This window comes from Podarcis muralis, chromosome 7 (assembly GCF_964188315.1).
Source record: "Podarcis muralis chromosome 7, rPodMur119.hap1.1, whole genome shotgun sequence".
NCBI lineage: Eukaryota > Metazoa > Chordata > Lepidosauria > Squamata > Lacertidae > Podarcis > Podarcis muralis.
In genome coordinates, this window is record NC_135661.1 from 91,195,309 (window position 1) to 91,337,480 (window position 142,172).

At 51.4% G+C, this 142,172-nt stretch overlaps 2 protein-coding genes and 2 pseudogenes across 3 annotated transcripts; 3 read left to right on the forward strand and 1 right to left on the reverse strand.

Moving 5' to 3' along the window:
- Positions 1-7,490: 7,490 nt before the first annotated feature.
- Positions 7,491-70,914, reverse strand: LOC114603047 (leucine-rich repeat and fibronectin type III domain-containing protein 1-like protein). 2 transcript variants are annotated; one of them, XM_077932453.1, is made up of 5 exons: positions 70,600-70,914; positions 32,773-32,929; positions 13,583-13,681; positions 10,352-11,746; positions 7,491-8,177 (listed from the first exon to the last, which is right to left on the reverse strand). In XM_077932453.1, exons 3-5 carry the CDS (start codon positions 13,663-13,665, stop codon positions 7,676-7,678), a joined length of 1,980 nt encoding a protein of 659 aa, XP_077788579.1. In that variant the 5' UTR covers positions 13,666-13,681; positions 32,773-32,929; positions 70,600-70,914; the 3' UTR covers positions 7,491-7,675. The 2 variants fall into 2 exon arrangements, with proteins under 2 accessions (XP_077788579.1, XP_077788580.1); XM_077932454.1 differs by lacking the exon at positions 13,583-13,681 and having other exon boundaries at positions 70,600-70,911.
- Positions 70,915-87,636: 16,722 nt separating this feature from the next.
- LOC114601922 (V-type proton ATPase subunit e 1 pseudogene) lies at positions 87,637-87,880 on the forward strand (annotated as a pseudogene).
- Positions 87,881-120,400: 32,520 nt separating this feature from the next.
- LOC114603237 (large ribosomal subunit protein uL13 pseudogene) lies at positions 120,401-120,929 on the forward strand (annotated as a pseudogene).
- A 13,677-nt stretch (positions 120,930-134,606) lies between these two features.
- LOC144328557 (uncharacterized) lies at positions 134,607-136,705 on the forward strand. The gene has a single exon (XM_077932522.1). The coding sequence runs from the start codon at positions 134,684-134,686 to the stop codon at positions 136,703-136,705; it is 2,022 nt and encodes a 673-aa protein (XP_077788648.1). The 5' UTR covers positions 134,607-134,683.
- The last annotated feature ends 5,467 nt before the right edge of the window (positions 136,706-142,172 follow it).

Here is a 142,172-nt window from a genome sequence, read left to right on the forward strand (position 1 = left end):
CCCGGCTCGCCCAGCGGCAGGGACGCATGCGCGGCCGGGCCCGGCGCGCTCCCGACACCGCCGCGTGCACGGCGAGGCAGACCCTCCCGCGAAATCCTGGAAGAGACGCCCCTTCTGCGCATCCCCAGCCAGGTGGGACTCGAGCGCCTTCGGGGATGCGCTGCGTGAAGAGCGAAGGACGTCGGGAGAGCGCCTGCAGGATCAGGCCGGGGCTCGTCAGGTGCAGCGCCGCCAATGGGGAAGCAGCGAGCAGGATCCGAGCGCCAGAGCTCCTCTCCTCTCCCGGGGCTTCCAGAAACGGGTCTCCGGAAGCAGCGCCATCGCCCTCTTTAGGGAAGTTTTAAATGTCTGATGTTTTATTGTATTTTAGTATTCTGTTGTGAGCCGTGCAGAGTGGCTGGGGAAATAATAATAATAATAATAATAATAATAATAATAATAATAATAATAAATTTTTATTTATACCCCGCCCTCCCCTGCCAAGATCAGGCTCAGGGCACCTAACACTGAATATAAATACAGTAAAAACATTAAAAACAAAACAAAACAAAACAAAAGTTTATTAAAATGTCAGTTAGAATACAGCTTAAAAAGCAGCCTTGTTTTAGTGGAAGCCCATAGATCAAGGCCAGAAGGGGAGAAAACGCCAGATATTCACCAGGGCCAACTATCCCTGCTGGTCCTACATGGGCCAGCAAAAAGACCCAAGGGAAAATTTATATACAAATCCCATATATGGGGTTCCATCAAAAAAAAGAAAAGAAAAGGAAAGGAAAGGAGAAAAAAAAGGGGGGGTCAGACTGAGTCCAGCCCAAAGGCCAGGCAGAACAGCTCTGTCTTGCAGGCCCTGCGGAAAGATGTCAAGTCCCACAGGGCCCTGGTCTCTTGGGACAGAGCGTTCCACCAGATCGGGGCCAGTACTGAAAAGGCCCTGGCCCTGGCTGAGACCAGTCTAACCTCCTTGAGGTTCAGGACCTCCAAAGTGTTGTCATTTGTGGACCTTAAGGTCCTCTGTGGGACATACCAGGAGAGGCGGTCCCGTAGGTATGAGGATCCTAAGCTGTATAGGGCTTTAAAGGTCAAACCATCACCTTGAACCTGACCCTGTCCTCCACCGGGAGCCAGTGCAGTTGGTAAAGCACTGGGTGAATATGCTCCCATGGCAAAGACCCCGTGAGAAGCCTTGCTGCAGCATTCTGCACCCGCTGGAGTTTCTGGGACAGCTTCAAGGGCAGCCCCGCGCAGAGCGAATTACAGGAGTCAAGCCTGGAGGTGACCGTCGTGTGGATCACTGTGGCCAGGTCGGGGCGGGAAAGGTAAGGGACCAACTGCTTGATACGGCGGAGATGGAAAAATGCCACCTTTGCTGTGGCTGCAACCTGCGCCTCCTTGGAAAGGGAGGCATCAAAGGTTACACCCAAGCTCTTGACAGAGGGCACTGGTAGTAGTAGTAGGAATCATAGAATCATAGAATCATAGAGTTGGAAGAGACCACAAGGGCCATCGAGTCCAACCCCCTGCCAAGCAGGAAACACCATCAGAGCACTCCTGACATATGGTTGTCAAGCCTCTGCTTAAAGACCTCCAAAGAAGGAGACTCCACCACACTCCTTGGCAGCAAATTCCACTGTCGAACAGCTCTTACTGTCAGGAAGTTCTTCCTAATGTTTAGGTGGAATCTTCTTTCTTGTAGTTTGGATCCATTGCTCCGTGTCCGCTTCTCTGGAGCAGCAGAAAACAGCCTTTCTCCCTCCTCTATGTGACATCCTTTTATATATTTGAACATGGCTATCATATCACCCCTTAACCTCCTCTTCTCCAGGCTAAACATGCCCAGCTCCCTTAGCCGTTCCTCAGAAGGCATCGTTTCCAGGCCTTTGACCATTTTGGTTGCCCTCCTCTGGACACGTTCCAGTTTGATCAGGATGCCCTTGAGTCCATCATCCAAGTCGTTGATAAAGATGTTGAATAAGACCGGGCCCAAGACAGAACCCTGTGGCACCCCACTAGTCACTCTTCTCCAGGATGAAGAGGAACCATTGATGAGCACCCTTTGGGTTCGGTCAGTCAGCCAGTTACAAATCCACTGAGTGGTAGCATAGTCAAGACCGCATTTTACCAGCTTCTTTACAAGAATATCACGGGGCACCTTGTCAAATGCCTTGCTGAAATCAAGGTAGGCTACATCCACTGTGTTCCCTTCATCTACCAGGCTTGTAATTCTGTCAAAAAACGAGATCAGGTTAGTCTGACATGACTTATTTTTCAGAAATCCATGCTGACTATTGGTGATCACAGCATTCCTTTCTAGGTGCTCACAGACTGTTTGCTTAATGATCTGCTCCAGAATCTTCCCTGGGATTGATGTCAGGAGGAGCAACAACAACAATAATAATAATAGTTGCAGACCTACAAAGGTGCCCCCTCTCTGGCTTTGCAGAGGGGTGGGGCAGGACCCTCTGCTCCCTGACTTGGAGGTGCCCCCCCCCCGCATATTCCGCTATAGTCTTCTCCCCAATGCACCCCATCCAGAAGAGAGCGGAGACGCCCCAGATCCCAGAAGGGGCAGCACTTGCAGAGCAGAGAGACAACAGCCACCCGCCTTCTCCTGGCAGGGAAGACCTTGGGAGGGCGGGGCTTGGGCTCTGGAGGACCTGCCAGCAGATTTCATTTCCTATCCTCTCTAGGACTCCAGCTCAGTTCCTTTTAACCCCTGGCAAGCCGAGCGCACCCAGCTCAGCCCCCCTCCCTCTCGAAAGCAGGACAGTGGGAGCGATGTGGAGGACACCCCCCCAGATATGCTTTATTTGGGGGGTGGGTAGGGGAGGAAACTGATGCACGAGCAAGTCCATAAGTGCTGCCTTCCCTTTTGTTCATGCACGTAGTCACTGATGCACGCCCATAAGCGCATCCCCCAGCGGCTACTGGATGCAATTAGCAGGCAATACTCCTGTTTTTATGAATGGAACCCCCACTGCCTCAATGTAGCAATGCTACGGACACTTCCAATGTGATGCGGAAACCATTAATTCATCCTATTTTGCTTAGGAAATCTTGTACATACGAATGAATGTCCTGGACTCGCTGGACGCAGATGGGTGGGCCAGCCTGCATTTCTTAGTACAGAAAGTACTGATCTGATGTGTAGAGATTTTTTACTATTCTGCTTAATTCAAGAGGGTTCCGGAAAGTCTTTCTATGTGAAAGAAACGGGCAGAAGGTTCTTGTTTGAGCTATTTCTTGTTTGGGAAGCTGAGTAGAGCTGGTTTAAACTGGTTCTGCTATCTTTCTGCCCAGGTCATGCTGACTGGAACAGCCCAGGAGGAGCCTGGGTCTCACTTTCTCCTTCTGTCTCTTTGTTCTGCGCCAATTCTGAATGTACAGTGGACACTCGGGTTGCAAACGTGATCCGTGCAGGATGCACATTCACAACCCGCAGCACTCTGCACATGCATGACCACTGAAACTCGGAAGTAACCCGTTCCAGTACTTCCGCGTTTCAGCGGTCTGCAACCTGAAGCGCCTGTAACCCGAGGTATGACTGTATTGGATTTGTGACCATTATGCTTACTTGCCTTCAATAAAGCTCTGCTGGATGAAGTGCAATCGTCTCTGGTCTATTCTTTGGGAAGTCTGCATAGTGTTTCAGTTTTTTCCTCCTCTGGAGCTGGCATGTCTTCTCCCAGGGAAAGAAGGCTCAGAGCCCAGAGGAGGAGTGATGAGTGGTCAGAAAGAGAAGAGGGGGCAGATGGGGGGAGGAGAGGAGGTGCAGGAAGCAGAAGAGGTTTAGTGAAGAGGGGGAGTCTGTGGCAGAGGCCGGGAGGGGGGTAGGCAAGAGGTTGAGTGGAGGCAGGCTGGTGAAGAGCCCAGGGAGTCTCCCCTGCCTGCTGCAACCAGCTGCCCGCCCCCCCCCCCCGCCCCGTTCTCCCAGAAGATGCAGAGAAATGAAAAGAGCGGAGCAGAGATTGGTTGTGGGCAGAGGGTGCAAGATTTGCGGGGAAGAGCTACTGCGACCACTAGGCCTGCGCTGCTTTGGTATCCTTGAAAAAAAGAGTTAACTGTACCGGTACCGTATTTCTTTTAATTGATGACAGTACTGTGTAAAATGTTTTGTAAATGCTTTATTCTTTGATTCCTGAAATCACTCCTTCACGTGTGCATTATGGGAAACCTTTGTCTGCCACAAGCCCCTAAGTGCACAGAGCAATGTATGTCCAGGCTGTCAGGTGAATGGAGCCCACCCGTCCTGTTGATTAGCCTTGTGGTCAAGTTGAATGAAACTTGTGATAACTGCTTGGAATGTCAGTGTCTCATGTAAACTCTGTCTGGAAAGGTGAAAGTCTTTCAATTCACAAATGGTTTGATTGACATATTGTACTTTTGACTTGTCTGACCTGATGCAACCCCACCTAATTTTGTGGTGTTTTCCTAGCATTTGCCTACGTGTCACTGACATTTGTAGGATGGGATTTCTTGCAAATGGAAATCTTTAAAAGCCAGAACACCAATTGTCTCGGGGTTCTCCTTTCTTTGCTTTCAGATAGGTTGAATCTTTGCCATGACAAATAAAACGATCAGAGCCTTAACAGCCCCCTTTGTTTTTTTGCCTTCTATCTTTTTTCTTCTTCCACTCTGACCGAGGAACTTTGCTCCCTGCAAGGTAACCTCAGGTAAGTAGGCTGGCCCTAAAACAACCCCTTACTTTTTAGTGACAGGATCCTCTTTTCTTGGCTGGGTTCTGAGCTCTCTCTCTCTACCCCCCCCCCGAAACAGGAACAGAAGGAACAGCTTGCGGGGGGAAGGCTAGAACCAACATTCAAGAGCAAGGGACCTCAAACTGGGACAACTTCCTTGAGGCTCAGAGGGGCTGCCTGTCAGGGAATCTTGATAACAAAACGAGCGGAGTTAATTAAAGGAAGATTTGTTGCAAAAACAACAAAGTTCACCAGAGTGGCGAGTACAGCTGTCCGTCCATTGATCAAGATGTCCGTTCTAAGGCGGGTGTTTCCAGCAAGGCCAGAAACAGCTAAACATTTTCTTGTGACGTATTCTGTCTTGAAGACCCTCCCCCCATACACCTCGACCGAGGGGGTCAGCTCCCACCTCTTCCTCATTCTCTGAGAGTTTACTTCCTGCTCTTTCCCGCTTTCTAAGCAGGCTTCATTTCTAACTCCTGCATTTTGTTATCAGTTGGCATTTCTACAGCTGGTATAATCCTCTTGCCTTGTACTTAACCCTCTCTCCTCCCGGCTCCTCTCTTCACTGGGAGCTAGCTGCAAACTTCTCCTGGGGTCTGGCTCATTCATGACACTGCCTGAGGACTCTCCAACAAGTTTGGCTATGTCATCCTACAAGAGGCCAATGAGTGGCTCAACAAGGACGTCCCATTTTCTTTCCCAAGCTCTCCATTTCCCAGCCTGGTTTTCTTTCAGCCCCTCATCTTGAAGAGCCTGAGCAGTGAGTCCCACCCCTACACTTCAAACAATGTGACATATTTCATATATATTTGATACAAATCTATTCAGCTTGCCTGTGTGTGGAAGGGGGACATGTATTGTAGCATGTTGTTGTTGTTGTTGTTGTTGTTTGTAAACAGCTTACTGCATGGCTCCAACAAGCCACTCTTGAGTTCCTATACCAATAATCTAGGAACTTTCACCACTTTGGAACTCAACCAAGTTTTACTGCCTTTACAACCTGTTCTGAATGCTGTATGGAAAAGCACATGAAACTGACCTTTGAAGAGTTTGTAAGTAAACCCTTTTTAACTTACCAAGTGTGTGGTCTTTTCCTGTGTTGAGGAGTTTTGGAACTCACAAGGGCATCTTCTAAAGGTCTAGCAGCCTTCATCTCCTTGCTTTACTTTGCTGCATATTTGGTGATTTAAAATCTCTGCTGGAGTTCTCTTACCAAAGAGTACTTGCCACTAAGTTTGAGCTTGACATCCCGGGAATGACTAGGTATATAAGCTGCAACAGCAGCAAAACTGTGCCACCACTAAGAAGACCCCTCTGAGTGCTGCCAAGGCCTCCGTCTCTGCCTTTCTTTCTCAAGCACCTATCGTACACAGATTATTTTGCAGGCTCCATGCTGAACTCTGTGCTCCCATCTTGTACCAGACATTTTTCATCTATGACCCAAAGGTCTTCAGTCATGGGGATCGTTTCAAAGGGAACAAAGAGCTTCTGCACTGAACCAGGGTTTCAAAAGGCCCTAATAGGAATCGGCAGAAGGGTGCAGATGCTTCCAAATGAACAGGTGACATTGCACAGGTTAGTGCAGATAGAGCAGGTGTGTTGTCGCCCCCCCCCCCGAGTCCTACTTCAGTGCAAGTTGAGTCAGATCTAGGCCACGTTGTCTGCAGCAATGCGGCTTCCCTTTCTAACTCGGTGTTCTTAGATTCACAGAGAAAAAGCAATAAATGGGAATGTAATGTGATTGTTTGATGTGAACTGAACTTATCAAGGCTGGCCTAAAAGCTCGTGGGGATGAAGGGGCCATTTCATGATGGACTTCTGCCAGCAGGCTTCCCCCAGCCAGGCCTCCCTGCTGAAGCAAGCTGGTGGGGGGGGGGGAGGAGGCCCTCCTGGCCTCCAGAAAGACCCTCATCCTAGCAAGAGCCTGTTCTCCCCTGGTGAGCTGCAGAGGAGAGGGAAGGATGGTCCGAGGGGAGGTGTGGAGGTAACGCTCTGCTTTGCAAAGGCAAACCTCGCACCAGACGTGCAACAGTATGTCAAGGAGCGTTACGCCTGCTTTCCCTTTTGCCTTTGGGCTAGAAAATAGGGTTTTGTCCTTTCACAATTTGTTTGCTAGAGCATGAGCAGTATTGGGGGGAACATCTGAGGGAAACACCTGCTGACACGTGTATTGGATAATGCTGGAAATGTGCTTAGATGCAAATACGCTAAGTTCAGGGTGGTTTCGCTACTGTTTCCAATTGCTGACTTCTGCTAATAAAAGGAGCCTTGGCAGAGCTAGCCGGCAGCTTGCTTGGCACATTCTTGCCAGCTTGCTCCTGCGCAGCTCACCTGCATCCAACCTCCTGTCATCTCTGTTATTCCTACAGGGAGGGGCAGCCTCAGTTGACCCAGGCAAACAGGAGATGCCACTGGGCAACACAGCTAATGGCTGGCGCCAACACAAAGGGAGCCCTTAGGCTTGAGCTACAGCCCAGTAAGAGCATACGAGCCAACGAAGAGCCTACTGGATCTGGCCAAAGGGGCACCATCCAGTCCAGCATTCTCACAGGGGCCAACTAGATGCCCTCATGGGAAACCTTCAAGCAGGACCCGGGCGCAAGAGCCATTCTCTCCTTCTGTGGTCTCCACCCACTGGCATTCTGGCATGCTTGCTTGGGGAAAAGCCTTGCTTAAGCTCAGGGGAAGGGATCGCTGCTCTGCTGCTACTTATCAACGAATAAATACTCCGCAAAGGCAGTTCTGCTCTCAGCCAGCGCTGATGTAGATGGGAGCACGAAGAAGCCCAAGCCCTTGTAAATCACACACTTTATATTTAATATAGTGCAACAAAAATAGTTAAGAATGCAAGAACTTTTACAGATTAAAAAAATAGTTTTTAAACCATCTGATCTTAAAAATAGACAATAGTCGTGACGCTTAAAAGACAACCACGCCGGGCATTGTTCTGCGCCCATCGCCAGGGCTCAGCGCGCCTCTCAGGAGAAGCCATCGCTCCTCCGAAGGGCCGCGTCTGCAGGGGCCGCTCTCTCGCCCTCCAGGTCGACCACCGTCTTGCCCCTGGCGGGCAGCGCCACGCAGTCCTGTGGCAGCCCCTCGGCCGGCTTGGAGCCCGGCTGCGCCGCAGAGCCGCCCTGGCTGCCGTTGGTCTGGGAGCAGACGCTGCTGACCCTGGCGCCCTGGCTCTTGTGGGGGTTGGCGTAGACTTTGTACTTCACCAGGAGGATGAAGATGAAGACGAGGATGGCGGCCACAATGACGCCTCCGAGGATGATGATCATGGTGCCGCCCAGGAACTGGGCGTGGAGGGAGTGGCACTGCCGGTACTCCTCCTCCGTGGAGAACTGCACGCAGCCCACCACGGCCGTTGCTGTCAGGAGCGTCACGCCGTCGTCGTAGACGGCCAGGACGCACAGGTCGTAGTCCCGCCCCGCAACCAGGTCGCTCAGGAAGAAGGACTTGCTGGCGGCGGGGATCATCCTGCAAGGGAAACGGACACAGAGGGGGGGCTCAGTCCACAGCACAAGCAGCATGAACAGGGTGCCTTTGCCCCCGGGAGCGTGCAGAGGGCCGAAGGCACAAACTCAGGCGATTGGCAGAACTGGCCCTGCAGCAGGGGCCACCTTATGCCCGTTTTCTGCATTTGTCAGAACTCAAACCCTCAGTGTGGAGATACCTTTGGAACTCCCTGCCTGTAGACCTCAAGCAAGTGCCTTCACGGTAGGTGCCTTTTGGCGCCTGGTTTGGACAGATACTGAGAAAGTGGAGGCGATTTTAATCTGTTTTAGGATTTTAACTTTTGTATGCTTTAAAGCAGGCTTGAAGGTTTTTCTGGGTTTGGCTGTTTTATCTTCTTGTAGCTCACTTTCAGTTTTGTTAAACAATCAAGTGGTGCGTATGTTTTATTACCTCCAGGACCGCCTCTTCCCATATGAACCTACCCAGACCCTGAGATCATCTTCTGAGGCCCTCCTTCGTGTGCCACCTCGGGGGGTGGCAACACAAGAACAGGGCCTTCTCTGCAGTGGCTCCCCATCTGTGGAATGCTCTCCCCAGGGAAGTTCGCCTGGCGCCTTCACTATACGCCTTTAGGTGCCAGGCAAATATGTTCCTTTTTAACCAGGCCTTTGGTTGACCTGATCGACATCCCATACCCTTTTAAAATGTGGCTCTTTTTTGGGGTGTGTGTGTATTATTGGGTTATTGCTTTTATTTTAATTTTATATATTGTGAACTTTTTTGTGAACTGCTCTGAGACCTCTGGATATAGGGTGGTGTATATATATATATATAAATTCAATAAATGAAATGAAGTGATGAAAATAATTAATACCGACAACAAAGAGATGGGCTGACCGGCTGCTCTGGCAGCAGAAGGAGCAACTCCTGGTCCTTTTTCAGGCCCTTCAGAGCTCTGCCCTGGGACAAAGAGCAGGAAGGAAAGCCCAATGGGGTGGCTAGTTTTCTGCTCCCCCCGTGCCCAAACTCGAGAGAGCCACCTCCCTGATCTTTCCCCTTGGGGAGACTCTTGGGGCTGCCCTTGCTGGCTGCTAATTCCCAATACATACTGATTATCTGTAGGTGATCTACCAATGTTTAATTGTTTTTTAAGGCTTGCTTTCCTCCATGTTTTGAGCTCTCCCTATTTCCCCCCTGTAAGTCACCTGGTGAGGTATAAATAAACATATGATAATATTAACCTGCTGGGCACAGCAAGCTTTATCCTGTTGCACTTTGCTTGCATTTTGTAAACGGCTCAGGTGCGTGACATTTCTGACACACCCTCCACCTCGAGCCCTGAAGGGCAGGTTGCCACGGAGTCCCCATCTGACTGAAAAGAAGCAAAGCTGCTCAAGCCAAGCCAAGCCCAGCCAAGATGGTGTCCCCACAAAGTCTCCTCATGGTTGGAGGATGGATGGCAGCCAATGGATTGAGGTTGAATCCTGACAAGACAGAAGTACTGTTTTGGGGGGACAGGAGGCGGGCAGGTGTGGAGGACTCCCTGGTCCTGAATGGGGCTACTGTGTCCCTGAAGGACCAGGTGTGCAGCCTGGGAATCATTTTGAACTCACAGCTGTCCATGGAGGCGCAGGTCAATTCTGTGTCCAGGGCAGCCATCTCCCAGCTCCATCTGGTATGCAGGATGATACCCTTCCTGCCCGCGGACTGTCTGGCCAGAGTGGTGCATGCTCTGGTTATCTTCTGCTTGGATTACTGCAATGTGCTCTACGTGGGGCTACCTTTGAAGGTGACCCAGAAACTGCAATTAATCCAAATGCGGCAGCTAGACTGGTGACTGGGAGCGGCCGCCGGGACCACATAACACCGGTCTTGAAAAACCTACATTGGCTCCCAGGACGTTTCTGAGCACAATTCAAAGTGTTGGTGCTGACCTTTAAAGCCCTAAACGGCCTTGGTACAGTATATCTGAAGGAGCATCTCCACCCACATCATTCTGCCCAGACACTGAGGAAATGTACTGGGAGCCAACGTAGGTCTTTCAAGAAGGTAACTGGGTTACCCCCAAAGGGAGCCCCACAGAGAGCACATTGCAGTAGTCCAAACAGGAGATAACTAGAGCATGCACCATTCTGGCCAGACAGTCCGCGGGCAGGGAGGGTCTCAGCCTGCGTGAGGAAAAGGAGCCTGCTCACCTGTAGACCAGGATGTCGTCAGCCGAGCTGTTATACTGGATCTGGAACATCCGGATCCCTGGGATGTGGTGCTGCGAAGGCCACTGGATGAGGGCAGAGGAGGAGGTCAGCTCAGCAACCACCACTTTCCTCTCTGGCTGGGATTTGGTTTCGTTGGGGAAGCTGGACTTGGCGGAGATGAGGATGTCCGAGGGGCCTGGCTCTGCTTCCTTATCACAGTTGGTGCTGTTTGCAAGGTGCGGGTAGGGGTTGACCACCAGCTCCACGGGGGCCGTGGACTCCCCCGCAGCGTTGGAGGCGATGCAAGTGAAGGTCCCTTTCTCCTCCACAGAAGCCACCAAGATGTCCAGGGTGCCGTTCTCAAAAGAGACGGTCCGGGAAGTGTTGGAGACCAGCTTCCCGCCCGGCGAAATCCAGCGCACATACGGCTCGGGGTCGCCCACCGCTTTGCACTTCAGGGAGGCCCCCTGGCCTTCCATGACCACCTGCTTGGGGGTCCGGTGCGTGATCATGGGGGGCTCGCAGACAAACTCCTCTTCTCGGATGGACCAGAAGTACTTGCCCATCAGCTCCGGCGGGGAGGCGCACGTCTCCAGGTCGTCCTCCCGCGTCAGGCGCCGCAGCCAGACGAGCTCGCAGTTGCAGTGCAAGGGGTTCCCCCCGAAGCTCATCACCAGGGAGGACAAGGGGAGCCCCTTTGGCTTGGCGTAGACAGGGATGCGAGAGAAGAGGGGGTCCGGGGGAATCTTCTTCAGCTTGTTGGAGGTCATGTCCAGCCGAGCCAACTTGTGGAGGTTGGAGAAGACTCCCTCGGGGATGAAGTCTATGAGGTTGTGGTCTAGGCTGATGGTGTTGGCGTTGGACAGCCTCCCGATGGTTTCCCAAGGGACATTCACCAGGTTATTGTAGGAAAGGTCCAGGTCCTCAATCATGTCAATGAAATCATCCAAAGACCCGGGGGAGATATAGTTCAGTTGGTTGTTGCTGAGGATCAAGTGGCGGAGGTTGACCAACCCTTTGAAGTGATCCTCGTGGATGTGGGTGAGTCGGTTGCTGTCCAAGTGCAACGCGTGAAGGCCCTTGAGGTCAAAGAACGCATAAGGCATGATCTGACTGATGGTGTTCCGCGACAGCGTCAGGTGGATCAGGCTGGTCATGTTGGCAAAGTCCCTCCTCCGCAGGGCGGTGATGAAGTTGTCCATCAGCCGCAGCTCCGCCGTCCGCCGGTCGATGCTGGGAGGCACAAAGAGCAGCCCCGTCTTGGTGCAGAGGATGGTGAAGGAGGGAGAGAGGCTCTGGCACATGCAGCGCGTGGGACACGTGGTGGCCTTCGCCACGGAGCTCATAACCAGGAGGGACAGGACCAGCCTTTCCATGGTAAGGTAAGCAGCACACCTGGGAGAAGAGGAGAGGGCCAAGGGGACGGAGGGAGGGAGGGAGGGAGGGAGGGAGGGAAAGAAGGGAGGAAGGAAGGGAGGGAGGGAGGGAGGGAGGAAGGGAAGGAAGGAAGGAAGGAAGGAGGGAGGGAAGGAAGGAAGGAAGGAAGGAAGGAAGGAGGGAAGGAAGGAAGGAAGGAAGGAAGGAAGGGGGAGGGAGAAGGAAGGAAGAAAGGAAGGAAGGAAGGAAGGAAGGGAGGGAGGGAGGGAGGGAGGAAGGGAAGGAAGGAAGGAAGGAAGGAGGGAGGGAAGGAAGGAAGGAAGGAAGGAAGGAAGGAGGGAAGGAAGGAAGGAAGGAAGGAAGGAAGGAAGGGGGAGGGAGAAGGAAGGAAGAAAGGAAGGAAGGAAGGAAGGAAGGAAGGAAGGAAGGAAGGGGGAGAAGGAAAGCGAGAGAGAAAAAGGAAGGAAGGAGGAAATTCGTATCAAGGCTATTAGTATATGAAAGCAAAAGTTGACCCCAACAAAGTGTCGAAAACATTTGCCTCGGCATCTGCCCAGAGACTCCTTCTGCAAAAGCACACTTCAGCTGGCCCTGTGACATTCTTTTTGCAGATTCACCAATTAAATGACATTTTTTAAGGTTGATTTTAAAAAAAAGGTTTTGATACAGTGAGATAGAGGTTCGAAATAAATCTGTTGGAAAATGTTATAAAAAATGTACAAGTTACTTTTAGAATGGTATACAAAAGATGGAGAAGTTAAGGCAGTGATGATACACTGGGCTAGAGATTTTGGGTATAATATTCAACTCTCATTTTGGGGAAAGTTATGGAAAGAGGAAATAAAGTTTACCCCATGCTGTTTATGGAAACGAAATTATATGAAAATGATGTATTGTTGGTATTTAACACCGACTAAAATTGCTAAAATGTACAAAACAAGTTCAAATCTGTGTTGGAAATGCAAAGGGGAGGAAGGTACTTTTTACCATATATGGTGGACGTGTACATTGGTAAAGGCTTTCTGGGAGATGATATATAATGAATTAAAGAAAATGTTTAACAACACATTAGTTAAAAAACCAGAAGCCTTTTCGTTAGGTATAACAGGTGAAGAGATATCAAGAGATGACAAAGGACTTTTTATGTTTGCAAGGACGGCTGGGAGAATGCTTCTAGCCCAGAGATGGAAAGAAGGAGAAATACCAACAAAAGAAGAATGGCAGACTAAACTGATGGAGTATGCGGAGATGGCGAGACTGACGGGGAAAAGAACCTTGTATTTTAATGTTTGAAATGGCTAAGTTAAAATGTATAAAACTGTGTGAGAGAAAAACAATTATTATTATTTTTTAAAGGAAATGCGGCCTGGTCAGAACAGTGCCTGAAGGAGAGGGGGTCCTACTCATGTCAAGTGAATATATTTGTGTACAACCCCCCCCCCCCCAGAGAAGAGACAGCAGGAGCAGGGGGTGACTGGGGGTGGGGTAGGCAAAGGACTGGGCGGGAGTCTCTGTCCTGTCAATGCTGGCTATTGGGGTTTGTCTTCAGCATCAGCCCCCCCCCAATATGGTTCAAGCCCCAGCCTGTTCTGGTGCCCCTCTTCCAACAGCCCTCCCCCCACCATGGATGTTCTCTCCTCCCCCAAGTCCTCCAGGAAGCTCCTGGGTGACGCACTTCTGCAGTGGCCCCAGTGTAGTGGTGTAGCGGTTAAGAGCGGTGGACTCGTAATCTGGGGAACCAGGTTCGCTTCCCCTCCCCCCTCCAATAACAAACTTAGTTGGTCTCTAAGGAGCTACTGGAAGGAATTTTTTTTTATTTTGTTTCAACTACACCAGACCAACATGGCTACCTACCTGTAACTATATGCTATATGGTAATTGATGGACCTAATAGGTATCTCAAGCCATTTGCCCATGTTGCCCTGCAAGCAGTCCATGCAGAATGTCGGCACCCTATATATAGAAAGGAGCAAAGCAGGGATATTTGAGGGAGCAGGCTAGCAGGTGGGGCCCAGGACTTACATCACAGGAGCCTAACAACACAAAACACGGTTGCTGTAGGTAGGTTTCATTTTATTTGTTTTTTATCTTCTATTTTGGAAATGTACATCCAGGTTTTTTCCCCTTTAAATTTTTAGGAGCCCCCCAGGAGAGTGGGGCCCTAAGCTAGAACTTGTTTAACTTATATGTAATTCCAGCACAGCTCCTGAATCCCAGTTGCTGGAAACCAGAGGAGGGGAAGGTGCTCCTGTGCGCGGATCCTGTTTGCGATTTTCCTGCAAGAGGCACCTGGTTGGCTGCTGTGAGGGGAGGAGGATGGGCTGGAAGGGCCAATAGCAGCCAGGCTCTTCTGAGGTCCTGAGCTTTTTTGAATTTCCAGGGGTGATGCAGGTGGAGAGACGTGGCCACCTGCAGATAAATGCTACAATATAGGCTGTGAATCTACGGCACTGAAATTTTTCAGAGCTTGTTCGGTGGGGGGATACTAGAAGGCTAGAGGAGTGATTATAATTAGGTACCATTTGTTTCTGATTATGACAAGGTTAATAATAAGGGAGCATAATTTATATAATTAGATTACAACTCTCTGTGGTTGCACAGGGTTGGTAGAGTCACAATCCGCTTCCTTCTGGGAGAAGATGATGGAACCTGCTTCAGCTGAAAGAGCCACATTTAGGAGCTGTCTGAGAAGGTGTGCGTGCAATGCGTGTGTGTGTGTGTGTGTGTGTGGCAACACACACACACACACACAGAGAGAGAGAGAGAGAGGGAGGGAGAGAGAGGGAGGGAGGGAGAGAGAGCGCAGCTGGGCTAACCTGTTCATTCATATTTCAGTTATCAGCCCATTTACTTTTAAAATATAGATTCTTAAATACAGTGGTACCTCAGGTTACATACGCTTCAGGTTACAGACTCCGCTAACCCAGAAATAGTACCTCAGGTTAAGAACTTTGCTTCAGGATGAGAACAGAAATCATGCTCCGGTGGCGAATTAAGTTCTTAACCTGAGGTACCACTGTACAGATTCTTGATTAAAAATTAAATATAGATTATTGATTAAAAATACAGAAAGAATTATAAGGTAAAAGAAGAAGAAAGAAGAGGAGAATGAAAGGAAAAACTTATAAACTTATTATTAAACTTATCTTGTGATTCCTGATGTCAGATTGATGTCCGTTTATCCTTTGGCGTAGGGTTTGGTCTGTTTGTGCAATATAGAGAGCTGAAGGGCACTGCTGGCATTTGATGGCATAAAACCCCATAAAACCCCCACCCACCCTCCCACTATATATAAGGGTCTGGTGACTTCTGTTTCAGTGCATCTGAAGAAGTGTGCATGCACACAAAAGCTCATACCCAGAACAAACTTAGTTGGTCTCTAAGGTGCTACTCGATATTTTAATTTTTTTTCATTTATAAAGGGGTGCAGGTGTGGACAAAATATCCCAGCCCAAGATAGGAAAAGAGGTGGCCAGGGAACACGCACACACTGTGACGATGAAAACCCCTAATGCTTAGAAAACCAGCATTTGAGATTATGCTGAAACACTTATTTCCCCCAGGCCCAAAGCTGCACTGTCTGCAGTTTCCTCCTGACCCGCTGGGTGGCAACAGCGACACCTGCGCTGGAATTTGAAGCATCCGTGCAGGTTTGCAGCTTCGCCACCAGGTGGCAGTAACAGCAGCAGCAAAAGGCCACCAGCACAATCTCCAGGTTCTCAGCTGTCAGAGTGGGGTTTGCTGTTTTTTTTAAAAAAAGATTAAGTTCCTGGCATTTTCAGAACCCAAGACAGCAGGAAGAAAGGCAGGCATCATTGTCCTCGTTCATTTTGCAAGGAAGTAACCTGCTCCCACCTTAGGTAGCGAAGAAGAGGAAGAGGAAGAGCAAGAGGAAGAAGAAGAAGAAGAAGAAGAAGAAGAAGAAGAAAGAGGAGTAGGCGTAGGAGGAGTTTGGATTTGATATCCTGCTTTATCACTACCCGAAGGAGTCTCAAAGCGGCTCACATTCTCCTTTCCCTTCCTCCCCCACAACAAACACTCTGTGAGGTGAGTGGGGCTGAGAGACTTCAGAGAAGGGTGACCGGCCCAAGGTCACCCAGCAGCTGCAGGTGGAGGAGCGGAGACGTGAACCCGGTTCCCCAGATTACGAGTCTACCGCTCTTAACCACTACACCACACTGAGGTCACAGCAATGGCTGGCATTTAGGAAGGAAGATCTGGCCAGTTGGGCAAAGCAAATGCCCACCCCCATGGCCCGAAGGCCCAAGACCTTCCTGTCTGGTCCTCCATCCCTCTTTGCTAGGCCTTCACTGATGGTGGAATGATCACTGCTGCTGCTCCAACGAAGGTGTCCAGGGCTGCGGCTGTGGCGACATGGGCTAGGATGCCCCTGCAAAGGACCCAGGAAGGTCAGACCTGGTTGCTCCACCTGGAGGGTCAGCATTGCCAGGGAAAGTGTTGGAGGCTCCAGTCAAGAGTGGTGAACAGGCATTGGCTGGATGCAAGTTAGGCTATAGATGGACAACTGGTCTACCCACTGAGAAACGGGGAGTGGTGGGTGGTGAGAGAACTTCCAGAAATGGCAGACTTGCCCTCTGGTGCTACCTGTGTGCACTTATTTATTTATTCAGAGTATGTAGCTTCAGCTACTCCTGAAAACCTCTGCAGACACCCACCCCATTGCACACTTGCTTAAAGGTACCCCTGACCATTAGGTCCAGTCATGACCGACTCTGGGGTTGCGGCGCTCATCTCGCTTTACTGGCCAAGGGAGCTGGCGTACAGCTTCCGGGTCATGTGGCCAGCAGGACTAAGCTGCTTCTGGCAAACCAGAGCAGCGCACGGAAACGCCGTTTACCTTCCCACCGGAGCGGTATCTATTTATCTACTTGCACTTTGAGGTGCTTTCGAACTGCTTGGCCTTACAGGAGCTGGGACCGAGCAACAGGAACTCACCCCATCGCGGGGATTCGAACCGCCAACCTTCTGATCGGCAAGTCAGTTTGCACACTTGCTTAGAATTATTATAATTCTTGTTTATGGATTATAATACTGGCCCACCTTGCAGGGTGGCTGTCAGGGCAGCTGGAACCATGTGCACAAAGCATTTTTTGAACATAACAAGCAGGTTAGCATTCGCTGCACTGCTCCAGTTGCGGCCAGATTGGAAGCCTGCTCCCTTCTCCGATACGGAGCGCTTAAGTCTCCTGCGAGGGACAATGATTGAGATGGTTTTAACCTGAGGCTAAAGCTGTACTTGGAGCCTTGCCAAGCAGACATTACAAGAGGCAAAGGCGGTGAAGCAGCCGTGGACGCTGCTCAGACCGTGTGCTGGGGGGGGGGGTTGCAGGCGTTATTGGGGGTGTCATGAAATGGCAGCAAGCAGCTGAAAGACAAGAGCAGAACCAGGTGCTCCTGGAAAAGGACAGAAGCCAGACCGTGAGGCCAGACAAGAGGAGGAAAATGACAGGTCACCACTCATCACTCACAGATGCACAATGGAGCCTCCCTCCCGCCCCCCACGGAAGGCGACATGACAGAGGTTTATAAAATTATGCAGAAGCAGAGGAAACAGGTGCTGTGTGCCGCGGGGGTGGCTGCCGCGAAGACACCCAAAGGATTTCCTCGCGTCGTGTGCAGATCCAAGGCCTGTTTGTGGAAAGACAGCATGGACCTGGGCTGCCCTTGCATAGCTCTCCCTTCTTCCAGGAGCGAAAGGGCCAAGGCCCACACACCCTCCTCCACGTGGGTCAGCAGGAAATGCCCCCTGCTCCTCTGTTCTTTGCTCATTGCTGCTCTTTGAGCTGACTGGCGTTTCCCCACAAGGCCATGCGTGCAGCGGGAATGCTGACGACAAGCTCCAACCTGGAATGGGAGGCGGAAGCACAAGAAGCAACGTCCCGTCTGCATCTGTCAGGAACCAGTTTGACTAAAGCCGGCCAAGTGTGGAAGAAAGCACCTCCAGGGCTGGCCTCCTCTGCTGGTCCGGCCTTTGACAAGCAGCCGCAAGTCCCAGGATCACTCCTGGAAATGAGGGGGAAGACAGTTGACTTCAGGAGAACTTTGGCTGCAGGGACGAAGCGCCCAGGTCAGCAGTGAATCAGGCAGGCAAGTCCCAGGTCTGGAAACCGAGACTTATGAGGAGGAATTGAGGGAGTTGGGGATGTTCAGCCTGGAGAAGAGGACACTGAGAAGTGATGTGAGAGCCATCTCCTAATCTCTGAGGGGCTGCCACATGGAATATGGAGCAATCTTGATTTCTCCTGCTCCAGAGGCCAGGACCCAAACCAATGGTTTCAAGCAACAGGAGAGGAGATTCCGAGCAAACATCAGGAAGAACTTTCTGACAGTAAGAGCTGTTCAAGAGTGGAAATTGTCTCCCTTGGGAGGTGGACTAGATGACCCTTGGGGTCCCCTCTGTGATGGCCTGGGACTTGGGCTCGGACTCAGAACCAGAGGAGTCTCAGTCTGCACCGGATCCTTTGCCTCAGGCAGCTTCGGAACCAAGTCTGGGGCCTGATCCTGAAGAGCCCCAGTCTGCACAGGTTCCCCTGCAACAAGCACCAGCTGGGCTGAGTCAGGGGCCTGATCCTGCCCTGGCTCCAGATGCGGAGATGACCTCCTTGCCTCCAGCTGGGCCATCACTTACAGCTGCTCCACTACCGGTTGGGTCACTACCCCTGGGTCTAGTAACCCACCGACGTCTCTGCAGAGACTGAGGTCTGAGAGAAGGAGAGACCTGAGTACTCGCAGGAGGAGTGCTCGCCTTCGTGCGAGACAGGGAGGTGAGTCGCTGGGGGATCAGGACCGGCCGCTACCCCGACAAAGATAAAAGGCTGTCGGACCCCGCTCCAGGTTGCAGGAGCAACATTGCTGTTTGCTAGATCCTGTACCTGTCCTTGCCTGGTTTCCTGCCTCATGTCCTGCCTTGGCCCTGTCGGACTGACTCCTAGCGGAACCTTTGGATCCTGGACCTGTCCTGGACCACGTTTCACAGGTTACCCCTGGGCTCACCACACCCTCCAACCTTACTAGTCTGTGATTCTAAGAAGATCTAAAGGACAGACTGCTTCAGGAGCACAGAAGAAGGAGGCAAGAGAGAGCAAGACAACAACAGACCCACAGGCAAAGTGAGAGGAGAGCCCATCTGCCCTGAGTAGGAAGCCGGAGGGTCCCCTCCCCCACCCCTCCCTACTCACAACACGCACCAACCTTCCCAACCCTCATCCTCTCCCGAATCCTGCGTGGAATAGTTCCGTTGATGTGTGGAACTATCAATCAGCGCACAGAAATCAGTGTTTGGCGTTGTTTGGAAGTGGGATTATTAAAGTGCGTAATGCATGCAGCCTGCCAGGAGGCTGAGAAGATAGTGCAGGAGAGAAGGCTCAGTTAGGGGGGAGAAGGAATATTCATGAGAACCAATTACTCTTGCTTTGTAGCTTGTCTTGAGCCGCACAGCCAAGAACAGCAGCCTCTTAATAAGGAGAGAGCTGCCTGGAAGCTGAAGCGTGAGGAAAAGTCCATGAATCAGGGGGAGACACGCTGGAGGGAAGGCAACCAAAGGTTATTAGCCCTGCTGGCTGCATGTCCCACGAGGAGGACCTTCTGCTCCTGCTTGTGGGCTTCCTCGAAGCATCTCAAGGGCCACTGTGAGGACAGGAGGATGCGCTAGACCTTCCGCCTGATCCAGCAGGATCTGCCCATAGTTGCATTTCATTTCAGCTCGCATCTTCAGCACCAAAGATGCTTTTCTAAAAGTGGCCAGCAGGAGAACAGCTGCCCTGCTTCCGTCCTACGAGGACCTTACTATACAACAGCCTCCGGTTGTGTGTTTCTGTTTGTGCATGTAGCTTTTCTTTATGTCTAGAAAAGTACCGTTGGGAACTGACAATTGGCTCGTTCATGCTTCAATTCGCCCTGTGGTTTCCAGGCACGGGTTCAAGAGGTTTTTCTTTTGCCCCACTGATTTCCCTGGGGAAACCTGCTGTTTCTCAGGTTTTCTTGACATTTGTTCTGGTTCAGTGGGAAACAGCGGGTTTTCCCTTTCCGACCTGCGCCTGGAAAACACTGGGCAAGCACTGGAAACAGGGAAGGCCCCAATTCTCCTCTGGGCTTTTCTTGCCTGGAGCTGGCCTTGGTGCTGAAGTCCAGGAATTCAGAGGCCTGGAAAAGCCCAGTGACTCTTGGCTAGAAAACCACCTTCCTCGAACTGCCCTTTCTGGCACAACTTGGGGTGTTTCATGAATATTCACAGCAGTCATTTTAGCATTTTACTATTTTGCAGGATACGGTGGGGTGGGGGTGGAGAGAGAAAGAAAGTTGTTGTTGTTGTTTAGTGGTTTAGTGGTGTCCGACTCTTCGTGACCCCCTGGACCAGAGCACGCCAGGCACTCCTGTCTTCCACTGCCTCCCGCAGTTTGGTCAGACTTATGTTAGTAGCTTCGAGAACACTGTCCCACCATCTCGTCCTCTGTCGTCCCCTTCTCCTTGTGCCCTCCATCTTTCCCAACATCAGGGTCTATTCCAGGGAGTCTTCTCTTCTCATGAGGTGGCCAAAGTCTTGGAGCCTCAGCTTCAGGATCTGTCCTTCCAGTGAGCACTCAGGGCTGATTTCCTTAAGAATGGAGAGGTAGGATCTTCTTGCAGTCCATGGGACTCTCAAGAGTCTCCTCCAGCACCACAATTCAAAAGCATCAGTTCTTTGGTGATTTAAGAAAGAATGTAGGGAAGGAGGAAGAGCAGGAACCTTCCTCCTCAGGAAACAGCCAGGCAAACCAAGGAAGAGAAAAGTGATCTGCTGAGCAGAACATTGCTGTCCATGGATGGCTCCAACACATCACGGACTCTGCTGCCAGAAAAGGAGCTTTTCCATTCCCCTCTGCTATGTCCCTCACTTGCTTTTGGGTACCCTCTGCCTTTGGCCATCCTAACAGGAGCTGACCACTACCCACAGCCCAGGCTCACTGGCCACAGTGTGTTTGCTACAGTACAGAACCCATCGAGCTCAAGGGGATCATAAAGACCCAGCAGGCGGGGAAAGGAAATCCTGGCCACTGCTCTCTCCCTGCTCCCTGCCCCATCACGGCCCTCGCCAGCCAGGAAGATCCTTGAATGCCTTCACTATGCACTCAGGCAGATACCGCTTCTGACAGCCAAACTGAACATAAGAAGAGCCTGCCTGTTGGAGGAGGCCAAAGGGGGCCCATCGAGACCTGCATGGACTTCTCCCAGTGGTCAACCAGATGCCCAGATGCCTCAGTGGCCTGGAGTGCCTTCCATCAGCTTTGGCTGGTGGCCCAGGTACGCCCCTATCTGGACAGGGATGCCTAACTACTGTTGTTTATGTTCTGGTAACCTCAGGGTTAGATTACTGCAATGCGTTCTACGCAGGGCCGCCTCTGAAGGTGGTTTGGAACCTTCAGCTGGTGCAGAATTCAGTGGCCAGGTTGCTCACCGGAGCAAGACGGTCTGAGCATATTATATCGATCCTGATCCAACTGCACTGGCTACCAATTAGTTTCCCGGCCCAATTCAGAGTGCTGGTTTTGACCTATAAAGACTTAAATGGCTCAGGACCGCAATACCTCAAGGACCACCTCTTTCCATATGAACCTACCCAGACCCTGAGATCATCCTCTGAGGCCCTCCTTCGTGTGCCTCCTCCTTGAGAGCTCCAGAGAGTGGCAACACAAGAGCAGGGCCTTCTCTGCAGTGGCTCCCTGTCTGGAATGCTCTCCCCAGGGAAGTTCGCCTGGCGCCTTCATTATACACCTTTAGGCGCCCGGCAAAAACGTTCCTTTTTAACTAGGCCTTTGGTTGACCTGATCAACATTCTATGCCCTTTTAAAATGTGGCTCTCTTGGGGGGGGGGTGTTATTGGGTTATCATTCTTATTTTGATTTTATATATTGTGATCTTTTCTGTAAACCACCCTGAGACCTCCAGGTACAGTGGTACCTCGGGTTACAAACGCTTCAGATTACAGAATCTGCTAACCCAGAAATAGTACCTCGGGTTAAGAACTTTGCTTCAGGATGAGAACAGAAATCGTGCTGCAGCAGCACGGCAGCAGCAGGAGGCTCCATTAGCTAAAGTAACCTGTTGACTTTGAAAGTTTTTTTCCAGGCTCAGAAGGTGGCCTCTGGGTCATCGTATCAGTTATATTTGCCTTATAGGATTTCTCAGCTAAGGCCAGTTCTTGAGCCAGGTTTGTTGGGTGGTAAGTATTTTCAGAATCTTGTCGGAGCCCTTTAAGATGAGTTCACCAATCCAGGACAGTGGGAGGAGGAGGAATGGCCTCATCTAGAATTAACTCATTCAGCTCCCTCTTAACTCTCCTTTTGGAGAAAATATTGTGTGATTTTGCTCTGTCTCCTTCGGGGTTCTGGTTAGCTGATTAATGAATCTGGCATGATTCCCAGTGGTACCTCAGGTTAAGAACAGTTTCAGGTTAAGAACAGACCTCAGAAACTAATTAAGTTCTTAACTTGAGGTACCACTGTATAGGGTGGGTGGTGTGTAGTGTGATGTATGGAAGTGAAAGCTGGACCATAAAGAATGCTGGTCGCCGAAGAATGGATGCTTTTGAATTCTGGTGCTGGAGGAGACTCTTGAGAGTCCCATGGACTGCAAGAAGATCCAACCTCTCCATTCTTAAGGAAACCAGCCCTGAGTGCTCACTGGAAGGACAGATCCTGAAGCTGAGGCTCCAAGACTTTAGCTTTAGGAGAAGAGAAGACTCCTTGGAAAAGACCCTGATGCTGGGAAAGATGGAGGTTGCAAGGAGAAGGGGACGACAGAGGACGAGATGGTGGGACATTATTCTCGAAGCTACCAGCATGAGTTTGACCAAACTGCGGGAAGTAGTGGAGGACAGAGGTGCCTGGCGTGCTCTGGTCCAGGGGGTCACGAAGAGGCGGACACGACTAAACGACTAAACAACAACAACAACAAATAAGTTAATCAAGCAAGCAAACAAACAAAGCCAGCAAGCAGCATCTGAGCACAAGAGGAAGCCTCCCCTTCTGCGGTTTCTAGCCACTGGCATTGAGAATCATGTTTTGCCTTTAGCTGTCCTGGCTAGGAGCCATCAATCACCTTCCTCTAAAGTGAACTGGACTAAGAGCACAAAATTGTGATTCCTGATTCCTGAATTGCAGGGTTTTGGACCAGATGACCCCTGGGGTCCCTCCCAAGTCTGCCATTCTGTGAGTCTATGGCCCTTGGGCGATGAGTGAGCTTTCATGTCTGCATTCAGAGTCTGCGACTGCCGAAAAGTCCCCCCCTTCCCCACACCGGCCTGCCCCCAATTCACCCAGGCAGAGGAAGGGCACGAAAGGTGTGTGCCGGCGCAGAGCCCTCGAGGCTATTTTGGGCACCATCACCACATGGTGTTGACACAACACCACATGTTTCTGGTTAACATCCCCCAAGTCCTTTGAAAGGCGTCTTGCTTTCATCTGAAGGGGGGCCAATTATCTGAGACAAGCAGCTGTGAAGGAGTCAGGAGTCGTCAGCCCTGAAGTCAGAAGCCTTGAAGTCAGCAGCATCACAGGCCACACCAGCCACTCGCGACCTGAAGGCTCCTCTGCCTGCCAGCTGGCCTTTCCTGCACCTTTGACCCCAACAGAGGCCAAATTGCCCCCCCAGCCCCCTTCTCCTGGGTTATTTCAGTTCTCTGTAGCAGCTTCTAGGATGATCCCCATTTAATATTTAATGTTTTAATATTTCAGCGCTAATTGGAGCCCATAAAACACACAATCCTTTCATTCCATCGCCACATCTCACGTTGTGGGTGCTAAAAACATTCATTTGCATTAGAAAGGGAGAGGGAGTTTCTCTCGCTTTAGTGATTGAAGGGGAGGAGGAATCTGAACATATCCAAATTAAGAGAGAGGAAACTGCAGTTCTCAGCATTACTAGACAGTGCTCGTTTCCCAGACAAAATCACGGTCCTTTGCAAAAGTTTGGGAATTATAGCAAGGCCGCAAGCAATGTGTGACGCAAGGACGGCATGGGAGGAGATGAGCTTTGGTGTGGCATTAAAAGGTTAATTCAAAACTGGTAGATAAGGCAGAAAAGAGGGGTCAGAGTGGGTGGGATGCAATTGGGGAGGGGGGCTCTGGCATGGCTTTGCCCCCCTCCGTGCTAAGCCCAAGGGGCTTAGGTCATAACATTATAATGGAAGATTGGGAAAGGTTCTGGAAAATTGATTTAAAATTTACAGATTGTTCTTTGTTGAAAGAAAATTATATGAAGTTGATGTACAGATGGTATATGACACCAGTGCAGTTAGGAAAAAATGTATAAAACTAGCTCAAATATGACAGGAGTGCCTGGCGTGCTCTGGTCCAGGGGGTCACGAAGAGTCGGACACCACTAAACCACTAAACAACAACAACAACTTTCTTTCTCTCTCCACCCCCACCCCACCGTATCCTGCAAAATAGTAAAATGCTAAAATGACTGCTGTGAATATTCATGAAACACCCCGAGTTGTGCCAGAACCAGATGCCAGAAAGGGCAGTTCGAGGAAGGTGGTTTTCTAGCCAAGAGTCGCTGGGCTTTTCGCGGCCTCTGAATTCCTGGACTTCAGCACCAAGGCCAGCTCCAGGCAAGGGGCTCAGACACCAGAAAAGCCCAGAGGAGAATTGGGGCCTTCCCTGTTTCCAGTGTTCAGAGGCAGCCCTACACAGAACGCATTGCAGTAATCAAACCCTGAGGTTACCAGAGCATAAACAACAGTAAACTCTTTTTTGGGGGGGTGTTATTGGGTTATTGTTCTTATTTTGATTTTATATATTGTGATCTTTTCTGTGAACCATCCTGAGACCTCCAGGTACAGTGGTACCTCGGGTTACAAACGCTTCAGATTACAGAATCTGCTAACCCAGAAATAGTACCTCGGGTTAAGAACTTTGCTTCAGGATGAGAACAGAAATCGTGCTGCAGCAGCACGGCAGCAGCAGGAGGCTCCATTAGCTAAAGTAACCTGTTGACTTTGAAAGTTTTTTCCAGGCTCAGAAGGTGGCCTCTGGGTTGTTATATCAGTTATATTTGCCTTATAGGATTTCTCAGCTAAGGCCAGTTCTTGAGCCAGGTTTGTTGGGTGGTTAAATTAAGGATTTATACAATTTTGTAACATGTAGAGAAAAAAGGAAAGGTGGGAGACCTCTGGGACTTTGCTTCCAGAAGGCCCCCCTCCGTGATGGAGGGGCTTTGCTGCAAGACCCTTTGGGCTGTTGCACTGCAAAGGAGCAGGGAACCCTTTGCTTGGCATTCACTGCTACAGCAACAGCTGCAGCAGCCTTGCAATGCCTTTGCAGACCAGAGCAGTTCCACAGCTTACTTCACCCCCCCCCTTGTTATCTCCCTGGGCACAGAGCAAGCAGGTGGGGAGGGGCAAGTCCCCCCTCTCATCTCCCACCTCCCCAGACTGCAAAATAAGTGCTACGGCTGTCAGGCAAATTGGCGCTTGGTGGCAACCTGTCCTCCTTTGCTCCCAGAAGCTCCAAGGATATATCAGTAGTTTGACAACCACAGGGAGGTGTGGGGGGGGCAGAGGATCTGAACCTACTGCGTCTGGAATGGGGCACCTGTGAGGAGAAACGTAGCCTCTTGCCCCAGGTGAGCTGAACTTCCCCTTCCATGGCGAGGAGAATAGGCCAGGCCAGGCCAACCCTCCGCTGCCCCTGGAGAACGCAGCAGCCATCTGCTCCGACATGTGCAAAACCCTCCCAGGCTAGAGTGGTTTATTCAGAGATGGAGATCTTGTTGCCTCGCCATGAAATATTCAGCGAACAAGAGCAGATTTTATGCATGGGGAGACGGCAAGGCTGCCTTGGCGCAGGGGGTGTAGGAGATAAAATGGTTTCTGCCTGCATAGGCAGCAGTTTCTGGGTCTGGGGGAAACCACAGTGACCGCGTCATGTGCAGAACAAGCAGGAGAGGGGGCACAGAATGACCAGAAATTATTTGGGAGGGGGAGAACAAGTTGAGGTCCTCCACCCAGGGGCAACTGAGGAGCAAGAACTACTTTTGGCCTTTCTGTCAACTTGGGCTCAATGGGGGGCATGTCAGAAGAACTTAAGAAAAGCCTGCAGCCGGATCAAACCAGAGGGGCCTGATCCAGCACAGATGCCTTTAGGAAACCAGAAAGCAGGATTCAAGCCCTCTGCCCTCCTGCGTTTTCCAGCAACTGGGATTCAGCACAGCTGCTTCCAGCTGTAGAGACAGAGCACAGCCACCTTGGACAAGAGCCACATATTGCCTTCTCCTCCACACATTTGTCTAATCCTCTTTTAAAGCCATCAAAGTTGGTGGCCATGGGACGCAGGTGGCGCTGTGGGTTAAACCACAGAGCCTAGGACTTGCCGATCAGAAGGTCGGCGGTTCAAATCCCCGTAACGGGGTGAGCTCCCATTGCTCGGTCCCAGCTCCTGCCAACCTAGCAGTTCGAAAGCACGTCAAAGTGCAAGTAGATAAACAGGTACCGCTCTGGTGGGAAGGTAAACGGCATTTGCATGCGCTGCTCTGGTTCACCAGAAGTGGCTTAGTCCTGCTGGCCACATGACCCGGAAGCTGTACGCCGGCTCCCTCGGCCAGTAAAGCGAGATGAGTGCCGCAACCCCAGAGTCGGGCACAACTGAACCTAATGTTCAGGGGTCCCTTTACCTTTTTAAGTTTTTGGCCATCCCTGCCTCCTGTGGGAGAGAGTTCCATAGTTGAACTCTGCAGTGTGTCAAGAAGGACTTTCTTTTATCTGTCCCAAATCTTCTAACGCTCAGCTGCACTGAGTTCTAGCATTAGGAGAGAAGGAGAAAGACTTTTCCTTATCCACTTAGAAGGGGTATGTTTAGCCTGGAAAAGAGGAGACTAAGAGGAGATATGAGAGCCACCTTCAAATATCTCAAGGACTGTCCCATGGAAGATGGAGAAAACTTGCTTTCTCCTGCCCTGGAGGGTTTGACTTGCACCAATGGCTTCAAGTTCCAAGAAAGCAGATTCTGACTACTGTATTTTTCGCACCATAGGACGCACTTTTCCCCCTCCAAAAATGAAGGGGAAATGTGTGTGCGTCCTATGGTGCAAATGCAGGCTTTCGCTGAAGCCTGGAGAGTGAGAGGGGTCGGTGCGCACCAACCCCTCACGCTCTCCAGGCTTCGCACACCTCTCCGCAAGCAGCGGGAGCCCAGCGCTGGGCTCCCGCTGCTTGCGGAGAGTTGCCGGCATGCCGAAGCCTGCACACACTGAGATCAGCGCGTCCAGGCTTCGCGGACCTCCCCACAAGCAGCGGGAGCGCTCCCGCTGCTTGCAGAGAGTTGCCGGCATGCCGAAGCCTGCGCGCGCTGAGATCAGGGCGTCCAGGCTTCGGGACCTCCCCACAAGCTGCGGGAGCGATCCCGCTGCTTGCAGAAAGTTGCCAGCATGCCGAAGCCTGCGCGCGCTGAGATCAGGGCGTCCAGGCTTCGCAGACCTCTCCACAAGCAGCGGGAGCCAGCTCTGGGCTCCCACGGCTTGCAGAGAGCTGCCTGTTTGGGGGCTGGGGTTGGGGGAAGCTCGAGCTTCCCCCGCCCCAGCCCCGCGCCTGGGGGAAAAAATAATTTCCCCCCCTTTATTTCCCCCCAAAAAAACTGGGTGCGCCCTATGGTCCGGTGCGCCCTATGGTGCGAAAAATACGGTAAATGTGAGGAAGAACTTTCTGAGGGTAAGAGCTGTGGAATTTTGACAGTGGAAATTATCTCCCTCAGAAGATGATGGACTTCCCTTCCTTGGAGGTTCCTAAGCAGAGGTTGGATGGCTGTGTTGGTTGAGATACCTGCATTGTAGGGGGTTGGACTAGATGACCCCTGAGGTCCCTCTGAACTCTTATGATCCTGTGATTCCTTCATTGGAGGGTTGGACTAGATGACTCTATTATTGTTTTATGAGACCCGAGAAAAAGAAAGAAAACCAAGATGAAGGGGATTCCCCCAAACACAACTCGGCAGTCACATTAGTATTCCAGAAACATCCACGGCAGGACATAAATTCACCCACAAACTGGACAGCCGTGTCCGAGAAAGGCAGGTGGCAGCTGAGTCAGAGCTGGCCCAGCCATGAGGCAGGGTGCAGCCACTGTATCAGATGGCAGAAGCTCCCCCCTGTGGCGTCCCGAAAGCAAAGGAAGGATTGGACTCTGATTAACAGAATACACACCAGGCTTGACCAGCAAGACTCTGGGAGGGGTGCCAATAATAATAATTCCTTTCCACTCCTCGGCCCAGGTCGTTTTATTCACAAAAGAACTTTTGACACAGTGTTCGTAAGAACCAATCAGATTTCCTTTGAGCATTTCAAAAACCCCACGTGGGGACAAAGATAAACTACAAAAAACTAATTTAAGTATGCATACTTCTGGGGTAATTAAAACAGAACTAAAAAGGAAGAATGCATTCATCAACCCCGGAGGTCATTAACAAGCAATAAACACTAGAGGAAGGATGGCAAGGAGATACGGTAGGTATCTTTATCACCTTCCTGTGAAACTATTTCCAGGTCCTAAGTTTAAGAAAACCAAGGAAGGCTACATCAAAAGAAACTGCCTTCTCTTTTTATGGTCTAGGATGCCTGGTGCAGCAACTGGCAACCAGCCTATGTCCTGGAATGCTTATATGTGCTTCTCAGAGAGAGAGAAATGGGCAGTAAAGAAAAAATGCAATAGATGTAGAGGCTTGTGGGATTTGATCAGAAATTATTGTCAATGAATCAATCCCAGTCAATGCCATGCTTTCATCACGGACACAATGGCTTGCTCCACATTTCATAATTCCTTATAGTAATCCCATCTGATCACTACACCCCCCAGGCAGCATGCCCGCGGGTGCCCTGTCTGCCAAACCACTGCTGCCATTGGCACTGGTTCTGGGCAAATCACATCCATTTGGGGCAAGTTCTCACTCGAAATCAGCACAGTCTTGCTGGTGCAAGAGGTGGTGGCATTTCTCCACCAGCAGAGGGTGCGGCAGGGCGCACGGTGGCAGCAGAAAAGGCAGTGGTGGCAGGAGCAGGGCAAGGTGGCATTTCCTGTTTTGCCTCAAGCGGAAAACAGTACAGTGCATAGATGGGCTTGTGGGGGGGCGGGAGGGAGAGAGAGTCCTTTTTCATACAGTTAAACTGTGGAACTCCTTGCCACTGGAAGCAGCAATGGCCATCAACTTGGATGGCTCTAAAAAGAGGATTAGACAGACTCCTGGAGGGGAACAGGGCTATTGAGGTCTATGTTCTGTCTCTGAAGCTGGAAGGAGTTGTGTTTCTGAATGCCAGCTGCTGGAAACTGGCGAAGGGGAGAGGGCTCTTTGTGCTCCAGTCTTGCTTGCAGGTTTCCCATTGGGGCACCTGAAAACCCAAAGCAGGATCCGGCCTCTGTGGCACAGGGCAGCTTTGCCGCCTGCTGAACTGAGCAACCAGCACAAAGCACAATTAGGAGACCTGAGGGAGCTCCCTGGAAACGCTTAATCCCTCATTGATGGAGGTGGGAGTTGGTGCAACTGCCCACTTCTGAGGAACCTATTTATGCAAGGCAGCAAGATTCGGAATCAGGAAAGGGACAGTTTAGACTCCTGCAATTTGCTTAGTTTGGGAGAAATAACTATCCCGGGCTGGGAGGTGAAAGGAGCCCCCCTGTGGAGAATCTGTGGGGAAGCTTTCAGGCTGGAACAGCCTAGATGGGGCCCGGTAGAACTTCCTTGCTCGACTCCTCTCCCACCGCCTCCCAGCTTGACTTTGTGGAATGAATGAATGAAATCTTTATTGCTAAAAGCTAAAAGCTGTCAGAATTGGTCACAATGCGTAAAATACAAATAATTAATTGAAATAAAACTTAAGCAGTTTGGTGTTCCCTGCATGGCCTCAGACCCTCTGAAGGCCAGGCCCTGGAGGGGGGCAACAGTGAGGAGAGAGGCTGCCTGTTGCCCTCTGGTCATGCTTGTGGGGCTTCCCATGGGGGGAACCTGGTAGCCACGGGGCTGGGGACGTGGGTCCACTTGGGCCTGATCCAGGGGCTGCTCTGGGGCTCCTCTTAGCTTCTCCACACAACAGTTGGCACCTGTCTGCCTCAAGGGACAATGGAGTGCCCCTCTGGGGGTGAAGTCAAGCCGCTGCAATAGCAGAACCAAAGTGACCTCTGCCTGGGCAGAGTGTCCAGAAGTCCTGGGCTGGGCTGCCCAGGTGACAAGACCAAGGTCCAAAGGAAAGCAGAACAAACTGTTTGGCACCAGTTTGGCCGCAGGAGTTGCCAGAAGGAGGTGTGCAAGGGGCCATCCAACTGCCTTAGGGACTCCAGATTTCTGTAGCCTTTTCTTCTCCTGCAAAGCAGTGGAGGCTTAGGATCAGAGTTTTCCTTCTCCTGGATGGGTTCCCTTCCCAGGTGGACAAGCCCCACCAGCCCCTCACTTCCTTCTCCTGCACGTGATGAAACCACCTTCTTGGACCGCTGGACCCACCCAGATTGTGGGTAGAGGGGCAGAGTCACCTACCCAGCCCTGCTGCTCCACTTTTTGGAGTGAGGAGAGGGCAGCACAGGCCCCCTGGCCGGTGGGCCAGCTACACTATTCTGGGGGTCAGGAGGGCAGCACTTGGGTTGCCCATGCCAACCATTGCCATTTCCTTGGGAGAGCCCGGCCCCATCAGGTGGGCAGACAAATGCAGCAAATTGGTGCCACAAATGCAGCAAAAAAGCAAGGAAGGCAGGGGCTGCGATTCTCCAGCAATTTGACTTCACCCTCGGAGGCACACTCCCTTGTCTCTTGAGACAGATGGAAGCCAACAACAGCAGCATGAGTGTCGACATGCAGAGGGCCGGGAGGCCGGCTGTTAAGCCCCAGCTGTGCTGTCTCCATCCATCGGACCGTGCTCTGACATAAATCAGCGACCCGGACTTCAAGAGCCAGGGCACGCTCTTAGCAGAGTGTACTGCACACACAGAATAGGTGTGAGGCTTGTGAAGTCAGACTATAACCATAGATTTATTAATCATAAATCAGGACAAAGAAACATGCCGTCTTTCTCTTGTGTCGTCTCAGAGAGAACGGGTAAAGCAAAAGCTATACAGAAAGGGAAGTTCCCAGCATACTGTGCTGGAATGTAAACAGACATGTGACACGCAACAATCCCATGCCTGTTCCTTAAAGTGGAATGGAAGTGTCAACATCGAGCAAGTCAGTGGTTACGCAGCAGAAACCGCCAGCAACTGCATTTACAATATCTGACATAAAGGATTGTCTTCCCAGGCCCAGACCTGTGAGAACGCCAAGCAACTTGCAGGAATTGGCATCCAGTTCAAAGGTGGGGAGGCGGAAATCAGATGGCAAGAGGAAGCAGTCCCACCAAAGAAGACTGGCCAACCAAGTTAATGGACTATGCTGAAATGGCGAAACTAACCGGAAAGCTCAGAAATCAAGACGATGAGAAATTTAAAAAAGAAAGGGAAATATTTATCATGTATTTGCAAAGTCTTGTAAACAGGTTAATACGTTGGCAGGATTTTAAGAACACTTGTAACTTTTGAAATAGTATAGGGAATTTGAGGTAGAAAAAATAATTTGGAATGGAAATGATATGCAGTTGAAAAGGAAATTTAAGGAACTGGGTGGGGGAGGGAAGTCATGGGGTTCGGAGAATCCCATTTTATGGATTTAATACTGCTTGTGTGTGTGTGTATGTGTGTGTGTAGTTTGTGGTTGTGGTGGTGGTGGTGGTTGTTTGTTTTTTAATTTTGTTAATTTTGTTGAAAATTTAATGAAAATATTATTAGAAAAATAAAAATAAACCAGTGCCTTCTGGGCCCCCCACAAGCCCCCACAGGAAACACCCCACAAGCGCCACCCCTCCCCACAGTGTCGCCCAGGGCCATCTTTAGCATATGTCCCACCGGGGTGCAAAGATTCACCCAGCGCTCCCACTTTTAGTTTTGGGGGGTGGGCAGACTCAAAAGTTTTTGGGGAGGGAAGCCAATGTTGCTGAGCTTTTTGAGGGTAGCAAAATCCGCTCACCTGCAACAACGACACAGCGGAAATAACTGCTTTTGTTTCCTGACTCATCGGGAATATTTGACGCTATGGAATAACAGAGCAACAGAGGGGGACAACTTTCATTCCATTGATTTTCACTGCCGACAATTGAGAGGGACCGGTAAACAGCAGGTATACATTTGGCGCCCCCCAGAATTCGGTGCCGGGGTGTCCCGCACCCCTTGCACCCCCTGGTAAAGACGGCCCTCGTGCCGCCCTCCCCATAGCTCAGATGAGCGCCTGTGTGCTCTGCTCAAGTAGACCTGCTTCCTATTACAAGCCCTGCAAACTGGAGAGGACGGCGATGTTGCCTCCTCCGGCCGACGCACAGAATTGCCCAGGTCACCTAAAGCGCACCCCCACTTCTCTCCCTGCCTCCTGGACGGATACAAAAATGCCTTCGAGTTCACCCGCCGGAAGAGAATGGATTATTTTAATTTTTTTGCAATTTTCTGAATCCTAAAATGTGTTAATAGCTTAATTGAAACCCGCAACATAAAACGGAATCGAGCTGCGAGAGAGCAGAGAACTGCGAGATGCCGAACAGCAATCTAATTACTCGCTGGCAAACGAGGCAGGTGTGCAGCGGTGGATTGAATCACAGGAGCTTAAAATGCAAATTAACTCCAAAACAAAACACAGCCCTGGGTGGGTGGGTGGGTTTCATCTTGGGTGCGGTGACCTTTTGGGGGAGGGAGTGCTTTGCATTCGCGGCAGAGCTTTGCTGACGCAGGCACAGGCTCAAATCTCCCTTCACGGCAATTTCCCCTTAATTTGGGGAACAGGGAAGTTGCGCCTTATCATCAAACCGAATTCGGCAACAGTCCTTGAGGGAGGGAGTGCCGGAGGCAACATCTGCCACATGCCCAGGATGTGTGTGGGGAGAGCGAGAGGGTCCTTTAGCCCCATATCCTGACATTTCCGGTGGCCCCCAGAGGCCCCCAGAAGAGCCCAGCTTGGCCCCTGACCAAAGAGGCAGGGAGTTGCAGCACTTACTTTCAAGCAATCTCCAAGTTCACTGCCCGGCCGGCTCCAGCCTCCCGGACCGCCTGTCATCAGGAGCTCAGGCGCACAGGATGCCCTTGGAGCGACAGATCCACCATTCGCCCATCAGTCCAGCCCCCCTGGGGGGGCTCACAGGCTGCCATCCCTCCTGAAAGAAAAGAGGGGAAGAGGAGGCTGCGTCAGAAAGAACTTTGCCTGAGAGGACAAAGGCGCCCACTCAGTTTTCTTATTGCATCTATAACCCACTTTTTTATTCAAGGAGCTTCAGGTGGCATTTATCATTCTCCTCCTCCCCATTTAACCTCCACAACAACCCTGTTGAAGTGAGGGACATGAGGCAGGAGTTGATAATGGAGGTGAGCTGCGCACAGGTGAGCTGCAAGCAAGCTGCCGGCCAGCTCTGTGGAGGCTCCTTTTATTGACACAATATGCAAACCCAGGCAGATACATTTTGGACTGTGACCTTTACACGTCTTCCAGTCCCGAGATCATGGGGTGGTACAAAGTTATTTTGGCACCTGTTTCCACCGCGTCATTTCCCCCTTGCACAGTGTATGACAAAGGAGACAAAGGTCTCAGAGACAAAGGTTACAGACCGGACACCGCGGACTACTGAGATCGCAAAAGGTTAGACAGAGGGCACGATGTTCAGACAGCTGTGGCTTTATCTGTGAGGGGGAGTGTGCCCCACACCCCAAGGTCATGCGTGGGCGGGGAGTGTGCTCTGCACCCAGCGATCATCCCTACACCCTGTGAGGTAGGTTAGGCTGAGAGAGGCAGTGACTTGCCGCCTAGTAAGGTTCATGGCCAAGTTGGGGGAAATTTGAACCCTGTTCTCCCAGGTCCTGGACAGACACTCTAACCACCGCAGCACACTTTTCCCAACAGAAACAACTCCTGGGGCAGAGAGGGCTGAGTTCTCATTGCTCAGCCTCCTCCAATGGTGCTGAAAGGCCCCCACTTTGCAAGAGGACCCTTTTCCCAGAAGGAGCATCTCCCAGGAGACCTCAGGTTCCCGTCTTCCGCCAATCCCAGCAAACCCCCCTTCCCCAAGGAGCAGGAGGAGAGGGGCACACCCTGCATCTCCCCACCCCACCCCCAGTGGCCCCCATCTGCAAGGAGGTCTCCTCAAAGGGCGCAATCCTGGCAGCAGCTTCATCTGAAAGCAGGTCCCAGAAAGGGCAGGGGCTCCTGCTCAGCCACCCTGGGGCCCCCAGTTCCCCCCAGGTCCACCTGCTCCTCATCTGCGGCAGCCCAGCTGCTTGCCCAGGTGAGTACGCCACTGAAGGCCACGCCTGCCACCAGATCTTTCCCTTCCACGGCTAATTTCTAGGGTCTCGGCTGGAGGCCAATTAAGAGCATCAACCTGACAAAGCAGACGGGGAACATCCAACCGCCATGGCAACCGCAGCTGCAAAGTCGCAATTCGGCAGCGTTGGCATCAGGCTGCAGCTCCTGGCGAAAGCAGGCGCGCCGCATGCAGAACGACCCTGGATCAGTAGGAGGCACTGGCGTGCGGGGGGAGCCCACCGCCCCTGGCGGCACGATCCTGGTGGGGTGCCATCGCGGCTGCCCCCGCGCACTGGGCACCACGCCCCCAGGATGTCAATCAGCCAATCAGACAGACATAATAAAACAAAGACCAAAAAGTAGAGTAAAGAAAGAATGGGAGTGCCTAAATGAATACGTTAAAAGCCAAGGTTCAAGGACAGAAATCTGGTGGAGTCTGGAATAACCTTGTGAAGTGAAAGGATAAGAAAGAAGGATTTATATTTAGATGTTAGCATAGAGATGATAAGGAAAACAGGAAGACACAAGGAGAGGTAAAGGAGGAGCTGTGGGATTGGTGGAAGTCAATGTTTGTTTTTCTTTTTAGTGCTTATATTATTAAGATATGGATTTGGGTTTTTGAATGTTGGTTTTTGTGTTTTGTGTATTGTTATTTTTCGATATCTTTCGTGTTGTTGTGTGGAAAATACTAATAAAATTTATATATTAAAAAAAAATAGAGCCTTCCAGAGGGGGGGGGGGGCAAGGATGCATGCCACGGCCCTGTGGGTGGCGCACCAGGCCCCCAGGACGCACGCCAGCCACGCCCCCTGCCGGAGCTTGAAGCTCTGCCACTGGTAGGAGGGCCTGTAATGGCCACCGCCTGGAGCCCTGGAGAGCCATAGCTCACTGGCTGCCTTGCAAGCAGAAGCTCCAGGTTCAAATCCCGCTGGCCTCTCCAGGCACATCTGGGAGCCTCAAACCCTGCAGGGCCACCGTAGTCAGCACTGGGCTGGATACTTCTTCATGCAGTGCAGTCAAACTCGCTCTGCCCATTAAAAAAAAACACCCTCTTTTAAATCCCTCCAGGTTGGTGGCCATTCCTGCCCCATGTAGGCTCAGCTGGGTGGGCCAAGGCTTTGGCTCTCTTTAAGGCAGCTCCCCACATGCCTAGATGCAGCAGAGGTTGTGGGGCGTGTTATGGACAAGGGGGGCGGTACCCAGCCAAGGCATCAGAAGCGCTGGCCTCTTGAGCTTGCATGCTGCACTGTAAGGACTCAACAACAGCCACAGCTCCAGAGCAAAGCGTTACATGCACAGAGATACCACTGATTTCTATACATCTTCCTCCATTCGACAGCCTATACTGGGCTCCCAGTGCCACCGTAAGACAAAGAAACCCCATTTCCTGAAACATAGAAATTCACCAAAAATAGATGGTTTTATTTCGTTCCAAAAGGTAATAAAATTGTGGTCCCAGGATGTATGGGGAGGGGACCTGACTCGTGGCCTGAATGGAACAGGGACTCCATAATCCTCAAGGTGTATCCTCAGGTCCTCAGCATCCCGCCCCCCCCCCCACTGCCAAACCAGGTGTTAGCAGCCCAGACAAAGGAAGCAGACTAGGGGTTGTCAGAGGGAAATGAGACTCAGGAAGAGAAAAAGAAGGTGCAAAGGTATGGTAAAGGTAAAGGTACCCCTGACCATTAGGTCCAGTCACGGATGACTCTGGGGTTGTGGCACTCATTTCGCTCTATCGGCTGAGGAAGCCGGTGTTTGTCCATAGACAGTTTTTCCGGGTCGTGTGGCCAGCATGACTAAACTGCTTCTGGCAAACCAGAGCAGTACACAGAAACGCCGTTTACCTTCCCGCTGGAGCGGTACCTATTTATCTACTTGCACTTCCTGCTTTTGAACTGCTAGGTTGGCAGGAGCTGGGACCGAGCAACGGGAGCTCACCCCGTCGCGGGAATTCGAACCTCCAACCTTCTGATCGGCAAGCCCTAGGCTCAGTGGTTTAGACCACAGTGCCACCCACATCCCTTGCAAAGGGATGTGCAAATAGTTTGTTGACTTGTGTGAAGTGGGTACTTGAACTGTCCGGTTCTCACATTTCTGCCTGACACCACACCTTTTCTGTGACATACCTATGATGTTTTCACGATGCTGTGCGAAATGTACCACGGGAAATCGTGGGAACTCTTAAGAAGCCATGTGCCCTTTGTTCTGGGCTGCTTCTTCCTTGTTTTGGCTGGGGAATTAGAACCTTGTTGCAGCAATAAATGTTCCGGCTCCCTAGCTGTCCTTGTGCTTCAGTTTGCCTGGCTGTGGTCTCTTCCCTGAACCTGACCAGATTCAGAACTTGGAGGCTAGGCCCTGGCAAAGTTGGGAAACGGCTTCAGTACCACACCCCAAGTTTTGTCCTGATCCGTGGGGTGGAGACAATGCTTCTTCATGCTCCTTTTTTGCCCGGGTTCCTGAGCAAAGGCTGGCGGGCGGGAGATGGTGGAGCCAGCTGGCGCTTAAAGGGACTCGGCGTGATTTTATGTTGGCTCAGGGGACCAATGCAAACATGCAGCTAAAATTATCTGGGCACCGTGGAGGGAATGGTGGATTTACAGGAATAATCTACTGCTGCCCTTCACACACTGCGTGGCCTGAGCATTTTGAGCACAGCTTTTCATCAGCAAATGCCTGCAGAGATGAGTTTTCTACCCTATCAATGACTTCCCTCGGTGAGGATGCTCTGCAGTCGAAACACGCAAGACGTTGAGGACTCTTGAGACAGCTTATTTTCACAAACCCCAGCCCTGCTCGGATCCTATTTCGCTGTGTCCTTGGTTGTGATGGGACGCGTGAATGGGGCAGACAGAGTGGGGGATGGGGGGGGAGTAATCAGATTTCAGACAAATTGCCAACAAGGAAAACTTTCCCCAGTAGTTGTCTTTCCACAGTAGAAAAGTATTAACCTGCTGGATTTCTGCATGTCGCATGTTAAAGATACAGGAGCACCTGATTTTATCTACCTTTGTGGACCCCCCCCCAAGGTTTGGCCCAGTTCACCATCCTGGCTTTGTGGAAGAGCCCTTCCAGTCCCATGTGGGGATGTGGCAGTGACTTCCAGGCTCCAGGCTGTTCCCTGGAAAGGCCAGTGGCCAGCTCTTTCCCTGGGTCTGTGATGGCCCAGGCCTTTCCCCACCTGGCCTGGGGGGGGGGGGGCGCTGACGGACTCCAGCTACAAAAGCTGAGGCTGCTGAACAGACTCTTGGGCTGGGGGGTGGTTTAGGGGGCTTTGCTGCTGTTATTGGTGTCCATCTTTATTTTTAGAGATCATGAGTCACGTGGCAATTGTTCAATTCAATTGCACTTTTTGATGTTTCTCATTTATTGCTTAGGACCAGTGCGTTTTTTCTTTAAGAAATGTTTAGGGATACTCTCATTTTGATTCAAGACAATCACCATTTTATAGTTCAAATCGAGAAAAATAAATATGGACAAAAGTACAGAGATTCACAAAAAGTTTGTCGTCGTCATTCCCCCACCTCCCTGGGAAAAAAGCACTGTGATTATGTATTTTTTAATGTTGTAAGCCATCTTGATCAGGGTTTGAATTAATGAAAGGAAATAAAGGGACAGGGAATATGGATGTATCGCAGTCTCCTCTTTCTCAGACTAAACACCACCAATTCCCTCAACCGTTCCTCATAAGGCTTGGTTTCCAGACCCTTGATCATCTTTGTCAGCCTCCTCTGCACAAATTCCAGCTTGTCAACATCCTTTCTATATTATGGCACCCAGAACTGGACACAGGACTCCAGGTGGGCTCTGACCAAAGCAGAATAGAGCACTCTGGTTGTGCTGCATCAGGCAGATGGTCAAGACCAGCTGGCTTTCTGCAAAACCGGCTTGCAGAAGAATCTTTTGCTGGGTCAGCTCTGATGTTCCGGTGTCTGTTCTGCAAGCCCACTTTTTTGCTGAATGTTGCAGAGAGACCCTTTTGCACACCAGGGAACCTGCCAGGCTTTCATGGTGGTTTCATGCATTTAGCACTCTTGCTTTTTAACTGAATTGCTTTTCACCTGTTCTTGGCTTTATTATGAGATACGGATATTTTGGCAATCTTGTACGCCCCTTTGGGCTTATGTGCAGTGGAATTCCCCCAACCCATGCTTTGTTTTTCCACAGGTGGCAGAAAGGGACAGGGCCATGCTGCCTGCAGCCCACCCACTTGGGGGCTGGCCGGCTGGTTTTTCCAACCGCCGCCACATATACTTGGAGGCCAGGACCTCCCCTTCGCTGCCCGTCTGCTCAGGAAGGGAGCCCAGGATGGGCAAAGCAAAGCTGCCCCTTCTTCCCTCGTCTGCCTTGCCTGCGTCTGAACTGGAAGCCGCCGCACCAAGTGAGCTCAGCAGGAGCAAGGAGGAGACAGAAGAAGCAGGATTTGGCTTTCAAGGGCTGCGAGGAGCCTGACAAACTCGGCTCGCTGTTTCCCCCATCCCTGCCTTTTATGTCGCTGAAGTGCAACACGCCGCTCCTAATCCCTAGACAATGCTGAGCTCTGAAAGCCACACCAAACAACAACTGCACAAGCGTGGGGGGGGACGGGACTCCCAGGATAGGAACAGAAAGCCAGAGGCTCTTGCGACAGCTGCACACAAAGGCCTTGATGGCACTCCTGCCAGGACGCTGCCGAAATGACAGAGGGCTTTGAAGCTTCCACAAATAATGCAGCAGCAGCAGCAGCGATTTGCATGCTCAAATAAGGGGCTTTGCGCAGCGGGGGCTCAGCCCAGACCCAGAGCAGCAGAAGCGAGGCAAGGAGGTGGGGGGGGGGGCTGCTCTTGCGCAAGAGCTCTGGCAGCCCAGGTTCGGCTTGCGGGTTCCCCAAAAGAGGCATCTGGTTGGCCGCTGTGAGAACAGGTTGCTGGGCAAGAAGGGCCATGGGTCGGATCCAGCTGCCTCATCTTAGTGTTACAGAAATGACACGGGGGGGGGGGGGCGGCACATCTTTAAAGTTGTTACAATGTTACAAATATTTTGCCTGAATGTATCCTTTTGACTTGACAGCTCAGGGAAGATACCTAGCTTTATAAATTTGTAGAAAATCCATATTTTAAACGACTCTCCTCATTCCAACGCCATTTTTGTCCTTAAAGAAAGGTGAATTTGGGCTCCACCTCCGTCCATGAACCAAGAAGCGGAAAGTCACTGTAGGCAGCAGGAACAGGGCATCCCACCATTATTCCCCAAGCGTGAGAGCACAGACAGGGCCCCCCACCCAGGGAGTGACCAAGGGGGCAATACTAGACAGTTGAGCAAGTCAGGTGTTCTGAAAGCCCATCTCCAGCCAAGTCCTGAGGGCAAGGAGATGACAAGAGTTTCATTGTTCTTTCTGTGATGGGGAGTTAAGAGGTGTTGGGAAAGGGGTCTGATAAAGGGACCTAATGTTGAACTGGTAACCCTTGTATAATGGTAAAGGTAAAGGACCTCTGACAGTTAAGTCCAGTTGCAGATGACTCTGGGGTTGCGGCGCTCATCTCGCTTTACAGGCTGAGGGACCTGGCATTTGTCCGCAGACAGTTTTTCCAGGTCATGTGGCCGGCATGACTAAGCCGCTTCTGGCGAACCAGAGCAGCGCATGGAAACGCCTTTTACCTTCCCGCCGGAGTGGTACCTATTTATCTACTTGCACTGGTGTGGTTTCAAACTGCTAGATTGGTAGGAGCTGGGACCGAGCAACGGGAACTCACACCGTCGCGGGGATTTGAACCACCGACCTTCTGATTGACAAGCCCAAGAGGCTCAGTGGTTTAGACCACAGCGCCACCTGCGTCCCTAACCCTTGTGTACCCCTCCCCATTTGTCATATGCCAGTGATGTAGCGATGATGTACAGTATCAGTGATGCCCCTCAAAGTGTATTCTGGGGGAAAGAGGAAAGTTTTAAAATAGGAGGTCAACCCTTGCTCAGGGTTCTTACTCCTGGGGAGACCTGTTGCACAACAATAAAAATCATGATCTACTGACCGGTGTTTCGCTCCGAATTGCTTGGCTGAAACTTCCTTCTTTTACTGACTGCGTGGACCCACGGGAGACTTGCACCCCAACGAGCTGGGCTGTTGAGTAGGTCCTCCCCCCTGGAATTTCCCCCCTTAACATTAGGTTCAGCAGCAGCAGCAGCAGAGACCTGGCAGAGGAACCTCTATACAGTCAAACCTCGGTTCTCGAATGGCTCCATTGCTGAACGTTTCGTCTCCCAAACACCGCAAACCTGGAAGTAAGTGTAATGGTTCAAGGGGTTGCCCGTGTGTAAGCCGGTGCCCACACCTGGCTGGGTTGGCTAAGTGAACCTTTTCTGTCCGGACAGCCACTCACCCGTGGCTGTCTCAATCGCTGGCAGAATCCGTCAGTGGGCGTTTCTTAAACTTCTTCCAGCAAAGAAGTTCTTTGACGCCCAGTCTCCTCCTACTTTCCCTGTGCGGAAGCCTTCTGCGCAAGGAGGGCGTAGGCAGCGGAGGACCCTTCCTCCCCCCGCTGGTCCCCGGCAAGGAGTCATGTGACTCCCTCTCAGATTCCCCCATCTGCCCCCCTTCTCCACTGGAGCTACGCTGATTCCCTTCCCCAGAAGATGGGCTGCCTCTCCCAATCCCGGGACGCTCTCTGGGATCCCGCTGGAGCTTGCTCTCTCCCTCTGGCACTGATGGCAGTTCCCTGACAGTAAGGGTTCCAGTTATCAAACTTTTTTGGAACTTAAACGGATTCTGAGTCGTGTCCCCCCCCCTGAAATTGCCAACAGTCCTTTGAATTTTGGTTTTTGAATGTTTCGGAAGTTGGTCTTCCGGAATGGATTACGTTTGAAAACCGAAGTTCCACTGTATCAGGAAGATACAATCTCCTTTAATGGTTGAACTGGGAATCAAAGATTTTTGTGGCAACAGGATGGGGGCTGCTCTGAATCACGCCAGGTGGGCGCAGAGCCCAGGAGACCCCAGAAGGAAGCCCCCGCTACAGTGGTACCTTGGTTGTCAAACGGCTTGGCTCCTGAACGCTGCAAACCCGGAAGTGAGTGTTCCAATTTGTGAATGTTTTTCCGTAAGCCAAACTTCCAACGCAGCTTCCGAATGAGCGCAGGAATCTCCTGCAGCCTTGGTCCAAAGTGTGTGTGGCGGCGGCGGCAGCAGCAGCAGGTGATGTCTCTCTCTGAGGCCAGATCTGCTACCGCCATAGAAGGCAGCCCCCCTTACCTTGCCCTGTGGGGGGGGGGGTGATGGCCCTGGCCCTGGCAGCAGCTTAATACCAGCCTGTGCTATTGTCAATCATTTTGTGTCCTAGAAAGCCCGCAGGAGGCATCTGGCCCAGCCAGTTCCGGCTTTGTGCAACCGTAGGATAAAGTTAAAAGAAGAAGAGTTTGGATTTGATATCCCGCTTTATCACTACCCAAAGGAGTCTCAAAGCGGCTCACAATCTCCTTTCCCCTTCCTCCCCAACAACAAACACTCTGTGAGGTGAGTGGGGCTGAGAGTCTTCAGAGAAGTGTGACTGGCCCAAGGTCACCCAGCAGCTGCAGGTGGAGGAGCGGGGAAGCGAACCCGGTTCACCAGATTACAAGTCTGCTGCTCTTCACCACTACACCACACTGGCTGCCACACAGCCAGCCAGCCAGATCGTGACTACAACCTTCCCTCTAAGCCCCAGAGACTTGCAAGGGAGACCCTGGCAGAATGAAGGTCTAATTAACAAGCTTCCCACCTTTCATGTTGCTCTTAATGAGCAGGTATTTTGCATCACAGGCAAAGAGACCCTGACAAGCCCCTGCTGCGCTCAGCAGAAGGACGCCGCTGGCACCTCCTTGCCCTCGCTGACTGGCACTGTCTGGCTTTGCGGACCTCCAACCTGGCAGAGTCTGGTTCCAGCTGCTCTGGCACATGTCAAGGGCATGGAGGCCACCAGGTCTGCTTCACGAGTTGGGATGAGCTGGGAGGGAGGGAGGGAGGGAGGGAGGGAGGGAGCAGCAGCAGCAGCAACATCATCTTTGCCAGCCTGTGGCTGCAACCCCACGACTTCTTTGCGTCTGTCAGCCAGCGTCTCTCCCCCCCCCCCCACCACAGATCCTAGAAAGCAGCTAGCAAATATTCCCGCAAATATTTGCTCACCTGCTCGGCGGGAGGCAACAGCCCCTCAGTGCCACGGCTTGTTTGCAAGTCTCCTTGATCTCTGCGTCAGATCAGGAGTCCCAGGAAGTCTGGCTCAGGCTCCAGAGCGGCACTACCAACGTATGAGAAGAAAAGGAAGAGAATTGGGGTCTGAATCTGCAACAGGGGGTCAGAAGTGGGGCCAAGTCCCAGGCCCAGCCCAGCTCCCTGGGGCAACCACTAAGTCTTGAGATCCTGGAGGGGCTGAGCCCAGCAGGGAGACCGGCTGCCAAGTCGGGGGTGGCTCCACCCCTGGGGTTGAAGAGATTCTCGGGGGGAGGGGGACTAAGAAGCAAGGGGGTGTCATGGGGGTGCCGGAGGGGTCCACCAGACCTTAGAAAGCTGCTATCCTTGGATCAAGTGCTTCAGTTCTGTTGAATTAAACTAAATACTTTTGACTGGATCTGAATAAATGTGCAATTAATTGGCCCTGCTTTGGGTGTTATTGTCTTCCTTGGGGGGGGGTCATGCAAACCGCTGTTCTAGATAATGCTTTTTGAAGGGTTGGAGGGGCACTCTGAGTGAAGGAGGTGGGGACCCCCCAAATAGTTTGGGAACTGCTGGTTTAAAGGGAAGGGGGGGTGCGGGGGAGGTGCTGCTTTCTCAGCACCCAAAGGAGATTACAGTATTTTCCCGTGTATTTTTTTTTATTTAAAAATAAGGTAAAAAAAATTGGGGTCGTCTTATACACGGGTAATGCAGAGGGGGAGATGGGCAATTGTTGGCAGCTGCGAGTAGAAGATATACAGTGGTGATCTGACAGACGACTGGTGTCTTCTGTGAGGCGTGCGATTGGCAGCTGCGGTCAGGTGGGTGAGCGATTTTCGGCATTGCCCCCCCCCCCCAAAAGCTCAACTCTGGGCATTCCGCACCCAAAAAAGTTCAACAACTCTGGGCAATCCCTCCCCCCAAAAAGCTTAACAACTCTGGGCAACCCCCCCCCCCATTTTCTTAATTCGGAGTCCAAAAAAATAGGGGGCATGTTATACACGGGAAAAGACATTATGCAGCACCAAATCCTTCTCTCGATTTCCCCTCTGCCTCTCTGTGCCAAAGGCCCTGGATCTCCCTTTCGCTCAGCCCTCACTGGAAACATGGGTGCTGGTCTCCCATCGAGGGAAGAAACAAAAGCTCACCCAGAGCACGGCAGAGTAAAAATAGACGAAGGGGCAGCCATACAACCCTGGAGAGGATGCAGGGAAGGGGCTGTGTCGCTGGGCAGCGCCAGTAAATCGAGGCGAGGGCAACAGCCCTAATAGCAACACCCACATTTTTCTCTGCCGGTGCCTTGAAATAAAAGTCAGGAGGGGTGGAGGAGGAGGAGGAGGAGGAGTTTGGATTTGATATCCCGCCTTTCACTCCCTTTAAGGAGTCTCAAAGCGGCTCACATTCTCCTTTCCCTTCCTCCCCCACAACAAACACTCTGTGAGGTGAGTGGGGCTGAGAGACTTCAGAGAAGTATGACTAGCCCAAGGTCACCCAGCAGCTGCAGGTGGAGGAGCGAAGACACGAACCCGGTTCCCCAGATTACGAGACTACCACTCTTAACCACTACACCACACTAGGTCTCTGGGGTGCCAACTTGGATAAAATATTGGGGGAACCCAGGTATGCCCAACCCTGCATGATTGATCACATGACGCAGTGCACACACAGCATCTGAATGGCAATGCCCATCAACTTTAGGGGGAGAGCCCCCTCAAATATTTTATTGGGGGGTGAAGGGACCTTGGCCCCCTAGGAGTTGGCTCCTATGGAAGTCAGCATGAAATAAGGACCCCAGAAGAGGGTGCTGGATCAGGCCAACAACCCTTCTAGTCCAGCAGCCTAAGAACCCAGGAATCTGGATAGACTGCCACTAGACCTGGAGGTTCTATAAGAACATATGGAGAGCCCTCAAGCTAAGGGCCCACCGGGTCCACTGTCCTGTTCTGACAGAGGCCAACCAAAGGCCCATGGTGGAAAATCCACAAGCAGGATTTGGGCACAAGAGCACTTTCTCCCAGAAACGGATCAGCCTCACAGTCAGGCCTTTGCTCAGCAAACAAAGCCACAATGCGAGGCCCCTGCAGAGGAGCAACCTGATCAGAGGCTGCCGCAGCTGCAAGAAGGCAAAGCGGCCCCAGGGGATTCGACTGAGCAAATCCTGCCTTCTGCCACCATCTGAGAAGAAGGCAGGTGGTGCGAAAGGTGGAGAGAGAGAGAGAGAGAGAGAGAGAGAGAGAGATGGGTCAGGGAAGGTTGGGAAGCAAGAGCCATTCCATAGAGAAACGGACTCCCCGCAAAAGTGATGGACTCTCCTTCCCTGCATAATACAGGATTTCCCTGTGTGTCAATGCAAAATGCTGTGTCCTGTATTTGTGGGATGTGAAACACAAGAGCAGTCAAGTACAACATTCCTAGAGTGAACATGCTTACACATGGGGAGGAATGTTTGTCCAGCCAGCAGGTCAACTTCTGGGCTGGGACAGACTTCCTCCTCATGTGACTAGAGGTGGGTGTGGCCTCACCTGTGCAGGTAATGACAAAAGCACAGGGCAGGGCAGCCATCTCTCTCTCTCTGTGACTACATGCATCAAAGAAGCAACATCTGCTTAGCCAAAGAGAGGACGAAGGGCCTTATGAGATAGTTTCCAGGTGTATGTTACTTTTCTAAGCTAAGTCTGCCTTCAGGGATCCTATTGTGAAGAGAATGATGTGTGAGTAAACCTTTTTATACTAGAAGACTCTGTCGTGTCTTATCTTTTGTGAGGGAATAAGGGGGAAATACCAGAACAGTTATTCTAGAGGCTTTAGCGAGCCTGAGCAAACGCATCCGCTGCGGAATTTTAAAAGGGGAATGCTAATCTGCTAAATTGTGAACTTGTTAACACAAGTTGGAAAGGCTAGTTATCTCCCACTTGGACTACTGCAATGCACTCTACATGAGGCTACCTTTGAAGGTGACCCGGAAACTGCAATTAATCCAGAATGCGGCAGCTAGACTGGGGACTGGGAATGGCCACCGAGACCACATAACACCGGTCTTGAAAGACCTACATTGGCTCCCAGTACGTTTCTGAGCACAATTCAAAGTGTTGGTGCTGACCTTGAAAGCCCTAAACGGCCTCAGCCCAGTATACCTGAAGGAGCGTCTCCTCCCCCATCATTCTGCCCGGACACTGAGGTCCAGTGCCAATGGCCTCCTGGCGGTTCCCTCATTGCGAGAAGTGAGGTTACAGGGAACCAGACAGAGGGCCTTCTCGGTGGTGGCACCCGCCCTGTGGAACACCCTCCCACCAGATGCCAAAGAGATAAACAACTACCTGACATTCAGAAGACATCTGAAGGCAGCCCTGTTCAGGGAAGTTTTTAATGTGTGACATCTTAGTGTATTTTAGGTCTTTGTGGAAGCCGCCCAGAGTGGCTGGGGAAACCCAGCCAGATGAGCGGGGTACAAATAATAAATTATTATTATTATTATTATTATTATTATTATTATTATTATTATTATTATTATTATTATACTATAATGAAACAATATATCCTCTCCTGCATCCCTAAACATTCCCATAGTATTGATACAGTTTTGTCCTGTATTTCAGGACAAAATGCTGTGTCCTGTATTGTAAGGGTGTGTGGAGGTCATGCATTTAATCTCTGAGTAGCCAAGCAGAGACAAATTTACAAACTCGTGTGTGTGTGTGTGTGTGTGTGTGAAATTCCAGCAAGGCCATCCTGTTTGGCTGCAACAGATTGTAATGGATTGCTCTGAAGCTACTTTAGCATCGGGGGGGGGGGGGGGACCTGCTCCCCAGCCACTCTGCATAGTCCTGTATTTGGCCAGAACAAAGGTGGCCCCCCTGCCTACCAGGCATTCTCCAGCTGTGATTCCTGCACTGTGGGGGGTTGGGCTGGATGACCCTCAGGGGTCCCTTCTCTGATCCCAGGTCACTGCCGCAGCCTTTGATGCGAAAGGCAAAGGAGACGGGGGGGGGGGGGGGGCTCGGCTTCTGCAGCCAGGATGACTCAAACCCCCTGATGCCTTTTGCGTTAACTTTTAAACGCCTGCTGAAAACCTTTCAGTTCCCCCAGGCCTGTGCAGGCAATTAAGAATACATCTTTCCAGAGTGGTTAATCGGTGCCTGTTCTTAACTTTTTAAGAACAGCATGATTTTATGTATTTTTTATTGTAAACCGCTTGGATATTTTTAATAAGGTGTTTTTTATTAATAAGTAAAATGCAGGCAGGGAAGGCACCGACCCCTTTATGCATTCATCGAAATGTGCAGGGGGGGGGGACATGCATGCAGACTCCCACCATGACGTGAGTTCAGATGACTGGGCTTGGAAGGCTGCCCCCCCCCCCCCGGCCACCGGAAACCCAGGAGGCTTCTGAGCATGCCCAGCCAAAGGCCCTCCATTCACACAGACACATGCAGGCTTCTCTTACACAATTTTTGGTGTGTCATGTTATTTTGCCCATGGCTCACTCTTCAAATACAGTGGTACCTTGGTTCTCAAACGCCTTGGTTCTCAAACTCCAAAAACCCAGAAGTAAATGTTCCAGTTTTCAAATGTTTTTCGGAAGCCAAACGTCCGATGCAGCTGTTGGCTGTTGTTTCCGGGGTGCCTGCACCATCAAAAGCTACGCCTTGGTTTCTGAACATTTCGGAAGTCAAAAGGACTTCCAGAGCAGATTCAGTTTGCCACTTTTGTTTTTGCTATTTATTTTGCATTTTTTGTTTCTGTGGCTTTTTCGGTTCATTTGTTTTTGTGACTGTGTGGAACCCAGTTCAGCTACTGATTGGATTGTGTGACTGCAGAAATGGATAAAAGCCCCCCATCCAAACAATGACTATCATCAATGCAGGTTAGAAAAAAAATTATTTTTAATTTTTATCATCTACAATACCGTCTTATTCATTTTACAGTACAGTACATTGATTATTGCTTTCATTTTATGGATCAGTGGTCTCATTAGATAGTAAAGCTCCTGTTAAATTGCTGTTTTAGGGGTTGTTTTTAAAGGTCTGGAACGGATTAATCCATTTTGCATTACTTTCTATGGGAAAGCGCATCTTGGTTTTGGAACACTTTGGTTTTGGAACAGACTTTGAGAACGGATTAAGTTTGAGAACCAAGGTACCACCGTAGAAATGCAGGTTTAAATGGCCAGATGGAGCCAGAGTTAAGCATGTTTTAGCGCCACCAGCATCACTGAAGAGGATAAGCAGGTGCTCAAATGCGCCCCATTGAAATCAATGGAACTTATGGATGCTTATCCTGGGCTGGATGTGCTCAAAGCCCTCGATAAAAGGTCAGGGTTCAACTTTTAAGAGATTCTGGGGGTCAAATATGCAAATTTGCATTGTACTTAGACACCATTCCAGATTATGGTTCAAACATGCTTAATATGAAGGGTTGGATCTACACTGATCTATAAAAAGGTGCTAAGAAAAAAAGTTATATACAATGGTACCTCGGTTTAAGAACAGCCCTGTTTACGAACAATTCAGTTTACAAACTCTGCAAAACCAGTAGTGGTGTCCCAGTTTGTGAACTCTACCTTGGTCTACAAACAGAATCCAGTGGAAGGGCACTGGCAGCAAGAGGCCTCAATAGGGAAAGCGCGCCTCTGTTCAAGAACGGTTTTGTTTTAAGAACGGGCTTCTGGAATGGATTAAATTCATAAACCGGGCACCACTGTAGCTCTCAAGACACCCTCTGGTGTCATATTTTTATAACGCATTTATAACGTTATAACTCACCAGTATAGATTAGCCCTGGGTTTTCTTTCTTTTTAATGCAACTTCAGGTGTGTACACCCAGCCTCTCCCTCTTCTTGACTCCCCAAAATGCAATAGTGAAGGAGTCTCCATGACTTAACGAGGCTTAACGAGGATGGCAACAAGTCACTCTTTTTAATGAGCTGACCTGGTCCATGTTTTGTACCAGGACCACCCCACCTCCAAATCTCTCTGAAATGCCACACAGACAAGAACCTTCCATCTCTTTGCAGGTAGGAGCCCCTGCGGCAGGAGCCAAGCCACATCTGGGGCCATCTACCCACAGACTGTCTGGCCAGAGTGGTGCATGCTCTGGTTATCTTCTGCTTGGACTACTGCAATGCGCTCTACGTGGGGCTCCCTTTGAAGGTGACCCGGAAATGACAACTAATCCAGAATGCGGCAGCTAGACTGGTGACTGGGAGCGGCAGTTGAGACCACATAACACTGGTCTTGAAAGACCTACATTGGCTCCCAGTACGTTTCCGAGCACAATTCAAAGTGTTGGTGCTGACCTTGAAAGCCCTAAATGGCCTCGGTCCAGTATACCTGAAGGAGCGTCTCCACCCCCATCATTCTACCCAGACACTGAGGTCCAGCACCGAGGGCCTTCTGGCGGTTCCCTCACTGCGAGAAGTGAAGTTACAGGAAACCAGGCAGAGGGCCTTCTCAGTGGTGGCACCTGCCCTGTGGAACAACCTCCCATCAGATGTCAAGGAAATAAACAACTATCTGAAGGCAGTTTAGGGAAGTTATTTTAATAACTGATGCTTTAATGTCTTTTTAATCTTTTGTTGGAAGCTGCCCAGAGTGGCTGGGGAAACCCAGCCAGATGGGCAGGGTATAAATCATCATCATCATCATCATCATCATCATCATCATCATCATCATCATCTCAGCCCCACCTCATGGAGAAAACTTCTCCACCCCACTTCCCTGTCATTCACAGCCACAACCTCTCTGCCCTGAAGTGACTTCTCTTCTGAGAGCAGCTCCCAACCCTCTTCTCTCACCTGCAGCTCAGCTGGCATTATTTTTGGCAACAAGCGCTCAGCTGCTTGGGAGGGCGGGGGGGGGGGATCGATATGCCCAGCTCAGCAGGATGCTGCAATTCCCTGACAAAACACAGCAAGGCTTAGCTCCTGAGAGCCAGGTCAGCACCCTGAATAATGGAACGGGAGCGAGATCAGCACCAAACTAGCTGTAAATCCATGGCTGAGCTCTTGCTCTTGCCAAGCAAAGCCTCAGGAGGCCTCCACCTCAACCCACCCATCTGCCACACTGCTCTTCTCTGTCTTCCCTGCAGAGGAGAGGGGGTGTCCTTTCCTGGGCTGATCCTGACCGCCCCTCGTCAGTGGCTCCTGGGCTTCTCTGTAAGAGTCCTGGCTTTATTGCAGCAAAGGCTGTGAGGCGGCTGGCAAGAGGCCATGAAGTCTCTTCTGAGTCCAGCTGACCCCTTGCTTGAGCCACTGGGCACCACTCAGCACTGTCAGGCTAGCCTGCTTTGTCCCAAGCGGGAAGTAGCTGCTCCGGCCCCACCAGGAGACACTTTGGGAGCCCAGAACCCAAGAAGAACCAGCCGGATTAGGCCAAAGGGGGCCCATCTGGCCCAGATTCCTCTTCTCCTGTGGCTTCTAGAAGAAATTAAGAAGATAGGCCAATGGCCCATCTAGTCCAGCATCCTGTTCTCCTAGTGGCCAACCAGATGCCCATTATGAGAATCCCACAAGCAGGATTCAAACACAAGACTCTCCATTCCTATGGTCTCCAACAACTGGGATTCAGAAGCACTGCTGCCTGCTCTGTGGAGTCAGAGCAGAGCCACCCTGGCTGACAGCCACCCATAGCCCTCACCTCCTCCATGAATCTGCCTAATCCTCTTTTAAAGCCATCTGAGTTGGTGGCCATCACTGTGGGAGGGAGTTCCACAGCTTAACTGCATGAGCGACATGAAGAAGGACCTGAACATTCAGCTTCATTGGGTGTCTGTGAGGTCTTGTGTCTCATGAGAGAGGGAGGAAAACTGTTCTCCTTGCACTTTCTCTTCCTGGACCAGCAGGGCAAGGGCGGGTGGAACTCAATGGTGATGGTGTCCCAAGGCAGAGTTCAAAAGGCAATGCAAAAACAAACAAACAAAAAAAAACAGTCTAAAGCATCTTCCAATCACAAAAATTAGGAAGGAAAGCCATAGGAGGACAATGGCTTCTCCTGGAGAGGACCTTGTTGACACCCCACTCTTCTCTCTAGCATGCTAAGGCAGGTCTAAGACAGACTCTTGGTCTCCATCCTTGCCACCATCTCCTCACAAACCCTGGTACCCTCTCTCTGCCACATTTCTGAGGACTTCGGTAATAGTAATAATAATAATAATAATAATAATAATAATAATAATAATTTATTTTTTTATACCCCGCCCATCCAGCTGGATGTCCACAGTCACTCTGGGGAGTGCCCAACATATCAAAAACAGAACTTCCCTAAACATGCCTTCTAAATGTCAGATAGTTCTTTATCTCCTTGACATCTGCTGGAAGGGCGTTCCACAGGGCGGGCGCCACCACTGAGAAGGCCCTCTGCCTGGTTCCCTGTAACCTCACTTCTCGCAATGAGGGAACTGCTAGAAGGCCCTTGGAGCTGGACCTCTGTGTCCGGGCTGGACAATGGGGGGTGGAGACGCTCCTTCAGGTATACAGGACCGAGGCCGTTTAGGGCTTTCAAGGTCAGCACCAACACTTTGAATTGTGCTCAGAAACGTACTGGGAGCCAATGCAGATCTCTCAGGACAGGTGTTATGTGGTCTTGGTGGCTGCTCCCTGTCACCAGTCTGGCTGCCACATTCTGGATCAGTTGCAGTTTCCAGGTCACCTTCAAAGGGAGCCCCACGAAGAGCTTAGCTGAGAAATGTTGTGCAGCCGCAGCAGCAAGGAGAGGGGAACCCCCTGGACCCCACCTCCTGCCTCCTCCAGGAGCACTTGCAGGAGAATCTCTCCGAGCCAAACAGTAATCACTTCCTGGTAAACCGCACAGATCCGACTCCCGAAGAACAAGGACTTGGCAAGACAGGAAGGAGCAGATGGGGAGCTGGAGGGAGGCAGAGCCAGAAATGCAGAATGGAGTTCCCAGAAGCTCCGTGGCAAAGGCACATCCAGGAGGGAAGGGAGGGGAAGGGCCCCACCCTGGCTCAGCCCCACCCCCAACATGCCCCAAGGATAGAGCGGAAGCAGCTGAACAGGGAGCCAGGAAACCAAGTACGTTTCCGAGCACAATTTAAAGTGTTGGTCCTGACCCTTAAACCCCTAAATGGCCTCAGCCCAGTAGACCTGAAGGAGTGTCTCCACCCCCATCGTTCTGCCTGGATGCTGCTGCTGTGTGTGTTCTGCCTGGATGCTGAGGTCCAGCTCCGAGGGCCTTCTGGCGGTTCCCTCCCTGTGAGAAGTGAGGTTACAGGGAATCAGGCAGAGGGCCTTCTCAATGGTGGCGCCTGCTCTGTGGAACACCCTCCCATCAGATGTCAAGGAAATAAACAACTACAGTGGTACCTTTGTTTAAGAACAGCTTAGTTTATGAACAACTTGGATTAAGAACGCTGCAAACCCGGAAGTAGGTGTTTTAGTTTGTGAACTTTGCCTTTGAATACGAACATGTTTTGCTTCCTGTTGAGTGTGTTCCATTTGTAAATTGAGTCCCCCGCTGCTATAGGAAAACACGCCTTGGTTTAATAACGCTTTGGTTTAAGAATGCTTTGGTTTAAGAATGCTTTGGTTTAAGAATGCTTTGGTTTAAGAATGGACTTCCGGAACAGATTAAGTTCAGAAACCAAGGTACCGCTGTATCTGATTTTTAGAAGACATCTGAAGGCAGCCCTGTTTAGGGAAATTTTTAATGTCTGATGTTTTATTCTGTTTTTAATCAGCTGGGAGCTGCCCAGAGTGGCTGAGGAAAGCCAGCTAGATGGGCGGGGTATAAATAAATAAATTGTTGTTGTTTTTCCTGACCCACCAGTAGAATACCAGTGCCCCAAGGCATGAAATGTCCAGGAAGCTCTTCCCTGTTGGATGCCCCCCACTCACCTCTCTCCTCCCCCCGCCATACAGGGAAGAAACATTCGCCTTTATTGCCTTAACAGAGCACAGCAGGTTGCTGTTATGGAGGGCAGAACAGGAGGGCCTTTGGCCAGAGAGCAGCAAGCCCTGACTCACCTGCACGGGACTCACAAAGACCTCCAGGAACAACCCTGCCAAGGCCAAGCAGCTGGCTCGCCTAGTGGCTCCTGCTCCCTGCATGAGAATCCCTTTCGATAGCTGCATCTCCCAACATCGCCCTGCCCTCCGCCAGTCGAAAAGCACACACAGGTCCAAGAGCGCCATGCAATGCACTCAATGCAATTTCTAGAACAAATCGATACTTTGGGCAGAACATTACCCCAGAGGAAGCATTTTCTTCCTTCTCAGTTGCTACATGAACTGCCCACATGGACTGGGGAAATAAATATACATATAGATGGTTCTAAGAGGATGAGAGGGACACAGGTGGTGCTGTGGGTTAAACTACAGAGCCTAGGACTTGCCGATCAGAAGATCGGCCGTTCGAATCCCCGCAATGACGGGGTGAGCTCCCGTTGCTCGGTCCCTGCTCCTGCCAACCTAGCAGTTCAAAAGCACCTCAAAGTCCAAGTAGATAAATAGGTACTACTCCAGCGGGAAGGTGAACGGCGTTTCCGTGCGCTGCTCTGGTTCGCCAGAAGCGGCTTAGTCCTGCTGGCCACATGACCCGGAAGCTGTACGCCGGCTCCCTCGGCCAATAAAGAGAGATGAGCGCCGCAACCCCAGAGTCGGTCACAACTGGTCCTGATGGTCAGGGGTCCCTTTACCTTTACCTAAGAGGATGAGGCAAATTCATGGAGGAGAGAACTATTGAGAGTCCTGGGGAGGGCAGTTGCTGGAAACCCCAGCAGGGGAGAAAGGGCTCTTGGGCTCGAAAGCTGCTTGCTGGCTCCCCAGAACAGGCATCTGGTTAGCCACTATGGATCCAGGATCCAGCAGGTGTTCTTAAGTTCCCTGACACTCATGATGGCAGCCAGTGCATTAAGCTGATAAGAAAACTGGGACTATATATTATGCTCTGCTTTTAAGAGGAAGAAGTGATGTGTTAGCAAAAACACCCACGGTTCAGGCTTTGTGTGCTCTGCATGTTGATGGTTCCAGGTTCAGTCTTTAGTCAGAGCTGGCACAGCTGGCAAAGACCTGCCTCTGCCAGAGACCTTGGAAAGCAGCTCTCAATTTTTTTGGGGGGTGAGATGGGCAGGGCGCTAAACCTTCGCCTGGAGGAAGAGGAGACTCTGGACTGAATGCCGAGGGGAGCAGGAGACAAACCCCCATTTCCTTGTTCAGGAAGCTGCTGGATCTTGCCCGCCTCATCCCACTAGTTTCGGAGAAAAACCCTCACACACAATTGCCTAGTTGTGCAGGATTTGCAGGACGCCGCGCGATGCTGGTGTTTGTGTGTGACAGAAGCAGCCTGTCGAGCCGAACGTGGAACTCTGCAATCAACTCAGCATGGCTGTTGCAAAAAGGAGCAAAGCCCTTTCTTCCGAGCGGCAAGACAGACAGAACCCAGCACCGTGCCAAGCTCACCGCTGATCATTATTGCTCCACTTGCACAGAGAATCTGTGGCAGGCGGAGGAACTGGGAGTGCTGACAGGGCTAGCAGCCAACTGGGCGCCGTTGCCAGCCAGCCGCCCGCACAAGTGTCCCTCCCCATCAGAACATCCTGCTCAAAAGTCACCAGCTCCTGCTGCCATTGCAAAGGCTGGGATGACTCACTCTGCAAGCAGCCAGCGGCAGCAGCCCAGGCAGGCAGGCAGGCAAGTGTGTACCCCAACCCCATCCCCCCCACCACCAAGAAGTACCAAAATCCCAGACAGGACTCTGCCACAGTGAACCCAGGAGGGTCTCTGCTTCTTCTCCCTCTCCCAGGGAGCACATGGAGAAGACTATGCCCTTCAAAGCCCCCACACGCCCTGGCAAAGACCTCTCTGCTTTCTCTGACCTTTTAACGGGGTCTTTTGATGGGCGTTCCTGCTGCACCCTCCGATCTTGCTGCTTTCTGTCTCACAGGTGCCGTGACAGAGCACATAGGAACATGAGAAAAGCCTGCAGGATCAGGCCAAAGAGGACCCCCATTGAGCTCAGCCTTCTGTTCTTCCATTTGCCAAATGCCCCAGAGAGTCTAGGAATCTAGATGGTCCCTCGACCTGGAGTTTCCATAATGATATGTTTACAAAGCTATTGTACCACCAACCTTACTGTCTGCTTGTGAAACACGGGCCAACTACAAACGCCATCTCCAACTCCTCAAAAGGTTCCATCAATGGTGTCTCTGGAAAAATTTACACATCACTTGGGAAGACAGGAGAACTAATACCAGTGTACTGGAAGAAGCAAAGGTCACCAGTGTCGAAGCAATGATTTTTCAACATCAACTTTGTTGGACTGGACATGTTCAGATGTCTTCCAAAGTAACTCCTCTATTCCATAGTTAAAAATGGAAAGTGTAATCCTGGTGGTCAACAAAAGAGGTTCAAAGACCCTCTCAAGGCAAATTTTTAAAAATGCAGTATAAACACCAGCAATTGGGAAACACTTGCCTACGAGCACTCCAGTTGGAGAACAGGCTTGACCAAAGGTGTCCTGGGCTTTGAAGACACTCAAACTCAGGACGCAAGGGAGAAACGTGCCAAGAGGAAGGCAGGCTTGGCAAACCCTCACTGGGATCAACTCCCGCCCGGAAACCCATGTCCCCACTGTGGAAGGACGTGTGGATCCAGAATTGGCCTCCACAGTCACTTACGGACTCACTGTTAAAACCGTGTTTGTGGAAGACCATCTTCCTCAGCTACGAGGGATCGCCAAAGAAAGAAGATAACATAAGATGGCCCTGCTGGATTCAGCCAATGGCTCACACAGTCCAGTGTCCTGTTCCTGGTGGCTGACCAGAGAGGTGACTGAGCATCCACATAATGCCAACAGGACTCCAGACCAAATAGACTCATTTGCAGCTGGGAGCCCCCACCGGAGCTCACCTTCATCCACCCAAAGTTAGGGCTGGGGTCATGCAGGTCAGGGACCCAACGAACCAAGGAGAGATGGGGCAGGATGCAGCCTGCCCTAAATCAGGCCTGTTGTGCTGGGAGGCCCTCCTCTCAGAGCCCTGGAAGTCCTGGCCTGACAGCACCAGCAAAGTCCAGCATCTCTGGTGCTGTGACCCAATAGCTGCATGTTCAGTTTCATTTCATCTAGTTCTGAGGCACATCTGAAGTCTGAGGGTGTGGGAGGCTGCTTGCAAAGTCACCTTTAGCAGGAAGATTTTTTGAGTCTCAAAGTCAACCCTTGAGAAGTCTCAGCCTTTTAAGGAGGCAAAACTTGAACCAACAGATTCCAAGGACAAGAAAGGAGATTTGGACTAAAACTTAAGAAGAGCTTTCAATAATAATAATAATAATAATAATAATAATAATAATTTATTACTTGTACCCCGCCCATCTGGCTGGGTTTCCCCAGCCACTCTGGGTGGCGTCCAACAAAGATTAAAAACACATTAAAACATCAATCATTAAAAACGTCCCTAAACAGGGCTGCCTTCAGATGTCTTCTAAAGGTTGCAAAGTTATTTATCTCCTTGACATCTGGTGGGAGGGTGTTCCACAGGGCGGGCGCCACCACCGAGAAGGCCCTCTGCCTGGTTCCCTGTAACCGCACTTCTCACAGGGAGGGAGCCAACAGAAGGCCCTCAGAGCTGGACCTCAGTGTCTCGGCTGAATGATGGGGATGGAGACGCTCCTTCAGGTCTACTAGGCTGAGGCCATTTAGGGCTTTAAAGGTCAGCACCAACACTTTGAATTGTGCTCGGAAACGTACTGGGAGCCAATGTAGGTCTTTCAAGACCGGGGTTATATCGTCTCAGCGGCTGCTCCCAGTCACCAGTCTAGCTGCCACATTCTGGATTAGTTGTAATTTCCGCATGGCAGTAGTCCAAGCGAGAGATAACCAGAGCATGCACCACTCTGGCGAGACAGTCTGCGGGCAGGGAGGGTCTCATTCTGTGTACCAGATGGAGCTGGCAGACAGCTGCCCTGGACACAGAATTGACCTGTGCCTCCATGGACAGCTGTGAGTCCAAAATGACTCCCAGCCTTTGCACCTGGTCCTTCAGGTGCACAGTTACCCCATTCAGGACCAGGGAATCCCCCACACCTGCCCACCTCCTGCCCCCCCAAAACAGTCCTTCTGTCTTGTCAGGATTCAACCTCAATCCATTAGCCACCATTCATCCTCCAACCTCCTCCAGGCACTCACACAGGACCTTTCTAACAGTAATCAAGCTGTTTGACAGTGGAACGGCCTCCCTCAGAAGGTGGTGGACTCTGCCAGGGATGCTTCAGCTTTGACTCCCACACTGCATGGGGTTGGACTAGATGACCCTTGGGTATCCCAACCAACTTTATCCTTCCATGGAAAGGGCTGGAGCCATCCCAGGAGATGCTGACAGGAAGCAGGTGCTGTTCTTGTGGGTCAAGAGGACCCAGAGGCAGCAGAAAACAGCTCAGATCCATTCATTGAACCAGGACACCAATTGGCCGATTGATCCTTAAACTTCCAGAGGGGTTTTGAAAACTCCCGTTCTGGAATGCTTGGTGTTGATTGCACTTTTCATATCAATTCACTTAAGTGCACTTTACTGCCTTGATCTCATGGCTCTGATTGATTTTAATCTCTATTCTGACCTGGATGTAATTTCACATCTCTGTTCTTTGCTACTGCTTTATAGCTTGGGCTTTTTTTATTGAATTGAACTGTGGATATTCTGTTCCCTGAACAAACTGATAGCGAAAGGTTTATTGAATGGGCTGATATAATATTTTGATATGGATTGTGACTGCTGTTGGTTACATTCTGTGCATTGTCAGCTACTTTGGACAGAGCCAGTGGCTGCGAATCGCAAGCGGGGAGAGCATTGGTGCTGCTCAGGTCCAAAAGATGCAGGAAGACCCTGCTGGATGAGGCCAATGGCCAGTCTAGCCCAGTATCCTGCTCTCACAGTGGCCAAACGGATGCCCCAGTGGGAGACTCTCAAAACAGGATCCCAGCAAATGAGCCTTCTCCATTCCTGTGGTTTCCAGCAACTGGCATTCAGAAGCTCTGCTGCCCCAAACTTTGGGGGCAGAGCAGAGCCATCCATGGCCCTCTCCTCCTCCATGAATTTCTCTAACCCTCTTTCGAAGCCATCCAGCTTGGTGGCCATCGCTGCTTCCTCCTTGCTGGCTTCTAAGAAGAGGTACCTGGTTGGTCACAATGAAAACAGGACTCTGGACTAGATGGGCCCCCTTTTCTGAATGTGGTCACAATTCTGTGTACAGGGCAGCTGTCTCCCAGCTCCATCTGGTATGCAGGATGAGACCCTCCCTGCCCACAGACTGTCTCACCAGAGTGGTGCATGCTCTGGTTATCTCTCGCTTGGACTACTGCTATGCTCTCTACGTGGGGCTTCCTTTGAAGGTGACCCGGAAACTACAACTGATCCAGAATGTGGCAGCTAGACTGGGGACTGGGAGGGGCTGCCGAGACCACATAACACTGGTTCTGAGAGATCTGCATTGGCTCCCAGTACGTTTCTGAGCACTATTCAAAGTGTTGGTGCTGACCTTGAAAGCCCTAAACGGCCTCAAAGGCCCAGTAGACCTGAAGGAGTGTCTCCACCCCCATCGTTCTGCCCGGACACTGAGGTCCAGCTCCGAGGGCCTTCTGGCGGTTCCCTCCTTGCGAGGAGTGAAGTTACAGGGAACCAGGTAGAGAGTCTTCTTGGTGGTGGCGCCTGCCCTGTGGAATGCCCTCACATCAGATGTCTAAGAAATAAACAACTATCTGACATTTAGAAAAACAGGCAGCCCTGTTTAGGGAAGTTTTTCATGACTGACGTTTTAATGTATTTTTAATCTCTTGTTGGAAGCCAAGTTGGAAGCCAAGTGGGAAACCCAGCCAGATGGACAGGGTATTATTATTATTATTATTATTATTATTATTATTATTATTATTACAGTCTTCAGACAAAAACATCTTGGAGGTCACAGGGAGGTTAGGCTGGCCTCGACCAGAGCCAGGGCCTTTTCAGTACTGGCCCCGATCTGGTGGAACGCTCTGTCACAAGAGACTAGGGCCCTGCGGGACTTGACATCTTTCCGCAGGGCCTGCAAGATGGAGCTGTTCACCAGGCCTTTGGCCAAGCCACAGCCTGACCCCCTCCTTTGGTAATCCTCACAGAACTCTAGCCCAATGGTTGCCATTAATTTGATTTGAACTGATTTTAGAATGCTGTGTTACTTTTATTGTTGTTAGACGCTCTGAGCCCAGGTCCGGCTGGGGAGGGGGGGATATAAATAAAATTATTATTATTGAGCAAAAAGCAATTCTAAATACATTGCAACCCTTAGTGAAAATGAGTTCTCCACCCCAATGAAATTCCTCTGAGGCCCAGGGGCTCAGTGCCCCCTGACCCTGTGAAGAACTCTCTTTCTCTCTGTGTGTTCGTGTGTGTAAAGGCCTTCCATATGGGGTCCTGAAGCTTTGACAGACTCACTTCCCTCTTCCCTCCTGGAAGGGGGCGGGAGTCATCTCGCTGCCCCCCCCACTGGTTAGCCTTTTGGCACCAAGCAAAGCCCTTCTGCTCCGCGTGCCAAGGGGATCTCCACTCCCGCCTGCTTTCCTGGGCTCTCCTGCATCGGCCTCGTCTGCCATCCCTGCTGCTTAATTGACTGTTTGGGGGAATATCATATTTCAATCACTGTTATGTATCTCGTTTTTACCATTTTTAATTACAGGCCCTTTGGCTCAAAAGGCAGGACACAAACATTCGAAATGCATTTTGTTGATTAATCAGAGGGGGGTTTAATTGGCAAGGCTGCAAATTAAAGGCACTCGTCTTTGGTTTTGGAGGATGCTTGTCGCTCCGGTGCATTAATGTTAACAACGGAAAAGAAAATATGTCCTGACTTCAAAAGAGGGATGGGAAACTGACTGGCATCTCGCTTTGGTACCTCCTGAAGGCACCCCTAGAGTAATGCTTTGATAATAGGCACATTAATCTATTAATTGGCAGGTGATCAAACAATTACTGTGGGTTGGTTGGTTGGTTGGCAGCCCTAACTGTGAAGAAGCGGGTGCAGAGTTGTGCACCCCGCTCCTTCTCCAGCTCCCTGCGAGGAGGCAGCAGAGCCCAAGAAGCCTGCCCTGAGCTGGGTGGGGAGTCGAGCACATGAGACGGGCAGCCGGTGCAGCCTCACCTGGTCAGTGCCCTGCAAAGCTCAGCCCAGGTGCTTCTGGCCCCGTTCACTGGAACGCCCCCCCCCAAAGCACCCTCCTCTCTGGCCACATCCCTGAGCTTCATATTAGGAAAACATTCTTCAATAAACAGATAAAAGTTCCTTTCAGCTTTAAAGAGGGTTCCAGAATTTTCTTTAGTGTCTGGGAGTGGCACTCTTGGCTTGACTGGTGTCAGCTGGGGGTGCAAATAAAGGGAGGAAATTGCAAGCTGCAATTCCCACACAAGGAAAGCACACACACACACACACACACACACACACACACACACACACACACAGAGTTTATACCTTGCTGGAGAGAAATAGAAGGAATGTAAATAGTTTGTACAGTCATACCTCGGGTTGAAGTCGCTTCAGGTTAAGCCTTTTCGGGTTGCGCTCCATGGCGACCCGGAAGTAATGGAGCACTTTACTTCCAGGTTTCGTCGCCCGCACATGCGCAGATGCTCAAAATGACATCACGCGCATGCGTGGAAGCGGCAAAGCGTGACCGGCGCATGCGCAGTCACGTGTTACGTTCTACTCAGGATGCGAACGGGGCTCTGGAACGGATCCCGCTCGCATCCAGAGGTACCACTGTATATATTTGTAACAGAAATGCTTGTGCAACCGGTCAAGCAATGAAGAAGGTCTTGACTGAGGAATTTGACTATGACTCCTGTTCTTGTCCTCTGCTTCTGGGGGAAAACTCTGCTACAAACAGTAAGACAAGGTTTTACTGAGGTGCCACCACATGAGCACAAAGCACAGCAGAAGTGTGTGGGCGGTAACCTCTAATACTTCATTCTCCAGGATTGCAGACTGTGACTCCCTCTTCCCCAACCCCAGCAATGAGCCCCAGTGCTGTGACTTCCTGGGGTGGGTGTGTGTGTCTGTGTGAGGCCAGGATTCAGAGAGGGAGAGGGAGCGATATGCAGGACCGGCCTCAGACGGACAGGCTACACCTGAAGTCCCTGCCCAGGAGAAGTCCATGGAGAGGCAGGACCTCTCTAGCCTGAGGAGAAGCCACATTGCCTCGTCTGATCTGGAGGACTCCAGCTCACAGATGAACGGAGGCCTCCCAGCTCTTTCCGAGGCAAAAGCTACTAAAGCAGCCGTTATCAACCCAGATGCTGTTGGACTACAACTCCCATCATCCCTCTGGCCTTGCTAGCTAGGGGTGATGGGAGTTGTAGTTCAACAACATCTGGGGACCCACAGGTGGAGAAAGGCTGTACCAAAGCGAAGGCGATGGCAGAGCTTAAGGCTCCTTCTTGCGCTGGAGTCCAGCATGGACCTGTCCAGGGTGCTGAAACCTCCCCTCTGCTGAGGCCACTGCTGGAAACAGAACTGCTCTCTCTCACACACCCATCCCAGCAGTCCAGCCTTCCAACTTGATTGTGCCCACATTTCGCTCCTCTGGGGACTTGGCCGTGATGGATTCTGGTGTTGCAGAAGCCCCGGGGGGCTTGCGACTCCACCCTGGGGGCTGCCAAGGGGCCTGCTTGCAAGGGTGAATAATTCACGTTAAAGGGTTTGAGGCATCTACCGCAGATGGGCTGCTGGCAAGCTCAGCCTGGCTCTGCTGCATTAGTGCTGAAAGCAAATCAATAGTTTGGGCTGGGTTGGCCAACAAGTGCATTAGGGGAGGTCACGTGGCTCCTTCTGATAAGAGCATCCTTTTGCCCAAAGGGGAAAGGGCAGGGCCAAGAAGGCCACCCCCTCCCTCCCTAGAAACCTCTCTCATGCACTCATGTCCTTTTCCTCCCAGGGTTCCCACTGCTGCCCCACTTCCTCTTCCACCCCCACTGCCGTGGGGGTTGGACTGCTGTCATTTGCCCCCACCCCGGGCTCGCTGTAGTTTTTCGCTTGCAGCCCATGCTGCCATCTGCTCTGGGGTGCTGCGATAAGGCCACCTTTAATATGCCACCTGCCCGCAGACAGCAGAAACGTTCAAGGTAAACGTCATAATAAACACTGTGTGTGTGTGTGTGTGTGTGTGTGTGTGTGTAAAGGAATCTAGAAGAAGAGTTTGGATTTGATATCCCGCTTTATCACCACCCAAAAGGAGTCTCAAAGCGGCTAACAATCTCCTTTCCCTTCCTCCCCCACAACAAACACTCTGTGAGGTGAGTGGGCCTCAGAGAAGTGTGACTAGCCCAAGGTCACCCAGCAGCTGCATGTGGAGGAGCGGGGAATCAAACCCGGTTCACCAGATTACGAGTCTACCGCTCTTAACCACTACACCACTACACTGGCATTGGTGCAGCTCAGGGAGCAGAGAATATGGAGAAGCCATTCACATGGAAACAGCTAGAAGATGCATAGAGAAGGGTCTGGGAACCAAGCCACATGAGGAACGGTTGAGGGAGTTGGGGATGTTTAGCCTGCAGAAGAGATTGAGAAGGGATAGGCTAGCCACCTTCAAATATCTGAAAGGCTGCCACATGGAAGAGGGTAAGAGCTCTTCAGCGGTGGAACAGACTTCCTCAGAAGGCAAAGGAGGACCCTCCTTCCTTGATTGTTTCTCAAGCAGGGGTTGGATGGCCATCTGTCAGAGATTCTTCAGCACTGCAGAGGGTTGGACTAGATGACCCTGGGGTTCCCTTCCAGTTCTGTGAATCCTGTCCTGGTTGACTGCCAGGGGGAAAAGGCTGCAGCTCTCAAGGCTGCTGAGGCCTCACCTGCTTAAAGAGGAAAAGGCTCCCATTCACTCATGGAGATAAAGGCAAAGCAAGCTGCTAACTGAGAGCCAGGCCCATTTAGCAGAGAGCGGCTTAGCAGCACAGCCCCAAATCCACATCTGACCCTGGGGCATGTTTGGGGGAGCTCAGTGGGTGTCTCCCCACTCCCTCCCACCAAACACCGCCCAAGGCCAAAAGACACACAGACACTCCGCACCCTTCCAGCCCATCTTGACACAAAAGTTCTGGAGAATTCTAGCCAGGAAGTAGAATCTCAAGGAACCAGCTGACTTTTTCATTGCACTTAACCATTCAAAATGACTAGATGCTTCTATGAATTACTGAGGTGGGGTTTTTCTAGGAGTATTCCCCCCCCCCCCGAAGGTGGATAATTCCTCTTGATGGGCAGAAAGGAAGGACAACAAGTTGTAAAAGAAATACTCCAAAATCAGTTATCTGGCACCCAATGGTCTCCGTCCTCTCAATGTCCCAGCCTTGCCCCACACCACGCATCTTCCTGAGCCACAAACCCCCTCCCTCCGTGGCCACAGAGGCTGCCTGTCTCCAGCTCCACGTTTAGTGGCCGGCCATTGTGAAATGACGAAGGAATCACTCGCAGAATGAGTGACTGGAAGGGCAGGTCATATATAAATGCTGTTTTATTTACAGAAGTTATAAAACAAATAAGAGTAATTGCATGGTTGCAGTGGGGTGCCTTTGATGATTTTTAATTCTATACAGAATTATAATGCAGCGCTTCAAAAGAGGCTGCCATAAAAAATCATTAGATCAGCACAGGAAGAAAGCGGGGTGGTTAGCACTAGATTAATATTTGCATAATGTGCTTTTGTAGTCGTGATTTTAAGAATAGCACTTGGAGGACATAAACAGTGAGCTCAGTTTGATGGGGGTTCAGATTACTCCGCTAGGGAAGCACACATCCAGAACTGCGCTGGAGCTACAGAGAAGGTCATAAGCCCAGGGACTCTCCCCCGCCAGAAACCGTGGCCTCTCCAGAAGCCGGGGTTGTGGAGAAGGCGTCCTCCAGGCATTGCGGCCTCCTCTTCCTCCTTGCCAGCCCATCCTCTGTGGTGCTTCTCAGGAGGCCAAGACGCGCCACCAGCTCCTGAATCACAGCCTCTCTTTTGTGCGGCAGGCCTGAGCCACCGCCAACGCGCCAGGTGCCTTTAAGCAGGTTTGATAAATGGGGTATCTATTTTTGGAAGATTCACGGGGTCTGGCTCTCTGAACATCCACGCGCGGCAGGAGAGGAAGCCCGTTTCTGACAGCTGCAACTGTCTGAGCAAACAGGGATGACCCAGCCCACAGAACGCGCAGGGAGGGCAGGCCAGGATGCGCAGCTCGCCGCTTGGCCAGACGCAGGCTGCGGCAGACGTCCCGACCCCACGGGGCTTCACAAGGGCCAGAAGAGCATTACAAGAGGCAGCTGGATCAGGCCAATGCCCCCTAGAGTCCAGCATGCTGCCCTTTCAGTGTCTGGTCGGATGCCTTTAGGAAGCCAGTGAGCAGGATCCGAGCACTAGAGCAACTCTACAAATAAGTCTAATCCTCTTTTAAAGCCCTCCACCCTGATGGCCATGACTGCCTCTTGTGGGAGGGAGTTCCACGGTTTATTTCCTTGACATCTGATGGGAGGGTGCCACCACCGAGAAGGCCCTCTGCCTGGTTCCCTGTAGCCTCACTTCTTGCAGTGAGGGAACCACCAGAAGGCCTCTGTGTCTGGGCTGAATGATGTAGGTGGAGACGCTCCTTCAGGTCTACAGGTCTACACTCCTTCAGGGGTCTGCTTTGCATGCAAAGTCTCCCAGTTCATTCTTTGGCACCTCCAGGTAGGACTGGGAACATCCCTGGGCTGAAACCCTGGAGAGCTGCTGCCAGTCAGTGCAGACAATACTGAGGTGTGAGGTGGACTCTTAACACCATTTCTTTGATCTGTCCTGAACCTCCCAAAATTCAGCTTCTCTGGATGCCCAGCAGTCCTAGTGTTATGAAGGAGAGAAGCTGCGCATTTTCTCTATGCCATGCCTAATTCTACAAGCTCCTGTCCTGTTGTCTCCTCCTTGCCTTTTCTCCAGACTGAAAGGGCCCACCTGGAAATCTGCAAAGGTTAGGAGGCCCCTCCCTCCTCAGGTGCCTCCCAGTCACTCGAAGGCCTCTGGGTCCAGCAGAGAAAGCCTTTGCTGCCGGCTCAGCTGGAGGAGGAGGAGAGCCTGCCCAGGCCAGCCACCTTTCTGACGGGCACAGAGGGTGATGGGGAGAGAAGCCGCTTGCCTGATGCCGGAGGCCTCAAAATAAACCTCTCTCCGAAAGGGAGGGGAGGAATTCCACAAAGGTAAAGATGAGCCGCGTGTTGAGGACACACAGACTCCGAGGGAATCTATTCTGAGCTCAGATGAAGAGCCTGCAATTTTCTAACTCAGAAATGGCTCCTAATTGTAGATAGCAAAGGAAGTGTTGGAAACAGGCAGGGGGGTGGGGATGGCTTTCCCCTGAACACTTGCCAAGGAGGTGCCGAATGACACAGGAAGGAGGGCCCACCCCCTTTCCTGAAAAGCAGGGGAGAGCGAGGAGATGGAGGAGAGCGAGGAGGGTCACCTGAGAGCTCTGAATGTCAGGCGGTGGTGATTCACCCTCCAGAGAAACAATGCCTGTTGTTATAATGCCAGAGTGCAAATTCTCAAAGTCAGGACACCTGCTCACCAGGTGTGGAAACTGTTCTTTTTATTATTTATTATAGTGAGAAGAAATGCCACGGGAATTGAGCCCCCTGAGCAAGACACGGGGCAGGTTCCAAGCCCCCTTCCATCCTCCTCCAAGATCAGCCACAACAGCTTTGCATCTGGCTGAAACCTAGACAGCCACTGGCCATCTTTGCAGACCATGCGTAGCCCCCACATGTTGATGGACTGCTGCCATCCCTGCCTGTGCTGTTTGGGGCTGATGAGTGTTGAAGTCATTGTGCATTTCATTGTACACGGGTTGTACATGGACAATCAAGGTATTATTATAATTAGTCCAACAATAGCAGAGGCCACATCGCAATGGCTTCCCCAAGCATGAACAAGCAGCGTAAACAGATGTAGCCACAGCCTGATTCCACGTGAGGCAGTTTGCTTGGTTCCTATGCTTCCTAGAGCGGTTAGAGTGTCAGACTGGTGTTAAGAGTCCACCTGACACCTCAGTATTGTCTGCACTGGCTGGCAGCAGCCCTCCAAGGTTTTGGCCCAGGGATGTTCCCATTCTTTGGCACCCCCAGACCTGGAGATGCCAAAGAATGAACTGGGAGCCTTTGCATGCAAAACAGATGCCTGAAGGAGTGTATACCTGTAGACCTGAAGGAGCGTCTCCACCCCCATCGTTCTACCTGGACACTGAGGTCCAGCACCAAGGGCCTTCTGGTGGTTCCCTCATTGCGAGAAGCCAAGTTACAGGGAACCAGGCAGAGGGCCTCCTTGGTGGTGGTGCCCACAATGCTTGAAACACAACAAAAGTGATGGACCCTCCTTCAAAGTGTTGGTGCTGACCTTGAAAGCCCTAAACGGCCTCAAAGGCCCAGTATACCTGAGAGAGCATCTCTATCCCCACAGTTCTGCCCAGACACTGAGGTCCAGCTCCAAGGGCCTTCTGGTGGTTCCCTCACTGCGAGGAGCCAAGTTGCAGGAAACTAGGCAGAGGGCCTTCTCGATAGTGGCGCCCACCCTGTAGAATGCCCTCCCACCAGATGTCAAAGAGAACAACAACTACCAGACTTTTAGAAGACATCTGAAGGCAGCCCTGTTTAGGGAAGCTTTTAATGTTTGATGCATTACTGTATTTTAATATTTTGCTGGAAGCCGCCCAGAGTGTCTGGGGAAACCCAGCCAGGTGGGCAGGGTATAAATATTAAATTATTATCATATTATTATTATCTACCACCAAGAAAGGTGAGGGCTCGGGTCTTCTGTGGAGTGTATGTCCACTATGTGCACACCTTAAAATTCGTGTAACACCAGGATCTGGGATACCCGGGTTGAAATCCTCCCCCCTCAACTGCAAAGCTCTCCCTGGGCGTGACCTTGGGCCAGTCCCTGCCTCTCTCAGTGCAACCTGCTTCACTGGGTTGCTGCGAAGATGTAACGATGTAAACAGTCTTTCTCTCCTTGGAGGAAGGTGGGGTAGAAGCAGATGACAACCACCACAATAATAAATAATCATCGTCTTCCAAGACTCCTTGCAACTGACGTTTGCTGTCCTCAAGACCCAAACTTCAACCCCCAACCCCAAACGGTCGTTTGCAGCAGCTGCAGCAAAACAGAGCCATCTATTTTGATAAATGAACAGACCCCTCAAACAAGCCGGCTGCCTCTCTTGGCCATTCATCACCAGTGCCAGAACAGCCCTCCTTCCTCCCTCTCCTGCTTTGCCTGCCCTCCCCCCCATCCCCTGCAGATTCTTCAGAAGTTTTGCGCTGAGCAAGCAGCCATATTGCTCTCCCTTCCCCGTTCCCCGCAGGTCTCGCTTGGCCATCCGAAGAAGGAGAGCCTTGGCTGAGCAAGGCAACCTGCCACAGTGGACTAGGAGGCTGGAGAAGGCTTTGCGCTCCCCCCCCCCCAGGATTCCCAAGCAAACATCCTCCTCCCTCCAAGCACTGCACCCCATGCAGCATCAATAGGATGCTGAGAGAGTCAGTGTGCTGTTGTGGGGAGAGGGCCAGACTGGGACCTGGGAGAGAGCAGGGTTCAAATCCCCACTCAGCTCACAGGGTGTGACTTGGGGTGGGCGGGCGAGGCAGTCCCTGCCTCTCAGCCTAACCTACCTCACAGGGTCATTGTGAAGATTAAATGGGGAGCGGGAGAACAATGTACACCACTTGGAGCCCCTTGGAGGAAAAAAGTGAGATACAAATGCAACACATAAACACTGCCCTGGCCCTCTTTCGTCTTGGGAGATGGGGCAGGGCATGGTCTTAACACCTGCCCCATGTCCACCCACAGGGTCTGGCCCACTGAAGGCCCTTCTCCCAAGAGAACTGGCCTTCCAAGACAGACAGATGTGCAGGACCCTTGAATGGCACAGCTGGTTGCTCAATCAATCAATCCATCCATCCATCCATCCATCCATCTGTTTGCCACTTTTCCACACAAAAAATCATGCTCAAAGCAGCTTACGGTTTGCCTTCCTTTGAAAGTCACTCTGCTCCACCTCGAGGAAAGGCCCTCGTGGTTCAGGGGCAAAGCATCTCCTTCCAGGCAGAAGGTCCTGGGGAGTCAACAGCTTCTGCCCAAAGCCCTGGATCACCTCTGCTACTAGGCAGTGCAGACAGGACTGAGCTTGCCTGACTCCATACGAGGCAGCGCTCTCTCCCTCTGCCCCTTCCTGCAGCGAGAAAGCAGGACGCGCCCTACTCCTTCACCTTCCCTCAGCTGAGCAGGCACCTTGCAAGGTAACGCTGACCCTGCAAGATGAGAAGACCTCCACACAAGAGGTCTCCAAGCAAGAGACCCAACTGCACCTCTGCTCTGTGCCATGGAAGTCCACACAGAGAGGGCCACGTTCCACTCTGCACTGACCCTACACCTTGGTCAGAAGGCAGGAGGAACCCCCAGCCCATGCAGTGGGCTACACTGGGGTAAATGGCCAGCCAGAGGGACTTCTGGGGACCTCTTTCCCAGCTCCACAGTGTAGAAGTCTGGTAGCCATGTCAGCAGAAGGTGACTCTCTCCTCATCCATGAACAGACGGCCTCTGAGTCACCAGAGCTACGTCTCACCTACTGAGTGGCCTACAGACCCTTGGCCACTGCCTTCCCCTTGGCCAGAGGATCAGCCCCTCTCCCCTTCCAGTTAACCACACAAGATGAAAGCAAAAGGGAGGGTGAGGCAGGAGGAGGAGATGTGCTAATTGCAGGTGGGAATCAACCCAAATTAAGTATATTTGGAATGCACAGCAACAAAAAGCCCACACAGGTGAGGGAGGGAAGAGAAAGCCACATTCACAGACTCACAGAGTTGTTGGGTTGGAAGGAGATGCCAGAGAGAAGGACCGAGAGAGGGGACGGGGCCAGAGGGCAGAGGCTGGGCAACACATCCAGGCCACCAAGAGGGCACCCAGAGGAGTGCAGAAGGCTGGCAGGAAGAGCCTTGACCTTTCAAGGTGGGCAAAATGGCAGGAAGGGAGAGGCGGGACTTCCGGGTCACAGCTGCTAGTTTGGCCAAAGGCTCAAACCAAGAGAGGAAAAGGCAGCCCCAAACAGCATCTCTCCAGGAAGCAAAGCTTCGTTTACGGAACCCGGAGAAGTATTCTGCCATATTATATTAGCGCAGAAGCATTTGCGTGGGCAGCAGTGACCTTTTCCCGTTTCCCTGAAATGCCCGTTGCGGGAAGCGCATCGGTGATGGAAGGGATCTTTCTCTTTGCTTCCAAGGAGGTTGTGGAAGACAGAGGCTCCCAGAGGCCAGGGGGAGTTAAAGGCCCCATGGGGCCAGCCCCACAGTGCAGCCGCTGTGTAAGAGTGCAGGGTAGTTAGTGCATGGGGACACCCCCTGCCCCCCGGGGGGGGCACCTTGCTCACTGAGGCAGACTCTCTCAGGGCCATTGCAGGCACCAAAGGCTCACCCCCATACCACCCTCTCCACTTGGGGTGCTGCTGCCTGGACCAGAGATCAGCAGGGAGCCAAGGAGGGCGCAGGCAGTGGGTGAGTCTTACCCTGGCGGGCATCAGCCTGAGAAAGGAGCTTTGGAGTCCCACCAGAAGGAGATCCACAAGGAATGGGGGGGTCCTAAGCCACAAGCCACTCTCCCACTCCAACCGGCTGGAGGGCTATGGGGTCATCATGAGCCGCACAGCGGGAGCATTGCAGCTCTTCCAGAGCCACGTCAGCAGGAAACAGGAGCTCTGCCTGCGCAGCATCACTCTTGAGAGGTTCAACAGCACTTCCAAGGACTGCAGCAGAGAGGGGCCTAACCCTGGAGCTCTGACCACTGGACCCCTCTCCCCTAAAGCAGGGCTCCATCCCTCCACAGGACACCCCTTGAGAGACGCACAGACACTCCAGCAAAGCAGAGTCGGGGACACCCCAGGAGGGGCGCACGGGGCCGGTGGGATCTTCCCTTCCCCAGAGCAGGAGAGGCCGGTGAGGCTCTCTAGCTCCCCCCACTGGCAGCCCGCGAGGAAGGCAGCGGCAAGCCCTTCTCCTCCTCCCCTCAGACAACTGGACCATTTGCTTCGGCGCATCTTTTGCACCCTTCTCTCTCTGGCCTGGAAGGAAGCACGTGACGCTTCGGAATGGCTCGGCGCACCAGCTCCGCGAAGCACCTTCGCCCAGCAGGTTCGAGCCCCGAAGGCGGCATCTGCAGGCAGGCCCGGGAGGGACCTCCGACGGTCGGCAGAGCCGTTGCTGCTGGTCCTTAGCTGGGTGGGCTGCTGGTCTGACTGGGTCTTCGGCAGCCTGAAGGGCACCGAGGAGCCCCCGCCGCAAGGTCTGGGTTCTCTTCGAGAACCTGGGAAGCTGCTCCGCCGGTGAAACATCCGAGGAGTGGCCGGGGCGCAGCCTGCAGCTCCTCCTCCCGTCCTGCCACCGGCTCCCCAAATAAAGGGGTCGAGAAGCCCGCCTGGAACCCCCTCCCTCCGGCGGGGACAGGGATGCGGCGGCGGAGAGCGACCCCCGACGGGGCGCCGCCCTCGTCTCTTCCCAAGGAGGCCTCGGCCTGGGAACTCCAGCTCCGGCAGCTCCGCTTTCTCTGCCCACCAAAACCAGACGGCCGACTCGGAAGTAGGACGCCTCCTTCGACGACCCCAAGAGGCCAGGCCGCCGCCTCCAGCGCCTCCGCCCCAGTCAGACGGAGGCTTCCCCAACTGTGGGGGGCGAGCGAAGCCGGGGCGCCCCCTCGGAGCTCGCCTCGCCTTTCCAGGCGGCTGCGGAGCGCAGATTGGGCCCGTCCTTGGCGCCGCCGGGCTGGTGCCGAGCCAGGACGGAGCGCAGGACCCTCGAGCCCGGCCGGGCCAGGAAGGGGGCGCCGCCTTAGTAGAAGAGGAGCCGCCCCGCCTGCCCGCAAGTCAAGGTTGCTGTGGCTGCAGCGAGCAGGTCGCCGGGTCTCGGCTCCGGGAGGGGCGGGCCGCTTAAGCCAAGCCCTGAGAACGGGAGGCGGAACGGAAAACACGGAGCGCCCCCCACCCGCAACACACAAACCCACGAGAGCGCGCATTGCCGTCCAAAGGGGGGCGGTTCTTGCGGGGCCCGGAGCCAGCGGCAAACTTCCCTGGGGGCGCCGCCTGCTGCCTCCGGGGTGCTGAAACGGCGTTCTCCCCACGCCTGCGCTGCAGCGGAGCCTCGCTCGTCCGGGGCGTGGGGGACACACGACCCAGCGCCGCCGGGCAGGGCGAGGAAGCATGGGCGCTTCTCCCGTGGGGGGGGGGGATCCCTCCGTTCATGGCCGCCTGCCCCGCCTCTGGGCAGAGCGGGAGGCTGCAAGCGCCGGCCAATTTCGAGGCGATTTCGAGCCGGGGACCAGCAGCCGCGAGTGCCCCCCCCCCATGTAGCCGCGCCCTCTTACCTGGCCCCACGGCCTCCCTCGGGAGCGGCGCCGTCCCTGCTGCTGCTGATGCTGCCGCCCCTCCCCGGCTGCTGCTCCTGGGGGCTCCGCGGCGGCGGCTCCGGCTCGGTTGGCCATGCGCCCGTCGGCGGCTCCTCCTGTCCGCCTGCCGGGGCCGCGGCGGGCGTCGCTCAGTCGGCGGGGCCGGAGGGCGGCTCCTCCATCCGGGCGCGTCCCCTGCCCCCTCGCCCCGTGGCCCGGCCGCGCCTTGCCCGCTCCGGCGTCCTAGTCCAGCTCGCCTGCGTCGGAGCGCGGCTCGGCTGCCGGCGTCGCGGAGGCGGCGGTGGCTCCTCCTCTCCCCCCCCCCCCACCGCCAAAGCCGAGCAGGCGCCGTAGCCCCGGCTCGGCCGTGCCCGCTGGGGGGAGCCTCTCAGCCGTCAGGAACCGGCCAGCTCCGGGAGCGCCCCGCGACCCCCGCGCGCCCCCTTCCCTGGCGTTGCCTCGCCTGCTTTTTGGCTCCCGAGAGCGGAGCGGGGATGCCCTTTGGCGCGAGACGGGGGCGCCGGGCGCGCTTCCCTCCGTAATGCCGCCGGGCCTCCGAAGGGCCGGGGTGGGGCGCTGAGGGCTGCTTCGGCTTTCCGCGGCACTTGGGGCGCTCTTTGCCCCCAGAGGGCGCGGAGGGCCAACCTGACTGTCGGGAGATGGTCTCTGCCTCTTGCGCCCCGCTCTCCAGCCGGCTGCGGACACACCGCGCCTCCATTGCGCTCCCATCGCCAAGCCCCCTGCCCCGTGGACGAGACGGGTCCTCTGCCCGTCTACTAAGGGAACCCCCCTTTTAGGGAGAGAGTGCCTGGTGGGACTTGGTAGTTTTGACTGGTTTACATTCTTCGCGCTGCATTTTTGTCAACCGCAAGCCGGGGCCGTGTGTCTGGAGGTCCAAGGCTGTCCAGACGACATGACCACCCCCTCCCGGCGTCGCTGATGTGGACCAAAGAAAAGGAAAGCTGCGCATTTGGTTTGGCTGCAGGAGTTGCCGAAAGGAAACGGTTGTAAATGGTTTTAAATAAAGTGAGCGATGGGGAAGCGATGTTCCCTTCCCCTCCGGGCGCTCCGCTCTCCTGAGAGCAGTTGAGTTCATAATTTTATTGTTCTAGCCAAAGGCCATGACAAACCTTGTATTAAGCAATAGTGTCAATAAAATAATATGGAGCAGGCATCCATAATATAAGAATGCATAATGTACCATAGACTGCCAAATTCCTGAGCATTAAAACAGTTTCCCTTGTGCATCTCTGACAGCTCCAATTCCAATGTTATTTTGCCTTTCTAAAATCCAGTTTACCAACATCCATGAGGTATGAGAGAGAAATTACTAGAGACGCCAAAACGCTGTCCAGCTTGACTTCAGATCAAACCCACTAATCACCACAACAATTTATAGTAATTTTATCTAACTCCCTTTTTCCTGATTTTCTCCCCTGCAGCCAAAGCATAGAGGGCCACTCTGTGTAAAGAAGTTATTATTCTGACTCAAAAGAAACGGGGTCATTTCTGCTGGGGTGTGCCTGCTTGCTTGGGCGAACAAAGATTTCAGACTCTCATCTCTTGGATCTCTCTATAAGGGGCAGGCTGACAGATCGTGAGCGATGTCTTCCAACTGAGGTTGACCACAAATACCAAGTCTGTCTGCGTGCTGGATCTTGCAGTGGCCGTCCAAGACGGTACTTGAAACACAGCTCAGGAGAGGCATTTCTTAAGGAAACTGGTGAGAGTTGGTCAGATAACTAGCTTTGAAATGCTCTGCCCTCAAGAGTGGTTACCAAGGGGAAAATTAAGTGTTTTTAATTAGGTGCAGGTCCCTTTTCGATTCTATCCAGAAGAGCCAATCCCATAGTTGACACTTACTCAAGGTCAAAGCAGATTTCAATTCTGGAAAATAATAATAGTCTAATACTTCTTGACGAGCTGCTTCCCAGAGTTGGTTATCACCCAATTCCATATAGCCAAACTGCATGCAAATGCTCAAAAGGCATAGTAAAGGTAAAGGGACCCCTGACCATTAGGTCCAGTCGTGACCGACTCTGGGGCTGCGGCGCTCATCCTGCTTTACTGGCCGAGGGAGCCAGCGTACAGCTTCCGGGTCATGTGGCCAGCATGACTAAGCCGCTTCTGGCGAACCAGAGCAGCGCACGGAAACGCCGTTTACCTTCCCACCAGAGCGGTACCTATTTATCTACTTGCACTTTGATGTGCTTTCAAACTGCTAGGTTGGCAGGAGCAGGGACCGAGCAATGGGAGCTCAGCCCGTCGCGGGGATTCGAACCGCCGACCTTCTGATCGACAAGCCCAAGAGGCTCAGTGGTTTAGACCACAGCGCCACCCGGGTCCCTTAATAGGCATAGTAAAAAAATTTAAAATATACTTTAACCGAACACAGTCTGCTCTTGTCTTTAATTGCTGGCCACTCCGATTCTGTATGAAGAAGAGCTGCTGATATTCTCGATGGCAGAGAGTACAGCTTCTGAAAGAAATTATTCCGCACAGTTTCCAAAACGTTTATGGAGTTTGTATCAGAGCCCCAGATTTTGACACCGTAGAGCATTTGAGGAAGCACTTTGCTACCAAATATATTTGGGGCAGGTTCAATCAGCTGCCCTCCCTTATTGGGACAGAACTTCATTGAGGCCTCTGTGGTCCTCTGTGCTTTGACTTCTACCGTCTCCATATGACGCTTCCTAGGGAGGGTGTCACTAAATGTATCTAAAGGAGCAACTCTGTTCTACAGCTTGCTAATCTAAGCATCATTAATACCTAGGACTGTGTGTGCCAAAAATCACCATCTTGGTTGTGGAGTAATTTATAGTTAGGCTTTCCTGTTTACAGTACATGCTGGACATCTCTAAGAAATCTCTGACACCCAGTCAGGAAAGACACAGGAGCCCTGAAACTTGATGTATCTGCATACATAGAGAGGGAGGTTCTTTCTGTTCCTAGTGACTGGAGAGGGGAAGTTTGCACTGGCTAAATATGGCATCAAACCATTAATATAATGTTGAAAACAGTGGGAGCCAGAACGCAACCTTGCTTCACCCCTCATGGCATCAGCCCCTTAAAAGCATCAGACATAACACCATTCAGACCTGCTCTGACCCTCATTTGTGTATTGCTGCGTATAGTTCTTGGATCAATAGCAGAAGCCGACGGTCAATGTCAGCAATTTGAAATTTCTCTCACCGTCTGCTTCAAGTAATAGAGTCGAATGCAGCAGAAAGATCAATAAAAGGCTACATAAAGATTATTCTTAATATTCCTGGCATACTTCCTTATAATATGGTTCAGAGTAAAACATGGATCAACGATACTGCGTCCCAATCTGAACCCCCCTTGTTCATTATGATTAATGTCATTTTGCAACCAGTTGGATAATTTTTGAGGGAGATGCCATGTATATAACTTTGAGGAGATGTCTAACAAGCTAATTGGCCAATAGTTTTGTGGATCCTTCCTATCCCATTTTGTATAAATTGGGAAGATGATACTAGTTTTCCATTCAGACAGCATAGGGCCTGTGGTCAGGATAGGCCTCCAACAGCCCATGTCTTCCTTATGGAACTCAGAGGAAAGCATATCTTCTCCAGGGCCAAGAAATAAGGACCTGTAGCTCACTGGAAGGACAGATCCTGAAGCTGAGGCTCCAAGACTTTGGACACCTCATGAGAAGGGAAGACTCCCTGGAAAAGACCCTGATGTTGGGAAAGATGGAGGGCGCAAGGAGAAGGGGACGACAGAGGACGAGATGGTGGGACAGTGTTCTCAAAGCTACCAGCATGAGGGAGGCAGTGGAAGACAGGAGGGCCTGGCGTGCTCTGGTCCAGGGGGTCACAAAGAGGCGGACACGACTAAACAACAAAAGTTCTTGCAAGAGGCTGGTTGCCATTCCAGTAGGTTTGAGAAATCCTCACGCGCTGCTGGCCCATGCGATTGCCCAGACTGACCACCAAATATGTTGGAGAAATGTTTTCTTTTCTATCCAGCCAACTCAGGTACGTTGACACTGTGTAGTTATGAATTGTAGAAGTCATCAAATAGGGCCTGAGCGAGTTCTGTGACAATTTGCTGGAAGACACCCACAAATTTTGGAGATTTGCTCTTAAAAAGATGGTGCGAGCTCACCAGTGGGTGCCATGGGGTGAACGAGTGCCGTGGAATAGAACCTGGGGGGGGGAGGGCCCTTCATTTAAAATGTGTGGGTGCCCAGGAACCCAGGGTCCCACATACCGTATTGGCCTGAATATAAGCCGCACTCCCCCCCCAATTCCGACCATGAAAAATTAAATAGTGGCTTAAATTAGCGACCTTACAAAAATTGGCTTTCACAATATCGCTGTAGGATTTTCTTCTACGTTTGCCATTTGCTGGTGTGAGTACCTGCAGAATTTTAAGGGAGTGGCTTACATTCGGGTATTCTCTTTTCCCCCCTTGAATTTTAAAGGTACAGCTTATTTGCGGGTGCGGCTTATATTTGGGCCAATACGGTAGTTGATACCTTTGATTGCTACCCAGTGTCTCTTTAGCATCACTGCCGAACCTGTGACACCATTTCAGTCTTTTCCTGCCTGTTTTTCTCCAGGCAGATTCCGCTGTAGATATACGTTCTATTAGAGGAAATAGGGTCACTGATATTGGAAAATGAGTGCACACTGTTCATCCGCTCACTTAAAAGCGTTCACAAAAGCGAAGAATGAAGGAGAGAGTCTGATGCATCCGAGAGTGTTATGGTGTGAGAGAAGTAATGCCTAAGAGGTGGGCATTGAATGAGGGGCTGGTGGTGCAGCCACACGCCTTCCGACCCCCACCCACCCACCCATTAGAGAAGCAGCAGGCCGGGTGGGCTTCAGCACACAGAAGCTTGCCCAGTCCCACTGCTGAGGACGGACTTCCCTTGATCTAAGCACTGGACTTCTGTCGGTGCAGCCTGTTGCGTTCCGAAGGCAAAGGAAGGATTGGACCCTGATTAATAAAATACACACAAGGCTTGGCCAGCAAGACTCTGGGAGGAAGTGCCAATAATAATCTTTCACACCCTGGCGCAGGTCCCTTTTATTAACAAAAGAACTTTTAACACAGCACTTGTAAGAACCAATCAGATTTCCTCTGAGCATTTCAAAAAAACTACCAGGTGAGTACAAAGTCAGATCAGAGAAATCCTTTTAACTACAAAGACTGCTTTGAGCACACATACATGTTTCAGAGTAAATAAAACAGGAATTAAGGAGGAATGCATTTAGCAACACGTGACCATCACAGTAGCCTAGCTTTTTAGCTGCTGCATCACACTGCTGGCTTCAAGCTTCACATGGGCCAACAGCAGCAGCAGAAAAACGTTTGCTGCAGCAAAACAAGCTCATGCTATTCTAGGCTGCATCAAATAACTTTCTGGTGAGAAGAGCTGCTCTATGGTAGAATGGGCAGGTGGTGGGCTCTCATTCCTTGGAGGTTGGATGGCCATCCTGCATTGCAACAAGGGTTGGGCCAGATGACCCCTGAGGGTCCTTCCTGTTCTACAATCCTATGATTCTATGGTGCTGGAGGAGACTCTTGAGAGCCCCATGGACTGCAAGAAGATCCAACCTCTCCATTCTGAAGGAAATCAGCCCTGAGTGCTCACTGGAAGGACAGATCCTGAAGCTGAGACTCCACCTCAGGAGAAGAGAAGACTCCCTGGAAAAGACCCTGATGTTGGGAAAGATGGAGGGCGCAAAGAGAAGGGGACGACAGAGGACGAGATGGTGGGACAGTGTTCTCAAAGCTACCAACATGAGTTTGACCAAACTGTGGGAGGCAGTGGAAGACAGGAGTGCCTGGCGTGCTCTGGTCCAGGGGGTCACGAAGAGGCAGACACAACTAAACGACTCAACAGCAAAATGATCCTATGACTCCACACTTGCACTCCACCCCACCTGAGCCAAGCATCAGAGGGATTCTGGCCTTCCTGGGCTCCCAGCCTTGTCCACACGCTTCTCTGGCTTTGTGGCTCCTGCCTGCACCCCCAACAGCCCTTTGATGTTCTGGGAATCTGCGCATGGTAAACGCTAATCACTTCTCGGCCAGCGGCTTCCCCTGATCTGGAGCTGCTGACAGACCTGGGCAGAGCTGAGGCGCTTGTGCTTAGCCTCCTAAATTCTGGTTAAACACTAATTTTCTGTCAGGAGTCGGGCAGGGCTGGGCTGGAGGGAATCCGGCTCAGCAGATCCATCCACCTGGCTGCTAGCAGGACCTGCAAGCCAGCCGTCTCCATGGCATCCCGATGGTTCATTGTGAGGACAGCTCTGCCACTGGCAGCTGTGTTGCAAGGGAGGGCTGGGGGAGGCCAGGCCTTTTCCTGTGGTCTGTTGCCTTCGTTGTGGGGCTCAGTGTCTGGGGAGGGCAAGAGGGAAGGGGAAGATGACTTGCCTGGAGGGGGTGGGAGCAGGAGGTCCACCTAGAACCCTCTCCCTGTGCTGTCTGATTCCCAACCCAACCCCCTGCAACATCCATGCCTTGGTCAAACCACCCCTGGAGTCCTTTGTCCAGTTGTGGGAGGTTACTGAGAAGCTGGAAGGTGTGCAGAGGAGGGCAGCCAAGGTGACCAAGGGTCTGGAAACCAAGCCTGATGAGGAACAGTCGAAGGAGCTGGGTGCGTTTAGCCTGGAAGAGAGGAGACTGAGAGGAGATAGGGGACCCACCGTCAAATATCTCAAGGGCTGCCACGTGCAAGATGGAGCAAGTGTGTTTTCTCCTCCTCTGTCAATTTTAAAATATCATTTTAAAGTAAAGGCCTGAGTTTGGTAAGGATCCTGTTAGGTTTCTGCCATGTATTGTAAGTGGAGCATTTGGAAGCTTCCAGTGGGTCAGGATACAGTGGGGAGGTCGACACCACTACCACTCAGTGGATTTGTAACTGGCTGACTGACCGAACCCAAAGGGTGCTCATCAATAGTTCCTCTTCATCCTGGAGAAGAGTGACTAGTGGGGTGCCACAGGGTTCTGTCTTGGGCCCGGTCTTATTCAACATCTTTATCAACGACTTGGATGATGGACTCAAGGGCATCCTGATCAAATTTGCAGATGACACCAAACTGGGAGGGGTGGCTAACACCCCAGAGGACAGGATCACACTTCAAAACGACCTTGACAGATTAGAGAACTGGGCCAAAACAAACAAGATGAACTTTAACAGGGAGAAATGTAAAGTATTGCACTTGGGCAAAAAAAATGAGAGGCACAAATACAAGATGGGGGACACCTGGCTTGAGAGCAGTACATGTGAAAAGGATCTAGGCGTCTTGGTTGACCACAAACTTGACATGAGCCAACAGTGTGACGCGGCAGCTAAAAAAGCCAATGCAATTCTGGGCTGCATCAATAGGAGTATAGCATCTAGATCAAGGGAAGTAATAGTGCCACTGTATTCTGCTCTGGTCAGACCTCACCTGGAGTACTGTGTCCAGTTCTGGGCACCACAGTTCAAGAAGGACACTGACAAACTGGAACGTGTCCAGAGGAGGGCAACCAAAATGGTCAAAGGCCTGGAAACGATGCCTTATGAGGAACGGCTAAGGGAGCTGGGCATGTTTAGCCTGGAGAAGAGGAAGTTAAGGGGTGATATGATAGCCATGTTCAAATATATAAAAGGATGTCACATAGAGGAGGGAGAAAGGTTGTTTTCTGCTGCTCCAGAGAAGCGGACATGGAGCAATGGATCCAAACTACAAGAAAGAAGATTCCACCTAAACATTAGGAAGAACTTCCTGACAGTAAGAGCTGTTCGACAGTGGAATTTGCTGCCAAGGAGTGTGGTGGAGTCTCCTTCTTTGGTGGTCTTTAAGCAGAGGCTTGACCACCATATGTCAGGAGTGCTCTGATGGTGTTTCCTGCTTGGCAGGGGGTTGGACTCCATGGCCCTTGTGGTCTATTCCAACTCTAGGATTCTATGATCCTCTCCCCCTCCTCTCCCTCCCAGCTTCTTTCTCTTCCTCCTCCTCCTGTGTGCTGACTATTCATGCACTTGATTTAAGGGGGGGGGGCTCTCTTCCCTTTCCACAGCTCTTCCTGTGTCACCTGCACAGGCTGCCCCACCCCCACCCCAATCCTCCTGGGTCTTGCACGAGTTCTTGAGAGATTATTTTCCCACCTCCCTGCTTGCGGGTATCTCAGCATTCCCAGAGAATCAGGTTGCACAGCTGGCTTGCTGCTGATAAAGGCGAGGCATAAACCTTGCAAGGATGTTGGGGAGGGGGGGTCCCTGTGGGTAAAGAGGGGGCTTTTGTGTTGGGGGGTAGAGAGGCTCTGGCAGAGCATTTCCTCCAGAAGCAGCTTCTTCTCAGAAGGATGCACTCAATGCCTGGAATTACCCGCCATGGCGATCACGTAACAGAATGCAACATCTCCATTAACTGAATCATCAGACCCACAGATCTAGGGCTTTCTAGTATGACCATGAAAGGAGGACCTGGTTCTGAGGCAGGGGCAAAACTAGGCTTTATGTCACCCAAGTCAAAGACCCAGTTTGGCACACACAACCATTGCATATTTGCGTACACAAACAAACACAGACTGTGAGTCTCAATGGAATACCAGAGCAAAACAGCAGCCAGTAGGCTTGGTCATAATAATAATAATAATAATAATAATAATAATAATAATAATAATAATAATTTTTATTTATATCCCCCCCTCCCCAGCCGAAGCCGGGCTCAGGGCGGCTAACAACACTAAAACAGTGCAACATTATAAAAACATTATAAAAATTAATTAAAATACAAATTGATGGCAACCATAAACTAAAGTTTTGTAAAGATTGCCAAAGGAGGGAGTCAGGCTGCGCCCTGACCAAAGGCCTGGTGGAACAGCTCTGTCTTGCAGGCCCTGCGGAAAGATGTCAAGTCCTGCAGGACCCTTGTCTCTTGCGACAGAGCGTTCCACCAGGTTGGAGCCGCAGCCGAAAAAGCTCTGGCTCTAGTTGAGGCCAGCCTAACCTCTCTGTGGCCTGGGACCTTCAAGATGTTTTTATTTGAAGACCGTAAGTTCCTCTGTGGGGCATACCAGGAGAGGCGGTCCCGTAGGTTTGATTGAAGACTGTCGCTACAGGACTCCCACCTGCCACTAGGTGGAACAAGATGGAAGCCCCACACAAAAGAGAACCCAAACTTTTATTAGCCGCTAATCCCCATCTTAGGTAAAGGTAAAGGGACCCCTGACCATTAGGTCCAGTCGTGCCCGACTCTAGGGTTGTGATGCTCATCTCACTTTACTGTCCGAGGGAGCCGGCGTACAGCTTCCGGGTCATGTGGCCAGCAAGACTAAGCCGCTTCTGGCCAACCAGAGCAGCGCACGGAAATGCCGTTTACCTTCCCGCTGGAGCGGTACCTATTTATCTACTTGCACTTTGACGTGCTTTTGAACTGCTAGGTTGGCAGGAGCAGGGACCGAGCAACGGGAGCTCACCCCGTTGCGGGGATTCGAACCACCGACCTTCTGATCAGCAAGTTCTAGGCTCTGTGGTTTAACCCACAGCACCACCCACATCCTTAATCCCCATGTTACAACCCCCCAAACTACATCACTCATACATCATGGTTACATCATGAAAGGGGAGGTCTGGTGGCAGTAATCTGAGCATCCTGGACCCTGCCCCATGGTTCCCCTTGCCCTCCACCAAACACCCATCAAGTGTAACAAAAATATATTTGCGGCACACGCGCTAAACCCTGTCTGTGGTGCCTACCCCTTTCCCCAAATGATGAGACAAGAGACCAGAGTGTGGGTTCAAATTGGCCACAATTTTATTGAGCTTCAGAAGTGGGAAACTTGGCGCAGGCCTTGGCAGGTAACCCTCTCAGCCCGTCTGGCTGAGGATATGCAGGCAGATGAGGTCCAGTGAGAGGGAACTGTAAAGCACAAATTTACACAGCATGCCCTTCCACTGACCTCGTCCGGGGAGTTTGACCTACATGCCGCCACTCTAGGGCCAGGGACTCCCGGTTTTGCCCTTTAATGGGCCCTGCAAGCGCCACCGCATGGGGAGGGAGCATGAATGCATCCCCCCAACTTGATGTTAGACTAAAGGCTACCTTGCCAAGGCCTAGAACCGCCACTTGAGGCCCTAAGGGGCCTCGCCGCCAAGTCCCACAACGGAGGACCAATCAAACCCTGCAATCTATCCATTCCCCAAGGGCTTGTCGCAAGTTGTGGAGCCAGAAGTCATTGCCCAGTGGGGTCAGGTGCACCCCGTCCCCCCGGAATAGGTCAACTCTATCTGCTGTGATGGTGGGATGTGGAATAGAGAACCCACCAATTTGGCGCATGGTGTTGCGCATGATCCTGGAAGGAAGAACGGCAAAAGAGACTTGAGCTCAGGGGTCAGCCTCTTTTCTTTTGGCCTTAGGCCCACCCCCAGCCAGCCGTCCATTGTCCTCCCTGGCCGAGGGCAGGTCAAAGGCCAGCTCAAGCAGGTGGGTGGCACCCGCCCAGGTGAGCCTCGCTTGGTGCCGCAAACCCCGCCCACCTGTGGGGAAGGGAGGGCGGATATCACGGTACATTTCCCTGTTTCCCAGCCAAGTTCATCCCACCCTTTTGTCTTCATCTGGGCTTGTTCTTTCTGGAATGGCTCCCTGTCTGGCACTCAGGTATCAGGAGGCCAGGGATTATCCCTCAGGCAGAGGGGCTGCTGAGGAGCTGAGCTCACCTGTCTATATGAATTTCTGAAGTTTTCCCAGTGAGCCAGTACATAGATGCATTGATCAGTGAATTCTTACATTTGGTATCGTGCAGCAAAGGCCCTTTGAATAGATAGGAAGAAACTGTGATGAAGTGTTTTGTGGGGACAAATCACAAAAGTCACAAAAGTGATTGTGCTGGTTTTGGTAGTGGGCTGCGTGTGCATGATATCTGCTGGAGGGGCAACACCCCCCCACACACCTATACATAAATTCCTGCAACACTGCCATCTTCCCAAAGTCCACCTGTCAGAGCCCTGGTACCTCCTACGCAAAGCCCAGGAAGCATCTGCCTGGCTTAGGGAGGGAGGCGCAATGCTTGTGTGCACGACGTCACATGCATGACATCATGCCCCCCCACTACCCGCACAAGCTGGCACCTCTGGCCCTAACTGTTCCCCTATGAAAAATTTCAACACACACCATTGCCAGCAAGACACCCCACCCCCAGCAATGGCTCTTTCTGGGGAATGGCTCCTACTTTTGACAAGAGAGCATCTCAAATCCACCATCAAACCAGAGGTTCCTTTCATCCCTGAAAAGACATTCTGTGATTTGCTCTGCTGTCATATGGATAAAACCTGCAGAGATCCATGAGGGTCTTAGAACTCCAGATGGGTGCCCCACTGTGCCCCTGGGCAAAATGATCTCCTCCTCTCTGGGGGTCTCCAATGTGGTGCCCATGGAGACAACAACCTACCCTTTTCTGGGCACCATGGAGAAGAGATCATTATGCCAATGGGCGCCATGTTGGTGACCCCAGAGAGGGTGCAGAATGTCCAGGGCCACCCTGGGCCACTTCCTGGACAACCCTGAGGCCCATCTTCTTAATCAGTATCCTGTGGTGGATGCAAGGGCCATAAAATGTGTATTTGCAGAAGGCCATGAGAGATAACAGCAGGGCAGACCTTTGATGCTTATCTCAAAAAGTGGGTCCGTTCATACGTGTGGTTTATGCTTGAACATAAGGACATCAGATGGGGTGGAAGGTTCGCAGGCTAGGAAGGACTTGCTCACAAATTTATTGCCAGCTGCACGAGTTATTCTAGCTAGGAAGGGGCAAGCAGACTATAAAATGGAAGAATGGTACAAAGAGGGGTGGGATATAGCTATTAATGATAAGTTAACATGTGCTATTAAGATAAAACGGGGAATATGCAGGAGAAATTATTTTGCGGAGATATGGAAAGTATTTGTAGAATTTGTACTGTTAAAATGGAAAGGGGTCAAGCCCTCGCAAGAGGTGTTGACATTTTGGGAGGTTGGATAGTTACAGTGGAAGGGTCTTGTGGTGTGTGTGCACACGTTTTAATTTATTTTTTATTATTATTACTTTGTCCAAAAAAAGAAAAGAAAAGGGGGGGGGAGCAATTATGCATGCAGCAGGAAAAAAAGTGTAAGCACCAAGGTTCACTGTTTTAAAACTTGCCTCATTACAGGTGCAATTAGGGAATAAAAAATAAAAGGCAATTTTTCTGCCGCAGCCTCTAATTGCAGCTTTAAGTTTAATTAGTGTAAAAAAATATCTGCAGAATAAACCGAACACTTTTTTTAAAAATACAACAACCACCACCAAACATCAGAAGAGCCTGCTGGATCAGGCCAACGGCCCTTCTAGCCCAGCACCCTCTTCTCACAGTGGCCAACCAGGTGCCCAAAGGAGGATCTGAGCGCAAGAGCCACACGCTCCCCTCCTGCGGTTTCCAGCAACTGAGATTCAGAAGCATGGCTGCCTCCAAACGTGGACCATCGATACCTGTCCTGATATTTCCCGGAAGAGGCGTCACCCACCAGATGATGATCGCAGGATCCCCCAGAGCAAGAAGCAAGCAAGAGCCCCCGGGGGCCTGTTTCTGTTGGGGCAGAATCCTCGCTCTTCCCCGAATCCACCCAGCACCTCTCCTTGCACAGCACACTGCCCATTGGCAATTACAGTCAGCAGAGCACAGGGCCTGTGGATGTGGCAGCAACAGTGGCTGGTGGGTGAGGCCTGCGAAGGCCCAGATGTGCCACCTCCACATTACAGTAACAGCAACGACTTGAAATTCTCCTATTCTAGCCAGTGTGGTGTAGTGGTGAAGAGCGGTAGTCACGTAATCTGGGGAACTGGGTTCGATTCCCTGCTCCTCCACCTGCAGCTGCTGGGTGACCTTGGGCCAGTCACACTTCTTTGAAGTCTCTCAGCCCCACTCACCCCACAGAGTGTTTGTTGTGGGGGAGGAAGGGAAAGGAGAATGTTAGCCGCTTTGAGACTCCTGAAGGGGAGTGAAAGGCGGGATATCAAATCCAAACTCTTCTTCTTCTTCTTCTATTCTGAGATCAACTTCCAGGACCTGAGCTGGTCCTTCCGAAATCTCTATAAATCCATGCTTGATAAATCCTCCACATCCCAGCATGATTTCTCTTCCCTCCTGGGTGACATGAAGCCCTCCAACCACAATTACTATATGTACCACCAGCAGCAGGTGCCCTCCGCAGTGGGAGCTGCACCCCCTTCCACACTCCAACCTCAGAAGGCTGTCCATCCCAGGGGGGCTAGCAGCAAGGAGGTGACAGCTATGGCCCCCCACCTGTGATGTCCATTCACCCCTCTTCAATGCAGCATGGAGGATACCACCAGCATCACCACCCACACTCCCATTCACAGCAGCAGCAACAACAACAACAACAACAGCCTCCAAACGTGGAGGCAGAGCAGAGCCATCCTGGATGGAAGCCCTCAATGTCCCTCTCATCCTCCATGAGTTTCAGCCTCCTTGAAGGCCATCCAAGTTGCCTACTCTGACTCCTCCTTGCAATTTCAGGAGCAAGGAGCGAGCCAAACAGAAGTCCCCCCCCCCCCGTGTCTCCTTTGTTCTCTGACACGCTCGGTCCTCTGAGTTCAGGAGGAGGGAGAGGGTTCCCCTCCACTCTCGACTGATGCATCGCCCAGCTGCTCCTTCCCTTCTGGTTGCTTAGCTACTATCTCATAGCTGGGCAGCTCCTCTCTCAACTGTGCAGCATCTGCCTGTCTCCCTGCTTCTGGAGATGCTGGAATCAAAGGGGGGTGTCTGAATATTCCCCCTCTTCTTCTTTTAGGATCTGATCTTCCTGCGATTGCATTGCCCAGACCAGCCCCTGACACCTGTGGTGGATTCACCAGTCACCGCACTCGCCTCCTCAAAAGTCGTCCTCTGACTGGGGACACACACACCCCTCTGTCATGATGCCATGCCAAAGACATGTTGGGAGACCAGGCAAAGTCCTCAGAGAACATGCCTCCAAGCCTGCTTTCAACGATGGCTGGTTTCCAAAGCTACTAGCTTTTGTACAATTAATAGCAAGCTTTTGTGGAAAATGTTGCCCGGATGCTGTGTCTCTGGCCTTCGTCCTGAACTGAGCAACAGGTAGCCCATCTCTCGCTCTTATCACTGGCTCTGCTCCTGCCTTACAGCTAGCAGCCTGTTATCTGCATGAAATCTGTGCCTGGTAGCTGAGATGCTGCAATATCTCCATTGCAGACGGGAGGCTGGAGGGAATCCTGAGGAGGAGAATCCCTGTTAGGGAGACAACCACGTGGGCTGCTCCCTGAAGCTCCAGATCATGGTCCACTCTGAGCATCGGGAGGGGGGCCCTGCGCTTCACCAGGGGGTGTTTTGAGCACAAACTTGGGGGAACTGAGTTCCTTCACAATTTAAAATTAGACTTTTTGTGGGGGGGCGGGGGGTGGTGGAACTAATATACACCCATTGCCTGGGCCCGAAATCCACCTGTATCTGAAATCAATAATGTTGATCCGGATCATTGTCTGGTGGAATTTATTTAGTGTTGCCTTTTGTCTGGAATTTCCGAAACGTATCCTGAATAATGCATTCGGAAGCAGTGTCCGGGCGGAAATCGCAAAAATGTCTGGGGAAATCCTGGCAACCTGTGTCGGCAGTGTCACTTTTGGCAATGTTCCTTAAAAATAGCTCAACAACTTCTTTGTATGGGGGGGGGGGAATTTGCAAAAAAACAACAACTCCACAGCTGTCCCGATTTTCACTGTTTGAAATGTGGCAATCCTCGTTTATTAATCGCATCTTACATTTAGCCAGTGCCGGGAGTGGGGATGGGGAGGCACTGTGACTGGGCCCACAATAAGTAATTAAGAATGTAAACAAGCAAACTTGGTGGTGAGTCGTCCCCCCTACCTTTTCCCCGGAAAAGCACTGAGTATATCCACTGTGAATTGAGCTGCTCTGGTCCCTTTGGTTTGGGGAGGGCCCGGTCCTCTCTCAGTCTTCTCTTCCCTGGGCTAAACACCAGACCTGCCCAGGACTCCCAGAAGCAGCAGCCCTTGCTATTCTCCAAAGGCAGAATTCAGCCCAGCAGCTCAAATCACTGCACTTCTCTCAGCGTGAGCAGAGCCCTGCAGTGGCGGCAGCTGGATCAGGCCCAAGGGGGCTGCCTAGTCCAGCACCCTGGCCTCACAGAGACCTTGTCCCCTGGGGAAAGTGGCACCCTTGCAGGACCTGGGAGCAGGAGCTCTTCTGCAGTGGGGATGCAGTGCTCAATGTTGCATGCTGGAAAAAGCTTCCTCCTCTTCCTCTTCCTCTTCCTCTTCCTCTTCCTCTTCCTCTTCCCCCTCCCTCCTCCTCTTCTTCCTCTTCTCACAACCGGCCTGCAGCTTCTCCGTGTGAGAAACAGAAGGTTATTTGGGAAGCAGTGATATTCCGTGAAAGGGGGAAATTCCTGGGGCTTCTGGTTTGTTGACGCCAGGGAGTCACGTGGCTCCCTTCAAGGCTGCTGCGTGGGTGCAAGTGGCTTCCATCCCTCCAGCATCTTCTGTTCACCTGACCTTCAGCGATGCAATTCAGGAGCGGCACAAGAGGAGCCGCGTGAGCGCTCAGAGGCGTCTGCCTTTATCCACAGGACTGGGATGAGCGGGGCTGAGATGACTGGCCCCCTTAAACGCCATCGCTCTGCTGTCCTGATAAAAGGGGGGAGCCCCAAGCAGGTGGGGTGATCCCCTTCCCAGCACCTCCCCCAGAGGCTTTGCAGGGTCAGCGTGGGTCTGTGGCAATAACTGGGGTTTCTAGGGTTGCCATGTGTCCTCTTTTGCCAGGACACATCCTCTTTTTCAGGGGTAAAATTTCTGCCCCAGTGGATTTTTTTAATTTGCCAAGACGTCTCTGGCTGTGCTTTCTGGATGAGAAATAGACATAACTGGTGGTTGAAGTCTTGCTGTCCTCTTCTCTTCTCTTGCCCACTGCCTCAGCAATACAGTATATCACTGCTTCTATAGCCAACATATAGTAAAGGTAAAGATAAAGGGATCCCTGACCGTTAAGTCGAGTCATGACCGACTCTGGAGTTGCGGCGCTCATCTCACTTTACTGGCCGAGGGAGCCGGCGTACAGCTTCCGGGACATGTGGCCAGCAGGACTAAGCCGCTTCTGGTGAACCAGAACAGCGCATGCAAACGCCGTTTACCTTCCCGCCAGAGTGGTACCTATTTATCTACTTGCACTTTGACGTGCTTTCGAACTGCTAGGTTGGCAGGAGCAGGGACCGAGCAGGGACCATCGCGGGGATTCGAACCACCAACCTTCTGATCGGCAAGTCCTAGGCTCTGTGCTTTAACCCACAGTGCCACCCGCGTCCCTTGCTGCATATAGTAGGGGAATTTAAAATGAGAGTCGTCATAGCGTCCATATTTTTGCTCTTCAAAATATGGCCACCCGCCACCACGCCTGGCACAGGCAGCAGCAGCAGTGGCAATATCCTATCCTGCTTCCTCCCTTTCGTCACAAAATGCCTTTGAAAATGACCTTCCTCTCTCCTGCTGCCCTCATAAGCATTCATTTCTGTTCCTCTCTGAATGAATGGTGCTTCTCTTGAGTAAAGTGGGCTGGCCGGCCGGCCCAGCAGCCTGTTGAGGAGGCTGCATGTCAGAGCTTGCAGCATCTCCCAGGCTCCCTGGCTGGTTCTTCCTTCCCCGCCCTCCCCAAGAGAGCCTCAGGTGGTCCAGTGGTTAGAGGGTCAGACCACGACCTGGGAGAGAGCAGGGTTCAAATCCTCTCAACTTGGCTAGGAAGCTCATTGGGTGTGACCTTGGCCCTGTCACTGCCTCTCAGCCTAAAGTACCTCACAGGGCTGTGATGGGGATTCCGTGGAAAGCAGGAGAGCCATGTAGGGGACCTTGTGCTCCTTGGAGAAAAAGGTGGGCTAGAAATGCAAGAAATTAATAAGTAAATGAAGTCCCAGGGAAGGGTTCATTCCAATGCTTATTCAACAGTGTAAGGTTCTAGGGAGGGAGGGAGCAAACAAGAACCCTGCTATGGCAAATGGCAGTCTTGAGGTGCCCATCACTGTCATGAGCATGTTCTGGGGGTGGTCAGCAGTGTCCTGCCGTAGTTTATGCCCAAGCGGCCTCATGGGGTGTTGTCAAGACCATGTTGGTGGCCTGTGTCCTCTGCTGCCGCCTCTTCTGGTTGACTGCAATCCTGGCTCAGAGGAACCCTCTCTTTGGAAAATAGTTAAGACGTGATGCAATTATGCATCTAAAGAACCTCAGGTCTTAACTGGTGAGCTCTTCTACTGCAGTTTGTGAACTGGAATAATAATAATTTTATCTATCTATCATCTAGCTATCTAGCTATCTGTACGTACGTACATTGTTGTTGTTGTTGTTGTTGTTTAGTCGTTTAGTCGTTTCTGACTCTTCATGACCCCCTGGACCAGAGCACGCCAGGCACTCCTGTCTTCCACTGCCTCCCTCATGCTGGTAGCTTCGAGAACACTGTCCTACCACCTCGTCCTCTGTCATTCCCTTTTCCTTGTGCCCTCCATCTTTCCCAACATCAGGGTCTTTTCCAGGGAGTCTTCTCTTCTCATGAAGTGGCCAAAGTATTGGAGCCTCAGCTTCAGGATCTGTCCTTCCAGTGAGCACTCAGGGCTGATGTCATTCAGAATGGAGAAGTTGGATCTTCTTGCAGTCCATGGGACTCTCAAGAGTCTCCTCCAGCACCAGAATTCAAAAGCATCCATTCTTTGGTGACCAGCCTTCTTCCTGGAGCAGGAACTGGCAAGCCACTCCAGTATCCCTGCCAAGAAAACTCCATGGACAAAAACAACATACATACATACATAGGCTATCCATCTGGCTGGGTTTCCACAGCCATTCTAGACATCAGCCATTGAAAACTTCCTGATACAGGGCTGCCTTCAGATGTCTTCTAAAAGTCAGATATTTGTTTATCTCTTTGACATCTGGTGGGTGCCACCACTGAGTGGGTGGGTGCCACCACTGAGAAGGCCCTCTGCCTGGTTCCCGTGTAACCTCACTTCTCGCAGGGAGGGAACCACCAGAAGGCCCTCGGAGCTGGACCTCAGTGTCCAGGCTGAACGATGGGGGTGGAGACACTCCTTCAAGTCTACTGGACCTTTGAGGCCATTTAGGGCTTTAAAGGTCAGCACCAACACTTTGTTTTCTGCTTTAGGACCGGTGTTATTTGGTCCCGGATATGAATAATAATAATAATAATAATAATAATAATTTATTATTTTTACCCCGCCCATCTGGCTGGGTTTCCCCAGCCACTCTGGGCGGCTTCCATAAAAACCAAAGATACAGTAAAATTTCACAGATTAAAAACTTCCCTGAACATATTCCCTGAACATATTCCCTGAATATGAAGAGATCTTCTCTGTGTAAAGCTCCATTGATCCAAAGATCCCTTCTAGTGTACTATGAATCCAACCACTTCTTCTCAAGGCCTTAATGGTGTTTTTTTCTAGTACGAGAAATATTTGCCTAATCTTGTTGTTTTTACCTTGGAAAGTGCCTAATGGATATCTATCCCTCTGCTCAAGCACTACAATGTTGTGCTTGAATTTCAAGTATCATAAATCACATTCCATCCCTCTTCTTTGCTCTGACAGTGGTGAGACGGAATGGAGAATTGCCTCTGAGCACTTGTTTGCCTGGCCAATTTTACACTAGACTGTCTACTGATCCAGTTTACAAGCACAGTCTGAATGCTGTGGCTGATAACTTAATGAATACAACTGTGTTCCTCAAATCTGAAATTAATTTATTTTCTGCTTCAAAAAGAAGCTGTGTCAGATTTTGTATTTTGTGGTTTTAGCTCCCCCTGGTATAGAAATGCAAATGAATAAGGCTGCAAATGTGTGCCTCCCTAACCCCCCCCCCACTTTCTCGCTGCTCTCCCCCCCCCCCCCACTCCTCTGTTGTCAATTTTGGGCAGGCTCCTCCCCCAGGCTGGCCTTTGTCACTGCTGCTGCTGCTGCTGCTTATTTTTCATTTCGGATCTTTATTACTTTTCCATTTCTTGGAGTTTCACATCTGTCATAAATCACCAAATCTGCCCTCCGCGGATCTCAACGCCCACTTTTCGGGTGTGAGCACTCCATTCCCACGCCCGTGTTTACACTTTGCAGTAAAACCAAGTACGGTATTAGTTTTAGGCATGTTAAAAATAAAATAATCCAAGCACGGCTGTGTTGCAAGCACATTTCCCCCTTTCTCTTAAGAGCCACTTTGGGGTCGGGGAGAGAGTTCAGCCCCTCTCAAGATGCCTTGCTGCAGAACCGATGTGGCTCCAGCCCAGATATTTCAGTTTGATTCATTTAGACACCAGTTTAGGGGAAAAAATCTAATAAAAGTTAAAAACCCATGAAATCCATAAAATAACACAATGCTTGAAACACAACAAAAGTGATGGACCCTCCTTCAAAGTGTTGGTGCTGACCTTGAAAGCCCTAAACGGCCTCAAAGGCCCAGTATACCTGAGAGAGCATCTCTATCCCCACAGTTCTGCCCAGACACTGAGGTCCAGCGCCGAGGGCCTTCTGGTGGTTCCCTCACTGAGAGGAGCCAAGTTACAGGAAACTAGGTAGAGGGCTTTCTCGGTAGTGGAGCCCACCCTGTGGAACGCCCTCCCACCAGATGTCAAAGAGAAGAACAACTACCAGACTTTTAGAAGACATCTGAAGGTAGCCCTCTTTAGGGAAGCTTTTAATGTTTGAGGTTTTATTGTGTTTTTAATATTCTGTTGGAAGCTGCCCAGAGTGGCTGGGGAAGCCCAGCCAGATGGGCGGGGTACAAATAAATAAAAATGTTGTTGTTGTTGTTAAAGCTTGGTGAGATGGGTGGGAGACTTGTTAGGACATCTTCCCCCAAGTTCTGCATGCTTCCCCAGTGGAGGTGGTCTCCATGGGCTGCCAACCTGCTGCCATAAGCTTGATGGTGATTCCAGGAAGGTTGGAGGGGGAGGGGGAGAGACTCCTGGCCCCTCTTCCCTCCCACCCACCCCATATTTCCTGCCCACCCCCTCGCTGCTCAGCTGCCGCTGTGGCTCTTTGTGTGAGAGTTGGCCTGTTATTCTAACCACTTTCCAGAAGATAAACCACTTCATTTGAGGAGAGGTCCCTGGCTGGCCCTCAACCCCCTCCCTGAACACTCCATGTTTGCAGAGCCCTCCAACATCATCATCCCGACAGCGGGGCTCTAACGAGCAGCTGGCCGGCCCACAATTAGGGAGGCCAAGAGGCCATCAGGGCAGAATAACTTATCCATATGCAAGAGGACTCGTCGCGGTGACCTCTCTTGTCGGAGGCAAACCTGACTCAATCCAAGCGCTTTCCCCCCTCCCTGCTTAAGGGGCAGGGTGGGGAGATGGCGGCATAATATTCCTGCCATGTTCACTTATCGTCACAGATGAAATCAGCAGCTTTGTTGAAGAGGGTCAATCGCAGCTTAATTTCTCTGCAGGGAGCAGGAGAGAGAATATGAGAGAAAATGAGAGGGGGGGTGAGCTCCATCACCAGCCCTCTCCTCGCTGACCCTCCATGCCACACATGCGCTCCCGCGGCACCTGCTGACAAAGCCTGCAGGCTGCTCCAGAGGCAGATTGCAACACTGCCAGGGTGAAGCCCCATAACAAGCGGCAGCCACTTAGTGGCCGAGTGAGGACCCCAAGGGGGAAGGAAGGAGGCCTTTCTGGGTCCTGTGGGGATGTTCAGGGGTGCAGAAGAGGATATATTGCCTGATAATACCCTTTCCAACTTGTGTAAACAAGTTCACAATTTAGCAGAGTAACATTCCCCTTTTTAAACTTGCAGCGGATGTGTTTGCTCAGGCTCGCTAAAGCTTCTAGAATAACTGTTCTGGTACAGTGGTACCTCGGGTTAAGTACTTAATTCGTTCTGGAGGTCCATACTTAACCCGAAACTGTTCTTAACCTGAAGCACCACTTTAGCTAATGGGGCCTCCTGTTGCTGCCATGCCGCCGTAGCACGATTTCTGTTCTCATCCTGAAGCAAAGTTCTTAACCTGAAACACTATTTCTGGGTTAGCAGAGCCTGTAACCTGAAGCGTATGTAACCTGAAGCGTATGTAACCCAAGGTGCCACTGTATTTTCCCCTTATTCCCTCATAAAAGATAAGACACGACACAGTCTTCTATAAAAGTATAAAAAAAGAGTTTACTCACATTCTGTTCACAATCAGATCCCAGAAGGCAGACTTAGCTTAGAAAAGTAACATACACCTGGAAACTATCTCATAAGGAGCCAGTCCCTTTGTCCTCTCCTGGCTGGAGGCCAAGAGAGCATCTTTGGCTAAGCAGATGTTGTGTCTTCGATGCATGTGGTCAAAGAGAGAGAGATGGCTGCCCTGCCCTGTGCTTTTGTCGTTACCTGCACAGGTGAGGCCACGCCCACCTCTAGTCACATGCAGAGGAAGTCTGTCCCAGCCCAGAAGGAAACAGGAAGTTGACCTGCTGGCTGGACAAACATTCCTCCTGTTACGGATGTTCACTCTAGGAAGGTTGTACTTGACTGCTCTTGTGTTTCACATCCCACAGGTCCTTCCTTCTTGGTCTCTTTGTGGATGGCACCTTTTTAGAACCACAAAAACTATAGAGCTGTACACATCTGTACACATTTATGTCTCTACCCCGGAGCTTCATATATTACTCCTGGGCTGCCTGCTGCATTTGTGAAACTTTGGAAAGCTACTTCACTTTGCTCTGCAAGAAACGGAAAAGAAGCCTTTTGCTCAAGAGCGTGTGCCTGATTTTGCTCTCTCTGAGCTGTAATTTACTCGGGGGCGGGGGAGAAAAATCCCTTTTGCTCTTTCTCATTGCTTCTTCTTGCTGAGCCTCAAAAAGAAACGCCTTCCTTCTGCGCCCATCGCTGGATGGAACTCCGAAGGGAGAGACTTGAAAGCTCCTTTTTGGGGCATCATTATCCTGGAAGGAGGCGTGGCTGGAGAGAGAGAGAGAGAGAGAGAGAGAGAGAGAGAGAAGGAGCTGGCCTTAACTCCAAGAAGTCTCTTTGCAGTTTAATGGATTATCGATTGCAAAGAAGAATAGGGAGATGTCTGAGGGAGGACTGGGCTGGGGGGTGTTTTGAATAGATTGTCTCGTCCAAGGAGGTTTTCCAGGGTGATTTTGTGGGAGGAAAATTCACTGCCCAATAGGCTTTCCCTAACACCACGGCTGCCATGGCAGCAGCCTCTCTGCCCCACGCCTCCCCATCATCATTTTCTTCCAAGTCCCATTTACAGTATCAGTTTACTCTGATCTGGTGCTGCCTTTGACCTCACGCAGCTGTTCTCGAGGAGCAGGGAGTAGTGGCCACTGCCAGCCCCTTTGCCTTGTGCTGGAGGGTAAGCTCACTCAGACCCACCACCAGGCCAGGAGGGGGGGTGAGGGGGCTCCGGGTGTTGCCACGAAGTGCTGGGTCGCCAGAACTGCCTGAGGGTTGGCTCAGCCCTCCTGCCTGTCTCTTCTTCTCCCACCTCCGCTCCCTGTGTCCCCAAATTGTGGTTGTTGTTCTTTAGTTGTTTAGTGGTGTACGATTCTTCGTGACCCCCTGGACCAGAGCACGCCAGGCACTCCTATCTTCCACTGCCTCCTGCAGTTTGGTCAAACTCATGCTGGTAGCTTCGAGAACACTGTCCCACCATCTCGTCCTCTGTCGTCCCCTTCTCCTTGTGCCCTCCATCCTTCCCAACATCAGGGTCTTTTCCAGGGAGTCTTCTCTTCTCATGAGGTGGCCAAAGTCTTGGAGCCTCAGCTTCAGGATCTGTCCTTCCAGTGAGCACTCAGGGCTGATTTCCTTCACAATGGATCGGTTTGATCTCATTGCAGTCCATGGGACTCTCAAGCGTCTCCTCCAGCACCAGAATTCAAAAGCATCCATTCTTCAGTGATCAGTCTTCTTTATGGTCCAGTTCTCACTTCCATACAGTACATCACTACTGGGAAAACCAGAGCTTTTAAGTATATGGACCTTTGTTGGGAAGGTGATGTCTCTGCTTTTTAAGATGCTGGTCCGTAAATTAGCACCTGCAAATACAGAACTCATTCTGAGGATTGGAGCCCTCGCAAAAGCCCCCTCACCTCTCTGCATGAGGCCCTCAGCACTTGTGGGTTGGGATGCGAATAGATGCTGGGAGAGGGCATCTTTATTAGAGATTATCCTCCTTCCCTCCCTCACTTTGAGTTCAGCAGTGTGTCACCATTTGCATCACAAAAGGGAAGCTTAGATAGGCCAGTTTCAGCCTTTCAGTTTAAGACAATCCAGGATGCTTTCAGGCAGGTTGGGTTCTCCTGGTGTTCCCCTTTTTTCACCCCCTTTATTATTTTAAATCTTGTAAAAAGGTAAAAATAGCATTTACTCTCTCAGAATATTTGTTGAAGACTAACAGATACAGCAGCTTTTTAAGGAAGGCTTAAAATGGAAGATTTGGTTTCGAAGACATACGTAAGCCTCGCTTAAAATTGGAGCTTGGAGCTCCGACTGCAGATGTTGTGACGTTGCTGGCATAGTGGAGAAGAGGAAGAGAATGTGATTGTGAGTCCAGGCAGGTAGGAGGATATACAGTGGTACCTCGGTTCCAGTGGCGTAGCGTGGGTTGTCAGCACCCAGGGCAAGGCAAGTAATTTGCGCCCCCTAACCCGTGGATTTGCGCCCCCTAACCTGTGGATTTGCCCTAACCCCAGATGTTGCGCCCGGTGTGGCCGGCCCCCCCTGCACCCCCCACGCTACGCCACTGCTCGGTTCTCAAACTTAATCTGTTTCAGAAGTCCGTTCTTAAACCGAAACCGTCCTTAAACCGAAGTGCGCTTTCCCTAATGAGGCCTCCCACCACAGGTGCCCTTCCACCGTTCAGATTCCATTCTTAGTCCGAGGTAAAGTTCTCAAACCGGGACACTATTTCTGGTTTTGGGGAGTTCGTGAACTGAATAGTTCGTAAACGGGGCTGTTCTTAAACCCAGGTACCACTGTACAGCTATGGCCTCCCTCTGAGCATGCACCACTCTGGCGAGACAGTCTGAGGCAGGGAGGGTCTCATCCTGCGTACCAGATGGAGCTGGCAGACAGCTGCCCTGGACACAGAATTGACCTGCGCCTCCATGGACAGCTGCAAGTCCAAAATGACTCCCAGGCTGCACACCTGGTCCTTCAGGGGCACAGTTGCCCATTCAGGACCAGGGAGTCCTCCACACCTGCATGCCTGCTGTCTCCCAAAAACAGTACTGTACTTCTGTCTTGTCAAGATTCAACCTCAGCTAGGCTGAAAACAGGGAGGGAGCTCTGATGGGAGCGGGGGGGGGGGGGGAGATTCAGGTGAGAAGGCCCCTTCCATTCAGCAGCTCCTCCTCTTTCATTTAAACCCATTTGGCTAAGCTGCTGAGTTAGGGATGTGAGCGGCCTTATCTGGCAGCAAGTGCAGTTTCTTCCCGATGAGCTCCAGGCTGATTAGAATCAGGCTCCTGCTAAGCCCCACGTAAGCCTCTGAAATGAAGACAAGCATGTCTGGGGCGTCTGGGGCTAGGGGAAAGCCGGGAGCGCAAGCTGGATGGCAAAAGAGAAAGGAGGAAGGAGGAGGAGGAAGGTGAGATCTGGAGGGCAGGCATTGTTGCTGCTGCCGCCTTCGCTAGGGAGAAGTCAGGGCTCGCCAGGGGGAGATGCCCTCTCCTCCCCTAACTGACTCCCCCCACCCCCAGCATAGGTCAATCACCCTCCACTGAAATATGGGTCTTGACATGTGTAGTATTAGCTGCAGGGTCCACTGGCATCCCTGCTCTGAGAGAGAGATGTGGGGCCCCGCAGAGAACCCCAATGCCAGAAGAATTCACTACAGTCCTAAGACCTTTCGTGGCCCCCCCTCCCAAAACTGCCACTCCAGGGCCCACCTCAGCCCACCTCCTTGTGGAGCCGCCTCTGTCCTAACCCCCTCTGCAAAGTGCTGTGTCTCATGGACACCTTGCTTGTCCCCCCCCCTTGACCCACTGCCGGATTTACGTATAAGCTAAACAAGCTCTAGCTTAGGGCCCCACTCTCTTGAGGGCCCCCAAAAAATTTAAAGGGGAAAAAACTGGATGTGCATTTCCAAAATATAAGATAAAACCTACACACAGCAACAGTGTTTTGTGTTGTGTAGGCTGTGTTGTGTTGAGAGCCAGTGTGGTGTAGTGGTTAAGAGCGGTGGACTCGTAATCTGGTGAACCGGGTTCGCGTCTCCGCTCCTCCACCTGCAGCTGCTGGGTGACCTTGGGCCAGTCACACTTCTCTGAAGTCTCTCAGCCCCACTCACCTCACAGAGTGTTTGTTGTGAGGGAGGAAGGAAAAGGAGAATGTTAGCCGCTTTGAGACTCCTTCGGGTAGTGATAAAGCGGGATATCAAATCCAAACTCCTCCTCCTCCTCCTCCTCCTCCTCTTCTTCTTCTTCTTCTTCTTCTTCTTCTCCTTCTCCTTCTCCTTCTTCTCTTTCTTCTTCGTTGATGTAAGTCATGGGGCCCGCCTGCTAGCCTGCTCCCTAAAATATTACTGGTTTGCTCTTATTATTTCATGTTATAGCAAGTTTCTAGAGACTAGATTATGAGTATTAGTAAATTGTGTTTCTAAAGGAACTTTTGTTATTGCCAAATGCCTATGGGTTTGCATTATTAAGTTTGTTATGAATAAAAAAATCATTTCAAGTTAGAGCTTAATAATTATTTCACTATTAATATACTTCTTAATTGTATTTCAGTTCAACAATTACTTTGATAAAATACATATTTTGTTATGTGCAAATGCCTTTAGATACCTTTGAGGTCCATCAATGACCATATAGCATATATTCAACACAAAAAAACAGTGACAATTTGTTGTTGACAAAGGACAGCTGGACAGAGAAAGGGCCCCATTACCTTCAGTAGCTCAGGGCCGCATCAAACCTCACTTGACCACCCAGACCACATCCTGATCCCATTGAGGAGTCCAGGACTGGTGGTGGAGTAGCAGCCTTCTGTGGCTCCCTTAGGAAGCCTCAGAAGATGCACTAGTAGCCATGGCCCAGAGGGAATGGAGGTAAGGAGAGAAGGTGGGTTTGCCTGGAGAACAGCCCCATTCTCAAGGCTGCCTTTGGAAATGGTACATGCTCAGCTGTTCAGTGTAGCTAACGTGGATCTGAACCAGCCCTTCATCTGTGAAAGGCAGGGGGGAGCCCAGTCCTCTGAGGCCTCACAGTGGCCCACACATCCTCCTTAGTGAAATTGATAGCCTCCTGGCTAGGAGCCACCAATAGCCTCTTGGTGGGGACCGGGGGCTCCTGGAATCCCATTATGGGGTGAGCAGCACATAACACCTGACCTCAGGAAGAAGGTCCTCTTCTTTCCTTTTGCTGGCGCAGGTGGCGCTGTGGGTTAAACCAAAGAACATAGGACTTGCAGATCAGAAGGTCGGCGGTTCGAATCCCCCTGATGGGGTGAGCTCCTGTTGCTCGGTCCCTGCTCCTGCCAACCTAGCAGTTCGAAAGCATGTCAAAGTGCAAGTAAATAAATAGGTACCGCTCTGGCGGGAAGGTAAACGGTGTTTCCATGCGCTGCTCTGGTTCGCCAGAAGCAGCTTAGTCATGCTGGCCACACGACCCAGAAGCTGTACGCCGGCTCCCTCGGCCAATAAAGCGAGATGAACGCCGCAACCCCAGAGTCGGCCACAACTGGACCTAATGGTCAGGGGTCCCTTTAACTTTACCTTAAGGGGACTCTCAATGACCCACCTGGCAAACCACAGAGTGAAAAAAATGTGGGGAGTTTTGCACTGCTGGTTTTCTAAGGCAGTTAAACAACAACAACCACCTGCAAATATCTGCATAAAAAGTTAATCCCTTTTTTTCCAGCCACATCTTAATACTGGGGGGCCAGCCCGACTGTCAGGACATGAGAGTGCTGGATGGAGAGAGATCAGGTCCTACCTTCTTTTCATTGCTCTGGTTTTTTATATCATTAAGATTAATTAAGGGTCATGTTCCTCTTGCAGGACAGATCTGCGGAAAGAATTGTGGGGTCTTCTCGAAGCTTCCTTCGTCTCCCACTCTGCCCGAGTTTGCCATCCTATTACCTTCCAGGCTCCCCCTCCCCCCCCCGGCTTATTTTGGGCTATTGTTTATTTATTTGTCAGGCCTGGGTAACTCTTTTAAAGAGAAATCTGTTTTCTCCCTCGCTCTGCCATCCTGTCAACTTCAAATATTAAAATTTAACTGAGGTGGTACATGGCTGCCTTTCTTCCACACGGTGTATGTTTTTTGTTTTGTTTTTTCAATTATTAAAAGAGCTCAAGAGCTTGACATGAATGCAAACGACAGGCGGGCGGGTGTGTCGAGAGACGCGGAACCAGGCAGGGGAACAACATGCTCCACTTGCGTAGTTCATGGCCTTTGTGATGTCAGAAGGACTTCCTGATGGGCTCTGTCAAGCCAGGGCATGGTAGGTGAATCGGGGGGGGGGGGTCTTCTTTCATCCCATCATGCAGGAGAAATCTGAGTCATGGAGTTGGCCGGTAAAGCAGGGGAGCGCTGGTCTTTCTGCCCTCCCTTGGCGGCCACTGAGCATTCTGGGCACTTCACTTTAAAGAGGGCATTGACAAGCCAGAGGAGTGTGCAGAGGAGGGCAACCAAGATGATCTGGAAACCAAGTCTTAGAAGAAGAAGGGTTGAGGCAGCTGAGTCTGTTTAGCCAGGGGGAAAGAAGAAGACTGTGCAGTAGCCAAATATCTTGAGGGCTGTGCCATGGGAGGTGGAGCAGGCTTGGTTTCTGCTGCTCCACAGGGGAGGGGAGGACCTGACCCAGTGGATTCAAATTGCAAGAAAGGAGATTCTGAGATTCCTTAACATCACTGTTAAGGAAAAATTCTGGGGTGAGAGCCTACTCAACAGCCCAGCTCGTCAGGGTGCAAGTCCCCTGAGGGTCTATGCAGTCAGTAAAAGATGGAAGTTGCAGCCAAGTAATTTGGAGCAAAAGAGCAGTCAGTAGACCATGATTTTTATTGTTGCGCAACAGGTCCCCCCAGGAGTAAGAACCCCGAGTACAGAGTGACCTCCTCTTTTAAAACTTCTCTCTTTCCCCCAGAATACACTTCGAACAGCAGCACTGATACATCATCACTACATCACTAGCATGTCACAAATGGGGAGGCTTACACCAGTTCAACATGAGGTCCCTTTATCAGACCCCTTTCTCAACACCTCTTAAGTCCCCATCACAGAAAGAACAATGAAACTCTTGTCATCTCCTTTCCCTCAGGACTAGTCTGGAGATGGGCTTTCAGAACACCTGACTTGCTCAACTGTCTAGTATTTCCCCCTGGTCACTCTCTGGGTGGGGGGCCCTGTCTGTGCTCTCACGCTTGGGGAATTATGGCGGGATGCCCTGTTCCTGCTGCCTACAATGACTTCCTGCTTCTTGGTTCATGGAGGGAGGTGGAGCCCAAATTCACCTTTCTTTAAGGACCAAAATGGCGTTGGAATGAGGAGAGTCGGTTAAAATATGGATTTTCTACAAATTTACAAATTTATAAAGCTAAGGATACATTCAGGCATAATATTAGTAACATTGTAACAACTTTAAAGCTGTGCCCCTCCCCCGGAATTTCCGTGACATCACAAAGAGCTTTTTGAGTGGTCTCATCTTCCCTGTAGGTTTTAGAGGCTGGATGACCACCTGTCAGAGGTTCTTTAGCTGCAATACCTGCATTATTGGAGGGTGGGGCCAGGACTGGTCTTGCTTCAGCTCTGTGGTTCTTTGAATCCATGGTTCTGTCCAAGTGGGGTCCTGCAGCAGGCCTATTCTGGAGGAAATCCCATGCAGGGGGTGGGCTGGGCCCCCCCTCTCAGGCCTGCAAAGTCGTGTCCAGTGAGCCAGGGGTCACCTGGAAGAGATGCTTCCTGTTTTGAAACCCACCACACCCTTCTCCTGTGTCTTGGGCTACCTGCAAGCATTGACTGAGGAACAAGAGGGATGAAAACAAAGAGCGTCATCGTGGTTTCCTGCAAATCTTCCACAAATATGCCCCCCACCACCACCACGCTTCAGCCTCCCGACTGTGGGAATGTTAAGGAAGGTAGGAGATGACATTGTTTTGATATTATCCCTCCTCACTCACACTAGTGAGTAAACAGCAGAGCACACTCCCTTTGCAACTTATTGGAAGCAAGTTGGTGATTCATTAGATTCCTTTAATTAAGCAACCCAGTCTGGCTTGTTCAGACTGGATTGTTCCTGGTAATTTTCCCGTTTTATTTCCCTCTTAAAATAATAATAACACAACACAGTCCTCTTTCAAAAGAAGAATTAAGTTTTTCTCACATTCAGTTCACAGCAGTAATCTGAAGGGAGGCTTTACCTTGTGTTTACAGTGAAAAGAAGTGTGAGCTACATCTCAGACTGCTTGTGGGCTCCATCCTGTGTGAAGGCTGAGCCATGCGCTGGCTAAGAGCCCGGAGCCCAAGAGACCAAGAGAGAGGTGGCTGTGTGGCCACCAGCCCCTTGATCTGGCCAGCTAGGGTCACTCCCATCTACCTGGTCATAGAATCATAGAATCATAGAGTTGGAAGAGACCACAAGGGCCATCGAGTCCAACCCCCTGCCAAGCAGGAAACACCATCAGAGCACTCCTGACATATGGTGGTCAAGCCTCTGCTTAAAGACCACCAAAGAAGGAGACTCCACCACACTCCTTGGCAGCAAATTCCACTGTCGAACAGCTCTTACTGTCAGGAAGTTCTTCCTAATGTTTAGGTGGAATCTTCTTTCTTGTAGTTTGGATCCATTGCTCCGTGTCCGCTTCTCTGGAGCAGCAGAAAACAACCTTTCTCCCTCCTCTATGTGACATCCTTTTATATATTTGAACATGGCTATCATATCACCCCTTAACCTCCTCTTCTCCAGGCTAAACATGCCCAGCTCCCTTAGCCGTTCCTCATAAGGCATCGTTTCCAGGCCTTTGACCATTTTGGTTGCCCTCCTCTGGACACGTTCCAGTTTGTCAGTGTCCTTCTTGAACTGTGGTGCCCAGAACTGGACACAGTACTCCAGGTGAGGTCTGACCAGAGCAGAATACAGTGGCACTATTACTTCCCTTGATCTAGATGCTATACTCCTCTTGATGCAGCCCAGAATTGCATTGGCTTTTTTAGCTGCCGCGTCACACTGTTGGCTCATGTCAAGTTTGTGGTCAACCAAGACTCCTAGATCCTTTTCACATGTACTGCTCTCAAGCCAGGTGTCCCCCATCTTGTATTTGTGCCTCTCATTTTTTTTGCCCAAGTGCAATACTTTACATTTCTCCCTGTTAAGATTCCCTGGTCCTCCCTGGTCACACACAAGGGGAGGAAGCTCCAGAGCAGGTCTGTAGCCACATTCCCCTGGGGGTCCATTCTCAGCAACAGAAAAATGTTGTACCTGATTGCGCTAGTAATAATACATCCCCCCGCCCGCCCGCCCCAGGAAGCAGCCCCAGCCGGAAGGCGTTCCCCTGCACTGAGATAAAATTAAATTCCTCTAACAAATTGCTCAATCAAAAAGCCAGGATTCCTACTGATTAAGCCATTTATTGAAAAGGAAAATTCAGATTGTTTCACGAGAATCTTTGCTGGCTCCCTGATGAACCAATTAATTTTAGAAAACCATCAGATTTCTAAAAAACTGAGAGCAGGAAGAGTTTGCTTCAGGGCACCGCGAGGGGAGGGGGCTGAGCGCCAGTTTTTTCCACCCTGAACTGGACCCCTTGGCAGAGAGAGGCAGCGAGAGAGAAAGATGAGGGCAAGGCCTGCTGGCCAGTATCAGATCTACCAAGGTCGGAGCCTGAGGCCTTGCCTTTCTGCCTGCAATGCTTCCTTGAGTGTGCCGCTGAAGGGCCGACTCACTCACACACCCCGCACCCTCACACATGTACCACAACAATACCTGAACTCTCCCCATCGCCAGGTGAGCTGCCCCAGTTGCGAAGCATTTCTCTTCGGGGTGATGATGTGAAGGTCTGATCACACATAAAAGCCATTGCTACTTGTGGTTGCTGCTGGGGTGTGTGTGGTGCGATATAAGGGGTTGGACTAGATGACCCTTGGGGTCCCTTCCAACTCCACAGTTCTGTGATCCTCTGGGAAGCAGCCCCAAGAGGCCTCTTCCCCATGCAAAGCCCCTCTTCTTTGTGCCCATTTAGAACTTGAGGTAGAAATTCTGCAAAGCCTGTTATCAGCGCGGCCTGACCAGGAGGAACCTGCAACTGACTGTTAGAGTGAAGAGCAACTCCAGAGGAGGCTCAAGGAGGGCTCTGCAAGTACAGCAGATAAAGCTGTGTGGGATGTAACATCACTGAAGCAGTCAAGTACACCACTTCCTGTTTGCCCAGAGTGGACACACAGGGGGATGTTGCTCCAGCCAGGAGGACTTCCTGTCCCACCTGGTCTGGAGCATCCTCCCCCTGCGTGTGACCAGGTAGGTGGACGGGATCCTGGCAGACCCCATAAAGGGGCTAGTCACCCAGCCATCTTCCCCTTGCTCTCTTACTCTTGCTTCCTCTTACTCTTGCTGCCTTTTGCTGTCTGCTGGCTCTCAGCCAGCAGCACATGCCCTCATCTCTCTCAGAGGGTGAACCCACACTTTTCTCTGTAACTGTAACTACAAGCTGAAGCCTTCCTTCATGACCATACTGTGAACTGAATGTAAGTAAACCTTATCATTACCTTTCAAAGAAGACTGTTGGGTCATTATTGTTTTTACGAGGGAAATAAAAGGGGAAACTTACCAGGAACAATCCAACCTAGACAAGCCAGACTGGATTGCTTAACTCAAATGGTTCTCACAAATCCATCAACTAGCATCCTGATCTGTACAAGGGAATGTGCTCTGCTACTAGCTCACCAGTGTGAGTGAGGAAGGATAATATATTTCATCAATATATCCTCTCCTACTATCCACAACATTCCCACAGTTGGGTTGCGTAAGGGCTTTCAAGAATTCTGCTTGGATGAGAGATGGTGAGGTGCAGAGGTGGCAGAAAGAGGTTGGGCAGGAGATAAGCAGCCAAGGGGATGTATTTTCCCAATACAGGGGTACCTCTGGTTGCGAACGGGATCCATTCCGGAGGCCAGTTCGCAACATGAAAGGAACGCAACCCGCAGCGGCGCATCTGCGCACATGCGGGTTGCGATTCGCCACTTCTGTGCATGCGCATGACATCATTTTGCACGTCTGTGCATGCACAAGTGGCAAAACCCGGAAGTAACCCTTTCCACTACTTCCGGGTTGCCGCAGGACGCAACCTGAAAAAAGGTAACATGAAGCAAATGTAATATGAGGTATGACTGTATAGCAGGGGTGTCTAACTTCCAAGAGACTGTGATCTACTCCCACTGTAAATAAACTGTCAGTGATCTACCCATTGGATTGACCGGAGTTGTTGACCTTTTTTGGGGGGGGGGGAAGGGTCGGCCAAATTTGTTGATGAACTTTTCCCGGAAGGCGGAAGGGTGAGCCAAAGTTGTTGAGTTGGAGATCACAAAATCACAAGCCCGCGCTCAACCACTAGGTTGCAATCGACCTGTTGGACAGCCATGCTATATAGGGTGTGCTCTGATGGAAAATATCGCAGACTCTTTTGGGAGTCTGACTAGTGGGGACTCCCCTTCTCTCTTCTCTCCTTCTCTCCTGACTTCCATCCCTTCCCTCTCTTTGCTTTCTTCTGCTGCGATTCCTACATTGCAGGGGTTGGACTATATGAGGCGTGGTGACCCTTTCAGTTCTCCATTTCTCCAATGCTATGCTGGAGGCCAGAGCAGACCCCCAGGCCCAGCTCCCCCCAAGAGCCTCCTCCACCTGTGAGCTGCCTTTGAGACAGATGCTGGTCTGAAGCTTCTCAGAAGAGCTCCACGCAAAGAGCCCCAGCACCAGCGGCATCAGGACACCCCCCCCCCTCTGTGCGTGAGTCTCCACAGACCTGCTTCTCATTGAGCCAGATGCTGGGGGAGTCCTTGTTACCAAGCAACACTGACTTGTAAATAATTTTTTGGTGCAAGGACATTTGTTACAAAACTCCATAAAGCCGGCGGGGTGTCTATGTGTTTGAGGAGAGCAGAGCAAGCAAAAGAGAACTCTTGTGTGTCTCTTGCACTCCCCAGTTCTGAACTGGCCATGGATCTCTCGTGTGAGTCAGTGTGTGTTAGAAAATCACAACAGGAAAGGAGGCGGGAGCCCAGCACCCACACAAGGTGGAGACAACCTGGGGGTGCACCTGACAGCTAGCTGGGCTGCCAGTTGCCAACCCCTGCCTGGTTCCTCCATCCATGAGGGTCCTCCTGGGGTAAGAGCCTGTGGTCTCCTTGGGCTCTGGGGGTCCCTCTGGTGAGCACCTGACCTGCGTCCCTGCAAATGCGCACATAGACAGGCTCTGCCCTACTGCCCCTGTGCAGCCCCACTGGAACTCAAACAGCTCACTAGGCATCCCGTGAGTGGAAGCCCAGTTGTGGGACTGCTCAGCAGCTAAAAGAATAATAGAATTGCAGAGTTGGAAGGGACCCCGAGGGTCATCTAGTCCAACCCCCTGCAATGCAGGTATCTCAACTGAAGCATCCATGACAGAGGGCCATCCAACCTCTGCTTAAAAACCTCCAAGGAAGGAGAGTCCACCACTTCTCCACTCTGGAACAGCTCTTGCTGTCAGAAAGTTCTTCCTGATGTTTAGTTGGAATTTGAAGCCATTGGCTCAAGTCCTACCCTTCAGGAGAAAACAAGCTTGTCCCGTTTTCCATGTGAAAGCCCTTGAGATATTTGAAGGTGGCTCTCATATCTCCTTTCAGTCACCTCCAGGGGTGCCAACTTGAATAAAATAATGTGGTGGCTCAGGTAAGCCCCACCCCACATAATTGATCACATGATGCACACACATCATTTGAATAGGAATGCCTATCAACTTTGTGGGGACCCAGCCCTCTCAAATATTTTATTGTGGGGCCCGAAGTCCCCACAGCCCCTAGGTCTCCTCCTTTCCAGGCTAAGCATACCCAGCTCCTTCAACTGTTCCTCATCAGACTTAGTTTCCTTGGTCATCTTCGTTGCCCTCCTTTGCACACGTTCCGTCTTGTCAACGTCCTTCTTAAATTGTGGTGCCCAGAATAGGACATAGGACTCCAGGTGTGGTCTGATCAAGGCAGAATAGAGTGGGACTATGACTTCCCCTGATCTGGACACTAGACTTCTATTACGGGGGCAAAGAAAGCTCACTGGATTCCCCCAATTCTGGGATCCTGCCCAACCCAGGGACCAGTGGAGACCACTGGTGACTCATCTGAAGAGCACTTTACTGATAAGCTGCCCATTATATATTGGATTCCGCACCATTTTCAGATTTCCTGGGTTCTCCTATTGCTGCATTTCACTTTTTGTTGCCTGAGGACACTTGACCCTGCGCCCATTCTGAGTTATTCTGGGAGAGGACCTGGCAGGAGAGGCTTCTACGCCTTTGGGTCAAGGTTGGAGGCAGGAACAATCAGGGCCCACTGAAGACCCTCTTCAAAAATCAGTACTTTTTATGGGGATACTAGAGGGTACTCAGTACCAGCACCATTCCCACCCCCCAAAAATGTTGTTGTTGTTGTTGCTGCTGCTGTAGTAGTAATAGTAGTAGTAGTAGTAGTAGTAGTAGTAGTAGTAGTAATTTATTTATAGCCCACCCATCTGGCTGGGTTTCCCCAGCCACTCCGGGCGGCTCCCAACAAAATATTAAACAGAATAATTCATCAAACATTAAAAACTTCCCTAAACAGAGCTGCCTTCAGGTGTCTTCTAAAAGTCAGGTAGTTGTTTATTTCCTTGACATCTGATAGGAGGGCATTCCACAGGGCAGGCACCACCACTGAGAAGGCCCTCTGCCTGGTTCCCTGTAACCTCACTTCTCGCAGGGAGGGAACCACCAGAAAGTTCTCGGAGCTGGACCTCAGTGTCCAGGCTGAACGATGGGGGTGGAGACGCTCCTTCAGGTCTACTGGGCCTTTGAGGACGGTTAGGGCTTTCAAGGTCAGCGCCAACACTTTGAATTGTGTCCGGAAACGTACTGGGAGCCAATGTAGATCTTTCAAGACCAGTGTTATGTGGTCTTGGCGGCTGCTCCCAGTCACCAGTTTAGCTGCCGCATTCTGGATCAGTTGCAGTTTCTGGGTCACCTTCAAAGGGAGCCCCACGTGTGGCACTTACTGTGTGGCACCAACTTCATGGTGAGTACCAACACCCTTTTTATACTTAAGGAAATCACTGCTTTTAATTGAGACTGTGTTGGAATTGATTTTAAGATGCTGAATCCTGCACTGTTTTCTGCCCTGGTCTCCTTTGGGAGGAAGGTGGGGTATTAATTCAACAAATGGAATAAGCAAGAATGTGATCATTCCTCATAGGAATAAAGTTATCCATATGCTCCTTTGGGGACTTAAAAGGAACTCTTGGTGTGTGTGAATAGAGATGTTGGATTCTTGTCTCATTACATATGCTAAAGCTTTTTGGTCATCGGCATACAGTACTATTCCTTGCTTTTTCCTGTAGGACTAATTGCAGTCATTAAAGCGATGACAAACCTAGACAGCATCTTAAAAAGCAGAGACATCTTTCTTTATGGACCATAAAGAAGGCTGATCGCTGAAGAATTGATGCTTTTGAATTCTGGTGCTGGAGGAGACTCTTGAGAGTCCCATGGACTGCAAGAAGATCAAACCTCTCCATTCTGAAGGAAATCAGCCGTGAGTGCTCACTGGAAGGACAGATCCTGAAGCTGAGGCTCCAAGACTTTGGCCAACTCAGGAGAAGAGAAGACTCCCTGGAAAAGACCCTGATGTTGGGAAAGATGGAGGGCACAAGGAGAAGGGGACGACAGAGGACGAGATGGTTGGACAGTGTTCTCGAAGCTACAAACATGAGTCTGACCAAACTGCAGTGGAAGACAGGAGTGCCTGGCGTGCTCTGGTCGAGGGGGTCACAAAGAGGCGGACAGGACTAAACGACTAAACAGCAACAACAACAGTTGTCAACAGATTTACCATACCCATTTAGTCAATCCCCCATCTCCCACTAACCTTCTGAGAAAAACCCCACCCCATGCTCCCACTATATATAAGGGTCTAGTAGTGACTTATCTTTCAGTGCATCTGAAGAAGTGTGCATGCACACGAAAGCTCATACCCAGAACAAACTTAGTCAGTCTCTAAGGTGCTACTGGACAGTTTGTTAATTTATTTCTTGGTGTGTGTGTGTCCATCTGCAGCATCCCTGCAGGCGGGTCTCTCTGCCCAGGCGAGACGGTAACGGAAAGGCAAAGAGAGAAGTTTTTCTGGGCACATATCCAAGCAGCATCAAGCCTGCTCATAAAGGGATCTCGCCCCCTGGGAAATGGAATGGGACTGGGAAGGAGGAAGATTGTAAAAACGGGGGGGGGGGGGAGGAGAGAGAGAGACAGAAGCCGCTTTCCTTGAAGGAGAGACTCTCCCAGGCCCCTTTCGGGGGGGGGGGGCAATGGCTGGTGGTGAATCCGATTTGCAGTGAGTGGCAGAGCTGAAGAGATTACATGGGCTGCGCTTGTAATCTGGCAGCGGCTGTCTGCCGGGTTTACTGCCGAGGAGCAGGATGGACTCTGGGACAACGTGGGTCGCTGTGGTGCAAGGGATCCCTGTCTAACAGCTCTCGGGCGGCGGGTGGTGGCGGTTCTGCCTCTGGGGGGCGGGGGGAGCATCCACCCGGCTGCCTGCCGCACATCTCAGCTGACTTTGGGACAATAACTCCACTGTGTAAGCGCAGCCACCGTTAAATTGCCGCAATTAGCCAGTTCATAAAACATCCGCCCCAGTATTGTGGATGTCATGAGAGGAGCGGGTCACCGGCAGCCAAGGCTCAGGAGCCAGTTGCCGGCCAGCTGCTTCCCACAGAGAGGGGGCCTGCTAGATACTGTCACCCCACCCCACCCCACCCCCTTTCCAAGCAGGCTGCAGGGAATCCAGCCATGGCCCAGGAGGTCCACTTTCCCTGGAATAAAGGCCGGCAGGCAGAGTCGTGCCTGGAGGTTATATGCGTGTGTTCCCACTGCTAACGGAGAAATCTGAGGGCTCCCCTGGACAAAAAACAAGGACACCAGCCAGGAATATCAGAGCAAAACAGCAGCCAGTCGGCTTGGTCTTGATTGAAGACTGTCGCGACAGGACTCCCACCTGCCACCAGGTGGAATAAGATGGAAGCCCCGAACAAAAGAGCCCCCCAACTTTTATTAGCTGCTCATCCCCATGTTACACCCCCCAAACTACATCACTCATACATCATGAAAGGGGAGGTCTGGTGGCAGGAATCTGAGCATCCTGGACCCTGCCCCATGGTTCCCCTTGCCCTCCACCAAACACCCATCAAGTGTAACAAAAGAGATCTTTACATTTCCCTGTTTCCCAGCCAAGTTCATCCCACCCTTTTGTCTTCATCTGGGTTTGTTATTTCTGGAATGGCTACCTGTCTGGCACTCCTGTATCAGGATGCCAGGGATTATCCCTCAGGCAGAGGGGCTGCTGAGGAGCTGAGCTCACAGGTCTATAGGAATTTCTGAAGTTTTCCCAGTGAGCCAGTACATAGATGCATTGATCAGTGAATTCTTACATTTGGTATCGTGCAGCCCTTTGAATAGATAGGAGGAAACTGTGATGAAGTGTTTTGTGGGGACAAGTCACAAAAGTGATTGTGCTGATATTGGTAGTGGGCTGCATGTGCATGATATCTGCTGGAGGGGCAACCCCCACCACCACCTATACATAAATTCCTGCAACACCACATAGATACAACTTGAGCAGAGGACAGTGGAGCTCACAGCATCGACACTCCCAACAGATCCTTCTTCTCGGTCACTCGTAGCTTTGGATCCAGCACAGAGCAGTTGTCTGTGCCTCCAGCTCCAGCTCTGCTGTCCCCCATCAGTCTGGCTCTTGTTCTCCTACCTTGCAGCCAGGTGGTGGCCAGAAGGTGGAGGAAAGGCCCACTCCTTAGCCTGGAGGGCCCCCTCTTCCAACTTCTTTTGGGATGCTGATGAGGTCACTCGAAGGCCAGCTGAAGTCCCTGTCTTGCAAGAAGCTTGTCTGACCAGTGCAGCAATCTCCTGTCCTCTCCTGGAGCCCAAGACCCCCCAAATGGACATAAATATCAGGAAGAAAAGGGAAAGGAGGGTCATTAGGGTGGGGGGCTGGCCATTTGCAGGCTGAAGGAGGTGGTGCTCCCAGAGGAAATGTCCCCCCGCCCTCGAGCCTCTTCTCTCCTCCTCCCTCCTGGCAGATTGGGGAGGGGGCGTCCTGCCTCTCCCACGCCAACACTCCTCCACCATCAACGCGGGCTTGAAGGCTGTATCTCTTTCTTCCCGGAGCTTATCTCATCAGTGGGTTGTCAAGGGAGGGATCCAGGCCCATCAGGCGGTGGGGGAGGGGAGGGAGGGAACGAGGGGGGGGGGGTTGCCGCGAGGAGGGGGGGCCTTGCAGAATGGCAGGGCTGTCTCCGTTGCTGAGCAGCCTGTGCCTGAGAACTCCGCGTCTCATTGATATGACAAGCTTATCGCCGGATTATATTGGAGGCTACAAGGTCATTCCCTTTGATGTTAAAAAGGCTATAAAAGAGGGGGGGGGGGTCCCTGCCCAGCCTGCGCATTAAGTCAGAAATAATGTCTCTCTCCATATTCTGTGGGAAATGCAGGGAGCTCGGCCTCACACTCGGAATTTGACATTTGCAGGGAAATGCGTGCTCAGACTCGAGATGGAGGTGACTTTCTCAGGAGTCGTCTTGAGGGGGGCGCGTTGTCTCTGGGCTCCTCAGCCGACGAGTCCCGGGTCTCTTCGCCAAGTGGCAAAAGGTCGCAGGGCCGGTCCCCAGCGGCAAGGCTGGGAATGCCTCCCATCTGAAGCCCTGCGGAGCCGCGGCTGCCAGCCTGTGTAGACACACGCAGCTATTGGGACCAACTGGAAAAGAAGGGAATTCGCCCTCGCCTCCTGCTTGGACGGCACAAGAACCGGCCTCCACGTTGACTGGGAACGAAAGCTCTACCTCGATTTGTTCCTTAGTTTTGCTTCCTGGGGCATTTGGGAATTCTTGGCTGGGGGGCTCTCTTTGTCCAACCCCCGTCTGCCCGGTTCCAAGGGAACAAAGCCGTGCATTTGCAGGAAGAGATCCTTTTTGCAAGCCAAGGTGGGGGTGGCTGCGTCTTTGGTGAGCGCCCCGCCCGCCCGACGCCTCCGTCCTCCGTCCTCACCGGCTGAACTATAAAGCATTCCTTGCTTCGACCAAAGAGGCAGCAGGCAGACAAGACGGAGGAGGGTCCCTGGGGGGCTGGCATGAAAGGAAGGCGACTCCCCCTCTCGGAAAAGACTTTGAGCGAAACCTGAGCCGAGGAGATTCAAAGGAGCTCAACTGCTTTCATGCTTGGGCAAACTAACGAGACACACCGGGAAGGGGCCTGGAGGACGGGGGCGGGGGTGGATATGTCGAGGCCCAGGCTCGGAGGGAGACTCTCCACCGGCTTGGCCAACGGGATGCCCGCGGGCTCAGTCCCGGCAGGGGTGTGGCTCCACCACCCCGCCCCACCCCGCAGCAGGCTGACCAGTTCCCCAGGGGAGGGTACAACATGGGGGGGGGGGCGGGCAGCGGTCAATGTTTCCCTGTTGGGTCAGGCTGGTGGCCATCCGGTCCGGCAGCCTCCTCTCACAGTGACCAAACGCCCATAAGAACCTAGGAATCCAGATAGACTGCCTCTGCACCTGGAGGCTCCATACGAACATAGCACGAGCCTGCTGGATCAGGCCAGTCGGCCATGGAGTTCAGCACCCCGTTCTCACAGTGGCTGAGCAGTTGCCCGTGGGAAGCCGAGCGTCAGAGGCCTCTCGCCTCCTGTGGGTGCCGGAAACTGGGATTCAGAAGCCTGGCTGCCCCCGACTCTGCAGGCAGCAGAGCCTCCTGGCTGGCGAGGAACTTTCCCAAGACACACACCCCCAAATCCCTTTTCAGAGTGTGGGTGCAGTTAGAGTGACAGAGGAGGGCCTAGAGGTGGGGAGCAGGGTTCAAATTCCCGCACAGCCCCCAGAGGGACTTTGGGCCAGTCAGCCTCGCCGGGTTGTGTGATGACAACCCAAGGAGAACAAGGAGGAGCCGCCACGTTGAGCTCTTTGGTGGGCTGTTTTTGGCAGCTGCTGGAAAGAGTCCCGCGAGGGCGCCTGCCGGATGTCAAGAGGCAGGGAGTTCCAAGGGTCAGGTGCTGCTGCCACACTGAACGACCGAGTTCTTCCAACTGCGCCTGCAACTCTGCCGGTGATGCTGGTCGAAGTGGTTGGGCGGGCGAGGCTACCTCGAAGGTAAATGTCTCGAACTCAGCCCAGTGGCAGATGGGAGACCAGCGTAGACCTCTGAGCACGGACCTCCTGCCCTGACCGCAAGGGAAGCCCCGCTCAAGGGGCTTAGAAAGGGTCCTTCTCCTCCTGCCTGCCTGCCGCGGCCTCTCTGGCTGAGCAGGGTGCTGGCCGGGCTTCCTTGTCCACGCGTGTGCGCGCACGTGGGGCCCTCTGTGGGGAAGGCCAGGTCATCTTGAGCGGCGACCCACCGCCAGCAGCTCCCTTAGTGATCACGGAATCACAGAATGGTAGAGTCGGAAGGGACCCCCCGAGGCATCTAGTCCAACCCCCCGCGATGCAGGAAGGCTGTTTTTCAGGGCAGCCGGGTGGGAGCGGTCCCCAGTTCGAGTCTTCGCTCCACCGGTTGATCGGATCTGCTCGGTGGAAGAGCAAAGGAGGAAAACAAGCGAAACGCGGGCTCTCCTTCCTGGGTCGTTTTTAAGCAGAGCTTGGCTGGCCGCCTGAGTGAGGTTCCTGCCTTGCAAGGGGTTGGACTAGATGGCCTTTGGAGGTCCCCCTGCCAACTCTACCATTCTATGACTATGAAACGAGAGCAGGCTGGTCTCCTTCACTGCCGGGAGTCGGGGGGGGGGGTTGCTGTGCCGAGATGGGGATCAAAGGAGGAGCGGGCCGGGAAGAGATAAAAATGTGCAGGCGATGCAAAATTATTCGGAGTGGTTGAGTCGGGCGCCGGTGATGAAAGAGCTGCCAAATCATCTCGCGAAAATGGGTGATTGGGCAATAAAATGGCTGATGGGATTCAATTTGGATAAGTGCGAAGGGAGGCGGCTCGTTGGCAGGAAACCACCCCCCCACCCCCACCCCCGACGACTCTGCGGAGGCCGGGCTGGGCTTCGGGTCCGATCCTGCGCTGGGGAGGACGACGGGGCGCTCCCCGAAACCCAATAGCAACGGGGCAGCTCCGCCGCGTGGCAAAAGGGAATTGGGGGGCGCCAAGGGGGGGGGTCCTGCCTCCCATCGAGAGAAGCCCCCTCCCCCTCGCACCCCCTCCCCACCCCCGTCTATTGAGGGTCGTGAGCACGAAAAGGTGGCTCCAGCCGGTGGACTCCCCTTCCCCTCCATCTGCTGCCAGCTGCTTAGGTTCGCTCGGCGGAACTGGCTCCGCTACAGTGACCCCCCCCCATAACCCCCGTCCCGCATTTGTAGGAACGCGATTGTTTCTCGTGGGGCGGCGGTGCCTCCCCTTTGGAACTCCCTGCCAATTGATGTCAGGCAGGCGCAACAGAAACGGCCTCTTCCGGACAACAAGCCCAGCGCTTGAAGGTTCACTGCCACGAGAAACAGGTCCAGGAGCCCCGGTTTCCAGCTCCGGACTAGATGACTCTTGGGGGGGGGGGTCTCTTCCAACTCTACACTTATATGATTCTAAGGCTCCTCGTGGCCCCCTGGTGATATGGGGGGCGCGGTCCTTTCTTCTTTTTAAAAACCATTTTCACTGAATTCTTGGTGCAATCGTATATACAGAGACAACCTAAAAGAAGAACATGTCTTAAAGCAAATTCAAAATCAATAAAATGCAGGATAATGGAAAAAGGCCGTCAAGGAATTTCTGTGTATATGCAAGACCCCCGCTTCACATTTGAATCGGTTTCTCATTATGGCATCTATTTTGCTATTAATTGTTTCTCTGCTTTCTTTATTACAGGATGGCAATGGATCAAAAAATAATAAGACGAATTTATACGAGCCAGACCATAATATATGCTGCAGGCGCCGCTCTTCCATGTGCTTCATTATTTGTATGAACAATAAAACCATGCCAAATTGCATGAAAGTCGCCATGTTTCTTTCGTCCCCTGGTTACCTTTATGAGATAATTTTTTCTAATAATGGAGTTTGCCCCACTCTGTCACACCACCAGTCCACAGTGAGAAGGTTGGGGGGGGGGGTGTTTCCAGTGGGACCCCTTGCTAGGATCCAGGGGGGTCTTCATCCCCACAGCCTAGACAGGACACGCAGTGACCACCCAAGTCTGAGGCAAAGCCCCCCCCCCCCCCGTTTGCAAGAGGTATTCTCCAAAGCCATTTAAATCCAGCAGGACCGGAAAGTCTTCGTAAATCCCGATTCCGATTAAAAATGGGCATTTTTTAAGAGGCAGTGTCACATCAATAATGCAGCTGCTGCTGTTTTTATTATACGGGTTAATAAGATATATTTATAAGGGGCTAAGCAAAGGCGGAGGGGGAATTTCCTGCTTCATCCAAGGTGGAGGCTCCAGAAGAACAGAGAAGGTGGTTCGGATCCTGCCTGTCCCAACGGGAGCATTCGCTTGGTTTCATTGTCTGAAAGTGTCCGGCAGGATTCTCTCTGCTTTTTACAAGCTTGTTTTCTTCTGCTCTGAAGGGTAGGACTGGAACCCATGGCTTCAAGTTACCAGAAAGCGGATTCTGACTAAAAGCCAGAAAGAACTTTTTGGCAGTAGGAGCTGTTCAATCATGGAACAGACTGTGGGAATGTTGTGGATACTAGGAGAGGATATATGGATTTCATAGTATCCTTCCTCACTCACGCTCGTGAGTCAGCAACAGGGCAACATCCCCCAATATATAGCAGGAAGCTAGTCGGTAGATTCGTTTGAATCTCTTTGTTTAAGCCATCCAATCTGGCTTTGTTCAGATTGGAGTGTATTCCTGGTTTTATCCCTCCTAAACAGAATAAAGACACAACAATCTTCTTTAAAATTAATAAGTTTACTTACATCCAGTTCACAGTTGGATCCCTGAAGGCTTAAGCTTGTAGTTACAGAAGAGAGTTTAAATTCATCTCATATGGGGATTGAGCCCATGGGCTGCTGGCTGAGAGCCAGCAGACAGCAAAAGACATCAGTATCAGGAGAGCATGGCATTGAGAAGAAGAAGAGGGTGGTGGCTGCGTGACCAGCCCCTTTCATGGGGTCTGCCAGGGTCATGCCTACCTACCTGGTCTCTCACGCAGGGGGAGGATGCTCCAGACCAGGTGTGACAGGAAGTCCTCCTGGCTGGAGCAACGCCCCCCAGCATTGCAGGGGGTTGGACTAGATGACCCTCGGGGTCCCTTCCAGCTCTACGATTCTATGAAAAAGTGAAGTGAGTGAAAGGGCATTGCAGGGCTTGGCTTGTGGAGCAGGACCTTCCCAAGCCCGGTTTTGCTGCTGCTGCTGCTACAGCTGGGCAGAGCCAGTGATTCCCCAGGCTGCTCTTTGCCACCAACCCCCCCCCCCCCGCCCCAGATGATGGATGGATGCCCACATGTCTCTTTCACCTGCCCCTTGCCACCTTCTTCATCCCGCAGCTGCTTCTCCATGGACACGTTTCACGCGCTGAGCCCTCCCTGCTCTGCGGGAGGAGGACGTAGTTCAGCGCCTGGCACAGAACAATGAGCAAAAATGGGGTCTTGAATGGTTTTAATCTCTGTTTACTCCATAAAAACAGTCCCAGGTGCCATCCATTACTCGGCGGAGGAGCTGCTTTACAGGCTATAAAAAGAAAAATTGTGTTACATATTAAAGCTCTCCTTGCTTAAGCCTTGCTTGTGGGAGAAAGATTTACAAATAGCTGGATTGAGACCAGGAGCATTAACAAGACGGAATGCCCCGGAGGCCGTTACAAATCTGGGGCTGGCAGGTAATGGGGGCCGTAGCTCAGCGCAGAACCACCAAGGAACAACAACAGGGTATAAACAACAAGCCACACATTTGTGGCGCCTTCAGTGGGAGAGAGGGAGGGGGACGCTTCTGAAAGGGCCCCCTCTTCTCCCAGCCTCGCCCTCTACTGTGGGGCAGAAGCAGCGGCACCAGGTGAGCTTCTGCAGCAGAAGGGAAGGTCCCAGCTGTGCCCACAAGAAGGAGCCTAGACATGGAGTCTGGATGGACCTGAGCTCCACCAAGGCCAGATGCACTCCTGTTCCCAGGGAGATGGGAGGACCCTTTCCTAAAGTGCTCAACTGTTGCAGGAATTTATGTATAGGTTGGGGGGGGGGTTGCCCCTCCAGCAGATATCATGCACATGCAGCCCACTACCAAAATCAGCACAATCACTTTTGTGACTTTTGTGATTTGTCCCCACAAAACACTTCATCACAGTTTCCTCCTATCTATTCAAAGGGCTGCACGATACCAAATGTAAGAATTCACTGATCAATGCATCTATGTACTGGCTCACTGGGGAAACTTCAGAAATTCCTATAGACCTGTGAGCTCAGCTCCTCAGCAGCCCCTCTGCCTGAGGGATAATCCCTGGCATCCTGATACCTGAGTGCCAGACAGGTAGCCATTCCAGAAACAGCAAACCCAGATGAAGACAAAAGGGTGGGATGAACTTGGCTGGGAAACAGAGAAATGTAAAGATCTCTTTTGTTCCACTTGATGGGTGTTTGGTGGAGGGCAAGGGGAACCATGGGGCAGGGTCCAGGATGCTCAGATTACTGCCACCAGACCTCCCCTTTCATGATGTAACCATAATGTATGAGTGATGTAGTTTGGAGGGTGTAACATGGGGATTGGCAGCTAATAAAAGTTTGGGGGCTCTTTTGTTCTTGGCTGCCATCTTGTTCCACCTGGTGGCAGGTGGGAGTCCTGTCGCGACAGTCTTCAGTCAAGACCAAGCCTACTGGCTGCTCTTTTGCTCTGCGATTCCTGGCTGGTGTCCTTGTTTTTTTGTCCAAGGGAGCCCTCAGATTTCTCTGCTAACAAGAACACCAGAAGAGTCTGGCAGATCAGGCCAATGGCTTCTCTAGTCCAGCATCCAACCAGGTGCCTCAAAGGGAATGCCACAAGCAGGTTCCAGGCAGGAGGGCAACTCTCTCCTCCTGAGGCTTCCAGCAACTGTCATTCAGAAACAAAACCATGTCTTCTTTCTCCAGCTTTGCTCTGAAGAGGTCCAAGGGACAGAGCTCCACCCACAACGGGAGAGCGGCACAAGGATCTGTGGGATGTGAGCTTATTTCCCTTGAGACATAGAAGAACCTGCCAAGAATGGGCAAAACTCAGAAACTCATGGCTGTGAAGCCTGGACGCAGGATTGATCCCCTCATTTCCACCCTTGTCTTTGTTTTCATCTGGAAATGGGGGAAGGTGGTGTTAAAGTTCAGGCAGGAAAGATCTCTGAGCAGGAGAGGGATGCAGAGAGTGGACGGGGACCCTTATTACGGGACCACAACAAAAGATCTCAGATCCAATTAAATACAGATCAGGCAACTGCACATCAGCTAACAAAACACAGGGAAGAATTAATAGGGCAGATATTAAAGCAAATTCAGCCACGGTCATAAAACCAAATCGCAGCCTCTATAAACATTTGCCATCTTTGGCTGCATTCCCAAAGCCAAAGGCCAAAAGGAGGAGATGCGGCAGAACGGCCACGCTCCACAGCGGGCGGAAGCAAAGACTCACTGGCAGAAGGGGGGCTCTTTTGTCACCAAAGTGCCCCCCCTCCAGATACACCCAGTGGGCAGGTTCCACCAGCTGGTTGTGGGGGGGTCAAAACAGGCTTGTTGTGGGATGTCGGTGGAGCCATGGGGGGCCTGGAAGGAGCTCTGCAGCCGGTGTGGTTAATGCCCTCCCATTCCCCACAATGTGTTTGTGTGGGTGGGGGTGGCCAGAAAAGGAAAAGAAAAACCCCCCAGCCCCCTCCATCATGACTGGAGCAAAGGGGAACACATGCTTGTGAGCAAAGGCTGTGGAATCCTCTTGGGCAGAGGGCAAGAATTTCCTCCTCCTCCTCCTGAAGGTCAACTGCTCTTCACTGCAGGGCTGTTTTTCCAGGAAGAAGATGATGAAGCTGAAGCTGAAGATGATGAAGATGAAGAAGAAGAAGAGGAGGAGGAGGAGGAAGACAACAGCTCTGTCTCCCCTGTAGCAGGAAACCCCCCCCCCCAATCATTCAGTTTGTACAACCTTCACACACACTCACACACTACATACACTACACTTATATTATAAATTCATAAAAATGAACCATACATCGGATTTGCACTGTTCCACTTTTATTTTACTCCATGAAGGAAGGACTACAAAATGGGGAAGGTTTGATACAGGGCAGTCATAATACCTTCAGCATATCAGCACATCCACAGGAGCCCTGCCCAGTTGCTATGCCAACCCTGATGGTCCTAGACAGAAGACCATCAAGATCACAAAGAACTTGCATATGGGAGTGGATTCAGCATGGACTGGAACAAAGGACAATGATCAGATCTTCCCTCAGGGGGCAGGAAACTGCGACTACCTTTTGTCTTCAGAAAATGACTCATGGGGAGGGGGAAAGGAGGAACCAGCCAGGTGACAGGACACTCAGGTTACCACCACAACTCCTCCCTCAACCCCTCCTTTCTGTGATGTATGGATGATGTTTCTGGGGGTGGGCTTGACCTACAGGATGGGAATTTCAAAAGTCTTTATAAGGCCTTGCACACCATTTTTCTGGGTCTTTTCCTCTCTCCTGCAAGTGAGGGGAGCACCCTGTTGCAACAGTTCAATAAAGGCCAAGCCTACAGGCTGCTGTTTTGCTCCAAGTTATCCTGGTTGGTGTCTTTGTTTTTGTCCAAGGGAGCCCTCGGATTTTTCCGTTAACACCCCTGAGCCTAAGTAGCTGAGATGGGCTCACTTGACGCAAAGTATGTTTTCTCCCAGCCGGTTGTTGCAATGGGCAGGCGGCTGAAATTAGTTCTTCCCAAAGCGAGATTGCTTCCTTGCAGGGCTCAGACACCGTCATTTGCATTCAGGCAGGGAAGGGACAGGAGGCTTTGCATTCCGCTCATCAGCACCCGGACGCCGGCCAAGGACACAGGCAGCCATCTCCTGGGTGGGGCCTGCTGGGGAGACAAGCCACAGCAACAGCGGGCTTCTTTCACCTTCAGACCTACAGAGAAAGGGAACCTTGTGGAATGGGGGGCGATCGGTCACCTGCAACCCTTCGAAGCACCTGGCCCCACCCTGTACGTAGGAACATTGGAAGGGCCTGCTGGATGAGGCCAGGATGAGGCATCCTGATCCTGCAGTGGCAAAAGACCCCAGGAATCTTGATAGACTGCCTCTGGACCTGGAGGTTCTGTAAGGACACCAGAAGAGCCAGCTAGATTGGGCCAATGGCCCCTTTACACCAGCATCCTGCCCTCACAGGGGTTGAGCAGAACTTGGCCCCACTGCAGAAGAAGAAGAAGAGTTTGGATTTGATATCCCGCCTTTCACTCCCTTTAAGGAGTCTCAAAGCGGCTCACATTCTCCTTTCCCTTCCTCCCCCACAACACTCTGTGAGGTGAGTGGGGCTGAGAGACTTCAGAGAAGTGTGACTGGCCCAAGGTCACCCAGCAGCTGCAGGTGGAGGAGCGGAGACACAAACCTGGTTCCCCAGATTACGAGACTACCGCTCTTCACCACTACACCACACTGGCTCACACTGCAGCACCTTGCTGGGTTGGTGGGTCTCTTCCCAGGTTCTGGCCAGGTTTGAAATGGCAAAGAGGAAACTGAGGAGCTCCAGGCCTGGAGATAAAGCAGCTATGAAGGAAGAAGAGACCTCACTTGCTTGTGCTGAGGAGCAGAAGGGCCATAGCTCAGGGGCAGAGTGTCTGCCTTGGGAGCAGAAGGTCCCAGGTTCAGTCCCTGCTCTAGGTAGGGCTGAGAGAGACAGGGAAAGTGGAAGTGGGAGAACAGTTCTACTGTCAGGAGCCTATCTAGGCATTTGTGCCCCATATGAGGAATCATAGAAGTGTAGAGCTGGAAGGGATCCAGAGGGTAATCTAGTCCAACCCCCTGCAGTGCAGGAATCACAGCTCAAGCATCCCTGACAGTTGGACATCCAGGCTCTGCTTAAAAATCTCCTGCAAACCATAAAATTGTAGTTCTGTAGGAGGATCTGCAACCAAATCACAGATTGCATGACTGCTAGATAATCACAACTTAATCTGAACTTCTTCCTGTCACTCACACTCTGGGTCTTACCGGCAGTGGGGCAGGGTGCCAGTGAGTTCTCCTCCAGAAAGCACACCCCATTTTGAACTGGACTATGGACTTGCAGAGTTTATTGGCTGCCTGATTTTCAGCACTGCAACTGATGGATCCTGGCAAGACTTTTGATGTGAGTAAACCTTATATTTTCTTCTTTTACTTAAAAAGCCTGAGAGTGATTTCTTCGTTCAGAGGGAAACATAAAGAGGAGAAGATAGCCCAGGTCCATTGCGGTTAGTAATATGGTGCATTTGGAAGCCATGGGATGAGTAAAAACTGACTCCTTGAAATAAAAATTGTCCAGTCCAAAAATATGGTTCAAAAGCTTTACTAACAGAACTTACTTCAAAACAAGTATAAACACAAATAATGTTACATCCAGATTGTTGATATTATGCAACAATCTTAGAAACATGAGATAACTTCATCCAGAGCTGAAATTAAAGCTCTGCCTCGCCAAACAATCTCCATTAGCCTGAGGCTGATCTCCTTAGAGAGAGAGTTTTGCAGACTTTGCTCTTTGGTTGCTTTCAGAGCAAAGGACGAACTCACATACCCAAAATGGAGACTTGCAGCTCAATACCTCATGTGATCTAAGTTAAACACCTCCTGAGAGCTAGCAGAGATACATTCTCAGCTAATCGCTGAACTGTTAGGCTCTCTGAGAGCTTCTGTTTAACTCAGTGGAAATTTCCATGTCATACTGTTTTTAGCAGTACACATACAGACCCATACAGAATTATTTTTCCATTTCAATGTACAATTAATTAAACAATAATACTGAGCAAAGTCTGCCTAAGTCTGTTTCATTCGGCCGCCGAGGAGCAGCCCTGGCGGAGCCAAAGGTATTGGGGATTGAGGGACGTGGCCACCTCCTGGGTCACCTGGCTGCCGTTGGGGCTAAGCAAGTCTTGCTGGCAGAAGATTGGAAGAAATTTAAAGTCTACCTGCAGAAATACTGTAAAATTAAGGAATGTTAAAATGATGTTGGATGGAAAATAAGTAGTATTGGTAAAAAGTTTTCTAAGAATATGAAAGTATGGATTGATAATGGTCAAAATACATATTTATAATAGGTGATATTGAGCTATGAAAATTGACAGAGGGTAAGGATTTGCTGAAAGGATTTCTTTTAAATGGGAATACAAAAGGGGAGGTGTGAGGAGGTCAAAGATTTAAGGAAATGAGATTAAGGATTATTGAAAGATGGAGTAAACTTTTTCTGTCTTCTTTTTATATTTAGCTATTATGATTTTTCTTTTCTATATATATTTTACCTATGTGTTTTTTTTCTTTTTTCCTTTTCTCTTTTTTCTAGTTTGTTAACTTTTCTATTTTCTAAACTTATGATTTTTGTAAACCTTATTGTGTAACCCTATGTGTGTGTTTAAAACTTTAATAAATATTTTATATAAAAAAAAAGTCTTGCTGGGGCGCAAAGTGGTAGTCGTGCGATGTGAAGGGATCAACATATCCGGCAACTTCTGCCGTAACAAACTGAAGTACCTTGCTTTCCTGCGTAAGGGTATGAACACCAACCCGTCCCGTGGTCCTTACCACTTCCGTGCCTCTAGCCGGATCGTCTGGAGGACAGTGCGAGGAATGCTCCCACACAAGACCAAACGGGGTCAGGCTGCCTTGGAGAGGCTGAAGGTCTTTGATGGCATCCCTCCTCCTTACAATAAGCGCAAGAGGATGGTGGTCCCTGCAGCTCTGAAAGTGGTCCACCTCAAGCCCACACGCAAGTTTGCCTATTTGGGTCGCCTTGCCCATGAGGTTGGGTGGAAGTCCCAAGCCATCATAGCTACCCTGGAGGAGAAGCACAAGGCAAAGGCAAATTACACAAAGAAGAAGCAACTGAAGAAACTCCAAAAGCAGGCAGAGAAAAATGTGGAGGGCAAGATTGCAGAATATACAGACTTCTTGAAACATTCTGGCATTCCCGTTTAGATAAAACTATTCACAATTAAAAACAACAACACAAAGTCTGCCTAAAGCATCAATGGATATCATACTTGTTCTAGAAGGTTTTGCAACCTTGTCCCAAAAGCTTCTGGAGTTCAGCTGCATACAGATAGTGACATTGATCTGCCAAAATAGGTATTTGCATTCTCACAAATGCAAAAAGGGTCATTCCCAAATAAAATATCCTCTCCTACTCATCTAAATCCCTTCGAGTTAGAAGGGATCCCCCAAGGACAATCTAGTCCAGCGTTACAGGTATCACAGAGGTTGTGTGTGAATCTTGGGGGTGAAGGAGGCGGGGGGGGGGCACTCTGCCTGGGGCTGCAGCAGCAAAGGAGCTCCAAGGAGCCGCTTAGCCAAGGCTGCCTTCTGTCCCTTCTGGCCTCTGTGTTGCGGTTAATTGAGCCGTGTGAGGGACAGGTGGTGGTGGGGGCTGTGCTGAGGAGGCTGGTGGAGAGGCTTTCTAGCCTGGTGCAGTGGAAAGGGAAGAACATCTGGGCAGCTGTTCATCAAGTGGCTTGTAAGGGATGATTCAATCCGCCCCTTCCGAAGTGCTGCTGGAGGGGGGTCCTGGTGTTAGGCTATAGCTCCGTCCCACCTTAAAAGGAACAGGCATGACTGTTGTGTGTCACATGCCTGTTTACTTTCAGCACAGTCTGCTGGGAACTTCCCTTTTGTATATTGCTTTTGCTACTGCTGTATTGCTTGGACGCGAAGGGAAGCCGACATGTTTTTTTCCTGAACTATGCTGAATAAAAGCCTGTAAATAACGCTTACACATGTCTCTGTCCAGGACACAGGTGGCACTGTGGCTTAAACCACAGAGCCTAGGGCTTTCCGATCAGAAGGTTGGTGGTTTGAATCCCCGCAACGGGGGGAGTTCCTGTTTTTCAGTCCCTGCTCCTGCCAACCTAGCAGTTTGAAAGCATGAAGTGCAAGTAGATAAATAGGTACCACTCCGGCGGGAAGGTAAACGGCGTTTCTGTGTGCTGCTCTGGTTCGCCAGAAGCGACTTAGTCATGCTGGCCACATGACCCGGAAGCTGTACGCCGGCTCCCTCGGCCAATAAAGCAAGATGAGCGGCACAACCCCAGAGTCGGGCACGATTGGACCTAATGGTCAGGGGTCCCTTTACCTTTTATGTCTCTGTCCACCACTTCCATTGTGAGAAGTTACTCACTCTGCTGATTAGAGCGTGCCAAGTCTCTAAAGGTCTCTGAGTCTTGTGTCACTGATTGATACTGTTCCGAGTACCGGAGTTCGCCCGGCTGCAGGCCGGTGACTGGAGCCAGCTGGGGGCCTGCCAAATGCCCCCGTCTCCCCGGACGCATCCCAACACCCAGCCCCTGATTTCAGGGACTGGGCAGAGGAGGAATGGTGGAGACTACCTCTCCATCCTGACCCTTCCAGGGAGGAGCAAGAGGAAGACAGTATAGATTTACAACAGGAGGTTGAGGGAGGTCGCAGCTCAGAGGCAGATGAGGGAGAAAGAGGGGGAATCATGGGAAAGTCAGAACAACACCTGACTGACACGTTATCAATAGAAAGCATCCCGGACCCTCCATCTCCCAGAACCCGGCGAGCCTTGAAAGTAGGAGAGCAAAGAGTTCAAAGAGGATGCGATGACGACGACGAATGAGGAAGCTGTTGGAGAGATGGACAGGTGGAGATTCACTTGGGACAACGCCATTATCCAAGAGGCTGGGTTCTATAGCCTCTCTCTGTAAAGACTGAAATAAAAAAAAGACTGTAAGAAACTTTTCCTCGTCTTTATAATTTCCTGGGCAACCAGCCAGGAGACGCTGACAGCATCCTGACACCCGTTAACTCCCTGTGTTTGTCTGGAAAGCCTCCCAGGAGACGGGGGTGGGGGTGGGAGGGGGGGCTGCCCGCTCTGATTGCTCTCAATCATCCTGCCACTGAAACATCCCTGATGGATCACATGGCGGTGGGGAGGAGAGCTCCCTCCCTCCGCCTCTTCACATTTTATCCCATCTTCATAGAACAAAAAGACACACTTGCTTCATGAGCTCTGCATAGACCAGAGGGAGGCAGACTAAGGCCCAGGGGCCGGATCTGGCCCTATCGCCTTCTCAATCTGGCCGGCAGACAGTCTGGGAATCAGCCTGTTTTTACATGAGTAGAATGTGTCCTTTTATTTAAAATGTATCTCTGGGTTATTTGTGGGGCATAGGAATTCATTGCTTTTTTTTTTTTAATACAGTGCCTCTCGATTCTGAAGGAAATCAGCCCTGAGTGCTCACTGAAGGACAGATCCTGAAGCTGAGACTCCAATACTTTGGCCACCTCATGAGAAGAGAAGACTCCCTGGAAAAGACCCTGATGTTGGGAAAGATGGAGGAAACAAGGAGAAGGGGACGACAGAGGACGAGATGGTGGGACAGTGTTCTCAAAGCTACCAGCATGAGTTTGACCAAACTGCGGGAAGAAGTGGAGGACAGGAGGGCCTGGCGTGCTCTGGTCCAGGGGGTCACAAAGAGTCGGACACGACTAAACGACTAAACAAAAACAAAAAGGATTTATTGGGTGTTTGGCCAGCGTGAGAACTGGGTGCTGGACCAGGTGGGGCCCTGTTGGGCCTGATCCGGCTGCCGGTCTCTCCTTCTGCTCTTCTGTTCCTCTGCTCCCTCTGTGCCTCGGTCTCCCTAAGTACACCAGAAGAGCCTGCTGAATGAAGCCAGCGTCCCCTCTGGTCCAGCATCGTCTTCACACAGGGGCCGACCAGGTACCCCACCTGAGAAAGCCACAAGCCGGATCCGAGCACAAGAGCAACTCTCTCCTCTTGAGGTTTCCAGCAAGTGGGATCCGGAAGCGTCGCTGTCTCCAGCCGCGGAGACAGAGTGGACCCCCTCAAAAGGTGTTGCAAGAAAACCCCTCCCAATCATTCAGTTTGTACAAACACCACACACACACACACACACACACACACACACACTCACACACAACATACACGATGCTTCTGTTATAAATTCATAGAAAATCAGCCGTAGATCTGATCTGTACCATTCCACTTTTATTCTACACCATGAAGGAAGGACTATCAAAGGGGGGAGACTTGACACAAGGCAGCCAACACGTCCTTACCCAGTTGGCATGCCAACCTTGATGGTCCTAGACAGAAGATCATTCCACTCACAAAGGACCTGCATATAGAAGTGGATTCAGTACGGACTGAAACAAAGGACAGTGACCAGCCCTCCCCTCTGGGGGCAGGAAAAAGTGAACCCCTCTTTGTCCTCAGGAATGTAATCATGGGGAGGGGGAAAGGAGGAACCGGACAGGTGACATGACACTCAGGTTACCACCACAACTCCTCCCTCAACCCCTCCTCTTTGTGATGTGTCAATGATGTAGTCATGATGTAGTTGTGATGTAGTTCTAGGGGTGTAGCATGGGGGATTAGTAGCTAATAAAAGTTGGGGTCTTCTTTTGTTTGGGGCTTCCATCTTGTTCCACCTGGTGGCAGGTGGGAGTCCTGTCGCGACAGTCTTCAATCAAGACCAAGCCACTGGCTGCTGTTTCGCTCTGGTATTCCTGGCTGGGGTCCTTGTTTTTTGTCCAAGGGAGCCCTCAGATTTCTCCGTTAACAAGGTGGTGGACTCTCTTTCCTTGGGGTTGGACTAAATGACCCTCGGGGGTCCCTTCCAATTCCACCATTCTATGACGCTCTGGATCCTGCCGTGTGTGTGTGTGTGTGTGTGTGTCCACCGGCAGAGCAGCGCCATGGAGACGAGGCTCTCCCTGGAGGCAAACCTGGCCGTGTGAGCAATGCGCTTCCTTGCTGGGGGTCCCCCAACCTTTCCCTCCCAGCCTAGCAAGTGAGGAGAGGGGTTGCTGTGGAGCGCAGGGCCCCATCTGCCGGGCCAGGCCTGGCACACCCCACTTCTGCGACCCCCAGTGGGGCCCAGGGAATAAGCGGCTATTTTTACCCTTTCTCCAGAACCTCCTAAGCCGTCTCTGCTGCTCAGAAGGCAGGGAGGAGCGGGGGAAGAGGAGGCCAGCTGTCCTCCCCTAGAAGCCCTGACGGGCTTTTTGCCGCATGGAAGACGCTGTCCACAACGCGATGCCAAGACGCCTGCCTTTCAGCTGGCGGAGGAAGAAGAAGGAGAAGCTGCCTTGTCTGAAGCGCAGGCTTTTCCTTCTTCTCCCCTGACCTACTGTGGCCTCCCAAGGTCTCAGCCCTGGCCCCCCTTACGCACGCCCCCAATTTGCATCTCAGCATTTGGCCTGGTGTGTTTAGCAGCCTCGTTTTTTGCAAAGGGCTTGTAAAAGTGCAGGAGGTGGTAAAACCTCTCCATAAAGTGCCCAGATGGAAGGGGGGGGGGAATCTAAAGAAGCAGATGGCGTTTTTATAGCTCGGCGTTTATGGAGCTGTAGGAGTTTTGCACAGAGGGGTCTCCTGCTGGGGGCTGAGGGGGGACTTAAGAACAGACCGCCTGTTTGAGGGGAGGGGGGCTGGGCAGGATGGCTGTGTTTCAAGGCGCTGAGTGTCAGAATGTGCCATCCCAAAGTTTGTGGGGAGGGTCTGAGGCTCCCCAGTCTCCAGAAATCCCTGCCATGAACAGAACTGGGAAAGGATTCCTGGCAGGAGTGAGGGTGGGCCCAGTGGCTTCCGGAGAGCAGAGAGAGCGACGCAGCCTGACCAGCCGCCAGAAGAGGCTCTTTTAACTGTTAAAACCAGGAATGGGGGACCAGTGTAATAGGAATTTTATGGTCTTAGATATATGGCAATGTTCATAACCGCACGTACATAGGTCAGCACAGGAAGACCAACCTGGAACCATTTTGATTCCCAAACTGACCAAATGTTTTCTCTGCAAGGTCAAACTGGAAAAGTCTCCCCATTGTCTCTTTCCTCACAAATCCTGTCTTAAGGACACATTTAAGATATGAATAGGGTGTGAGCCTGTGACCTGGCCCAGGAAATAAGTATTTTACCACTACAAAAGAATGGCCAGGCTTCCCAGGAAATCCAATCAAGTAACTTGCCAGACAGGAGATAAACTGCAACAGGAGAAAAACAACATGCAAATGTTCTGTTTTAGACCGCCTTTTCTGGGATGTATCTGAGGGGTGGACTTGGGTTACACCCCTTCTGTGATGTATGCATAATGTTTCTGGGGGTGGTCTTGATCTGCAGGGTGGGAATTTCAAAAGTCTTTATAAGCCCTTGCACAGCATTTTTGGGGGTCCTCCGCCTTTCCTGCGAGTGAGGGGAGCACCCTGATGCAACAGATCAATAAAGATCAGGCTTACTAGCTGCTTTGCTTCTCAATAGTGATACGGACCAGAGGGGGGGGGTACCTCTTGCCCCTCCCTCTCCCCTGAGCAACCGAGGCGATGACCTCGAGGGTACCCACGGTACACCCACCCAGTCCCCCTCACCGTTGCACAAGCACCACACTTCTCCCAAAACCCCCCTTCTCTTCTTCCTCTCACGAGCGTAATAAGCTCATATATAAATATATTCCCCTATCTCTCCCTATGCCTATTTGCGCTCTATACTTAAAACGAGTAGACCGGGCGTCCCTGTATCTCCGCTTACTCCTATGGCCGCGTCTCAGCCAATCACAGCCATGCATTCGTCCTGCAGGAGCTAGCTCAGGGAGCCCTTGCACGCCTCATTAAACCTACTGACAAGCTGCTGACGGCCCCCCGCAGCGAGAACAATGGAACCGAAACTTCCGACCTCGTAATCTTGTCAAGACCTTGTTACAATGTATCCATTCTGCTCGTAAACCTGTCAAAACCCAGTTACAATGTATCCACCTTGTTTCCGACTTTGACCGAGGCTACGGGATAGGTTGGAAACCATCGGAACCTTTCGAAAATCATATAAAATCAACCATAACTCCGATTTCCTTGCTCTTGGTGTCATTCAACTCAGCTCCCTTTGGACTCCATGATGGCACCCTGACCTCCATAATCCCTGAAGCTGCAGGGCACGTACACAGGAACTTCTTAATCCTGCCAGATCGTCCTGCCTAACCCTTCCTCCGGGCAATACCAGGTGGCAGACGATGCATATCGCTGTCCCATTGTCCTGCCACCACCGGTACTCAAGAAATGTTTATTTATGTATATCCCTCACTCCGCACATCCCCCTCCCTTGTCTCAAATGTTAATCAGTGTAACCCCACCTCTCTGTAAACATATTCATGACGCGTGTAATATATTCATGATGTAATCCATGAAACCCAACCTTCCCATAATGTATTCATGACGTTTTCATGCACTGTATTCTGGGACTTGGAGGGAACTTTTAAAAGTCTATGTCGCCCCATACTCGGGGTTCAATCTCATTTTGAACCTGTTGCGCAATAAACTTGGATCTTCGCATCTTGCTCCTGCGTCCGGCTGAGCTTCCTTTTCGTCCGCTAGAATCCACGGACTTGGTCCGATTGGCTGGGTGGCAGGGTAAATACGCACCCAGATTTCCGTAACAGCTTGGCGCCCAACGTGGGGCTTCAGCGGTTCTCCCGGGTTGCTGACCGGGGGCCCCGAATTCTTCAGCCGGCTGCGGGCCACTTTGCCCGAGAAGACCCTTTTGGACCTCCGGCCACTTCCCGGGCGGTAATTAGGAGCCCCAGGAGTTCAGCCGGGGAGCAAAAGGGATCCAGCCGGCTTATTCATCGGTCCCGGGATCGGATCGACGTAGAAGACGCGTGAGTATAGGAAAATCCAGTGCACTGGTGGGAAGGGGTGGAAGTCTCCTGGCAACTGAATTCTCTGCCCTCCTCTCTATCGTACCTTCTTACCTTTCTCTTGGTCCAGTCAGTGAGAGAGACCGTGGACTACTGCTCGACCCGAAAGGGGGGTTCTGAGCTCTATCTCTTTACCTAAACTCTCCAGCCAGCCGCACCAATTGGGAGCCCGAAGGGTAAGACGGAGAGACCCGACTTGAAAGATAGCCGACTCTCCGCAAACGGGCATCCCAGTTGAAAGCAAGGGGTTGGAGTTCTCTTTCCGATCTTCCCGAGCGTCCTTTCTAGGGGGCAGGAAGTGGTCTTGCTTTCTATCCCAATCCCAGCCGCACCGGTCGGGCTACGTACCACGTGTATCGTAAGCCCGCTTCCGAAAGCAAGGGGGATTTTCGACCCAAAATTCTATCCAGGGATCACCCGATCTGGCACCGCACGGCGCGGGCGTTCAGTAGGGCCCCTTTTCCTGAGAAGTTTGACGATAGGTAGGAGGTTGCCAGGAGGGAATAGTCCATGAGGAATTGGGCGGGACCGGCAGAGTGGAAAAGGGACCCCAAATAAATGGTTAAGGAAAAAGGAAGGAAGGAAATACCGGATAGCTAGAGCTCTTTAAAACCTCCCTAGGAAGTTGCCAAGCGACTAAAGACCTTTCCCTTTTACAAGTCTTTTGTCGATCCTTATCGACCCCTCCTCTCTCCTCTTTCTATCTAGACACGCGTGAAATATACTATGGGTACCCAGGCTTCCAAACACGAGCGGACTCACTCTGGGAGGAAGGCTTCCAGGAAGCCATCCCGTTCCCAGAAGGATCCCGACTCTCCTCTCCAATTCGTCCTCGCGTATTGGAAGTCAATTCCTGGCCACAAATTGTTATCTAAGGAGAAATTAGAAGACCTCTGTTCCGAAACCTGGCCCGCCAGTACTGCCTCCGCCAAACCCGAACTGCGGTGGCCACCGGGGGGTTCGTTTAATGAAGAACGCTTGAACCACTTAAGGAAAGCCCTGATGGAAGAAAAACCCCGCCAGTTGGAATACCTGGCCGCCTTTGAGGCAGTAAGGAGAATGCTCCAAGCCCCAAAGGGAACAACTTCTTACCAACTACCTATATTAAATCCCGGGCGACAGCCAATGCCCCCCCCTTACGAAGATGACGACGTACAGCAGACCCTGGTCCCCTTTTACTATCAAGGACCACCGCCGCGAGCCCCGACACCCAACGACAGCAACTCTAGTAGTGGGGAGGAAACGGGGGAAGATGACGCACAAGGCACTGAGAATAGAAGGGTCACACGACTACAAGCAAAAAGGGACAAGGGGGACACCAAACACGTTAAACACCCCGGGCAAGCTAAAACTAAAATCCCCTCCTCTACGCTCCACAACACCATTGAGGGCCCTACCCAAATCGGGAATAAACCCGCTCCCACGGAACCGTGTGGCTCCGCAACGGGGACCCTGGGCCACGACACAGAGACTCCGGGAACTTCTGACCAAGTAAGCTCCACCGTGAGTTCTACTGCGGTCCAGATGCCCTTAAGGGCCCTGCCCATTCCTCCTCTCGTACCTGATGGGCCCCCGCGGATGGTTTACACGCATCACCCCTTCTACACCTCGGACCTCGTAACTTGGTCAAATCAGATGCCCTCACTAAGGGACGACCCGGATAAGTGTCACCGCCAGATCAGTGCAATCTTTTCTACCCACAATCCTACCTGGGCAGACGTCCACGTTCTTCTGAATGCCCTCTTCAACGAGGCAGAGAAGGCGGACATTCTGGCCAAAGCCGGGGAAGCTATAGAATCACCCGATTACCAGAGGGGACGGCCCCAAGGATTGCAGGCGCTCACCGCACAATGCCTCCGAGTAGAACCTACATGGGATTATAACACAACAAATGGGATCTGGTGCTTGAAACTATTTAAGAAAGCCATTCTGGACGGCGTAAAGGCTGCCGGACAACGCACCGTTAATTGGACCAAAGTCCAAACGGTAATGCAGGGACCAAACGAACACCCTTCTGATTATTATACGAGATTAGTCTCTGCCATCAAGACCTGGGGAGGAATAGACCCCGAGAATCCGCATCATGAAGTAATCGTTAAAGGTTTCTTCAAGGATCAGGCCTGCCCAGACATTAGGAAAGCCCTGAATCTTCAAATTGGATACGATGGAAAGAGTGTAAACGAAATCTTGTCCATTGCGAAATCCATCTATAACTCTCGAGATGAGAGAAAGAAAAAGGAGACAAAATCCGAGGCCGAACAGATCTTGGCCTTAAGTATGGAAACTACCTATGGCCCTAACCGAGGTAGAGGTCTCAACCGAGGAAGGGGAGTCCGGGGAGGAGGACCCCCAAACCCCTATAGGCAATGGGGACCGGGGACCGGAGGGTGCTACTACTGCCAGGAAGAGGGACACATAAAGAGATTCTGCCCTTACCTAAATGCGACACCCACACCCTATGGGGGGCAGGAATCCAAGCCCTTCCCTGTTCGAACCAGCCACCCTCCTTTCCCCCCGCAACCCAACGTAACCCCAGGCTACACTAACCACCAACCAGTGACTTATGCTCCACCAACGCCCTCGAACCCGATACCTCAAACCAGACCCCAATCCGGACCCCGAACCCAAATGCCAGCCATAGACCAGTCTGCTCACCCTTGGGCGAATGCCACTGCTCCTCCCTTGCACCCTCCAAATCAACCACCTCCCGATGATCAGGACACCTATTGACAATTAGAAGGGGATCCCAGTCAGACCCAAACCATCTGCCCTGTCCTTGCATTGTCACCTGAGGACCCGGTCTGCACTATCGAGATTGACGGCCACCCCTATCAATGTCTACTAGACACAGGGGCTACTTATTCCACCCTAACCGACAGTCACCTGGAACCAGGAACAGTGACCAAGAAGGTAATGGGACTGGATGGGATACCCCGCACTTGCCCACTCTCGCGACCGGCCAAGGTCACCCTCGGACCATTACTAGCGGAACACACTTTCCTTTTAACAAGCAGCCCTGTTAATCTCCTCGGCAGAGACCTCCTCTGCAAACTTAACGCCACCATAAAATGCTCCTCGGATGGCATTTACCTACATATGCCAGGGGACTCTATTCCCATGTTCCAAGGTATCGTCCAAGAATCTAAAGCGGACCGACAGTTTCCCGAACTCCCTTTGGACCTAGAAAACGAATTGCCCCCCTCCCTATGGGGCACTGAATCAACCTCAGTCGGGCTCTTACTCTCCGCTACCCCAGTCAAGATCACGTACCGAAGTGACCTACCCTTCCCGTGCACCAAACAATACCCTCTGCCCAAAGAAGCCATAGACGGCCTAACACCCATGATTGAGGACTTCCTCGAAAAGGGGATCCTAGTCTCATGCGCTTCGCCCTGTAATACCCCAGTTCTCCCAGTCAAGAAGCCCGCTAAAGAGGGGGCACCTATACGGTACCGTTTTGTGCAGGACTTGAGATTAGTGAACCAATTCGTAATACCCCGACACCCAGTAGTGGGCAACCCGAACTCCCTCCTAAACGCAATTCCAGCAGGGACAACTTGGTACTCCGCAGCGGATCTGTGCTCCGCCTTCTTCAGCATACCCCTGGATCCGGACAGTCAATTCCTTTTTGCATTTACCTGGGGGCCCGGCCAACTAACGTGGACCAGACTGCCCCAAGGCTATGTAGAGTCACCCGCAATTTTCTCGGCCGTATTACATCAGGACTTAGAGGACATCCACCTACCAGCTAGCTCCACCTTGCTTCTCTACGTGGATGATATTTTACTGTGTTCTACCAGTGAAGAGGCGTGTAAGATAGATACTAAACACCTCCTATCAGAATTAGCAAAGAAGGGACACAAGGTGTCTCCAAAGAAACTCCAATATTGTAAACAAGAAGTCAAATATCTCGGACACATCTTAGGAGTAGGGACCCGAAGCCTAGCCACTGACAGGATCGAGGCAGTCACAAAAATCCCTCTCCCAAAAACGAAGCGACAGTTGCGCGGCTTCCTTGGCATGGCCGGCTTCTGCCGAGCCTGGATCGCTGGCTACAGCGAAATAACGAAGCCCTTAACTGTTATGACGCGGCAGGACCACCCAGACACCCTGGTCTGGGAAGAAGAAGCTTACAACTCTTTTGAACGACTAAAACGGGAACTCAGATCCGCTCCCGCCCTAGGATTACCCGACTACCGAATCCCTTTCAACCTGTTCATCCATGAGCAAATGGGGGTAGCCTCCGGTGTCCTAACCCAACCCTTCCGAGACCAAGAGAGGCCAGTAGCATATTATAGTCTGCAACTTGACAACACTGCTAAAGGGGCTGTCAGTTGCCTGAGAGCCATTGCAGCCGCTGCTGTCCTTCTCGAGAAAGCCCAAGAAACAGTTCTGGGCCACGAAATCACCCTTCACGTTCCCCATTCAGTCTCAACCCTCTTAACCTTAAAAGGATGCCACCATTTCTCAAACTCCCGCCTCAACCGGTACGAGGCCCTCCTACTAACCCCAACCAATGTCACCATTAAACGTGTCAACTCGCTAAACCCCGCTACCCTGCTACCCCTTCCCGATGATGGCACCCCACATCATGACTGCACCACTATTGTCCGGCAAGCCGAAAAGCCTCGTGAAGACTTAGATCATCTTCCCTTGGAGAACCCAGACCTAATACTATATACTGATGGTAGCTCTAAAGTAATCGACGGGGTTAGAAAGACTGGGTACGCGGTGGTCTCCGACTTCGAAGTACTAGAATCAAACCCAATCAACTCCCAGTACAGTGCCCAAGCCGCTGAGTTAATTGCACTGCTGCGTGCCTGCGAGATTGGTGAAGGGAAGCGGATAACCATTTATACGGATAGTAAATACTGTTTTGGCCTCGTGCACACAACCGGCCAAATTTGGCTCCAGAGAGGCTTCCTAACCGCCGCCGGGTCTCAAATCTCGCACGCCGCCCTAGTTGAGCGACTTCTCACAGCGATCCATCTACCTGCCGCTATAGCCGTTGTCCACTGCAAGGCCCATACCAAGGGCAGGGACTCAGTTTCTAAAGGAAACCGACGAGCCGACAAAGCCGCACAGATGGCTGCCCTACGCATCCCTAACAATGAATCCGAGTTTCAAGCCCTCCAACTACCAGCAGACCTAGACCTTGCAGAAATTTACAAATCTGCCCCAGGGGATGAAAGAGCTATGTGGGAATCGATAGGTGCCACCGAGCAACAGGGCATCTGGGTCCTCCCCGATGGAAGAACCGTCCTTCCAAAGGCCTGGACTCCAAAAGTAGTGAGGATTCTTCATCAGCGGACACATTGGGGAAAAGGGAGATTAATGGAACATGTAATTAGATCTTGGTATGCACCCGGAATAGCCGCTGCCGCAGCAGCAGCATCAAAGAATTGCATTACCTGCCATCGCTTCAATCCCAAGCGCGAACCCAGGAGGCCACCAGGAGCCAGACCATGGGCCTTTGTCCCTTTTGAGAACTTGCAGCTTGACTTTATCGATCTGCCCCAATGCCAGGGCTTTAAGCATGCTTTGATTATAGTGGACCAATTCTCCTCGTGGGTGGAGGGATTCCCTTGCCGAAAAGCTACCGCATCCGTAGTTGCCAGGGCCCTCCTACAGGATATTATTCCCCGCTATGGCATACCCCGCCGCATAGACAGCGATAGGGGAACCCACTTTACTGCAGAGGTGGTGCAATTAGTGGCCAAGACACTCCAGATTAGATGGGACCTCCACACTCCATACCACCCACAATCCTCTGGCCAAGTAGAGCGTATGAACCAGGAGATAAAAATACAGTTGGGCAAACTTTGCGAGCTCACTGGCCTAAAATGGGTGAATGCACTCCCACTGGTTCTTCATAACATCCGCAGCGCCCCAACCGAACGTTTGAAACTCTCTCCATTCGAACTTTTATTCGGGAGACCCCCTCCCGTCTACAACACTCTATTCCCACTCTCAGAATTGGAGCTGGGAGAAGCAGAACTTACTAATTATGTCATTCAGCTCCAGACACAACTACAGCGTCTCCACCACTACGCGGCCATCGAGGGACAGAACCTGCCCATCGACGTCTACGCTCACTCCTTCCACCCTGGTGACTGGATCCTCGTCAAGGTCTACCAGAAAGAACCACTCCAACCCGCGTGGGAAGGTCCCTACCAAGTACTCTTGACATCGCCAACCGCCGTGAAAGTAGGTGAGAAGAATTCTTGGTTACATCACACCAGGTGCAAGTCCTCACCCCCTCCACAGGAGACTGAAGAAAGCAACGGCGAGGACTTCACCTTTTCGACTCCACCTGCTCCACCGACCTCATATATTGACGACGACGACCAACAGACCGGACCGGATCGGGGCCAAACTCGGGCTCAACAGACCGGACCAGTAGATCGGGGCCAAGATCGGGCTCAACAGACCGGACCAGTAGATCGGGGCCAAGGTCGGGCTCAACAGACCGGACCAGTAAACCGGGGCCAAGGTCGGGCCCAACAGACCGGACCAGACACCGCGACATCCAACTGGACGTCCGAAATCGTCCCAGATACCAACACCATCAAGCTGCGTTTCAGACGCGGCGACAGCCACGTTTGACAGCTTGCTTCGTTTGACAGCTTCGCTCTCGGCAGTCCATTTGACAGCTCCATTTGACAGCTCCGTTGACAGCTTGCTTCGTTTGACAGCTTCGCTCTCGGCAGTCCATTTGACAGCTCCATTTGACAGCTCCGTTGACAGCTTGCTTCGTTTGACAGCTTCGCTTTCGGTAGTTCATCTGACAGCTCCATTTGACAGCTTCGTTGACAGCTTGCTTCGTTTGACAGCTTCGCTTTCGGTAGTTCATCTGACAGCTCCATTTGACAGCTCCGTTGACAACTCGCCTCATCTGGCAGCCTCGCTTTTGACAGTTCATTTGACAGCTCCTTTTGACAGCTTCATCTGATAGCTTCACCTTACAGCCTCGCTCTATCTGACCCCTTCGTTCGTTTGACACGCATCCAAACCATGGGTCTGGCCTGCACCGCCCTCCTTCTCGCCGCCTTATCCTGGGTCACGTCCACATCATCAGACCACTGCACAGGGTTGCAAACGGACTATCACTTCTTGGACTATCATGAGGTCGAGACGGGAAGGTCTAACCCTGATCGAATGGGGGACTTTGATTTCTGCCTTCCTGAGTCTCGGACCCTACTGCGCCATTCTCTAGTACCCCGACTCGGCAACGACGAATACTGGGAACTTTTTATCCGAAACAAGGACTTGCGCCGCATCGGGTCCGCGGCCCTCACTCTTGACCACTCCTCTTACCGGCTGACCTGCCAAAACGGGACTTATCTTCTTTACACGAACGGAGAGATCTCACAAAACCCGAACTGGACCGAAGTCGAGATAGGAGGGGCCTCCCACGCTTACACGGACTCAAACCACCCCTCTGGAAACTTGATTTTCGGGTTCCAGTGTCTCCTCTCCATTCCAGAAACCCGGAAGCCTCAACTCCAGGGGCTCTGCCTGCGACGATTCTGCTGCGTATGGAACCTAGGGGTCACCCATGAGTGGAAAGGGGCTGAATACCTTGAAGGTTGGCACCATCCCATACACCCTTCGCGCTCCCCCTCATGGGACCACGTCGGACCCCTGAGATGCGGCGGTATCGCCAGGGATAGGCGACTATTAAACACTACCGACCCACTCCACCCAGTCGGCACAGCACCTCGACAATTCCGCACTGACTCTGCACTTCCAGGAGAAGACCTCCTTTCATCCTGGGAGCAAAACTCCTATATTAAACTCCTCAGCCAGGTTGCCAAGGAAGCACCCTACCCAGACTGCTGGATCTGTGCCCACGCGCCCAGCCACCTCCAGCAGAGCCTCCCACTAGTCCCAGTGCCAGTGACCCTTGAACAATTCCGTTCCGGAAACGTCACTTCCTGGAACTTAACTGCGCTCAACTTGACACATCAATATCTCTATCTCACCGGCCCTACAAAGGGACCCCTTTGCCGCAGCTTCTCCGGGGAAGGAACCTTCATAGGATCCAGTACATGTTCCAACGCTCTCGAAATCTTACCAACTGGCCGGGTCACCGTCACCAATGCAAGGGATTCCCGGACTTTTCCAAACCTCACCGTCGCCTGGGCCGCTGTCGTCGGACACCCCTTCGACTGGAAGCCCCAACCCTCAGACTCCATGCTGTTGCAAACCTTTGCTTCAGGCAGAATGGAATCTTACCTCAGCGGCCTATTCTGGGTGTGCGGGCATCGCGCCTATACATGGGTGAGCCCACACATGTCCGGATCCTGCTTTGTCGGCTATATTGTTCCCGGGATAAGGATAACCTCACATCTACCCCCTGGAAGACAACGGAATAAAAGGGAGCAAAAAGAACTGTCAGACCTGTCAGATGTTGCTGCAAATGGAGAGACCGTGGGCCGGGCACTTTTCCCTGCCTACGGGGCCGGTTCAAACCACGTGGATATCCTTCGACTCACCGACATCCTCCTTAAGTTCATGCAGGAGGCGACCCAGATCACAGACTCTCTCATGTCGGAACTATCCGAGGTAAGGCAGTTGAGCTTACAGACGAGGATTGCAACGGACTTCCTCTTGTCCAGTCAAGGAGGCACCTGTGCCTTAATAGGCACCGAGTGCTGCACATACGTAACTGACCAGACCTTAAATATAACTGGACATTTGAACAATATTCACGAGTTAGCAGGGAGGCTACACGATATCCAGCATGAGGGACTATCCGATGTGGACCTGTGGGGATGGTTACCCAAGCTAGGATGGCTCCGACAGTTATTGAAAGTCATACTGCTCCTCATCTTGACCACTGTTTTTTGTGTCTCTATCTTATGTTGTACCGTGCACTGTATTAGCCCCTGCTGTTCCCTCCTCCGCCAGTCTACTTCTTCTACCTCATTCTCTCTTCGAGCCTATTCCCGTTCCCAACACACCCCTACCTTTCCAGACTACGTACAGATGAGGCATCTGGGGGAAGGGGAATACGAGATCACTGAAATTTAGCGTTTCTGTGGTGCGGAGAAAGGATTTGCAAGTTCCTACAGAACTTTAATGCAAATCTATCTCCGAATGGGGGACTGATACGGACCAGAGGGGGGGGGTACCTCTTGCCCCTCCCTCTCCCCTGAGCAACCGAGGCGATGACCTCGAGGGTACCCACGGTACACCCACCCAGTCCCCCTCACCGTTGCACAAGCACCACACTTCTCCCAAAACCCCCCTTCTCTTCTTCCTCTCACGAGCGTAATAAGCTCATATATAAATATATTCCCCTATCTCTCCCTATGCCTATTTGCGCTCTATACTTAAAACGAGTAGACCGGGCGTCCCTGTATCTCCGCTTACTCCTATGGCCGCGTCTCAGCCAATCACAGCCATGCATTCGTCCTGCAGGAGCTAGCTCAGGGAGCCCTTGCACGCCTCATTAAACCTACTGACAAGCTGCTGACGGCCCCCCGCAGCGAGAACAATGGAACCGAAACTTCCGACCTCGTAATCTTGTCAAGACCTTGTTACAATGTATCCATTCTGCTCGTAAACCTGTCAAAACCCAGTTACAATGTATCCACCTTGTTTCCGACTTTGACCGAGGCTACGGGATAGGTTGGAAACCATCGGAACCTTTCGAAAATCATATAAAATCAACCATAACTCCGATTTCCTTGCTCTTGGTGTCATTCAACTCAGCTCCCTTTGGACTCCATGATGGCACCCTGACCTCCATAATCCCTGAAGCTGCAGGGCACGTACACAGGAACTTCTTAATCCTGCCAGATCGTCCTGCCTAACCCTTCCTCCGGGCAATACCAGGTGGCAGACGATGCATATCGCTGTCCCATTGTCCTGCCACCACCGGTACTCAAGAAATGTTTATTTATGTATATCCCTCACTCCGCACATCCCCCTCCCTTGTCTCAAATGTTAATCAGTGTAACCCCACCTCTCTGTAAACATATTCATGACGCGTGTAATATATTCATGATGTAATCCATGAAACCCAACCTTCCCATAATGTATTCATGACGTTTTCATGCACTGTATTCTGGGACTTGGAGGGAACTTTTAAAAGTCTATGTCGCCCCATACTCGGGGTTCAATCTCATTTTGAACCTGTTGCGCAATAAACTTGGATCTTCGCATCTTGCTCCTGCGTCCGGCTGAGCTTCCTTTTCGTCCGCTAGAATCCACGGACTTGGTCCGATTGGCTGGGTGGCAGGGTAAATACGCACCCAGATTTCCGTAACAATAGTCTCTGTTTGGCCTCTGTTATTCTATCCTACCAATAGGGAACCTACGTAAGGACTCTATATGGGCTCTTGGACACCCCATAAGGGGGAAAGGGCATATTTTTATTTACAACACCAGTTAAATGACTCCCCAAAAATCCCAAGTCCCCACTACTGCCTCGAACTAAGGTCAGGACATTAGCCGTTAGCACCGGCACCACACATGCACAACAGCAAAGAGGCTCAGAAAAGCAGTCCCTAAAATTGTAGCAATAACCGGATACCATGAATCGTACTGCTTCCTCTGACTATCCAATGGGGAAAACTGTACAAGCTTCACATAAGTGCCAAAATTCAACGGTTCGACCGATTTCCTTGGTTCCAACGGCTAATGGCTCCTCTGGAAGAGGGGAACCCAGGGCTCCCCCCCCCACTCCATCATCCCTCAAGCATAAGGAAACATACTCCTCCCCTCTCCACAAGGTGGGAACTTAGCCACACAATAGGAGGCAGAAGGCAATCGAGGGCATCACTTACCCCCATAGACATCAAGGAGAAGCGCAGGAAAGGAAGAGGGTAGTTAAAAGGTGTTGGGACCTGGGATTATTGACAGGGTTGGGTGATGGGCTCATGTTTCTACATGCCAAACACTCCCGCATTGTGACATATTTGTGATGCATCGATGATGCTGTTGAAAAATGTATTTTTGCCCCATCCTGGCAAAACACAAAGAGGCCGGTTACTTACCTCAATCCAGCCGCCTGGACACGCTCCCGATGATCTTGATCCTGGAAGGAAGAACAGCGAAAGAGGCTTGGACAAGGGGGTCAGCCTCTTTTCTTTGGCCTTGGGCCCACCCCCGGCCCACACCTGGCTTACTAGCAGTACATGGTGAAAGAATTGAGGGGTCTTGGTGGAACACAAGCTGAACATGAGTCCACAGGGTGATGCAGCAGCAAAAAAGCCCAAATGGTAGAAGTCAAGTGTCCAGATCAAGGGAAGTCATAGTCCCACTCTATTCTGCCTTGGTCAGACCACACATGGGACACTGTGTCCAGTTCTGGGTGCCACAATTTAAGAAGGATGTTGACAAGCTGGAAGGTGGGCAGAGGAGGGCGACCAAGATGATCCAGGGTCTGGAAACCAAGCCTGATGAGGAATGGTTGAAGGGGCTGAGGATGTTTAGCCTGGACATGAAAGCCATCTTCAGATACCAAAAGGGCTGCTGTGTGGAGCAAGTTTATTTTCTGCTGCTCCAGATAGGAGATCCTAAATCCAGGGATTCAGATGACAAGAAAGGAGTTTCTGACTGAATATTAGGATCAGGTTTCTGATGTCTTAGCTGTGATTCCTGCATTGCAGGGGGTTGGGCTAGATGACCTTTGGAGTCCCTCCCAGCTCTACAGTTCTAGGATCCTATCATTTATTTCCTCCCCCCCCCCCCCATCAGAGCTGGCAGCCACTGATGACCCCCAGAAGCTCCATAGCAGAGGTCTGGATGTAGTCTAGGTGAGTGAAGCGGCATTTGGAGGAGAACCTGCCTTCCTGCTCTTCCCAGTGATATTTGTCTGCAGCAACAACCCAGATGATCAAGACCTAGCCTGTGTTCTCTTTGAATATCTAGAAGGAGACAGCACTCATTCCTGTTCCAGTTGCTGCATTTGTGGGGTTTCTGTGGGTCAGATTTCTGAGTTTAGGATTATCACGACCTGACTGGAGGTTTTGGTGGTTGCGAAGAGGTTCAGCTATAGCACAAACCTCTGGGAGCCCCGTGGCTCTTTCATTACCTAATTTTTGTTTTCTTAAGAAAGGAGATTGCAGATTCACAAAGTGTGAATTATTAAATTGCAAATTCCCAGATTATGAATTGCAGATTGTGAAACGCAAAACAAGCAAATTAATCAGAGGCAGGGAAGGTGACTGAGATTCTTGAAGGCCATAAATTTGGATTCAAGTATTTGCCAGAGGAAACAAACATGCCTCTTTGATTCATGAATTTGAAAACCCTTGATTATTTCAGCTCAACTTTGGAAAGATGGTTTTTGCTCACAGCTCCTCAGGGGAGTGGAAACCACTTTGCATAAATCATTCAAGTCCAAGAGTAATGAGCTCAGTGGGTTCTGGAGAGCAGGAACAGGGACTCAGCCCCAGTTGCCAGCGGAGCTTATTTGAGGTGGGGAGCAGGACTTCTCCTTCACCAAGCTGGGAGGGGCAGCCAGTGCTGAAGAAGACAGAATCGGGGTTCAAAATGACCTAAACAGATTGGAGAACTGGGCCCAAACCAGCAGAATGATTCTCAATAGGGACAAATCTCAGGTTTTGCACTTAGGAAGGAAGAACCAGATGCACCAATATAGGATGGGGGACACTAGCTTACTAGCAGTACTTGTGGAAAGGATTTGGGGTCTTGGTGGAACACAAGCTGAACAGGAAACAACAGTGTGATGCAGCAGCAAAAAACATGAATGCTATTTTAGGCTGTGGGATGTGAAACACAAGAGCAGTCAAGTACAACATTCCTAGAGTGAACATGTTTACACGTGGGGAGGAATGTTTGTCCAGCCAGCAGGTCAACTTCCTGTTTCCTTCTGGGCTGGGACAGACTTCCTCTGTGTATGACTAGAGGTGGGCGTGGCCTCACCTGTGCAGGTAAGGACAAAAGCACAGGGCAGGGCAGCCATCTCTCTCTCTTTGACTACATGCATCGAAGAAGCAACATCTGCTTAGCCAAAGATGCTCTCTTGGCCTCCAGCCCAGAGAGGACAAAGGGACTGTCTCCTTATGAGATAATTTCCAGGTGTATGTTACTTTTCTAAGCTAAGTCTGCCTTCTGGGATCCGATTGTGAACAGAATGATGTGTGAGTAAACTCTTTTTATACTTTTATAGAAGACTGTGTCGTGTCTTATCTTTTGTGAGGCAATAAAGGGAAAATACCAGAACAGTTATTACAGAGGCTTTAGCGAGCCTGAGCAACACATCCGCTGAGTTTTTTTTAAAAGGGGAATGTTACTCTGCTAAATTGTGAACTTGTTAACACAAGTTGGAAAGGCTATAATCAGACAATATATCCTCTCCTGCACCCCTGAACATTCCCACATAGGCTGTATCCACAGAGGTCTAGTGTCCCAATCAAGGGAAGTCAGAGTAACACTCTCTTCTGCCTTGGTCAGACCACACCATATCTGAGTGCCTCCCCCCTCCCGAGCTTTCCCCACAAAATCCTGCTTTTTAAAGCTCAATCAGAGCAAACGGTAATCAATCCACAGGAAATCTACATTGACATTGGCTCTTACTGAGCATTAAAGAGTGTTTTCCACAGGGGAACCTCCGGGGCAAAGAAGCAATGCTTGGACATGGTGCGTTTGAGCTCGGACCAGTGCCTGGAAAGAGCGGGGCAAAAGTGCTGACCTTGAAAGCCCTAAATGGCCTCAAAGGTCCAGTAGACCTGAAGGAGCATCTCCACTGCCATCATTCTGCCTGGACACTGATGTCCAGCTCCGAAGGCCTTCTGGTGGTTCCCTCCCTCTAAGATGCAAAGTTACAGGGGACCAGGCAGAGGGCCTTCTCTGTAGTGGCACCCGCCCTGTGGAACACCCTTCCATCAGATGTCAAGGAAATCAACAACTATCTGATGTTTAGAAGACATCTGAAGGCAGCCCTGTTTAGGGAAGCTTTTAATGACTGATGTTCTAATGTATTTTTAATCTTCTGTTGGAAGCCACCCAGAGTGGCTGGGGCATAAGTAATAAAGGAGTAGTAGTATTGTGGCTAAGCCCTGAGATGTGATACGATAGCCATCTCCCAGTATCTGAAGGGCTTTCACATGGAAGACAGAGCAGCCTTTCTTCACGGTCTGCTTCCCTCCCCCTCCTGCACTGAACAGCATCAGGAATATCTCTGGCAGCTGTTCTGCAAATCCAGGAACAACATCTCCTATCTCTGCTCTGTGTAACTGGACCAAATCAACATCGGATCTCTTGGCCCAATGGCGCTTCCATTGCTTGCTCTGGGTTAATTGTTCAGCCGGCTCCATTTTGGCCTGGCTCTCGCCCTTCCTCACTGGGTTCCCCTTGTTCTGCCATTCTAGCGCTCCATCGTCATCCTTTCTGTTTCTAATAATTTGTGAGGCGTTCTGGGAAACCCTGGAGAGCTGAGGAGCGCCATAGAAAATTGTTGTTGTTTAGTCGTGTCCGACTCTTCGTGACCCCCTGGACCAGAGCATGCCAGGCACTCCTGTCTTCC

Coding starts and splice junctions, on each gene's coding strand:
- LOC114603047 (XM_077932453.1), bottom strand. CDS start 13,665: ATGGACTGCTTGCAGGGCAACATGGGCAAATGGCTTGAGATACCTATT. Junction 11,747..13,582: donor CATATAGCATATAGTTACAG/GTAGGTAGCCAT, acceptor CTCTTCTCCCAG/GTGTGCTGCTTACCTTACCA. Junction 8,178..10,351: donor GACGACATCCTGGTCTACAG/GTGAGCAGGCTC, acceptor TTTCCCTTGCAG/GATGATCCCCGCCGCCAGCA.
- LOC144328557 (XM_077932522.1), top strand. CDS start 134,684: ATGGGTCTGGCCTGCACCGCCCTCCTTCTCGCCGCCTTATCCTGGGTC.